General features: G+C 39.2%; 1 protein-coding gene and 1 non-coding gene across 2 annotated transcripts; one reads left to right on the forward strand and one right to left on the reverse strand.

The window, feature by feature from the left end:
* Window positions 1-5419: 5419 nt before the first annotated feature.
* Window positions 5420-102863, forward strand: LOC124167892. The gene is made up of 2 exons (XM_046545954.1): window positions 5420-7515; window positions 97802-102863. Exons 1-2 carry the CDS (start codon window positions 7437-7439, stop codon window positions 100618-100620), a joined length of 2898 nt encoding a protein of 965 aa, XP_046401910.1. The 5' UTR covers window positions 5420-7436; the 3' UTR covers window positions 100621-102863.
* Window positions 14655-14727, reverse strand: Trnar-ucu. Its single transcript has one exon. It is a non-coding gene; the product is annotated as a tRNA-Arg (tRNA).
* Window positions 102864-144179: the final 41316 nt, after the last annotated feature.

Genomic DNA, 144179 nt, shown 5'->3' on the forward strand with positions numbered 1-144179 from the left:
GAAAAGCGAGTTAAAAATGGACACCAAAAGCCTGTTTTAAGTCTGCTCATGAAACCCTCTAAGTGAACGCATCCATTGAAACATTTTCGAATAAAATTTCAGTCAGTTGTAGAGCTTTGCCATTGAAAAGAAGGGATGCCATTACTCCCTGGAGACTCCCTCATCCGCCACCTGGTGGCCATCAATCTCTTAAGAGGAAAGAATCGCCGAGAACAAAGGTTTCCCCTCCTTGTGAGTGCTTATTTGGTTTCAGATAAGCCAAGATAGATATTCACGGGATGATATGCTGCATGGAGGGTTGACCAAAAGAAAGTCAATCGTACAAAGAAGGGAATCCTTGGGAGTTCATTAATTTCATTAATAATACGCTGATTCTCAAGAATGAACTTTTTTAATTCAATGGCAGTATGCTTAAGTTTCTCATAATTTAATTACATAAAACTGTAACCTTCAGAAGTTTAGAAATGTTACTCTGTTATCTGATGGAATAATCCGTACTTATTTTATTCGTCTCCAAGGCAAAATAAGATGGTTTAAAGTTCGTAAATGAATGGAAAAGAAATAGTTTCTCGGTCTCGGGGAAAGACATGGATAAAGTCAACTAAATTTTGCGAAAATTAATGTAAAATGGTTACCATGGACATTTCTACCTGAAGATAACGCTATGATGTTGAAAATATGTTGATAAATGTTTGGAAATAACCAGCATATTATCAGCGAAAAATATATTTTTACTGCCCTTCCTTTTTATACAGCTTTTTTGCTTGCCAGGGAACATACTCAAGTTTAAAATTAACTGAAGAACATTTAAGAAACATTTCAAGATATTGGAGGTGCGTTAAATTTTATTTACTCGTCTGGTATTCTCACGCAGTCACGGATTTGGAGACACGATGCTTCGTTGAAAATAATTTACAGTAACAATTCTATGTCACTATTAAGAAGGCTATTATTTCTAACACTTCTGACACTTATGATTCATCCAGAAAGTCCTTATTTAAAATATTCTGCCAAGTTCTTAAGGAATACAGAAATAATTCTCCACTCGTTATCAATGATAGTAATTGTAAGAAATTGTTGGTTTCAGGGAAATGGTTGTTCTAAGTGATGGATTATGAATGCAAAAGCGTAGGTGGTCAACAGCCGATTTTGGACAACCAAAAAGGGGACTGGGCAGAAAATATTCATTAGGGAAAGGAAAATGAAGGAAGATATTTTAATTAACTGCCGGGCCTGTGAATTAAGGAATGGTCGCTAAAAATCTCGGAACGGCATCGCTGGAATTCTTGTCATGTTTTTAGTTGGACGGACCAGCCCGCGGAAGAATGATCTTATAGGCCCACAACAGGATGGGTATCCTTTTAATTTGATTTCATTACGATCTCAATGAATGAGATGGGACCCTCGACGTCAACGAGAACAAATTCTTTGGGGAGCATTCTTAATATGACGTCGCTGCGAGAAATTGGGTTTAATAAAGTGAGAATGGCATCTAGATAAATGAGATCCGTCATTATGAGAAAACGTCTGACCCTCTGTGGCACAGGAAAATTTTCGAATATACGCGAATAACAAAAAAGGAATTTATGCCAATTGGTCTCATATCAGCGGAGAATGCATGAAATTACTGGGGACTCCTTATTTTCTTCCCTTTTTCCACATGAGTTTGTCTTAACAGGCAAGTATTACACTACGATAGAATGGCAAGCAAAAGTAGAACTTTTCACTACTGATGTAAAGAGAGTGGTTTTCACTATATAGTGACAACTCTGTACGTGGAATTAGCCTGTTTCTACCCGCAGCCCATACGATTAAGTCAAGCGTGAGCTTCGGAATGGAAGAAAAATGCGCCGCAAAAAAGTACAGCTCTATTAATATTCAACCGTCTCAATATTGACGCCCAACAGTCGCCAAGGAATAAAAAAACCTCACCTTTCATGCTGGATATACAAATTCCTTCTAGACTTTCAAAATATCAATGTCATACAACTTAATAATCATTAGTCAGTTTTGTAGCCCTTAATTTTCAAATTTAATAATTAATATCAACTGAACCTAGGCCCGCAACATCCTTACAATTTCCTGTGAGCATAGATTTATTCGATAAGGGATTAGATTTTATCTATATATTAAGACCATTTAATCCTTGAAAATCAGTGATTTCATTAACTCTTTGGAAATATGCTCGTATGACACTTGAACGCATTCTTGACAGATGGCCAGATTTTTTAAAGCAGTAATCTCGAATAGGAGACTGCACTTAGAACATGGTTAAGACGTGGACCAAAACTTAAAAAGTTAACTAGCTACTTACCTATGCGAGCTTCGTTTACCCACGACTAGTTGGTGATTCCTCGTTCTTCTCTTTTAAGCTTGGACTGGATTTGAAAAGACCTTTCAAAAGTCTTAAATAGAACTGTTAGATCACTTATTTCCATATACAGTGCTTTGTTGCCAAATCACATTGGTTTTGACATTAAGAAAGTGGATGAGCGTGGATGTATTATATATATTTCATCAATTGCTTATAAGTATAAAAGGCTTCACAATACACTTTTCATACTAATTAAATCGCTGAGATTATCCAGAAGTTCGAATGAAAAAGTTGAAGTTGAGCCCATTACCACATCTTTCATTAGTCGGAGTTTAAATTTATTGCATTCAGGGTAAGGAGGGAATGTCTTTTCTTTGGAAACCTTACAATCCGACAATTTGAATTTAGGAGAGCTCATAAGAGACTTTCGAGGTATGGACTCGGGACTCTTAGTATATTAGCCAAATACCATGCCCTTTAAGTTACCATACTTTGATTGTTACCTAAATGATTCGTAAATTAAATAAGCAGAAAAAACTGATGTTAAGTAAAATCTTTTTAGGCCCAAGTGAATAAATATGTGCCACAAAATTAGGATGTGAGGTGTGTCTTTGAAAAGATAGCTAATACGAGTAAGTTGAAGATATATTTCCCACGTGGCACAAGAAATAAAAAAGATTAATAGCCCATGAGTGCCTCCCAGATGTATCTCAACTGTTTTCAGGACTCATACTATTAAATTCCTCTTCATCTGAGAATTATGACTAATTTTTATTAAAGAAAAAAAGTATTATTTTTACAAGTAATTTAAGTTTTATAGTTGAAATTACAAGCGTTTGGAAAATTTAACGTATTATTTTACAATTTAACTTATATTTCATCGCTCACTTGATAAACAAACACAGTTTGCTCATGTTTCTCAATGTTGGTTTAGCTCTGAAAATTTCGGTGCAATACGTTTCCGTCCATCTGGAAATACTTAAACGCAATAGTTCAGAAATTATTTTCTCTCGATATTTTATCTAATACATGGGTTCTTTCCAAAAGGCATCAAACATGTCAACGTTAATCTGGTCTCTTTCTGACGGTGTCATCGAAATTTCTAAGGGTGAAGTGTGAGGAGTGACGGTAGGAGCCGATCGAGGTAATAAATAAATGTGTCAAGAGACATCGAGGAGGAGGACCTCCGTCGAAAACCATTTTCGCAAGAACATCACGAAGGGAGAAAGGAAAACAAGGGGTAGCGGACGGGAGAGATCGCCCTGACAGGGATATATGGAAAACTCCACAGAAATCCTTTCATGCTCTCCAAACTGTCAACCCTTGCCCATCACCTCGCTTTATTCCCCTTATTCCTTGCATCCCTGAAGCATCCAATTATTTTGGCCCTCCAGAATGGGTATCTTCCTCGAAAAGTATCACCGATGCAAGTTTCAATGCTGCCCGTTTCACCAAGCCAATCTCTTTCCTACTCCTTGGGCTGAAATTTGAACATCATTCGTCGTTAACACTCGACAATGTTGTTGATACTAAGATGGTACGCAAAGACCTTGAAACTGCTTTGCATTTCGTAACACATTCATTCTTCGATTAGGGTAAATCATTTCACAAAACATGGATTTAATCCTTCAAATAACAATTCTACTATTCTTCAGCCATTCTTTGTGCTGATACAACCAACCCTTCATACCGAGCCCTTTCGGACACCTATCAATGTCCGTCCCTCAATCGGTTGACACATTGGAACGTCAGTTTGGACGGAGGGTGTAGGAGAGGCAGGGCTGGAGTTGAGTTCGCAGGTAAAGGGAGGAAGGGAAGATTTGATTTTTGCTGGGGGGATGGAAGTGGACCCATCATTCCCTCCAAGGGGTTGGAGGGAATGATGGGAAGGATGGAATGATGCTCAGGCAGTGGCGTAGCCAGGAATTTCGCTCGGGGGGGGATGCAAAACTAGGAAAGAAATTTTTTGAAAAATAAGGTATTAAGCAAGGAGTTTTAAAATAATTTAAACGCTTTTCACTTTCGAAAAAACTTCATTTGTCAAAGAAATATTTTGCAAATTCATTTTTTCAATTTTATTTCTTTTGTGAAGGAAAATAATTGTTTTTATATCTCGGGGGGTCGTCCGGACACCCCCCGGCTACGCCACTGGGCTCAGTAGAATAAAAGGAGGAGAAACGTAGAAGTTTCACTGATGGGTGATCAGCTACATGTCCGTATGTGTCGGTGGAAATGTCAGCGATTGATCTCAGCGTATACATTTGGGTAATATTTAGAGCCTGCCGCAAGAACGACAGTAAAATTTACATGAATTGCCACAAGGAAATCTCCCCTGGAGCGGGAATCGAACCACGGACCTATGGCTTATCGGGCCACTGCACAGACCACTACGTTATCCAGGCTCTTTAGATATCTGGTCCAGGGGATTTTTTTTCTCGCGGAAATTCGATTCCCGGCCCAGTGGTATTTTTCTCATTGCAATTTATCTAAAATTCAAGCCTACTTTTATTCAAGAGACAAGAATTTTTCCGGGAGGAAACACCTCTTGTTTATTCCCAAGCCCTTTGAAAAGGCACGAATCAATACGAAATAATCAATACTGTGAGCCTTTGAAAAATTTGTTGTAATAATTTCCCGGCGAGTTATTTGCGTGGCGTCTTCTCGGTATTTCCACCGATTTAATTCGTTGTAAGCCACCAAAGTTTCAACGGACGACTCATCCATCCCCATCAGGATGAATTTAATAAGTTTGACTGAACAAAAAACGTTTAAAGGTAACTATAAATAGAAAAATCAGGTTACTCCTCCTTTTTATCCAAATTACCTTGATCTTTCCGGCCGATCAGTATTTTTCAAATTCAATGTTTCATCACGCGTATTGTTGTTTCAGGGATCCTCGGCTGCCAAGGGCGTTTTTCAGATTACTTCTCCTCATACCCATTCCAAAAACTTTCCCCTCCCCGTCCCATTCCCTTTCCCACATGCTTTCGTCATCCCTTTCTTCCCCTACAACCTGAGGACCACCTCATTCTCCGCACCCAACGTTTACACTGAACTTACACATCGCCTGCCGTCTCTGTTGTGCGGATTCTGCGCGTGCGCCGGGATGAAGGGGAGGTGGGGAAGAGAGGGGCAAATGGACCCACGGATGCCTTCCTCCCTCCTTCGCTTTAGCTCTGCTCACTCGCCCAGTGTCGGCCGAGGCGTTCGCCGAAGGGAGACACCGATCGTCTTCATCAAAGTTTTTTTCCCGGCGGCGCGGTACTCACGCGAATAGCGATAGGAGGCGACGACAAAGAGTGAAACATCCTCGCAGCAGGGATAAGACTGTTCCCCGCTGGGTGACAACCGGTGCGAGCTCAAGAGATCATCCCTGCCTTGCAGTTCTGGACAGCATTCACGAGTTTATGTGTGTAAAACTGTAACCGAGGTGAAAAAAAAGTGCAAAATTTTAAGGGGCTGAGCAATCTCGCAATCTCTTTCTTCTTACCACCATCTCGCTATTGTTTGGAAGAAATTGCTTCAAAGCGTGGCAATTCCCCCTTTCGGAAATCTCTTCACGGCTTCCATTCTTCCTCCCATCCACGGATGCAACTACTTCCCCTTGAAGAAAGTGAGGAACTCGCCGTCATGTGCAGTGGTTGACAAGCGAGAAATTGGAAGCGTAAGTGAAGGTGCACCTCATTCGCACCGGGGACTCCCCATTCTGCGGACCCGAGAGAACTGGCTCTCCTTCGGCCGCGATACGCTCCGCCGAGCACCTGGCAAAGTTTCGCCGCGCCCAGCTAGAAACTGTGTGGAACCACTCGTGACGTTTAAGTTAAATGGGAGGAAGATAACGCCGGGGGACAAAAAGCCAGAGCTATTAATAAACTTCACTCATTTCGATATTCCTCGCAGACCATCCTGTGCCCTCGCAAACAATTCATTTATAGTGAGGCAAAAAGAAGATCCCCCCTCTGAAATAAACTACGTCGCCCAACAAAAAAACTCGAGCCGCATGTTCAGAGAAAGCGATATAGAGAATCGGCAAGGGTAAATACCTCTTCTGTTCCTATAATTGGTGTAGTTATTCATGACGGTATCACCACTAGTGGCTCGGCTCAGAAAATAGGCAGGGGAGTATAAGTGGAGTGTATAAAATATTCATCACGCTGAGGAGAGGGAGGTACAAACACCGCCGGGGCTCGTTCCTGGCGCCGGCGATTCCCCACGTGGCCGCCCGGCGGTGGACGCCGCAACATCCCAGCACCCCTTCATCACTTCCCCGCAATCACTCGCTGAGCACCCAGTGGTGTTAAAGAGGGGAATAGGCTTTTGTTTTGCGGCGCGCGTGGGGACCAACGCCGCGGCAGAAGGGAAGCGGAGGACTTTTTGTGTTCTGTGCAAACGGTGAAAAAATAGGAAGGGGTGTAAAAAGAAAAAAAAAGTTGTTTCGGACCACAGGAGGGACGTGCGGTCGTGAATGGACTACATGGACAGAACCACTCGATGAAACTGATCGTGGCTCTTTGTTTTAAACGACGTTTCGCAAAAACAATGGAAGGGTAAACAGGGGAATAACTGGGGAGAGGAAGGATCGGCAATTTGTATGAGGCTCTCTTTCGCCCGCAACCTGCTGTTTACCCGCCACTTCCAACTGTCGCCGGCGTGTTTGCGATCGTGTAAATAGGTTTCCTCCAGCACCGCTCGTAAAGGGAGCGGATATCTCGCCAGTTAAACGTCGTTCTACGCCACATGAGCTATAGAATTGAAAAGGAGGATGAGAAGGAGGAAGAGATGGCGGAGAATGGAGGGAACAGACTGAGACTTGGCGATCAGTTTAGAGAGGCGATGACTCTGGGACTGGTGTAGTGACAGTGATCGAAGAAGCACGCTGTGGACAGAAGACAAAGAGCCGGAAATATATACTGTGTCCTCCCGCTGTGCTGATTGCGATTGATCGGGGTCTTCTGAGCTGAAGTCTCCTCGGTCCTCGACGAGGGATATTCTGGGCGTGTGTTGGAGAGAGGCTGCCGGCCGGAGTGGGCGCCTGCCCCACAGCTCTTTCGTTGCGGCGAGGGTGAATTGTGGCCGGCTTCTGACCGTCGACCGCCGGAGCTGCAACTCGGTACCTGCTGCTATGGCTCGCCTAGACTACATGAACCTGTTGCTTCTATTGTTGCTCCTCGCCATGGCAGTGCGGCCCTCTACGGGAAGAGGTGAGTTTAGATCACGGATATCGGGTTGAGAGGAGACTGCGGTCACAGAATTCTGTTGTGCACTTACGTTACGGGCATGCATGCGAGCGAATTTCGAATCCCAGAATTTTGGAGGAAAGGTACACCAAATAAGAATAAGAATTCATAATTCACCTCGATTTCATTCAAATAAACGTTATAAACAGAATACCCACGTCTGATTACAAAAGCTAGGAAGGAAATTAATGCTGGCATTCATTGCGATTTTTAACAAATAATTCCGCCAAGCCACGCCGAAGACCGTTTCGTTTTTTAAAATAAATGTATCTAACCAATATTTTAACTCTACCTTTTTCCTCCTTTTTTAAAGACAGAAAGTCGATTATCTTACAAATCTCTTGGAAAACTTCAATGGTTCGTCGTTCCGTTTGCCCATCGTTAGCTTTTTTGTTTTTTGCTTGCTGTCATTGATATGAAAAAAAAATTGGACAGATGCATTTGATGTGAAAGAAAACTGCTACCTTTTTCGTGTCATTTAACGTTGACTTTTAAATTTGACATTTTAGTGATTAATATTAACAATTTCGTCCATGAACGATTTACATGCAATTGATGCTTAGCGGAGAAATCATTGTATCCTAATGAGACGATGGTAGAAATATTTATCAGGTGCTTTGGAAATGATGGCAGTGTCTACCAAAGCTGAGCCTGTTTTTAGGAGATTTGCTGAGATTTGGCGTTGCAAACTTAATTAAAGCAAGGATAACGTAATGTGGGGCCACATCATAATTTAGTTTGCCGTTCAAGATAATTTTCCATGAATGAACGGTTAAGTTGCTAGCGGTCGCTATCGATTGTTTTTGGTTGAAGGTAAAGTAATTCACAGAGGTATGAGACCATCTTTCTATCAATGGATTACACGAAAACTAATACCCACTGAAACCCACTGAAAATAGTAGTCGGAGTTTTCGATTGTATTTAAAGAAAGTGTATTTTTATTATAAATCGCTATACCATATGCCTCTCGTGGGACAACTGAATCACAGCACAGATTTCTTGTATCTTGCTTCTCACAATTTCATAATCATTGTGTCAGTTGAATGCTACTCAATAGCCATTAAATCGTATTACCCACTAACGTCGACCCACTCAAGCCCCAAAAATACACGATGAATACTGATTGTTCTTTGACTTATGAGTTGCAAAGAAGATATCGATGGCTAAGTTCTAACAACACGTATCTTAAAATTTGGCCGGTTTGACACAGGTATCTTAAACAAAGTGTAATAACATTAAACAATAAAACTAAAAAAAAAACAACTCATGTTGGCAAATGTATGCTTATTTTTCAGTTTTATGAATTTTCGGTTTTTAATGTTGGTGTAAAATAAGAAAAAATAAATCGTTTCTTTGCTCTCTTGAAAAGCTGCTATTTTTGAGCTACGTTTCGAGATAACGTGCTGTTAGACCTTAGCTATCGATATATAGTATGCTAAATTATACTATTTTATTAGTTATTTATAGGTGACTGGACAAAAAAATCTCTCAAATAATAATGGATATAAGTGTTGTTTGGTACATGATTGTGGATTCGCCCTCCTACACCCCACACTCATCGTCGAATGCCGTTCTTCTTTGGTGACTATCCCATCTCCTGTGTCTCCACTGATATTGGTTCCACAGGGTACATCCACAAGATCATCCATCCCTTTTTCCTTCTATCCAACTCCCTCGTACCTACCTTCAGCATCACTCATACGCTCCTCTCCCTTCTTCCCCGTCCCTCCTTTCATGCACGAACACCCAACCACCCTCCCGGCAATTTTTATTCACACGAGGTTTGTTAAATAAATAACGGGCACTAAATTTTTAAATTTCCCACGAGTTTAGAGAGACCGATTGTCATTTTTACTATTGTGCTCGTACACATGCCTTTGAAGTGGGATAAAATATTCAGCTGTATTCACTGTTTACCTTGTCTTTGGAAGCCGCTAAGGTTAGGAGTTTTTTATGAGCTCCACGATTTTCGGCTCACACTTCGTTGTTTGTTCGCGAATTTTCGCCCAAAAACAATGATCTAACGATGCCTCAGCATCCATATTTCCCAGACCTGGCCCCGTGTGACTTTGCCCTATTTTCAATAACAAAGAGAATCTTATAAAGTGTAGTCGTTTTCCAAGCATAGTTGACATTAAACGAAATCGTTGGCAGAGCTAAAAGCTATCCCAAAGATTGACTTTGAGAAGTGTTTCGAAGATTAAAAGAAGCACTGGCGCAAGTGCATATTATGGGGAGTATTTTGAAGGCGTCAACTATAATTTAGACGAATACATAATACTTTTTAGGACTTCCTCCCCTTTTCCTCAATAGAATGAATTCCCCTCCATCCCCGCAACCCCACCCCCTCTGAAACAAATGATAAATATTACAGGAGCATAAACGTTCCCGACCCCCGAAGTCATCGATGAAACTAATCCCAAATTCCTTCTCCACCCTAACGCCCCGTGGAAATCGATCGGCCCTTTGAATTTTCTCACACCCTCCACGAAAAAATTTCCCTTCTTGTCCCACAAAACGGAAACAAATCTCCCCCTCTTACGATGGACGCTCCAAACTTTTGACGGCGTGGGCGTTGGTCTCGGCCGAGATGGTAAAAATGTAAAATTCGGGACTCGCTCGAATTCCCCGCGGGTAAAAACAAAGGCGTGCTTTGATAATGAAAGATTGTGGGAGGTGCGTTGCCGGGGAGGTGGACGCGAGGGGATTGAAAAGTGATTAATGGAGGCTGGAGGTAGGACGAGTCCGAGGTTTCTTTATTTTCTATATTTTTGTGCTGGTCTGCGGACTTGTGCTCGGAGGGTGATTGTGAAAACAGTGAATGGAGCGCATAGTGGGGGGGATAGAAGACAGTTTTGTGTTGATGGGAAGCGGGAGGAGTTAGAATATGAGGGAATAATGATGATCAAATCATCAGCTGGCGGGAAGAGCAAGGGTCGAGCTTTGCCCGGCTGAAGGGAGCGGCAAAAGTCGAGACAATAGGTTAAATACACCAAAGGGTGATTGTTCACCATGAAAAAATAATTGACTTAGCCAGGATTCGAACCCGGATCTCCCGATTGCCGGTCAGGCGTGTTAACCAATTCCACCACCACCGAAGCTCCCTATGAGAAAATGCCTTGGTGGTGGAACTGGTTAGCACGCCTGACCGGCAATCGGGAGATCCGGGTTCGAATCCCGGCTAAGTCAAATATTTTTTCATGGCGAACTTCATCCTTTGGTGTATCTTAACCTATTCTATTCTATTTGGTGTAACTTTGCGCCTGTGCGCGTGACTGCGAACAAAGTCACTCGTTCCTGCAGTGCTTTGGACAATAGGTTAGCTAGGAGAGCCAACTGACCTCTTTTTGCGGCCGTAAATGTGGGAATAATGCTCAATGCGCCTGCCAACTTGTATTGGTGGTGCTCCCCCCTTCCCCCCTTATTGCATGTTTTAATACCAAAAGAGCACCTTTCGCCAATTCAAGCGATCCTCCCCCATATTTCTGTCACGGAGAAAATTTGTTTCCCGAATTATCTCTTCCGTATACACCTTGGATACAACTACTGGCTCGCCGCAGTAAATTGTAAGTTATGGCTTCGGTCTCGGAATTATGGAAGTTAATTGGTGAACAACATTGCAGTAAGGCACACATATAGTTCTGTAATTTAATCGGGCTGCAATGAGAACTACTATGCGACCTCATTTTGGGTCGAGATTCTGTGTCCAACCAAGGAAGGAAAAAGGCCTCGTTATTTACTTGTAGCATTAATTCACCCTCTCGTGTGATAATTCGTTTTTATTTCACTACAAAGATCAAATGATATAATTCGATAAAAAATAGCATGACATTACGGTGAAAAGTTGATGACAGTTATAGAAGTGAAGCACATTACTGTTTTTGTTTAAAATTTGTACTAGCAATGACATGTATTTGAAATTATTATAAATAATTGGCAGGTCGTGTTAAACTTTGCTTTTATTTCACTACTATGATCGAGTTGAATAATTCGAACTGAAATAAGAATTGAAATATGAATATGACAGCGAATAAATTAACGCGCAAAGCTTTAAATTTTTGATTAAAAACATATCAGAAAAATTAAATGATGGATGCATAACATTAACGTTTTTGGGGCATGCGTAGTTGCTTTTCATTAAAACATTTTGATTTTCCGAAGCCCTGGCTTACCCAAACAACTGCCGCATATTTTATTTTTACATTGAGTTTTACTCGCTGAATACTTAAAATAAAACTTAAAAAAAACGAAGAATGTTCATTATTTTTTCTTTAATTATAAAAAATATTTCAGCTCGTGTGATATTTATTTTTTACTTCGCTGCACGATCTAATAAATTAACTCGACGTTAAGTAAAGATGATGTAACAAGTATGACAAAGTTAATGACAGTTGAAAATTTAAGCACGTTATACGCGGTAGTGTAAGTAATTCGTTTGAAAAAGTTGCGATGAAATATATTCGGTATTTATATTTGAAATACACGAGTACATTTTTTTAACTCAAGATTATCTTTGACCAGCGGTCCTGGCTGCCTCTAAAATTGTGCTCTGTTTGCCTGTATTACTCTTAACATACAAAAGAGCTTTCAATTTGGTTTGTTTTCCGGAAAGATGCTTAACCTTACCCCATAAGCGAATTTCAAATTATAAGCTGATTTTTGAAGATTTCTGCTTGAAGATGAAGTTTTAAGATCCCTCTTTAAGGAAATAAATTAACTTCTCTAGAGAGAATTTTTAATTATATACGATGATGGAGGCAATTGCTTGTACGTCTTAGTTATCGAGGCACTTTTACATCGATCTTTACGTACTATACAATTGATATATTATTCTCCTTTCCTTATTTTATGATCCAGCATTCCAAATATTTTCTGGGAAAAACAAAGGATACTTAGCAGGAAAAATGAACCCTATTTAATGGGAATTTACGAGAGAAGGGCGTAAAATCGATTGAGATATCGTGATATTTCTTGAAAATTATCCATCTGTAAATGCGCGTGCAACTGTTGACAATAGATCTGGCTTTCCTACATCAAAATTCCAAGTTATTCAAACGAAAAGTGCGGGAATACCAGGCGCTCAAAGTTGTGCAACTTGATTTTACACGCAAAAAATGGGTACCTTATTTAGAAAAAATTAAGTACAGGAAATACTATGGAGCCGAAATTTTTTTTAAGTAAATGATCCTACGTAGAAATATAGACTCTATCGTTTGCTTTTTGTTGCCTTGACGTTGATTGCTTCGTTTACACGATAGAGCTACTCAAACTCGGGTGTCTTGCTTTTTTACAGACAGTAATGGATTTTTATTTTGTTTGACTGGGTGGCCGCGGAGGTCACCGCTGTCACAGTTGGGAGGTGGTTGCCAAGCCGGCCTGCCGGATAGATTCCCTGGTTGAGTAATGCCCCGTTTACACTACGCACGTAGCGATGAGGGTCGCAACTACACGCGCGTTTACACGTTCTTGATTACCATTTTTATTCAGAGCTGCCATCGTTGTGGAATTTCGTCAGTAAACAGCTGACGACGTGATGTGTGAAGGAATTGATATCCACGAAATGAAATGGGGAAATGATATTAAGGTTTCCATGTGGTAAGACAAGACCGAATTGATATAGATATTAAGACCTACGATGGTAACTCTGTGCGTGTACATGGCGTTTTGAGTGTACAATCATACGGACACGTCTTTGGTAGATACGTGCGGGGTAGTATAAACGGGGTTTAAGAGACGTTAGAGGTGCAGAAGCTGATGTGCCGATAGTACTCCGACGTATACTTATTAGGATATGCTCGAGTGAGATCGTTTCATAGTTTCCGTATTTTTGGGTTGTGCTTACTCAGAATTACTACTCGCTTCCCTTCCTTTACAACTTTATTATCTAAACTCTCTCCCTTATATATCACGATTTCCAATGATGAAAGGGGGGACACTTAATAACGGGTGCATTATCAGCACCAAGTATTCTGAGGGAATCACTCCTTTTTCTTCATTCCCTTTTATTGTCTTCCTCCTTCCGTGTGCGAGCGGAAGGATTCCTCCCTCTCCGTTCTCCCACTGGCGCCCAATATTCTCTTTTTCTACTTTGCTTTTGTTTTTACTTACGTTAATCCATGACCCAAGCTAGCCATCGGAGGCGATACCGTCACATAGCTGCGAAGAAAGAGGTTAATCAAAGGCTAAATTTTAAAGTACAAGAAGAAATAATGAAGCTCAAGTAACTCATAGCATTGAAGCTTTTGGAGATAAGAGAGTATATGATTGACAGTTTCAAACCGGATAAAGAACGCGAGAAAAACTAACGTATAGCCAGGAAGTCATTATTCAGAAAACAACAATTTAATACTAGTATAAGGTTTAGATACATATTTTATTTCCGAAAAAACACCATCTTTGAAAAGAGTGACGTGATTCGACATTACGTGTGATTTATTTCAACACCCACGGAGGTTCAGACAGTGATGGCGACGACGACCGGTGGAAGCCGCCCAGGGGAAAGAGAAAATGGAATTGGTATTTGTAACACAGGTTGGGGGGTAAATTAGAAAGATTCAATCGCGCGCAAAACATTCCATTTCGGTTTGCTTATCCCAAAGGAAAACACACGAACCGCATGTTTTATGATGCCCGCCCACCCTCTACTCTTTGAATGGTCGTATTTCCGATACCCCTCCTCCCCGTTATCCCCGTTCCACAACCCTTTGCGCCGCTGGTGCAAATTGCCTCCTCGCATCGACGCATCTCTCTTTATTATATCTACGGATCATTTTTTTGTCCTCGGATTCTCGATGTTATCGACGCCAAAATCCACTGCAATTTACACTTGAAATGGGAATCGTTGCGGTAACCGGAGGAAGGGAGGCCACTATTCGCCAATTGATATTGCCCCCACTTTCAAGCCCATGAGCCTGCAGAATTTTTATTCATTTATTTATATCTTATTTAAATTCTTCCCCCCCCCCCCGAAAACAGCACTTTTTGGCATTTTCAACGGAGCTACAACAAAAAATTGTCCCTTTGGACTCGAAGCCTTCTTCGAACTCGACTTCAGATTGGGAGGTGAGTCCTGTGGCCTGCTGTCACTGATAAAAAAAAACTATCATCCGTTGTGGGGATCGAACCCACGACCTTTGGATTAGAAGTCCAACGCGCTATCCTCTGCGCCAAACGGACAGGTGAAAGAGATTAGAGTCATATGCACTTACATGTAATCATTTGTGAAAAATAATCTTTTGTATCCACTAAATCCCTCACTTGGTCATGAATCAATACATTCCGATAACCGCATGGTAATATTTATTTCAATGTAAACTCAGATTTTGCCTACCAATCAATTACTAAATTCGGCACTGACAACAAGGCTTTTGATGGTAAAAAAAACAAGCAGCGATATTAACAAAGTTTGGGTGAAATTGAAGGTCAAATTTGCTTTTTAAATCGAAAAGTATACAGCGCATTTCATTCAAGTTACATGATAGAAAGCTATTTTATTGCTTTAGCCCAAATATATCTACTTATAAAAGAGGAAAAATAAAGTCAATCCGCTGCTAAGTTATACTTCATTTTAATGGAGAAAGCAGGATGAAAGATTTTATCAATATAAACTATTATTTCTATTGGCGCTGGTAAATATCTTTTTTATGGTAACTTTTAAGTCCGCTCCTTCCGGAATTCTTGGAAACGCTCTCTATCTGTTCCATTGATGTTTTCCTTCACAAATCCTGGTCCTCTCTTCAAAGTAAGGAAAGATATATTACCCGTAAAATAAAAATTGTAAACGCGATGTGACCTCGGTGGCTATCGTCCGGGCGATTTACTGTTCACGTTAGGTGGAAAGAAGAAAAGATTGGGAGAGAAGGGGGCGTGGAGTGGGGAAGGGGTTTTTCCTGTGAACTTGGTGGTATCTTTGGAGTGGGGGAGGGACCGTAAATAAAGTATTCGAGCAAGTGGAGAGAATAAAGTAGTGGCGGTCGGGCGCATTGGAGTGGAAGCGACGGAGGAGATTGGCCGGAAGACGTTTAAGGGACAATGGATAATCCCCCCGAAAGTCGCGGCGTACAAAAACCGGGCGGTTTTGAGTAAGACGGCGCAGGAGGACAACGATGCAAGCCAATGTTGTTAGGCAGGGGAGTCACTGAGCTGAAACACCGCTGGGACGTGATCCTGCTATGCCCAAAGAGCATGCATGCACTGGCGACCGGGTCAAGGTCCTTATAGCCGACTTTAACTTGGAGACAAGCTTGTGTTACGCTTCAGTGCCACTGTAACGAATTTTTACGAGTCCGACAACTCCGGATATTAGTTTCATAAATAATTTTATTTATACGCGAAAACGTTGGAAAATGGCCCAATATTTTATGTACATTAATAAGGTACATGAAATGTTGAACTTCGCCTCATGTGGAGATCGGCCACGACTTTTGATGAACCATTGAAGGACGGAGAGCCCCTCTTAGCAATTAAGAGAGAGCAAGGAAAGGTTTAGCAGTATAATTTTTGTTAATGTGGTATTTTTCCTTGTAACTGCATAATTGTACAGCTTGAAATCTTCACAAATGATTTATCGAATAGCAGTGGTACTATTATATCGCAAAATAGCAATTCAAAAACTCATGCTCTGCTTTATAATCATTTGTTCTCAAAATATGAGTGCAGTACTGGAAGATGCAAAATGTCGCTATGCATTTTCGTACGAGTTGCAATTGGTACTAACTAACCAAATTTTCTTTGATGACATTGGAATGAATGTGCATCCTAATAGGTGCACGAACTAAAGCAGATAAGCCAGCTCCATCAATGCGCATTCTAGCACCAAAATAGTATGATTGGAAGATAAACGTACAAAGCTTCGAAGGCTGAGTCAACCATTTGTGAGATCTATAAAGGAGATTCTGTAAACCTTTATTATTTTCAAGGGTTGAAAGACGATGTCAACTAAGGGAAAGAGCCACTTTTTCCGTTGAAGCTAACGGATGAAGCTGAAGGATTATCCTTATTCATCGTAGTGGAGGAAAAGTAATGCGTGGGAAGGCTGAGTCTTTTTTCTAGTCATAAAAAAACAAGGGATCGCAGGAAAGGGACAGTGATTGTACGTTAGGAGGATATGAGGGAGGGGGATTCTTGCGATGACTCGATGGGGTGAAAAGAAAAGGCAACGAAGGGTGTTTTATTTGGGTGAGTGTGTGTGGGTGTAAGGGTTGAATCAGGGCGGAGGAAAGGACTGCGAGACCGGAATCTTTGATTTAGCTCCTAATGCGACAGTGGCGACGTCCGAGGGATTCTCCCGAGTTATCCTTTGGGATTGGACGGTGAACGGAAAAGCTCGCTGAGTCACCTGATTTTCTGGCCTAAGGGATTACGAGACTGTCCACTTGAACATCGAGGTTACTTATTGTTGAGTTCGCCCAGAGAACTCAATCGTGTCCCAGGAGGTCTCTTTTGCTTCCACTTGAGAGATCTTTATATATACGAATGGTTCCCATGACAGGCCTTAATTTCCCAGTTCACTCGGAAAAAGAATGAAAGGAAACTATTGCTGAATTTAAAAAATTGGAGTCGAAAACATTAACTTTGAAGATAATAGCGGTCACAAACGAAAGTTGTACAAACAAAGAATTTGAAGAGAAATTTTTTATCAATTGGTTCAATGAAGAGAAAAATAAAAAAAATTTGGGCTGATAAAGGTCTCTATTATTACATTTACAAGTTGTTGAACGACAAAAGAAAAGAATGATAAATAATTGACGAAGGCATGGAAAAATATATTTTCAACCTGAACGCTCACCAAAGTGTTCACTTCATCATTAAATCTTCTATGCTTATTGAACTTGTCCCTTAATATTAATACTTACCACTGCAAAATATCAAACGCAATGGAAAAATCTTTTGCTATTCCACTATGAGTGAGATATCATCCAAATAGCTTTATTCTTTGGTCCGTAAGACCTTGACTTAACAGGAAATAACTCCCCATTATAAATGTCTATCTCTCCCAAATAATCATTTAAAATGTCATAGAAAATTATCCTTGGTAACTTCCTCCCATCATTAGTTACTAATGGAAAATGCATTTATTGATAACAGTATGCTTAATATTAATAGTATGCTCAGAGGCAAATATTGGCAAAAAATATATGAATTTCAAACCAAAACATGCGATTGACCTTCTGGAATGGTAGAAACACGCTTAATTGATTTTTAATTAGATTTAATGAAGGATATTTAATACCCATTGTTGGTAAAGAGCGACTAAAGTTAAAATAATGGGAAGGAACGTTTTGGTGGTAAACTGCGAAAGAGATACCTCCAATGAAAACATGGAATTAGTGAAAACCTGGAGGTCTCCGGTGGAAGAAGGAATAGAAATAAATTGAAGGAGCTTTTAGGATAGTAAGGGGGACTGAGGTGAAGGAAGGTAGAGAGGAAGGTGTGTCTGTTTCTGTGGAGCATTTGGCGAAGAGGAGAGAGAGAGAATTCTGTTGACGAACGCGAGCCAAGGATAAAGCTCAGGGTGGTGAAAAAGAGTGAAAGAGAAATGGTGGGCCTGTGATGCGTCGAGACATAGGGTGCACTCGAACACGTTTAGCTCAGTCAAGTTTATTCCTTTGAGTAGCTTTGAGGCAGAGATTTATACAAGGGAAAACGTTTCTCAACCATGTGGAAAGCTAGGGTAACGGAATTTCCTTCTACAAGAGAAACAGGACAGATATATAACAGGTATATCTCAATTTTTAGGCAATATAAAAATAACTATCTACACATTATGTGTTTTATCATCGCTGTCAACAAATGAGAAAATATTTTATGGTTTGTGTGTATATTTTTTCATTGAATAGCATTCGGTTGTCGATTTATTCCGCTTCTCAAGCGAGGTTGTCGGTCATGATAAAATAAGACAAGTAATTTTACTTCCTTACCATTTAAAATCATTGCTGGCTATTGGTTTATGATAACTACGATAATGTTGATATGTTGGATAAATGCTAAAGAAACTACTTTGGAAAATGGGAAGTAAAAAATTATAAACATTCACCCAAGATCAGCGTAACCCAAAAATATAAATCGAATATATGTAAATTAATTACAGAATAAGTTACCTCTACAATGCCAAGTTAAAATTTATATGCATGTCTAAAATTTTAAAGCTGTTACATTTTAACTATTAATTTCGGTAATATATGAAAGAGAAATTACCTACTATGTAAAAATACAAACACCTTCTAAGATTATTACAGCTGCACAGCAATTCCTTTTCCGTAAATTAGCGTAATTATTATTGAATTTTAGTGTAAAGGTAATTTAGATAATTTCATTTCAATTCTATTTGTGAATATATATGTGAATTCCACGTATTAAAAAAATAATTTAAAAAATAATTGGATTTTTAACTTGAACCACAGTTTATTTTGTTATCAACATCAATAAAATCCATATGGATGAAAATAGAAAACGGGTAAGGGCTCTAGGAATTTGCGATCCAATTTTTAAATATTCCTTCGAAACTTGAACAGCTGTCACCATCAATTTTCTCGATCGAACCTTTTTCTTTCATATATCATATATAATGGACATGGAGTTCATGAGCTCTAGGCATGCGACGATTTTGAATATTATGGATTGAATACAGGAGATTGTAATGCATTATTATTGGCTCATCATCCTTTGGGATCAGAGACTGGGAACTAAAAGAAAAAAGAGCACTTTCCCCTTTCACATTGTTCTCCTTATTTTTTTCCGATTCCCTGTCTTCGTCTTTGGTTATCTCAACGACATTGCTCTCTTCCTCTCCACGAACATTTTTATCGTTACCAATTTCTTCCGCGATGTCTGGAATTTTACATCTCCCATCATTTCTTCCGACGATCCTCAGGCCAAAACCGCATATCTGTCTCAACTCTCTTTCCTTTTCGTCGGGGGAAAATGCCCTACAGTGACGATCCTGATCTTGCCTCACCCTGTGACCCTCTGCATGCAAAATCTCGCATCCTAAATCCCGAGTGATGTTCTTATTCGATAAAATGAATTCTTTTCAAGCTATCAAGAGATATTTTAAAGTTAAATTTGTGTCAAAGTTTATATGCGATCTGCGATAGAGCATCGGGAAAATGTGCGTCAAAAAAGGAAAATTTCCCGGTGATTTTTCAATTTAAGCATGAAAGAAATAAAATGATAATACTCGGATGAGTGTCTACATTTATTGATGTAAGACTTTAACACTTTCCCGGCGAACAGAATATATATAGACTTTTCTCGAGATTCTGCGCATATAATATTCTGTAAGAGCACCTACGTTTCGGGTACTGACTCGTTACCCATTCTCACGGCTACAAGAATACGGTAGCCGTGAGAATGCGTGACGAGCCGGTACCCGAAACGTCGGCGCTCTTACAAAATCTTACCTGCGCGGAATCTCGAGGAAAGCTTATATATTTATTAATTTTTTTACCTCTACAGTCACCATAAACGCTAACAAGTGTAGACATATAAAATAAAAGGAATTATCTTAGCATTTTAATGCCTTGGAAGACATCTACCTTCTTCATGAGAGACAGAGATTGCCAAACATTCATTCGTTCGGCTTGCAGAAATACTTATGTAAATTTAAATAATTTTTCTTAACAATCCTTCTTACTTTGGAAACGTGCTGTATGGACTAACGGCACTCTTATGAGGCAATATATGTCCACATCTTTTTTGAATTGCATCTTTAGTACCGTTCATTAATCCAGCATCGGGGCTACCCTTTCTCAATAGAAATCTATCGTGGGCTCAGATGGTAATCCTTGTGTCTCAGGCAAAATTCCATCTATTCCGGATAGGGCATTGGAGTGAGGGTGTTTGGATATAGTAAGAAGGGGGTAATATTTGAATGAGGGCGAGAGAGGTGATCCGGAGGGTCCTGCCTCCTCCACAACCTTTTTACTCTTTAAAATATTTTCTTACCTAATATCTATTTACAACCGCATTGATATGCAATAGGATATAACAATAACCGGAATCATTTAAGTACTTTAAGTACATTTGAATTGGAATTCATCTATGGTGTAAGAATGAAAGACATTGGTCGTCAAATAAACATTCATTCGGCTTACAAAAATCCACAGCGGTAGGTTCATAAATTTGGCTTATTCCCTCTCTCTAATTCCCTGAAATAAGGGCGAACCTTTATATACTTCCTCCTCAGAGAAAATAATACTTCTTACTTGAATTATATATCAAATACCGTTCATTACACACGTCTCAAAAGAAGGCGACCGATTGCACTCTTGAGTGGGTCTCAGGGAAGGAGTCATGGATTGCGAACCCGTATTAGGGGTGAGGGTGTCTGGATAGGGTGAGAACAGGGTGTTGCATGGGAGAAAGGAGGAAAGGGAAATCTAGGCAGGACATGTATCCCCACGGGATGACTGATAATTCTCATCTGGGTCGAAATAGAGAGGAGAGTGGGGGAGAGTATTATATCGTAGAAGGAAGAAAGGTACACAACCGGAGACAGAGTTGCGGGAAAATACGAGGCACGGAGTTGCAGAAAGAAGGTATACTCGGTGGAAGCGTAGGCATAGGTACACGGAAGGAATTTGAAGTATGATAGTGGTGTGGGATTTCTCCTTCTGTGAAGATAGAGAGGAAATGTGTTTCCTGGAGGGAACAACGGACTGAAATGGGATCATGTCTCGTGGGAGTCATACGGAGAATATTTTTGTCATGAAATTTCGTTTTTCTTCGCATGTTTTACGAGTTTTCCCGCGTTTGCACTGGATTTAATAATTTTCCCAGAATCGTATGGGGTTTTCTTTCCTCCTCCGTCCAATGTTTCTTCCATACCCTTAAAAATTTCTTATTCCTTGGATAACGTCTTCCCACTCACCTTATTTTCATGATATTTCTTCTTCCTTACACTCTTCCTCATTTTTAAAACTCTCCTGAGAGTATTTCTGCCCCATATTTCGATCGGAGATACACATACAAAAGCAGAAAATAAGAGCGGTTTTTGGGAACTGCGCTTCCTCCCACGCTCTGTTCGTGGCTTCGCTTCCGGTTTGATGAGTGTTCACGTCGTTATAGCCCTCTAGCTTTCACCGTGTTTTATCGCTCACCCAAGTTAACATCCTTGTCGATGGATGCGCGAATAGCAGACATCTGCGATGCTCTTGTTTATTAGTTCGCTTCATTTACGACGTAGTTTCCTCCTTCAGTTTTTTTTTCGTATCCGTTGTTCCTTACAGATTTAATGTCTTCCTTCCATGACCTCATAAGAAAGGTTCTTAGAAGTGCATTTTAAATTAACTTCCTTTAACTGCCTTTTGCAATATCACCTCGTATGAATATCCTCAAATAATTCTTATCTCATGATTTAAAGATACTGATAAAAGTATTATTACGAAACGACAAAAGATGACATAACCAGATTAATGAACTTATACATTAATGCACTCCGACCATAAAGAAGAATATTTTTCCCTCAAAACTCAGTCAATTGGTGCTAGATTCAGGTTAAATAAAGTGTGATATGTTACCGAAGGGATTTCAGGAAATTCAAATGGCGCTTGTATGGAAATGTATATGTTTCAATCCGGATTACGATGACCTTAAAAAACAATGAAACTGTCCGATAGATGCATTAAAAACGATATGTCCCATGAGTTGCAATATGTTTTGGATCAGTACATTTTAATTCATCATTGAGTAATAATTCAAAAGGAAACAGGTTTAACTTTCATTTTAAATTAAATAATATTCAATTATTGCAAGTAGCAACCAAAAAATGTGATTGCTAATTTGTACGGAATTTAAGACTTAATCTAAACTATTTCCGACATAAAAACAATGAAAATAAGGAAAAATAACATGCCGAATGGTTTTATTCACACCGAAAATTTATTTTTAAAAATACTAAAAAAAGTTTTATAATAATTTTATACTAAAATATATTAAATAATATTAAAATTTAATCATGTTTTTCACGTAATTCTGCAAAAATACCGTATTACTCAAAAACACCTCGCACTTATTTCAGTACTAAATAAAATGAGCTGATAAGAGTTAATTACTTAGGCTTGGTTAAGAGGCATTGATTAAATATAAGAGTATTTGATTCTGGAAGTTATCATTAACCATCAAGTGTCTTTTGGATTAAAATAGTTAAGAATTGAATTCTTTTATGCATTCAATTTTCCTGAGCTTGAATTTTTCGCGATTTTAGTATTTCGTTCTACATCGTAATTGAAAACGATGATTCCGAATTTTGCATGCGAGATAAATTTCTTCCCTGCATTGAGTGTATGGTCTTCCCAAGTATAAGTACCCGGTATGTAGAAATTTTGAGTAAACCAAAAGGAAACAATTAAAAAGGTGTGGTACTTTGCACACAATTTATTTAAGACGACCGGTTTCGTCGCAGAAGCGATATCTTCAGGTACAGAAACCGTAATTTTTATTGTTATTTTGTTGATGATTTCTGTACCTGAAGATGTCGCCTCTGCGACGAAACCGGTCGTCTGAAATAAAATGTCTGAAAAAGTAACATACTTTTTTAGTTGTTTACAATGGATTTTCACAAAGTTAAGCCTGAAACAATCGGGTTTAAACCAATAGTGTTTTCTTTGAATACAACTAATATTGTGAGATGTATGACCCAATGGCATTGAGTAGTTGCTTATCACATATTTCCTCTTTTCTCCCATTCCTATGTGCACGTTATACCGTGTTTGCCCTAATTGCTCAATCATAAAACAAAATATAATTTTTATTCCAAAAATCACAGCCAGATAATACACCTCAATAGTTTTATTTGTGAAATCCTTAACCAACGACATTGTACCCAATTGAAAAACGAAAAAGGTACGCGCGTAACCGCGGCCAGGGACCTTGTCGATGGCGCCGAATAAAATTGAAGTCGGCACCGCCGCTCGTTCCCGCTTACAATTCCCATGTCCACGTTCCGTGTTCCTGCCTTTCCTGCCATCATCTGACGACCAGGGGACCCATCATACGCCGACATCACACGAACCTCGTTCCGATCCCACTACCGATACTTCCGCGCAGTACAACCTTGTCCCCGATATTGATCACTCGTTAATCACAGGAATCCATACACGGCTCACGCCACGACCTTCATTTATTTCCAACATCGAACTCTTTTTACCCTTTCCGTGACCCGCAATGTATCTCATACTTTCTCCTACATCCCTTTATCCCCAAACTGCGACCGCGGATTCGTCGTGTCGGCCGATGAATGAAAAGAAACTCAAATGAATTCATAAATAATTTTTGTAAACAGTTGGTTTCCGTGATAAAATTAAATCCAATAGAAGTTTTCAAATATATTTGAACAAATGAGGGAAAACTTCATCGTGCTACGAGGTCAAATAATTCATTGCTGGCACCGTAAAAATGAAATAAAATTACTTTCCTCAAATAAGAGGTATCCTGCGAAGAAAATTACCAACGCCGATGACACCAAAGGGAACTGGGTCATGAAATATATTGCAATTACACGAGATAACCAGATTCAATAGGATTTTAATACTCACTATAAAACATACGCAACACTAATTTCCCAAAAATACCATCCAAATGGCTATCAATATGCATCTGTCATAGGAAGGTGGCCACTGGAAATACCCGCTTAATATTTTGTGTACTGCAATACGCTTTACACTGTACAGTCAACGGAAAAACTGAGTAAAATAATCATGAGTATGAATAAATCATAAGCAAAAGATAGTCTTGGGAACTAGCATCGCGGCAAACACAAATATTTTTTTGTTGGTCGTTATATCATTTTCTGATCAATCTTTGCTTTGAAAACAAAAGTTTTTTTTGAGAAAAAATGTAATTAATAGAAATTTCGAGAGATTTCTACTCGCGGTGCCGAACAGTCTTTTAACAGTTTACTAATCTATTGGACTGTGCTCACTTGTCTGCACGTTAGTTTCCCGTGGACTACAGTCCATTAAGTTTTAAAGCTCTCTCCTTTCCGCCATGCTCTCCTGTCCATCTCCCTTCAACCTTTTTGTCTCTCTCGCCTCTTTGGGGGCATCTGGCTATGTAACTTCTATGAACTTAATATCTCCATCAATTATGAACCTACCAACACTCCACCATTATATTCCCGGTTACACTTTCGGCGGAAAGTATACCCTGGGTTTTCTCAACATATTTCGAGTAATAATGTGGAAGAGCTAAAGTATGTAAATGAAATTTTGTTAGAAGATTTGTATCAATCACAAAGATCTTCAAAATAAACTATGGTTTCTTTTTATTCTAACAAAAAGTTCGTCACGTAGAAAAAATTCAGCCAAAAAAGATAATTTTGCGTTGCGGAAAACTAACCCATTTGTTTACTTTCTGCATGTTGCTACATCATTTTAATTCAGTTAGGTTTTTCTTCGCACACGAGAAGTTTATTTAAGGGGGAAAATGCTAATTACCAGGCACGCAGAGAGAGTTCTATACGCGCTGACTAACAGCTCGCAAACAATTGCTAATACCCTTCGATTATGCTCACTTGTCTAAACGCTAGTCTCTCATGGACTCTTTCCCTTTAAGTTTTGAAACTCTCCTCTCCCCGTCATGCTCTCCCACCCATCCCCTCGCTACCTTTCTGTCTCTCTCGCCTCTTCGGGGGCGTCTTGCGTGAAAATATCGGGCGCGACGGACTGACGCCCCCACCCCCACTACCCATCACCCTCCCGACCCCTTCCACGCTAGCAGACTCCTCCTGCTTCCATCTACCTCGCCACGCCTCCTCAACAAATTCTCCTTTATTTTCGGCACCCTTTTCCTGTCACACCAACCGCACCTTCAAGAAATCCTTCTCCCCACGTCCTCGTCCTTTGATTTACCCCAAAATCCCTTCAGCACTCCAAGTTCCAAATGCCCTCATCTTCCTGGAGAATTGTAATAAAGTAAGTATAAATTGTGAAACAATTCTCTTTATGTGAGTTATTTTATATTTGTATTGCATTATTGTTACCAATATAATCTGCAGCAATCAATTAATTTTTTTTCGGAGAGATATCGTGGAACAACATATCGAATGATTAACTAAAATAACGTACTGACCAATAATTTTAATTTAAAAGCTAATAGCACATGTTTTGAATGCTATACAGTAATCATCAGGTACTGATTATTGGGCTGGATTTGTGGGCAGTGCGATATCTTTGTTTATCATCAACAGCAATATTTTGGGTTAGCTATAAAATATTTTTCACAGGCCGTAATTACGTCACCTCTGTTTCATAATAATGTTAATTATGAGCCCCTAAAACACTTACCTCATTCACATAAAATATACCTTATGGAATAAAGTATCTGTCTCTCTTGAGCTTTTTAGTCAACCTCCTTACGCAAAAGAACGTATGAAGTTACCAGAATCACAGCGAAGCGATATGAATATTACTTGATGTAGAAGATATAAAATAAACTGTATTACACTGGCTTTATTTTAATGGACTTTTAAATCGGAGGCTATAAATTTGCAAATTTAATCCATTACAATTTAAAATACACCTGGTATATGCTTCACAACATTTTATCGCTCTGCCCCACTGCACTCAGGTCTTTTACGTACCTACCCTTAGGTTAAACCTTTAAACACATCTGCAACAAACTTCTCCTCTTCCCTTCCTCCTGCCACCCCTCATCCAACAACCCTCAGGTCGTCCACCTTCTAAGTCCATCTCTTATCAAGCAACACCCATTAAGTCGTCCTCCTCCTAAGCCCATCCCACCTCTTCCCTCATCAAGCCTTCAATCATCAGCCATCCTCCCTCTCTGAAGCCCCTCTACACACATCTTTCCTCCTGCTCTTCAACCGTTCCAACTCAGCCTTCAACCCGGTAGAAGATCTCCTCCAACTCATCCTTTGTGCAACTTCGTCAAATACCCTACTTCCTCCCAATGGATTTCTAACCCTTCTGCTTTTAACGTGCGTCGAAGACTCTGCGATTTGCACCAATTTGTCTGTTTCCAGCTCCTGTCTTTCCCCTTTCCATTCCATTTACCTCTTCTTTGAGACGACACAAGGGTAGGTGGGATTCTGTGAGACGCAAAGAGGAGAATTTACAGGGGAGACGTTCTGAGTGAGGGTTCTGAGGGTGGAGGAAAGATAGAAGATGAGGAGACGAAATGAACCTCGAACGGCACAGGTAGATGCCGAGATTCAAGAGCTGAATTCACATCAAGTCGTAGGCTTCCTCGAAATCTCCTTGTCGGAATTTGTAACATCAAGTATTGCGTAGCAAAATTCTCTACTGATGATTCCCTAATGAGATTTGTAAAACCCTTGTAAGGCCAATGATAGACGAGCGGTTCCTGTGCATTGAATGAAGAAATTCTTCTTCCACATTCTAAAGAATAATTCATCTTGAATTTCTCAAAAGTCTCTCTATTCAGTGTATGTATTAGACTTAGATCTCCTGCCCTAAATGGTGATATGACCTCTGCTCAAATTTATACTTCAAAGAGGAAATTATGCCATTATATCTCAGCTTACGAGTTATTTCTGCATCTTAAAAATGCTTCCTGATTTTAAATTTAAGATGGTTTTATGGATCGTAAAATATGCATTTTAAATTGGAAATTTGATTTGGTTCTCAAGTAAAAGAGATGAAGCCATAACTCAACTACAGTAAATCGACTAAGAAAGCATATTTTGAGAATATCGCGGTGTAATTTATATTTAAGCCTCAGGTTTCAATAATGTATGACGTTATCTGAAAAATGAAGTAAAGCCACATTGTATACAATTTAAAAAAAATTAATGTAAACAGTTTGAATCACCTGAATCGTTTACTTTTACCACCTGCAAGATTATGTTTCTACTTTCCCTGTTACTGTGCCGTTTGTGTCATGAATTTGCTGGTATGCACCATTGATGAAAATTCCTTCAATATTTCCTGTCTAATAGATCTTATTGTTAAAATTACCCCTTTGCGTTGATATCAATATCTACTCCCTGCCCTTTCGCGCGAGTCGTGTTAAAGTTGGTAGACGTTTAATAGGTGGAGTGGCAATCGTGGTTTGCGGTGGAGAGAGGGATTTGTTGCATGATTGAATTATCGCCATCTGCCGACCAAATTGGTACACCACAATTTGTGCAGTGACCGTCAGGTGAATGCGTGCCTGTAAATTGAATGTGATGGGTTTCCTCTCCTTAATGCAAGCCACCTTTACCACCACCCTCGTACTTTCTCCCGTCACGCCATCCGATTACGTCCGCCACGTCCAAATTGTCCAAGCCCCACGCCCAGAATTCGTGATCAAATGGACTTATTCATAAGAAGTGATAACGAGGAAAGGAAATGATATCATAGAAAGGAAATGATGTCATTCAGCTTCTTCACGCAATTTTCCAATCTCTTTCCTTCTTCAACTCTCTCTTGGTTAACCTAGACAAATTGCCCTTCTCTTGTCTTTAGAATTGAAAGTAAGGTTACTACAAAAAATAGGAAATACAAATGCAGTTGACGAAATAGTACCATAGCTAAGCTTAAATACGACGTTTTATAGGTAATAAATGCCTAAAAGGTACTATATATTCAAGGGTATTATCAATCCACTCAAATTTTCAGCATACAAATTCTTACCAACCTGCATTAGCAATTAGCATATTTTGACATTACGCTCCAGCATAGTTAGATTTCTTTCATAAGCAACTATTATTTTAATGCTCACTTTTGCTGAGAAGCTACTATAAATATAATACATCTTCATCGACTCTGTAATGAAAGTAATGTATTTGCTCAAATTCATCATTGATAGAAAGTGCTGCGATATCATAAACATTTGCCAATTTTAAAAGATTATGATCACAAAAATCACTGTACAATTTAATTTCATCACCGAATGGATATGATATATTTGATGGGTAATTTTGGTTAAAATAAAGCTTATATTCGTATAAAATCGTATCCGGCTCGATTTTGTGGAAGTTCTTTATATCCATGATAAAAAGAAGAACACAATGGTAATTTCCACACTTTTAATGTCACAACTCAGCAACCGACCATGGTTTCAACACGTAAGTGTCATTTTCAAGGTGAAAAAAACCCAGTACTCTCTCGGTATATGTACCCAGGCTAATCATTTATGCCTCTGTAACCATTTTAGCAATTTTGACATACATATTTTACATTGTATTGACAAAAGGGCTTAAACTAGATTTTATGGAAAAATTCGAAATTGCCAATAGCCCGGATGGACTTTGTAATGGTGTTTTATTTTGTACTGACTCTCCTTTGTTAAAATGCATCCCCATGACGTCAAAACCCTGACCTTCATTCCGATCCACTCGATGTATGCTTTCGTCCTTCACTCACTTGTTCACCAAAACCGTTTCCCCTCCCACTCCCCCGCGGCTAATTCCATATGCCCCCACCTCCTACCTCGGCCTGGGTATATATACCTAGAGAGTACTGGGTTTTTTCACCTTGAAAACGACACTTACGTGTTGAAACCATGGTCGGTTGCTGAGTTGTGACTTTAAAAGTGTGTAAATTACCATTGTGTTCTTCTTTTTATCATGAAAGCTTATATTCTCATTAATTGAGGATTTTGGCGTCTTTTTTTTTAAGTTTTGAAGTTTTGGAGACTTTCGGGGGAGTTGAATCTTTTGTCCTGCTATCTGGATCAATTTTATTGTTTTCCCAAGGAGCCATCTATCTTAAGGAGAAATTGATAAACGGAAAAGTTTAACGACGTTTACTTTCTTTAGAGAAGACCATTTTCTTAAGCGTAAAAAAATTCTCGTCTCTCCATGAAATGAAAAGTTTGATCGCATAATTTTATTCTTGAATCAAATGAAAATATTAATCGGGGAATGATATCCACGTTAATGAACTAGAAAAGTTCCTGTTGGCAATGATTGTTGAAAACTTCTTTGAGGCAAAACATTCACAAAATAAACATAATTTAGCCTTAGTAAGCACAAATGGCATAGAGAAGATCCACATTAAGTAATATAAAAGTGATATAAAGAGTCGCTGGTTTAGTTAGACTGCATTTAATCGTGACATGATAAAATGTGTGGAGGCGTTTTCATAAATGATTAATATATCACCGTTGTAATAAGTGATGTCTGTATTTCAGGTAATTATAATTTGCTACTACTCTCCGAAAAAATTAGTCTTCCTCATATTTCTTACATTCCTCACCTTGGATGGTAATGGAAGTCCAAAATATTTATGGATAAAACAATTTCAAACTGAATTTTCGGAGACAATAGAGCTATAGCCTAAGAAGTTAAAAAATATACCTTTGAATAATAATATTGTAGATTTTTGTCAGAAAGTAATATCATCACTTTTTTCGCCTTATAAATGATAAACTTATATTTTTTTTGGTATTTAAGTAATTGTAACGCCTTAATTCTGACAATATCATTTATATGTTTCCATTTGATTCATATAAGGAAATAATTCATCAACATTTGTATAAAAAATAACGAAGAGAATTTTTGTTTCTCATCAATAATCAGTTTGGTAGGCTTAAAGGGATTGATTTTTCCATGAGCCAATTAAAAAACTTTGCTAGAAGTTCATATCGCTATTGCTTACACTCCATTATACTATCCAAGAAATTTGCTAATAACTGGCGGTACGTAGTTACTCTCCTTTTAAAAATGCTCAAGCCCACGCTTTTTGGCAGAATTTGACGTCAACAGTGAGTAAAAGAGAAAGTGAATGGCGTAATTATGAATGGAAGTGAATGGCACGAGATATTAATGTGGAGAATAAAAGGCGATTATGGAGCGCTCCGATGTTCCGTAAGATAGACAAAGGATCTCCAACTTTAGCCGAGATAACAGAAAAGACAATAGCCCCCTTTTTCGCATACTGCTTGGAGTCGTAGAAGTGGTCAAACAAAACGTGTGGGTAACAATTAGTAGGAGAAGGTGAGGTAAGATGACGAACTTAAGCTTCAGATTTTTTCCCTTGGAATTAAAATACTTGAAATTTGAAAGAAGAGTTCTTTCACCCTTGATTCCCAAAAAATGATTCCACGCTATCTCGCTACAGCTTGCAAAACAATCTGGCCCGTCTTTCCTTCGAGGTGAACTTTGTTTCTACTCATCTGAGTCCCAGGAAGATCTAGGAATTGTGTTACTATACATGAAATTGTAAGAGGAAAACTTAGTTCGTCATCGTACCCGACTTTCCCATACACTATCTCAAATGCTCAGCTAGGAGGAGCCTCTCAAACTTCCGCGAATAATTCATACGGATGGGAATGACCAAAATGATTAAGAAAAAAGGGATAATGATAAGAGAGAATGCATAAAAAGAGAAAAGTAAACACAGGGAACTCAAGAATACTTGCAGGTGCGTGAGCAGGAAAAAAAGGCATTGAATAGTTGAGTGCGTGCGATGAAAGAAACTTTATGGGTATCCTCTCTTCATTTCCAGTATCGGATTTAATTTCATTTCGATGTTTTCGCAGCTTCCTCAGCGTTCTTGCCGATAAATTGTGAGAGTAAAGTGTTCACACAATATTATTTCTTCCTCCAGAAAACCGATCGAAATATCGTTTCTTTTTCCGACGTGGAGAGATGGAGGAGTCGTATCTCCTCCATTGTTCCCGCTGCTTGCATCTCGCTCTTCGTTTCGCTATTTTTCCGTCCCTCCTCTTTCTCATCCGTCACTTTGATACGACGAAGAGGAAGGTAAGGAGAAGAAAACGCCGTCAGAAGATTGCAGGACTATAAAGATTATGGTTGCTTCCCCTCCGTTCCACAATAAACTCCACTCTTCCAGCAGATAAGTTCCGAGGGCCTCCGGGCTGACCCTTCCGGCGCCACCCTCGCCCCCTTTCGTCCAAATTCCCCACTTGGATGGGTTATGGCGAAAGGACGACAGCGCTGACCATTCCACTTGATCATCATCATCAAGAGGGATTTTCGCTAAAGGCCCATCCACTCATGGTTTCTCAAGAATATTTTCTACACCTAGCATTTCTGTTAAATTAAGTTATAAATGCATTCTTTATGCTGCTTATGTTATGCAATGCCTCTGATGTATCTTTCGTTAAAACAATTGAAGCGTTGACATTGCGAAGGTAGGTCAGGATATAAGAATGTTGCGGGAGAAAAAAAACAGGTTCGCCAACATTGTGAAGTTTATGTTAGTGTACAAACTTCGCCCATCGTAGCAACTGATATATTGTGCCAATTGACTTTCCACCTTATCCATGCCATTGACATTTGCATGTACTACCTTCTCCATGAAAAAAATGAAATTTCGATTTTTTTCTAACTTACTACCATATCAACGCTTTTATACTTTTTTAAATAAAAAAGAACACGATAGCATGTCTTTAATTAAAGTTGTTGCAAATACACTTTTGCATTTTTTTACAATCTGCATACTTAAGCTAAAGCTAATATTTTCCAACAAAAAGACACTACGAATAATATGACTATTATCGAATATTAAGGCTACTATCCAATTAATATGACTGTCTCATGGCAAAAAAGTTAAAAACTCTGTGTTAGCATATGCTTCTGTTATAGCTTTTATCGCACTGTAGGTGAGGTCGGTTTGCTGGAATATCTTACAAAGAAAACTCATCTTCGATAATAATATCAATTATAAAATCGAACTGTTCAACAGAGAGAAATATTAATTATTTTCTGCGTAGTAAGGTAGGCAATTAAAGCTTTGCTCCGTCGAATTATTCAACAGGAAATTGCGATTTATTTAAATTGCCATCGTTCCATTCTTCATTATTTAAGAATATCTTTGTTTTCACAATTTATCGGCTGTGTATCATTCCATTTTATCTATTGCTTTGCAGAAGGAAACATGATTTACTGATGAATCATTGATTTATTACCTATTTCCCCAGTCACATTTATCATCACCCTTGTTAAATGAATTCAGACTTTTTGATTTTTAAGTTATTAAATTATACCCGACAATATTATTATTGTAAAATGCTCAATATAACCATTCCATTCGAGGAGCTTATAAAGTTCCCAAATTAACTGACCGTAATTTGTGACGTAAGTTATAATATTGATACTAGTAGAATATATACTTCACTAATTGTTTTTATCGGAAATTTCTTGCAAAACTATTTCTACAAGAAGGAAGATAAATAACCACAACTCAATATTTATTTAATCTTAAATTGATGGAGAGTAGGTTAGTGAATTTTATTGCAGGATAATGCTCGGAGCGTCAGAATATAACAGAGTATTAAATCCATGTTTCTCTAAAATTTACCATTTCCTAAGCATTCGTCAACAGAAAATGTATAAAAACATAAAAGATACTCCATCCTAAAAAAAGTAGCCCTGTAAAGAAGCTAGCAATTTAATCTAAACAAGAATTTTATTTAAACAAAATAGTGATTTCAATATAAGTTTTTATTTGGTTGTCATTGAGCAAAATATTATGCCTATATGAGCTAACTCTTTGTAAAAGTAAATAGAGTTTGAATGCAATGCATCCTGGCGAACGGTACGACTAAGGTTTTCTTGGGCGGACAGCCGAGCGATCAATTATTTGTATGTCCCAACGGCTGAACACCCCTCATTATCAAGAAATCGATATCAAATTTCAATTTATTCCCATTTTATTTATGTAATGTAAGTATACAATTTTCAACGAGCCTAGAAATACTTGCTTACGAAAACGATATTACATTAAAAATATTTGCTTAATATATTACTTTTACGCCTTGAATATTTTTTTTTCATGCATGTTATTCCTATTTAAGGTCACTTTCTGGAAAAATAAAGAGTATATTAGAATCTAATACCCCCAGATGAACGGTGGAGCTGAAGCTTACTTCGGTAGACAGTCGAGAAATCAATCAAGATGCTTCCGATCCAAAGGCCACTTAACCACTCATTACCAAGAAATTGAAATGTTATGTCAAATTATGCCCATTTCATGAAAAAATGGATATATACAATCTGCAGCGATCTTATAAATACACTGTAGTGTGGCATGAGATTGGAAAAATGAATAACTAGGCATAATTACCATGGTATTTAGCAGGAGAGTAAGTCATCAAAACAGTTGCTTTTATGATCAACTTATGATTATAATCAACGCCATAAAACTTCATTGGCTTTAAAAAAATTACCCTAACTGCATCTAAGAGCTTCATGTAATAAATAAGCCGAATAGTTAATAGTAATATAGTCTCGAAAACAATAGCTTGTTTAGGTCTAGTGGGATTTCAAAGATGACGCTTCAGAGAGCATAAAACGCGCCGTTACGAGAGTGCCGAATAGGGAGAGTAGCCGGCGTTTACAACCTCCCGCAGCAGTTACTTCTGGAAGTCAAGGCGAGCGCGGCGGAGGCGGCGTCTGGACCCTTTATTTCCCCAGGGTCACTCCTCGCCAAACCCCTTCTACGCTCCCCAATGGATCCCTCCACATAGAAGGAAAGAAAGAGGAGGGCCACTCCTATCCTCGTCTTCCCTTCTCCAAATCCTAAGCCTCGGTGAAAAATACCGACTCGGGGATCAAGATTTAAGTGACGATGCGGTGGAGACGTGCGGCTGTGGCGACCTCATCCACGGACGGCGAAGGGGTAAGTCTCGCGGGGAAAGAGGGATGCGCCCATGCATCATATTTTACCTTTGGCTAACTCCCTGCTCAGAGGGGTTTTGCCTCTCGGCTTTCGCAGGGTGTGTTACGTGGGAAGCGGTGTGGGGCGGGCGATTTAAGATGATTTACGCGGATTAGAGAGGGTGCATTGGGAGTCTCACTGTGCAACTCTCCCCAGCACTCACTCCTGGGAAGATGCATCATCTCCAGAGTTTTTTTAGGCCCAGTCACCTCCGATTCATACCTACATATACATGGTTTGAAGGGAATCGTTGTGGATTCAACAAAATGTGATTTTTAGTGAAATTCTCATCCATGGAGGGTGAAAAGACTTTTAAGGTCTCTTATATGTAAAAATCGTTCATCTAAATCCATTGTTGTGGTTACTTGAGGGTGAATTATAAAGCAGTAATAAATATTGATGGCACAGATCAGCTTAAATTTGCAATAAATAATATAAAATATTGCAAAATAAGAGTTCAATGACCCTGGATTCCGCCAAGGGTTTACTTTTGATTTTATGTTTACACGAATTTTAGTGGTGGGTGAGGAACTAAAGTTATTAGGTTATTTGGTTCAAGACAAGGCCAAAGCCACAAATACTTGTCTTACAATGGGAGAGTTGAGAAGGGAGGGAAGTTGATACCGTAGAGGAGGGGTCCTCGAGGGGGTTTTTGGAGGGGTCCTTTTGGAGTCGGTGCACATTTTTCTCCTCCCACAGAACACAAGGGGGTGTGCACTCCAAAACGTCGCCCCTCACTACTATATTCATTCAGGAGGTACCCATGTGTACCATTTCATTTTCTAAGAAAAGATATGAAAAAATTTGATTATAATGAAGCCTTCGAGAGGAATAAAATTAAAATAACTCATGACCTACTTTGACCATTTAAGCAATCGTTCTGTTGTAGAAAATATCAAATTATTTATTTAACATTAAAAAATATGATATTATTAAATTTTATGGAATTTTAACGGGACTGGCTATATTTTAAGGCATTTTTGTTCTCATGCAGTCAAATCCATTGTTATAATGACTCATTTCGATTCAAGTACTTATACGATAACCTAAAGAAAACTTATCGCATGCATAGTTCAAAATTTATTTAATTTCCTTGTGGCAGTATTAATTGTGTAGAAATAATGCATTTAGATCGGGAAATGTTAACTTTTATCGGGACCATAAACTAGAAGAGGTACTTCTATTTCTTGCGGATAGGAAAGTGCACACTAATGATGAGCACGTAAGTTCAACCGAGATCAAACAAATACTCTTTCCGGTATCCATCAACTTTATGGGTCGTAGGAATAGCGTGTTATGTGTACAAAACTGCTTCAGTCTGGCATAGTAAATTTGGGAGAGCAAAAGGGAATTTTTTTTATACAGGAACGTTGGCTAACGTTTCCCATTGGAAAGAACACAGAGAAAGCGACCATTCATAAAAACAACCCGTGGAAGTACCCTATACTCCAGCTCCAGGCGCCATCGGCGTGATTACGGCTCCAAACAGGCCAAATGTGGATTGCACGCGATATCCTCCTGAAAACACGCGTTTCCTTCTCCGGAGAGCGAGCGTTGAACGATCACGATTAGACCCCATTCGAGGGAAAAGTGAGGAAAAAAACGGAGGAATGGGAAGATGTGCGGTGGCAAGTAAGAGATGTGTAAAGTGTGCCCATGTATTTTTGGAAAAAGAGATTTGATGGCTGGGGGCTGGAAAAAATGGGTGTTAAAGGGGAAAGAGACGATGACGGAGAAAGAGAGAAGAGACGTATATAAGAGGAGAGGCGAAGAACGAGAGTGGAATGAAGGAAAAGGAGAAGGATGGGGTGAAGAGGAGCGTTCCCTTGAAAGAGGTTGGCCCTTCTTTGCGTGACTGGAGATGGGGACGGATAAGGCGAAGTGGAGGAGGGTGAAATGGGAGGGATGGATAAAAATAAGACAGCGTGGGAATAGGTTGCGGTTGTATGAAGAAGGGGTGGGGCAGTGCGCGAGGGCGAGAGGAGAGGGTTGGAGGGGAGAGTTCAAGGGTCAAGGGGAGGTGGAGGGCAGTGGAGGGGGGTGCTCTCTTCACCGCGGACGGCAGAAGTGTCCCCTCGACCACCGTCCAGCTTCACCGATGGAAAAATGGAAACGGAGCGTTCTCTTTTGCAAAGAATGAGGACCTTTCTTGCGTGAATGGAGATGGGGTTGGATAGGGCAAGGGAGGAAGAGTCAGACGGTAAAGATGCATGAATATAAGACGTTGGGAGGAATAGTTTGCGGTTGCTGTGAGATGAGGTGAGTGTAAAGGGGTGGGGAAGTGCAAAATACAATAGATATCCTCCTATAGTTATAAATTTGTTTCAAAATTTTAACTCAAATTAAGCATTTGCAGTGAATTGCTATTTTGGTCACATGCTGGCGACATCTTAGTCAATAAGTCTTAGTTTTGAAATAGTGTGTTGTATTTTCATGTCATAGGGTTTTATTTTGAAATATATTTCGATTTAGCCATCTTAATTTAGTGTACATTACACGCTCTCACAGCCTTCGTTTCAATTTCTCCCTCTCTCACACTGGAAAGGTTCAACAGATCCATATACGCATTTGAAGTACTTATTATCCCTTATTCGTGATTGTACGCACAATAAAGAACGCTGAAGAGGTGAATTTCATCGCACCGAAGCAGCGGAAGCAATTATTCGCACCGCGAGGTCCTGCCGAAGAAATCGTGTCGTGTCGAGGAGGCGAGAGGAGGAGGGTGGGAGGGGGAGTTGAGGGGTTAAGGGGGGTGGGGAAGAAGTGGAGGGTGCTCTCTTCACCGATTCTCTCGGTACAGAAGAGTCCCCTCGACCGCATTAGCGGTGGAAAACAAGGGAATGCGGACAATTTTCAAAAGACTGAGGGGTGAGGAGAATGACAACTGACGTAACTTGTTCCACTGTGGGATTTGGGTGCGGCGAGATAAATATTTAATTTAGAAATTCAGAGGGCCACAGTCTCAGGATTGACTATTTCTATATTTGCTTACAATTATACGGAAAAAACTAAAATTCAGCAATTCTGATGCTCTTCTTTGTTGTTTCGTAATTATTTTTCTTCATGTTTTAAAGTTAAGTGAAGAAGACACAGTTTCGGCGTCAACGCACAGATATAGGTACTTATGGTACTTAAATTTTAGATTTTTGTTCGATTGATGAGTGAATGGGAGAATAGGGAGTACAACCTCATCCGGGTCCACCGCGTCATAAAAACAGCGGGTTAAAACGTCTCCCCTCTAGTGATTCTAAACTCTTTTTTTACCGGTATGACCGAAGGTCTTAGCTCGTACCTAGGAATATTTGTAATCCTTTGCAGCGGTACGTTGTTCATTGGTATTACTAATTCGGCGTCAATTCGGGACTTTTCGGCTTCTGGATGGTAAGATTTTTCTGTCCTGTACTGTGCATATGGATGGAGTATATACGATTCCGCTAATTTATAAAAGATATAATTTCTGGAAATTACCTGTACAAAACATAATAAAAACTGGGAAAAAGGAAGGCAGTTGGATGTAATCGGAGTTGAGATTTGGACTGCATTCGGAAATGGCATGCGGCGTGTAAGGGTCCGGGAAGCGGGAATATGGAGAGAGAGATAAAAATTGATGTATAAAACATATCAAAATAAATACACGAAAGGATGAAGTTCGCCATGAAAAATATTTGACTTAGCCGGGATTCGAACCCGGATCTCCCGATTTGCAGCCGTGCGCGTGACTGCGTACAAAGTCGCTTGTTCCTGCAGGGCGTAAAAGATATCGTTCACAACTACCTATATACAGAGTATATACTGCATTTTAATTTCTACAGTCATACTACTAATAGTATTTCCTCCACGCAATGGATTCTAATATTGAAGCTAATATTTATGGTTTTATGATTCAAGTATCAAAAAAAAGGAAAAAACGTCAACGTTTGTTTCATCTCCCCATTCATATCGTATTAATCGTTTCATCAGTTATGTAAAACAATAAATGCCAATCTTGAAACTTACAATATTTTATTTTTCCATTGTTCTCCTAAAACCGAAGCCCTGTTCAAAACCCATCAATGTCACCTCTCATTCAGCGTCTCTTCATCCTGCCGAATTCCAAAGCTGTTCCGCCGTCGCTAAGAACTCCATTGTGCGACGCAGGGCGATGGAAAGCATTGTATTTGTTCCATGCGTAGCAGCACCGCTATGCGTTCGGAGGGTAGAGAGGGAGGGTTCACATTTGTCATTTAGATCAGGTGCATTCCAGAGGATAAGACGGTTTTCGGAGTCGCCTTAAATAAAGACCTCCTGTTTAAAGGCATCCTGTTTCGCACTCTCACATACCAATTTAAATAACTTGTGACGCTTTTTGAAAATTGCGTTGGCTGACTAATATGAATTTTGAAACTTGAAGCTGATCTCATATTCCATGAGGAAGTATAGAGGAATTATAGAGGATGATACCATGCTAATCCTTTACAGCATAAATTATTTGTGCCATAATGGGCGGAAATGAAATGAACCAAACTGCAATATAAATATTTTCTAACCGTTATCAAACAAGAGAAAGGCCATTTAGAAGTTTTAATTAAAAAATGAATATCATGAATCTACCGAAAATCTAGATGAAGCATTTTCATTCTCTGGCAAAAATAACTTGAAAGTAAGATAGCAAAAATTTCTATGTTTGTTGATGTATTACGATTATGATGGTATTTTATGTGACTGGATGAAGATATATAAATCATTGGTGAACGACTATTGATTGGCCGAGGCTATGGCCTTCTATTTACTTTTTTGGAGTGGCAGGGGATGTTAAATGGGCTATAGGAACTTTCTCAATACTTTGTGCAGGTAATGATTAGAATGCAATTGGAAGAGCCTTATTTAATTTACTATTCATGCTATGGAAAATTCAATGTTGACTGCGGCGCCGAGGAAAGTGGAAATTAAATCATTCAAACGAACTGAAGAAATTTACCAAAGACTGATTCCTACCACTATCTACTCACTCTAGTCCAACTCTTTCCCTCCTCTGCAATCCAACCCAAACTCATTCGCAATGCTCCATAATACTTTCCGCGCACACTATTACGTTCGCTCGCCCTCTTCCCCCGCTTGGCTCCCGGCCAAAGCTCTTTTATCGCGCACTGCTTGGCGTCCCACGGCGCAGACGGCGCCACTATCCTCCACTCCCCCTCCCTCCCCCATAACCACCCCCACCCACACACTCTAAGCTACTTCATGCTCTTACAACCCCTTCCCTTCCCCTGCCAACAACTACCTTCTACCATCTCTCTACCCTATCTATGTTTCATTTCTTTGAATCGGATCCTTTCATTCCGTTTGCTTTCCCACCTTATCCACCTGCTTCCCATGCCTACAATTCAATACTCCTACCTTTCCGCTACTATGGAATCGATTAAAACCGAATGGAGAGAGGATTTCTTGGCTTGAATGAAACTGACTTCTAATGGAATCCTTGCGAACTATCTTTCATTAATCATAAGACTTCACTAAAAATTTATTTTTACGTAGGAATCGGAGAATCCAAGCGCCCATTAAGCACATTCTGCGAGTTCTAAAAACGACTAGAATGAAGCTGCCGAAATCATGAAATACTGCCAACTGTAGGCTTGATTTTATGACGATTTTTCAAATCCCGCATCAAAATAAAAATATGTATAACGTAAGGAAGCCAAGAAGAAGACATTTTCGAGAAGTAATTTCTTTTTAAACTATGAATCTACTATACCAAGCGTGCATAATTCATTATTTAGTCTGATTTTTCAATGATTTCCAATTTCCAATTTCGTTATGCTTGACTTCTGCGGAGTCTTATAAAAGAATCTTATTAGTAACTATTTACATGCAATTCCTTAAGAGGTGTGTCGGTATATTGAGTAGGGCTTATTTAAAGCTTGAGGTACTGCTTGGAACAACTTATTTCTGCGAAGAAAGAAATAACTCCAACGTAATTCATCGTAAGACACGGCATCCTATGCGATCCCGGCGCAGTGGCATCGATATTTGTCCCAAGGCTACCCTGGGGAGTCTGAAGTATGTCGCAGTTCTGGATACCGCGACCTAGCGACGTCTTCGTAAAGTTTCTGCGTATAGGAACGGAGAAGTTCTTTAAGGGGTTACCACCTTAAAATGTAAAGATTTCAAGAATGATCATATATTACATGACACTATTGGGCATGGTAATGTTTTAGGCGGAGAATGACGCAATGAACAGCAAAACATTTCGGTGGCGACGAACTCTCCCTTGTCCACAAAGTCGTCCCATTCCCTTGAAAGTGCGTAAACATAATCAAATGGCTCCTTGTAAGCGGCTCTCCTATTATTCTTCCACGCCTTTCCTTCAAACTCTCCTAGCGCCATCCACGAGGGTGGATCGATAAGTAACGCACAATTTTTTTTTTAACAGAAAGTTTAATCAGTAAAGCAATATAATGAGATTAATGAGAGATGAGAAATAATAATGAGGGATAAATTTTATGGCATTGAAGATACATATTTTACCTATTTTTCAACATAAGATCCAAGTCCCTCGACAAATTTCTCCCATCGTGACACTAGTTTGGAAATATCCTGTTCGTGGAAGTCCGTTTTTTTAGAATACAACCATCTCCGCACAGTCGATTTGACTGCTTCATCAGCGTCGAAACGTTGCCCCCCCAGGAATTTCTTCAAATGACCAAACAAATGAAAGTCCGAAGGTGCAAGGTGTGGACTGTAGGGTGGGTGTTGGAGTACCTCCCAGCCAAAGTTATCAATTTTTTCACGAACAGAGCAGCAATATGGGGACGAGCATTGTCGTGGAGCAGTATCACATTTGTCCTGTAGCGTTTTTCGCATATGACACGATGCAACTTTGACAATGTCTTTCCACATTTTTTAACACCGTATGTCACTCGCGTTTAGTCCTTTAGCCCACAAAAAAACGAACTACATTTCGTTGCTCTTCGCGGGTGGACGATGCTAACACGCGCGCCACCTTAGCTCAGTAGTTCACGCTCCTGCCGCAAGATTATTAGAAGACCTTATTGGGTGCTTTCCATTCATCGACACACGTCAACACAAGTCGACTTGCGTTGTGGTTTTCGTGTTCCATTCCATGTGTGTCGCCGACTGCTGTGACACAAGTCAACAAACGATAACGCGCAGGAATTGGAGAGTTATAAACAGTTACCGCGAGTCGACACTAGTCGATTTCAACTCCCCAGTCATAATAACATGGCATAATATATATGTTGTCCGTTACTTATCGAGTCATCCTCGTACTTTTGCACATCTCGAACCTTCACCTCCCTCGCGTCGCTACATCTCTCGCAATTCTTTCACTCATCGGTGCGACTGACCATGAAAGAGTCATGATATCCGGAATAAAAATAGATGCGTGTGAATAAGAAATTCTTGATTGGTGCCTACTCCGAAGGTTATGGAGAAAACGCCAACCTTGAAGAAGAAAATGTTTATCCTTATGAATTTATGCCATTTCTTTTCGTGTTTTCAAGGCTCAGAGGACAGAATAATATTCACACAAGGAAGCAAAATAGATTCAACAGATTCAGGCTTCAATTGGTGGAAGTTAGACATATTCAAATAAATAAAAAATTGAAAGATACCTACGTGGTACGCAATGAAAATTTTGTGGAAAAGTGCTATATCTTTTATTTAGTTAAATAAGCACAATAGATATAATGGCGAATATAATTATGATGAATGCGGTAAACTTTTCGCATACTGACAGGTTTAAAGTATTTCCGGTCATTTATAACGTCATATTTCTTCTTACTAAACTAAAAATTTGTAACTTACAATTCGCTATTCCGATAAATTCTACCATTAAATCCCGGTGATATGGTGAAATTATCAATCAAATTATAATTACAAAATCCTGGTCATCAGGCAAACCTATCTTGTTGATTTTTTTCTTTCTATATCGTGTTCATAAACTTAGAAAAACCCTTGGAAAATTTATGTATTTCGGGTGAAACCGGGTTGGTCCGTTATTTCATTTTCTATATAATAGGTATTGTTATAATTAATTTACCTGTCTCTTCTTCTTTTTTCTTCCCGCTGCGCTCATCTGTCCCATCCTCTCCATCTTCTCGGTGTTCTTCTCTTCTTCTTGTCACCTCCACTCCCATTAGTATTCCTCAAGCACACCAACATCCATCCGATATCCGTCCTCTTTCTCCTACCCCGCATTCACTCGCCTTATCCAAACTCCTCCTCTCCCAGTACTGTGCCATCTAATCCCATACTAGCCGTCTTCATTGCACTTCCACCTCCACTCCCCTCTTCCACAATTCTCGAACGTGTTCTACTCTTCCCTGTACCCTTCCTAGAAGCTTCGTCAATGCAACTTCTCTCCTCCCCTTCTGTTCCCCCTACTCCCTCTCTCCATTTGGACCGATAGGCATATAATCCTTTGATCTATAATCATAGTAAATACCTTCATAAATACCGGTACGATAAGACACCATTTTATTTTAACAGATATTGAATAAATTAAGAGATAAGATTTAATAAATTAAAATTAAAATATAAGATTTAATAAATAAAAATCGCAGTCATCTGTCATACATATAGTGATGAAGTCTCATTTTAATTTTTTGTTAAAAAAATTGTCGCATTCCAAAGAAATATCAACGACACCGGTTTATGAACGTATAAAATCGTTTCAGGCTTGAATAATGGAAGTTCGTTACATCCAAGATGAAATAATACAAATGGTGGTTTCCACCATTTTTAATTCCAAAACTCAACAACCGACCCAGGTTTCATCAAACTGTTTAATTTTCAAGGACGACATTCCCTGAAAATGGCACAATTTGTTGTAACCTGGGTCGGTTGTCGAGTTTTGGAATTAAAAAGTGTGGAAATCACCATCCGTGTTCTTTCATCATGGAAATACCGGTTTAATTCGCTTTTCTATTCGTACGACATTCATATTCTCCTCTCTACTCTTTTCGTCTATCCCATCCATTCTATCTTCGTAGTGTTTCCCTTTCCGTATGCCCTCCTTTCGCATTGCTATTCCGCAAACACACCCAACATCCATCCGATCTTCCCCTCTCCGCCACACGCCATATCAAAACTCCCCTCCGTCATCCCACCCCTCCCCTTCCCTCTTCCTTATCCCCACCCCTCCTTCACCAAATCCCATTATAGCCATCTTCATGGTTAGACCTGTGGACGTAGGAGTGGACACAAAGAAGGTGTCGCTTACGGTCACACTTTTCTCATCCAACGGTATGTCCGAAGACCTCCACACTCAGCTTTCGCTCTCTCTTCTCTTGTTTCGTCTTCTGGCCATTCTCCCTCGAATTCAACTTCACCCCTATAGTATACTGGAGACTTGTGCATTCTTCTCTCTATATTCCCATATGTTCCCTCCTCAGTTCGTAATACGCCTCCTCTCCTTTCCGAATGCAGCTCGAGTCTCCACTCTTACTTAACTGCCAACTTCAATATTCCCCTTGCACACGCACATGTCCTTGCCCTTCTGAGCAGATCCTTCTCGCAAGATACGCAGCGGGAGGAGGAGAGAGTGGTGGAAGGGAATAGTCATTCCAGGTTGGCCCCCAAGTAAGGACGCAATTTTGCGTCCCATCGCACATTCGAGTGAGTCTTTACACTTCCCCACGATAATGGGGAAATATAGTGGTGAAACCACCCGAACTCACGACAAGAGAAACTGATAACCTTGAGCAAGAGCCTAAAGAAAACTCCAGAAACATATCAGAATAGTTTAACTCGCTAGAAAGACGCATGGCTACAAGCACTCGTCTTGGAATGAAAAAGGACGTGGAAGGACGTGACGGACTTATTCTTATTCCGGAGTTTTGATAGGATGGTTTTGTGAGTCGGAAACGGTTTTTGAATATGGAGGGAAAGATAAGTCAAAGTCATCCAAAAAAAGTACACAATATTGTATTGCGATTTTCTCTTGAAATAAAAATATAGGGCTAGAAATTGGTAGCAGACTCAGAGGAGAGATTTTTTTATACCCTTGTTAGCTGGTAAAAGTTGAGACTCCCAAAAATGTATATTGGAAAAAATGAGAAAGATATGAATCTCATTGATTTGAACTATATTAATATTTAGTAAGAAAACGTTGAGGACAATATTGGAGAGAAGGTTGCATTGCAATTAATCCAGTTTTTGCGTTAAGAACCAGGCACCAAGAAACTGCCATGGCAACTCAGATTCTATATCGAATAGCATTCGCTTGGAAATTGGGTGTACCATAACTGATGCATCTCTTTCGCGTCCACAATTCCTCGGCCTTACACGAGCTTCTCTCCCCCCCTCTGACCTGCTTGGGGATCCGCTCACATTCCCCCTTCCATCGTCCACACTTCTTGCGCCTCGCGATGCTCCTTTCTTTGCCGCAATTCCTGCCTGAAATCTCCCCATGTGGTCACACACAGAAGGCATTACGCCTTCTCCCCAACTGCGCTCTGTCTCCCTGCCTTCCTGAGCATTCGCCCTTGCACATTCGTACGTGCGTCACTCAGGTCGCTCCACGAGAAAATCTATGCCTATCCGTCAATGCCAAATCCAGTACTGAATAATTCAGAAGCATTCCTTTACTGCTGATAGATAACCTCCTGAGTTTACTGAATCAATAATCTAGGTGAATATTCTCTACGATTATGCGCCAGTTTCTGGTACTTCTACGCTGACATACGCGATACGATATATCATAAAATTTCAGGCCATCGTTAGCTACTTTTCGTAAATAATGGAAAGCTTCCTTTGCCCGCCGCAAGAGTACACGATATTTTCACGAAAAAACGTAAGTTTTGTTGTCCTGGGCTCCGAAAGGAGCAGAGAATAATCTACTTTAAACATCATTTGATTTTATTGAAATATATTTATCAAGTTTCAACTGCCAATGTACTCACTTCTGATGTATTAATGTATGTAGCGCATTTAAAATTGTGCTGGACAATAAACAGTAGTAAATTATTATGTACGTATTACTTTAACGTAAGATTTCGGTGCCGGTAGAAAACTTTTTTTCTATAAAAAACTCCATATGAAGGGACACCGAATTTAACTGACTCCATTAGTTCCAATGAAAATTGAATGATTTGAAAGTTGTAATTTTTACTGATTAGGATTTATCCCCAAACATTTTCTTGGTTTTAGTTTTTTTACCGAATGCAAACTTCCAGCCTTTGTACGCGCTTAGAATAGTTTTAGAATCCTGATGATTACAATATGGGTGATCCTTAGGAAACAGCGCATGTCTCGAATTTACATTATCGCATTCTAGTGGATGCTTCACAAGACTCTTTCTGCCGAAATAGCATTTCTTCATATCATTCTGCCTAAGCCCTCTCTGTCCCTCTTTACCGCACCTTTGCCTCACAGCCCTCCCCCTGGCGTCCGCACACCCCTTATTTCCTCTAAGTCCCCCGCGTAACCAAACTTCCTCCCCCTCCACGCGGCACAGAGCAACAACCCTGTTTCCTCCGACCCATCAACCCTCACTCACTTCAACTTTGACCCCTTCCCGTACCTTTCCCTTCCATGCGTCTCATTCCACATCTCTCATCGTATCACTCAATATTCTCTTCCTCTCTCTCAAGGGCATAACCAGGATCATAACTAGGGGGCGGCAAGCCATTGTCTAGGGGGCGGGGGGCAAGCCAAGTTGTGACATTTGAAAAAATAGTTTTATTTTAGTTACATATCTTACACTAATACATATCATTTTTCGTGGGTTTAAAGAACATTTGTTGAATACTTTCATTTCGATTCAGTACTGATTTTGCTTAAAGACTTTTGCGATTTTTGCTTTAAGGGGGTGGGGGGGGGGTGGGCAGCTGCCCCCCTGACCCTCGCTGGATACGCCCATGCTCTCTCTCCCGCTAGCTCATTTTCTAATGTCCATTTCTTATCCTTTTGCGATCTTATCCGTCTTTGTGCTGAATTGAAACCTAAGGTTATCCTCAGGTGAGAGTAAAATCTCTTAAAAAACAACGCCAAGTTCTACTCACAAGTCCGTTGAATATTTAAATATGAAAAATAATTTACATGATTTGATAAAACTTGAGGAATTAATAATTTTTTGTTGAGTTTCTAGTTGCCAATCTTGGGAATTTTTCGATGTTTTCACTCCTACACTCTCCTATCGTGTATTGAGTTTATGATTTCGAGTACAAAATATGTATGTCCAGAAAGAAAGCTCGTTTTTTATGTCCTTCACCATGATATATCCTCCACATATTTTCAGTTGCTTAGTACTGGTGCAAGTTCACCGTCCGTCTTGCATAGGTCTGACTAATTGCTGCATGTGTCTCATTCGGTGCCTTTTTCAGTCCTTTCAAGATGTTTGAGAGAATGCACAGTCACTTTGTCCCAAGCATTTGCTAATGACTCATACAAAAATACCAATAAATACTAAAAATATTAATAAAGTCAAGTCCTATGTTATATGCACGAAAACTGTACTTTAGCACTTAGCGCCTGAAAAATAGAAGCGCTCATGTGACTGATTTTTCTATGAAATCCCGAAAAACCAGCCAACTGTCTGGCACACCACTGAGGAGGGTTTTTCCCGTTTTGAGAGAAGGTCAAAATGATGCGTTTATTTTCATACCGTATCGGGACTGGCCACCAAGGAATCAGCAGTGCAAACAGATACTTACTACTGATTTAGGACTAATGTTTTGCATTACGTCTTAACAATGCTTAACGCTTGACGCTCATTTATCGTTGTAATCTTCCATTGTGAAATTAATTTATGAAAATGAGTAAATAGAAGATATTTATTGAATATGTATATGTGATTATATATTTATGAATAAACGGAAAATGTCGACTGTGCCGTGCCGTCGCCCCTTACGGGGGCTCTGAGTCCATCAACCAATATTGTCCCCCTCCGTTCCTAACTTTCGTTCCTATATCCTCTGTGCCGTCTCCTCCTCTGGTGTCCTCTTCACACTCCGCCCACTCATTTACGACGTCTCGCCCGCTTCCTCCGAATACCCTCGAGGAATCATCCGAAAGGGATAGGGTAGTTAAGTTGGAGACGGCCTACCGCAATTCGGGCCCGCTCCATGGTTCTGCGCTTCCTCGTGGCCGTGAAATTATCCTGTTTCCCCTTTCCTCCCTACTAAACCAAGCGAGGCAGCCAATCACCAAGGAGATAGAGAGGAGCCAGCAATCTCTACACGGAGTGAAACAACAGTAGCGGTAGACATGGGCGTTGAATAACGAGGGAGAGACGGAGTCTGAGGAGGGATGGAATTTGAGTATTTGTGTCAGTTAATTCCTGGGCTCTGTTTGTTTCTCTTCCGTTCCAGTCCGGTCGAAGACCCGTCGAGAGGAGGAAGCAAGAGTTGTCGCGCAGTTCCCACGATATTTGCGGTCGAAAGGGATACAATTGATTGAGAAATGGACAATTACGCAGGTGGCCCCTTCACCACTTGTGGTTACGCACAAGTCCTGCCTGGCTTTTACCGCTCGTGCTCGAATGGAAAGAAAACAAGGAATCTGGCAATTAAATTCTCTCAAACGGATACAAAGCTTCTCATATATAAGGGGAACGTTTCAAAATATTAAGTTATGTTGAACCACACATCCTTATTAATGTTTTTTCGGAATAATATTTATAAATATTAGGTTATATTTTTCCCACCCGCGTATTTTATCATCGGAGGTTAATCTTCAAGGGGTATTACATCCAAAAAACACTAAAATTTAGATGAGCTCCATGGAAATTGTTCCATTTTAATTTAGGTTGTTACCGTAGGTGCCAGTATAAATTGGCAATTATGGACATGAAAAAGACTACTGTTCTTCAGAGTTATACGACATCTCTCCCTTGGATTGTTTTTCCATCTAAACGTGTAAAAGCTATTTTAAAGAATTTTATAAATAAAAATATAAATGCAATGTTACCGGCACTCCAGGATAAGGATAGGACAAAGATCGGATAGGATACAGTACGGGATAAAATTAAAAATGAAGCAGTGAATGAAAAAATAAACCCATTCATTTGAAGAAATTCAGTATTTTAAAGGAAAAATGCAACTTTAACTTCAAAAAATTATGATTATAGAAATCGAAAGTCTTTAGCAAAAGCGTCAAACATTTATTATAAAATTTTCGATGGATTATTATACAGGGTATTGCATTAGGGAATCCCTAGGAATCCGCGGTAACGGTACTGGAACACATTTCGGTACGAATATCGAGGACTTATAGATTATTTTTTCAGCAATACCCATTAAAAGGGTTAAGTTATGCATATCGTCCGATTAATCGCGCTAAGCTCACTCTCCGCAGTGCACATTGGAGCGCAGCGCCGATTCAATCTAGTCGCTAAAACGTATTCATTGGAAAATTAGCAGAACATATAGGTTTTCCTCGAAATCCATGGTAGACGTCGATATCTTCCCGTAAGACATTGTTACCTCTTTCATGGAGGCGTCAAAACACTCTTGCATCCGTCCATTCTACCTCTGCGACAGCAAGAGATTACTTTGCCGCCAGGTATAGTCCGGATTCAAAACTCCAAACCATTCGGAAAAGATACGAGGGATATTATTTCTCGCTCCCAGGGTTCGTAATCGTGTGTAACAGAATGGAGTAGATGGAGGGGGAGGAGGGGAGCAGAGCCTTTAAAATACATCAATCTTCGGCGGGCGGCGAATCGTCCCGGATATTCAACAATACCGACCCTCCGCGCACATCCACCAACGCCATCGGAACCCCCTCGCTTGCGAAGTGATGGAAAAGTCGTCTCCTTCCCCGTTCCCACATCGACCTCCCTCAAACCCCCATCTCCGAACTCTTAATGCATCTAGCCTTCTGCCTTTGTCCCTCCACACCCTCTCCGGTTTCCTCTTCAACCCATCCGCTCTTCCATCGCAATTCACCCTCTGCCCATTCTCCCCAACACTTCTTGCATTGTCCTCTCTTTCGCTCGCTACACTCCTTCTTCTGTGTATGTCCTTTTAACCCCCTGCCACCCCGATATCTGCCCCTACTTCACACACGTACGCATGGTATCCCGTCCGCCCCGAAATCCCTGATTGTTCCGTTGCATTACTTTGGCATGCCACCAACAGAGTGTCTGTTTCAAATCCTCGAGCGGGAGGGGGAGACGAACCCCCGAAGGGATGACTTGCCTCGTGTGTGGCCGTAAAAGTAGTATTGGTGTATGCAAGAGAGAGAGAGGGAGAGAGAGAGAGAGAGGGAAAGAGAGAGAGAGAGAGAGAGAGAGAGAGGAAGTCGGATTGATGTGTTGGGGATTGTGGAAGTGTTCGTTTGTGTTTTTTTTTTAATTGTCCAAGTTGAGCCTCACCATCTCTTGTCGGTCTCATAAAACTTTCAGATTTAGTCTTCCGTTTATTTTTATTCCGTGGACAGGTGTGAATTTGTGTCTTCCTGACTCTTCCTATGACGTTGTCCAGAATATATGAAACGCCAGAGTTAAAATGGAGTTAACGAAGGCTGCCTGCGGCATAGGCCCTCTACGTTTTGAGTGTGACATACGCCCTCCAGACTCAACTTTGTGTTGTGGCTCATTCCATTTTTGGCAATAGTTCATTTCATAGTTCGAAATTATTAGACCTCCTACACAGACTTGTCGCAAATTGAAACTAAGGATAGCCTTTCGCTACAGTGATTGACGTCTTTTGTTGTGAGACTACGGTTTTTCTTTTAAAGTTCTATATTGATTTTCTACTTTTTGGGATTTGTGCTTCTCGCTGGCTTTTTTTACATTGTTTCATTTTGTTTGACAGGTAATGTAATAGTAGAACAGACTTTACATTATAGCTGCCCATTAATTGCCACCTGGCCATTGGCCTATTTGCAATTAATAATTGAAAATTAATAAGTAATACAACATTTGCGCTTAGAAGTGATATGAATGGTTGGAAGTGAGTCATGGAAATGATTGCGGGAAGGGACTTATCTGGAGGTTGATTGCTGGCGGCGGGGCTCTGAGTGAATAAATCTCCTTTCAGCGCGGAGGTTGTTTCCAAATCGGAATCACGAGTGAATGTCACATTTCCTAATCGAGCTTCATCGACTTCCCCGCCCGATTGTCATCCTTCCCCCCTCAATCCTACGAGAGCATTTAAATCTTCAATTGCGTTCACATGTAGAGCGAAAGGAGCGGACTGAACACTTAAGTAAAGAGATATACCGATTTATCATACGGTAGGGAATTTGTATGAATCGCATTAATTTCCGCATCGGATCCCTCGCAGGTGGAGCCAACGAATTCTTTTAATCGAAAATGAAAAGGAGACTTGGTTGATTTCCACTGATTTATTTCGTCCGTACGACATGTTTCGAGCCATAGAGGTCATTTTCAAGTACTAGTAGGGTACTTGATAATGACCTCTATGGCTCGAAACATGTCGTCCGGACGAAATAAATCAGTGGAAATCAACCAAGTCTCCTTTTCACTTTGGAGTGTTAACTTCCACGTAGTTCAGCCTAATACAATTGAAGGAATACTTTTCATGCTTTCATTTGGTGGGACGTTGATGCTGGTTTTTATTCTGGAACGATACACTATATAACATGTTCGTGGTAAATGGAAAGGAAACCACCATACTCTCGCTATTTCTTTATTCAAAGTTATTTAAGCGTTTTTCTGTCCCCTTTTTATCGCAAAGAAACTGGTTTCAATAATTCATGTTCATTGTGAAATTAATTTTTTTCATTGCCTTTGAGGTTTCTAGCCAATATGTTTTCTCTTGGTTAGGTAATGAATGTATTTTTATTGACGTCTGATATAACCATGCATCCAGAGTAACTACACCAAGTGAGATCTTTTCAGACACTTAAGTTAGTTATCATACGTATTGATGGCTTTCAATTTACTCGAAAATATTTTTATTTTATTCGCAGTTTCAGGAATGTAGCTATTGAAGTTCTAAGCAATCCAATAAGCTGAGAATTATAAGTTATTTCTATTAATTCAATTTTTCTGCAAGTTACTTTAAATCATGGAAAATGTATAGTTAAATATGCTGAGTTTCTTAGATGGAAGACGCTTCGCTAATTCTGCTTTGAAAATATGGTGCCCTAAAATTCTTTTCCACGTCATTAAATCATTTCAAGAGCTTTAAGGAAATCTGTTTGCAAATTTGGAAAGTTACACAATGTACCGATATTTAAAAGACAGCGTACTTCATCGTACCACGATTTGAATTTGAATCACACCATTGATTTAAATCAATGTCAATACGTCAAAGGAAATGGGAGGTGAAATGAAGCTTTGTAAGCATAATTTTCACGAAGAAATTTTAGATTTCATTTGCGATAGAACAGTTGAAGTTTCATATTAAAAAAACTGAATGCATTAAATTTGATACTAATAGCTTTTAAAAGGGGTTTATACTACAAAAAAGCATCATCACCTTAACTAAAACATATGGTGGAAACGAAGTCGTCGGGTAAGAAATATCTGAAAAATTGTGTCCACATTCGTAAGCATCATTGTCATACACCCATCCCACAACCATCTCCATTTGGGGAAATCATAGAGATGAGGGGAATGAATAGAGTGTGGACGCGGAGGTTGCATTCCCGAGGGAAGCCTCGTCTCGGTAGGTATTCGATGATGGCCAATAGAAGCGGTGAAACATTTGGGTGGCCCCGAGGTATTGGCTTAGAATGACGACGCATTGACATTATATTTGACTCAAGCCTCAGAGAGACTGACGTCTCGCGGGTGCTTTGACTGTTCATCATTCCTCAAATATTTACATTGCCTCCCTCGCAATTTGATGCTCGTCGAGATCCCGTTTACATTACCTAATATCGCTATTTTTGTAAGATAAATATTCACCATCGTGTTATTTCTCTACCAAGAAACTTAATTTGATCCGATCAACTACTTTATAATCATTGATTGTTTGAAACTGAATGGATAATGTATGAGTGCGCTTCGGACCTCAATAACGTCCAGTGATTTATTTTGAAGGCTGCTTAATTTAAAAAAATGCTGATTTTATTTGATCTATACTGGTGTTAAAATGACACAATATAGGCTTTTAAATATTTCACTCACTGAAACTTTTCAAAACCGGCGTCGTGGAAAGTTCGTCATTTTCTCATCACCAAAATGTAAAATAAAATCAGCAAATCTGCTATCAACTTAATTTCTCCTCTACGAGGGTTATTTTGTCTGCATGAGACCACTTCACTCATTGCATTAACTCATTAAAATGCTTATTTTCTGTGATAATATGAATCTTCCCAACATGAAGAGAAATTGAATTCATTATAACTAGCAATTGCCTTATAATTAGCTCATTCCTCGTTATAGTGGAATCGACCTCAAGACTATGTCAATTAAGACGAATCTCAGTCTTGGTTCCAGCTCTCTCTTGGAAAGGGACGTAAACCAGTGATTTTGCCGTGGGCATTAAACAAGTTTCAAAAAGAGCTGTCGTTTCATGCTTGCCTTGGCGTCTTGGCTCTAGATTTCCCCTTTTTAAGATGCCTTTAAAAAACGTAATTTTTTTACCCTCGTACGGGTTAAGCGAGGAAGATGGGAGGAGACTGGATTCTTCCCTTTAGATTTCTTGGGAGATAAAGGAAAGAATAATACGCAAGTAACATCTTCCTCCTTCTTTTTCTCTCTCTCTTCTCACATTTTCTTTATCCACCCTCCTTAAATTGCGTTAAGTGACCGTGAAAAATCTGTTCCTTAATCTAAAAGAGCGGAATTGGATAAGAAAATAAGAAGCTGGGGTGGTGCAATAAGGTGGAATTGAGACGGTATGAAGAGAAGAACAAGGAAGGAAGTTGAAGAGAATGCGGAGCTTTAGAAAATGGACTGGAGAGAGCGGAAGGATAAATAATGAAAAGATCCGAAACAGCAAAGTGTTTCGCAAATGTCCAATATAGAATCGGTTTTTACGTTCCAATCACTTTGATATCGTATATTACCTAAAGATTGGAAAAATTTGACCCTCTTCCACTGTTAGGATTATACGAAATTACCTGTTACTGTTGTAATGCTCTGTATGTGGGGTAGACGGGAAGTGACTTCAGGACACGAGTGGAGGATCATGAGAGGTGTTACTTAAAAAATGACACTGTATCACTAATTGCCAAGCACCTCATAAGAAGAAAACGTAGAGTTAAAATAGCAAACGTCATTGAATATTTCAGTCACTCCCCCGTTCTCTCCTTCCCGCTCTTAAAACTCTGGACAATACAACCCCTCACCCCCGCCATTCCCCACAACCCTTCTTTTCTTCTCTTCCACTTCCTCCACCTCGCCTCACACCCAAATTTGCAAACTATATAAAGAAAAAATCTATATTTTAAAAACCAGTATACAATTTGATGCCGCAGTAGCGTTGAAATGCGTTATACTCAATAAAAAGTCTAATTGGACATTGAGAAATACTTTATTCATCTATCCTCGTTACATGTGCCACGATCTCTCGTCTGACGCCGTTGAATCTGTTAGAAAAGGGGTTTATGGGACCAAGTACGACGACGTAAAAGGATAAGACAAGCCAGAAGATGTACTCGGGATGGATTTGACGAGGAGGAACCGATAAAGGGGCTGGCTGGTGGTCTTTGGGGAAGGGTGTCGTTTACAGTTTCATTCTGATACACTAGAGAGGCTGTTTTTAGCTAAAATTAACTCAAGTGGTTGAAAACCCCGCGTATATACCGTTTTTCTTAATTAAATTTCCCTATTATATCAAAATTAACGATCTGATCTCTTATCTTGGTTCTTAGACAAGAATTTTTAACCGGTTTTAAATCAGCAAGTTTTTTTATCGCTTCTTTCCTAAAGGTTTCTGATAATTTTTTCCCTCTGAAAAAAGCGCTTATTTTCCCCAGTCCTATTTCTACAGGCCTTCGTAATACTCTTATATCATTCTTTCTAATTTTATATTCAGTTATCACAAGCTGCCAGACACAACACATCGTTTTTCGCTTGCAGTAAATAAGCCAATCTCCTAGTGCTAAATAATAAAAAGTACTAATTGTGCTTGTTCGAAAATTTCCAATTCCTTTCCTTCTTCTTTTCTTTGAGCAATAGAATGAAATATATATCCAAATTCTCCAGCAAAACACTAATATATGCGAATATTTAAAAATGTTTTTATACGAAATTTTTTATATCAATTAAAAATGAACTCACAAAAACAAGTCCTGAATTATGTTCAAAATAGAACAAAAGTGAAAAAAAAAACGCTCAACATTTCTGGAGCAGGGTTTAACAAGGAAAAACGAGATTTTGAGGAAATTCATCTCGAAGTCGGCCTTGACTGAAAGGAGAGGATGACGCGGCAGCCGTCAGAGATATGACGGGAGAGCGCTTTCATCTCTTCAGGATCGCCGAGGGCTGGATGCCTTCCACGGTGTGACAGGGAATCGTGTGGACAGAAGGAAAGAAATAGAGGAAGCCAACGGGAGAAGGAGAGGAAGCGAATGTGCCAAGGATGGATTTCACCAAGAAAAAATAATTTGGCTGTTATTTAAATGATTTTTTTAAATGGTGAATTTCATCCCTGTTGTATATACTTTTCACCCGAACTTAACGAGTGAAATGCGTAACGTTTATTAAGTTATTTTGTTTCATGCAATACTTTGGAAAGGAAGTAAAGACTCAGCGATCCAAATTATTGTGATTGAAAATCGTCCTTCGCTTAACTCACATGACTTCGAGCATCCGTCGTCGTAAGAACTGGAAATTGTAATATAAAGTATAAGAATGCAATATTTAATAACATATTCGTAGCAATGAAGCAAGTAATAAACTTTTAGTTCATACTGCGCGAGTGGAAACCTAGGCTACTTTACAAAGATAATATTTTAAAATAAAAACTAGGTACGCAACGCATTTTTCAGCTTACTAAACCTTCTTTAAGTGTAGATTAATTCAATCGATACTGGCCATGTTCGTCTGTGTGGGCGAGGTTTGACTGAAGAATTAGTAAGGTAAAATACGCGTAAAATATTTTTTTAGTTTTTAATACGATTCATGGGATATTGCGTGCACTGCAGATTTTACCGGTTCTGCTGACTCACTTCCATCATTCGATAATTGAATAACATAAATAAGAGTTTAAGTTCAACAGAACTAGCCACGGTGATAACTTTACGGTAACGATAACATTGGACATTTGCAATATTTGTGCCTTGCCAGTTACTCCGGAAAATTATCACCGTGGACAGTCCCGGTATACTTAAATTAGCCAAGAGCGACCGCCTCTATGCGGTCGAAGTTCAGACTTCGCTCTCTGGCTGTGGCGCTGTGCGCACGATTTGGACTGCTTGTGGCATCATTTGCTCATTGTCAGCAGTCCATACCACATTGTCCGGTGTAGTTCTCAAATTTCCAAAAGGGTTAGTGATGCCTTGGTAGCTTAACTGGCTAAAGTACTCGAAATTGTGGGATCCGGTTCCGAATCCCGGTCAAGGCGAATGATATTTTCTCTGTGAATTTTTCTCACAATATACTAGAATAAAAATTATCGAAATAGTGAATTACTTGCGATTATTTTTTATAATGCCGCTAATGATACAGTATTCGGTTTATCATGCGATGAAGTCAAACGAATATTCTTTTTAGCTATTCTCTTCTTTTGGTGCTTATATCTTTGCCCTTGTGCGCGTGGCTCCGCAAAATGCCACTTGTATTTTACAATAATTATAGTATTCGTTTTATAAATGTTATATATTATATGTTATTCGTTGTACAGTTATGTTATATCTACATATTGACAAGAAAGAATAAAAGTTTCGCGTCCCATTAGTGCAACAGCATCTTTGACATGAGCAGGGGTTTTCCTTATCAAGGAGAGCTTGTTACTAGAAAGAGCTACACATATGAAAAAATAAAAAGCAACAAAATTCCGTTACATTTCTTCAGAATAAATATCCTGCTCATCAAAATCTAGGTACATTCACATACTTTCTGAATGCTTCACTAATATATTCAGCCGAATCTCAAGTCTGCATGTAAACATTGAAGGCTTGAAAAATATTTTGAAATCATAAGTTCAGATTTTGAGTATTTAGCTACCATTCCCCATTATGTAGGAACACCACAAGTCACAGCTAATGCTTGTTTAAGGGTTATTTCAATATTTTTCATTTCATTCTGATCTATTTTCTTGACCTGTGTGAATTCGCACCTAATTCAAAACTGGCAAATTTTCATGTAAGTAGGTCCACGACGGGTTAGTGAGAGAAGATTGTATTGTAAATAAAGCTTCGAAAGAGGGAATAGCAATGGAGATGAGATGTGGTGGTCGTGAAATCCAGGGGCACCGTTGGAGCCCAAACGTTGGTTTCTTTCACTACTAAATACCAAGCCTACTCTCTCTGGTGAAATTTTCAAACGTAATTAGCCATCAACCCTCTCTCGCGTCGTCCTATGCACACAGCGGGAATGTTGACTCGGTACACTTGAATATTTACATTGTGTGTGTAACCGAATTCGCTTCATGCATATTCAATATCTAAAATTAGCATTCCTTAAGAATGAAACATTTTTTCATAAATATCTAAGCTCTATTTTTTTCCAGTTTCCTCGGCTGTGGGTGTCACATCCATGGGGTTAGATTTCGTTGAGTAATTAGGCTGGCTGCGCAACAGAGGGAAATCTCAGACAACGTTAGTTTATGCACTTCGGAATTATTATTATTATTGGAAGTTGTTTAAATTTAAAAGATGTTCTTATAAATTTTCAAGAAATGTTTCACTCTTTAATGAGAGATGAAAATTTTTATTCAACCAACCTTTCGAAATACATTTCCAAATTTTAAAAACAGCGGTCAAAATCAACTCCACATGATAATTACCTTATGAAACACCTCCAGGAAAAGCTACTAAAAAAACTTAATCGTTTCAATGAAAATAGTCCTCTTTGTAATACAGACCGAATGTATTGCGATTGAGTAAATAAGAATAAATTTCAGCGGGAAAAATTATTATACGCTATTTTTACCTCTCAGAAATATGCAAGATAGTTTAATAGAAATCTTTTGGGTTTGAAAAAGGCGGTTAATTCACTTAAAAACCCCGATAGTTGTTGCATTGCAGAAAATATCAGCACATCTTTCCGTGCGTCGCAAGTTTTTTTTTCTTAAAATTAAAGTACATAATCTCGAAATACCTGGAAAAGTTGTCAATCCAGTGCAAAAAGTAAAGTAATAATTTTAGCTTCATTTTTATTAGCATACAAAGGTAATTTGTAATTTTATACGGGTGATAATAATTTGGTTTTTTCCTAAGACATTTCAGGGTAGTGAATCATCTGTACATCAATGTATTTACAATGTAAAAATACTGCTCTGCGTTTTAAACACTTAAATAAAAGGCGATAAAAATTCGACTGAACGTTTATTGACATGTCAAGTTATACAAGAGGATATATTTTTTCTTGTACTTATAAAGGTACCTACGGTGTTAGAGTTATCTGCGAAACGAGCTCATCTTGGAACTCACGTATTTTACCTGATCCATTATCCCACCTCAATAAATAAATACAATGAAAATTTCGACTCGCTTCATCGGGATTTTTTTACTACGTATTTGCAACAAGTAACTTTGTGCTCAGTCACACGCAGGAGTGCAATGCTACATACGCGAAGAATGAAACATCCATGAAACAATCGTTTTGCTTAGCTAGGATTTGAACCCGGATCTCTTGATTGCCGGTCAAGTATGCTACTAGTTATACCACAAAGCAATATCCTACCAAGTGTAATCAATATACTCTGTCCAAACTCGTCATCTGTGCGAAAGTGTGGTCTTGTGATGTCAACATCTTGATCGGTAAATCGTACCTGACCGACTATCGAAGGACCCGGGATCGCATCATGAGGCTCAGTCAAATGATATTTTCAATCACATCTTTTGCGTGTCTAATTTGTAGTGCATACTTGAACGATATCATTTTATATGGAAACTAACTTTTGCCTTTGATCACGGATGTTACAGCTGACTTGTGTTTACATTACCCGATCCTCAATTACATGACCTCATCTCACCACCACGTGCTCCGCATGTCTTTTCGGAAATCCGCGAAATGGATGGGAGCATCTGCGAGGGACGAGAAGAAACACCACGCTCTCCCCTTTCCCTTGGGATCTACGACTGCGGCTCCTTTGCTCCGTTACAGCGGACAAAAATAGGCGCCAGAGATTGAGGCTAACATGTGAGGTTGGTACTCTTAAACAAAATGCGGAGGCAACTGTAAGCCACCCTTCAAGTCTTAAGAATCAATTGCAGGGCGAATGTCAAGATGAGTAGCGCAGAGTGTAGTTACGGGCACGCGCGAGTGGTGAAATACGAGGTCTGAGTCACGCCCGTCACCTTTCGAAACGACCTTTTAGCGGCTTGGATTAGAACTTAAAATACTAAAATGTAAACTTCATTTAAGTTTTGGTTTTATATATTTTATTATCAGTAACTCGCTCTCATGGCCTAGTTCTGCTTTAATATGACCATTATGTTACCAGTTATTATTATTAATACTTTACCATTAATAAAGATATGTAGTATTGTGTTAAGCTTTTTCAGCCAACTAAGTGGGTTGATTTACTTATGAATAGTCAATGCAATCAATTTATTTATCCTATAATCACAAAAATATATGAACTTTTTGTGTCGTTAAATTTATTGTAATTATATCATATATAAATTGATTGCATTGACTAGTCATTAGTACATAAATCTATGGGTAGTTGAAAATAGAACTACCCGCGGTATATGTCAGTGAATTCTTCTGTTATCAAAATACGCAGACAACTTTGATCAGATCGAAGAAATTTTTTAGAAAGTGTACACAAAAATCAGAAGATTTAGCTAACTTATCCTACATAGGAAAGACTGGATTTTCACGCTTGGAGGCAGGTAGGTTCACCAAAAGTTCAACATTATGTGTCTTTAAGTAATTTGTAGAATGAAATTTTCCAGTAATCCTTAAATAAGAGCTGCTGAAACAGAAAAAATAAGGAAATAAGAGCATCTATGCAAATCAGGCGGATTGATAATGGAATTTGAAAAATCCATTACTTAATTTAAGGCAAGATTTATTGCTCCTCTGAATAATGGGTATTATTTTTCCCAATCAAAAGATTTGTCCAGTATTCTTTTGATGAACTTTTTATTTTAATCTAGAGATGATTTCATGTAACTACCCATTTCTAATGGTAGCCATGGAGTGAATGGAATTGCGTTAAATATTTCAGGTTATCTATACTGCTTAAATGTTAAATCTTGTCGAATATCAGATAGATAAAATCCTAAGTAATCTGCCATGGAATTATTAATTGTTAAAAAAGAGCGGAAGCATATTCTGATATTTTGATGGGACTTAATGGGAGCTGCGTTGACATGCCGTGCTGTGTAATCAATGTTTCATCTAATTCCTAGATAAAATTCAAATCAATTTAGAATAGACATTGGAGCCGTGCTCTTGCATAAGGAAAGGATTGGTGAGGAACTTTTCTCGTTATATTCTCACGCGCGACCATCCTGACTGATCCCCAGGATCCTTGATGCCATTAGCTTATACGAGGAGTAAGAAGGCAGGAAGGGAGCAATTAATCCGTCTCACGGAGGAGACCGATAGACCTGCTTCCCGCTTCCCATGGACGACGTGAATCCTTGATCACTTAAGCTCTCGCCCGCTTCAAAAGGACGAAGCCGTGAGGACTCGAATTAACTGCTCTTTCGCGGCGATCCTCATGCTGTCTCATAGCTATTCATAGCACCAGAAATCTCTTTAATTCCGTATCGTCCTTCAGAAGCGCCGCGCGTACTCGATAGAATAGAGAGATGAGGATTTGCACCAGTCTCCGGCTGTGTCAATGCGTACTTAACGAGACACCCTAATAGAAAGGCAACAGTCATGTAGCAAGATAGAGCATCTGCTCATCGTGAGAACGAAACAGCCATACCACAGAGATAAATGAATCAGTGTGTATTATTTAGATTTTTTTGATAAGTTGGACCCATATTTTTATCTGCAAAATATTACCCCGAAAAAGATTCTTTAAGTGAGGCCCTAAATTTTATTGGTTTAAATTGAAATAATTTTTAACTATATGAAAACTGTGGATTCTGAGAAAGTAACATTTATCCTTATGGTTACTATAAAAAATTTATAATCGCATATTTACCAGGATAAACGGACTAAAAAATCTGTTATACCCAGGGATTCCTTTTTTTATGCAGGTTTTTTTCATTACTTTTTCAACTACTGATCAGTAGGTATATCACGCTCGACTCAAAACAATTTGGCGTCTCTGAAATTGATGTTTTTCCTTATGCATGCTAAATCTACATGCCATTAATCTACGTAAAAGAAATTTAAAGTAGATGTTAATTTAAATTAATCTTAGTATTAAACATATCGTTGTTTTGAGTGAATTTCTTGTAACCACTTTAGATTTAGTACAATTTTATTAAAGGCAGCCACGAAACCATAGTTACGTTAAACACTCAAGCTAAATATTACTATACACAGTACACACCCCCAATATTAACCACACAGTCAAAGCTAATCGAAAAAAGCGTTTAAAAATAATGATTATTTCCTTTACCAGGATATCAATCATCAGAATAGTACTTTAAGTATTATAATGAACTAATTATGTCATAAATGTATGAAAAATTTCAAAAAACTATGATAACTTTATTATTGTAACATAGCTATCATATATGCTCCATTATCCTCCGGTGGAAAACGTTAAATCACTCAGCTCTATAATTGTTACGATGAGGATGGAAAATAAGTACTTCTTATGCATTTTATCATTAATTCAATATCTCAACTTCGACATCCCAGTGGATTCTTCCGCCACGAAAACGTATTACCATCACACAGATGAGAGATAGATTCAGCAAGAGCCACTGCTTCCACAAATACGTATTCCCAGTTGCTACACGAATTAGTAGTCTCTGTGGTCCTCAAGAATCATGCGAACGCCATTCATCGGCTTTTCTCATTACTCTCCTTGCTTTTATTATCCTCCAGCCCCATTTTACTCCCCCGTCGGACTCCCATCATGCTTTTCTGTTAATAATGCCGTTCAACAGACTCGCCAAACAATCGCATCTCCTTCACGACCATTATCTCTCTCTCTCTCACTACAAACCGATGCTAAATCCTCCCATCCACTGAATTCCTACTTTTTCTCCAATGGGCTACATTCTCCTTACACCCCCTCTCCCATATCTCATCCGTTTATTCCCCCACCCTTCCCAATATCCCATTCCTGACCGAGTCCTATTGTTGTCTACCCATCTCCTCAACTCTTTCTTCCATCTTATCTTCCAGAAACTTGAAACAATGCCTTATTCTTTTATTCACTGAGACTGAATTGAAGTAAAATCTAACAATCTGCAAGGGTTTTCCACGTGGTCTCCGCCAATTTATACTCTTTTCTACTTAATTTATCGATGCCCAGAACAAAGTAATTACCCGTTTCCATCCAAGAGAAAAAATATTTCCATTGGTGGGGTTTATCGAGATCGTAAGTGGCCAAATGGCTGACTATTTCCATAGCTGAGAGATAATGACTCCGTTCCCGGGCGGATTTTTAAAAGCTCAATTTTTTGCTCCCGAAGAAAACCAAGTTCATTGCTAACCGTATCGTTTTTCGATGTAATAATCCCATGGATTCTGTCGTTATTTTGGCCGGGGGATATTGCCGTCTGCAACGTTGGCAACTTACAAAGTAGCCATCGATGAGTACCTACAGCGGTCTCCCTACTTTCCTTTTTTTGCATTTATTTGAAGATAGAAACTACAAGTGACAGTGGAATAATATCACTTTGCAAGGAATTAAATGCAATGGGATTTAAGGAGAAAACAATTTTATATAAGATGACTATTGCCATTGCACAGTGGGTTTATCAAAGACCTCATCCGAGCCTTACGAATATCATAGGGTATTTTACAAACACCCACTATACTCTTAATTTTTTTAAATTGAGAGTTTAATTGATTTGAATTGGTTGACATAAAAAATCAATGCATTGAGATTAATTTCCAAACCTAAGGATAATAAATGTATGAAATACTTCGCACACAATGATAATAATTTTAATATTATTGATGAAATTTTATCATACTAGTTTTAGTATTATGAAATCATACCTATGATGGGTGTTAAAAATTTTTAACCAGTTAATTTTTTAATGTTTACAAATCCAAATTATAAAATTAATTACGGAAAATATGTCGTCGTTTACCACTAGAGGAACATGCACAAAAATACGTCAATGCAAATTAGCTTTACTGGAGCGGAAATTCATTAATGAAAAAGCAAATTATTATATCGTTTATCAAACACGTAACCCAGGAATAGTTTTTCGAAAAAAGTTTCATTAAATTAGAATTATGGTAACGACATGCGAAATGAATTTTATTTATAAAAAATAGGACCTTTTATTAAAGAATCGACTAAAACTCTTTCGAAGTGTAATATGAAAAAGTCAAATTGAAAGTTTAGGATTGTAAAAAATATTATAAAGCTGTAACTACTTACATCCTTCAGGGGAATGTTGGCATCTATTCAGCTGACTGAGAATCAAATTGTAGGAATAATTATAAGGAGGTTTGCGCAAAAATATTCACCATTCACCATAAGCGCATGAATGTGATGGAGGGCATTTTTGAGTTGAATTGGACAGCGGCTGCTATTCAGGAATCTCTTAGTATGCCACGCATAGTATGCCGGCTACCGAGAGCCAAAAACGATTCATTTGGATGAAATATTGGCGTAATTGAATTGTCTGTCCCCATTTCGTTTTCCAATTAGTCATTCTACGCCGGAGAAATGAGCGCTGGACATATAAATTGTTGAATACCCCCGAGATTAATATATGAAGGTGGAGCAGTCTTGTTTCTGCCCACTTCCCATTCTCCTCCTTTGATACATTCTTTCATTCACCATATTTATAAAAACGCCAAATTATAGGGTATAATAAAGTCAATTTATTTTAATCCCGCTAGTATGAGCAATTATATTTTGACGGTGCTAATTGTAAGTAAATTTATTCACATAATGGACGGATTTGCCCTTATAGTAGGCACTTTTGAAAAAAAAGCATTCTAAATCAAGATAATATTGTTAAAATATCTGCCTTCATCAATCTAAAGACTACCGCTGTCATTAAAACAAGCCAAATTTTTGATAAAGCAAATTAATAGGTGATTAGAATCTTGGGATTGAAAGCTTTATGTTTTTAAATACTTCATTACTTTGTCAATAAAAAGCGTACCGACACATGCTCAAAGCATACTTGATGATACATTCAATTCACTTATATATAAAATAAAATATAATAACTTAAGACGTTTGAATGGATCTTTATAGTTTCAGGGGCCCTCATACCTTGCATCGGAGTAAGTGAAGGAGATTTTGGTCGTCAAAAGGTTAAGAGATGTTGAAAGTGGCAAAGTATAGAAAATGTACACATCTATATATCAATATATACTGCACCTAGCTATGTATCAGAGCTATATCGTTACGAATTGGTAGCCATAATTACACATCATGAAATGTAGATTCTCAGAGCTGTGTGACGTTTCATTCTCAAAATGTCTGTCGACCTGGGACTGTTGCCGACGGGCTTAAGGTGAGGTGGAGTGAATTTGTTTTGGGTTATTACCAGTGGTAAACATAAAAAAAGTTATTAGAGTTTTTGGAGCATGGGTATGGAGAGTGTTTGCCTATGTTGTTCCGAGAGCACTCCATTTTCACCGGTACAGCAAAGGAGAATGAAAGCCTTCGTCCAAATGTCGAAATGACGCAGAAGCCTTACATTACCCTCCATAAAATGCTGTGCTATTGAAGATATTCACTGCAATAGCAAAGGTCTAGATCAAGCATGTTGCAATTAAACACGGTCATTCTGTACCCTTCTGTGTCGAAGGAATCACTTGCAAGAATAATAAGTCGAGTATAAGCAGAGAAACATCTCGCGCGCTCTCTGGACAAATCTTTCCGCTTCTATAACCGGAAGTTTAAGGAGCGAGGTAGCGCATAAATGATCCCAAAATTTTTTGGTGAATTTCTACGATAGGAGCGTTTTTAAATGTTCCCATTTTACTTTGTAATTTTTCCTCTGAGTTGCATGCAATTTCTATGGTAATTAAAATAGAAGGGTGCGCGAATTTAAAACGTAAGCATAATTGATGTAAGTGCCCACTTCATCGATCATGTTAACTAATATATTTGCTACTTATCACCTCAATCCTCAATTAGACATTGGACTTTTGTGATTCAGTGCACCATTTTTTAGCGATACCAATTCCATGAGGTGAGATTACAGACATGCACTTTTCGTTAAAAAAAACAATGGCAATATATTTTTATAATAGACTTAGAGCCCACTTGATATTGTCATAGCCTCAAAAGAAATGTATTTTTCTACTTATACATTTACTCAAACATGCTGGCGTCGACGAATCGATGGAAAGTTTCCTTAATAATTATTCACGTTTCAATTTCTCCTTTCACTGTAAAGTTGTTCTGCCAATGTTTCACATTTAAGAGTATGACTCGTGGGAGCCACTTGATGGCTATCATGTTGCCTCGATACGGCCGCTCTAGTCGTCGGAGTGCCTCATCCAGTTGCTGCTCCTCCGCAGCGAATTCTTAGCTATCGTCCTCCTCGAAAGTTCTCGAAACGCACGCTACCATCTTTCCCCTTAATAACACTTGGCATGAGGGAGAGAGAGAACAACCACCCCACAAAGTGGTTCCTCTTTTGTTCCCTCCGACCGGAGGGCCTTTATCTCTCGCAATGAACGACTGCGATTACTTTTGTGAATGATGCGGGACAAATACTTTTGATGACCGCGCTAATTTCGGTGCTCGAAAATAGATTGATGCCTAGTAAAAAAGGCTTCAAATTGCTATCTGAATAGAATATCATATATAGCTGACCTCTGCCATAGATGCCTTAACGTGTAATTTTTTAAAAACTAATATTCGCATTGTATGCTCCAAAGGTAATTAATTTTTGCATTTTCGAAAACAACTGAATAATTAATTTATCTTTACATAGATATTTTTGTGAAGTCTAATGATTCACGTCTCATTTGGTCCTTTCACCCTCAAGATGCTCTGCCAATGATTCACATTAAAGAGTGCGCATCATGGGAGCCACTTAAGAGGACAATTACCTTGGGCCCATCACGGCCGCTCTGTTCACAAGAGTGCCTCCTCTGCAGCGAGCCCTCAGCACTCGTTCTCCTTGAAGGCTCTCCTCCCTTTTTGCACTGCGCGCAACAAACTTCCAGCCAATCCTTGACAGCACTTGGCATGAAGGAGAGAGAGAGGATTATGATCACCATAAAGTGGTTCCTCTTCTGTTTGCTTCGGCCGACAAGCTTTTACTGCACGTATCTCCCGCAATGAAGGACTGCGATCACTTTACCGAATGACTCCAAAAAAAACCTGTTAAGTATCGTCACGATAATTTTGGTGACTGAGAGCCAAGTTATGACTCTTGGTAAAGCCTAAATAGTGGAGATAATATCAAAGGATGATATTTAATTCACATTTGTCGCAAATGCCTATATATGCATTTATTAAAACTATCATTTCTAGATTTTATTCGTTATCTTCACTGATTTATAGGAGGAAATTATTTCCGTAGCTCCTACGTGACTATTTGTTCAGGCTTCGTAAATTCTGCCACTCAAAAAGAAGATTTCGCTGGGATTCCATTTCCATTATCATATTTTTCTTGACAACCTAAATTTATCCTTTTAAAATTTGAGTAATACAGGTAGAATTAATACAAACAACGGAAATATGCTTGCTTTCATCTCAATGTATTTATATGGCTCCAATTTCGTCGAGAAAAACATTTTATTTTTTGTGATCCGTGTAATGAATTTTCTTGTGAAAATATTGGCATCTAGTGCCTTAGTGGTGAAATTCCTCCGAAACATTAGTAATGAATCCATTGAATTGTGCCCTGTGGTTTCGCTGCTGGCAAGTATCCAAAAGAAAAAAATTCTTGCCATGCTGAACTTCTTCTTGTGCCAAACGCGGTTGGTGGGCGTTACGGGTGATCTGAGATGAGATTTATTTCTCGGGGGATTATATATTTCTTACGGCGTTATACCGGTGTTTGGATGCCAGAGAACGGTGTTAGCCCCAGACAAAGCATAAGTTCCTTGGTGATTTGAATTATATCCTCGACATCGAAGGCCATATACCGTAGGTGTTTGGGCACAAGTCGTGTCTTACAAGTTAATCTAGTAGTTTTAAATTAACATATCTTTTCCAGGATAATAATTAAAGAAAAGCATCACTTCTTGTTAGCTCTACTGGAATCCTGAGAGGTCCTCTATTCATAGGTTCGGGAGAAGGGAGAGATTCCAAGCCCCCTCTAAGGGTCGCAAATGTGGTCGTAAAAGATGAGAGATTGGTTGGAAGGCGTTACTGAAAATAAATTAAATTCCGAAAATAAAATTGTGATCCGCGGCTATAAATTAACCGACTTCCTTGGAAATGTCTCTTAATCGTCATTCGTCCTCATAAATGTAAAATTCCACTCCCCACGTACTTCTGCCTTCTGAAGGACTATTTGAGATTCAACCCCTTCACTTGAGCCAATTACGCTTAAAATTAGCGGAGATAAATTGCTCGGCATTTTGGTATTCACGACAGAAACGGAGATCAAATTAATTCCTATTCTTCACTACCCGCAACGATGTTTCTATCTTCAAGTCAGCCTCAGCATAAAACTATACGTCGATTTTTCAAGATCCGTTAAACTGTGATCGTCTCTATATCTCATATTTCGTGGAGTAAGAGATACTTAAAGAACGCCGACAGTATTACGATATAAACGGTTAAATAGTGTGCGGAAATGAATGCGTTTAATGTAGTCATGAATATGCTTAATTATTTATTAGCGAGATACCCAGATTAAGGATAAGTTAAATAAGGACGAAAAGTTATAATATTTACTAATTTAAAGGACGCATGTAATATTATATAGGTTGAAGATTTTAGCGTTTCTCTCACACATTAATCACGGCTGGTCTGATATTATTATTACCAATTGATTCACATGCCCTTGAGAAAGCAATTAGTTGAATCCAAAATAAAATAAAGCAAGCGGCTGATACAAAGCCTCTAACAGATTTTATTCGTCAGAAATGAAAATTTTTGCCATAATAAAAATGAAATAACCTAATCGCTGTTCCTTATAATATTTTGTCAGCGAATCACAGTCATTATTAATAGTGAAAGGTTGGCTTCACAATGATATTTACTGAACTGCCTGAAAAAGATTAGAAAATTATTTGATACAGAAAGCATACTCGACCGCAGTTCCATTGTTAAAGACAAATAAAAGTTCTTTAGAATTATAGTATACATTGAAAACAGTTATTTTAATCTTAAATGAGGTAGTTAGGTAAACCACACAAAATACAACATTTACCACGAAAGAAGAATTTAATTTCCAACTCTCTCCACTCTCTTAATTTAATTTAATCATTCTTGGCTCTCTCTCCGTGAATTTATCAGCCTAAAGTTAACTAAAAACGAAGGAACACCTAGGAACGTAGGAGCTTTAATATTTAAGGACCACCTAACGCATCTTGAGGCATGAAAAGCAGGAGAGAAGTGCATTGAAGGAGTGGTGCAAGTTCAAATGAGCGTGTCCCGTCTCGACTCAATTGTCACCGCCGTGTTTTCCCCATCACGCCTCGCCCTCCCCTGGGACCTCCCCGAACTATTTCCGACCCTCTTCGCCTTTACACTCGCTGCCGCCCTAAGAAGCCCATCCAATCACTCATGGCACTCTCCTCGACGCTCAGCTTGATACCCGACCTCTTACTCACCCTGCCCGCTCTGTTCTCGAGGCTCGTCGGTTCCGCGTTAAAGCGCGACACTGACTCACTGCCAGCGGCCGGAGCGGCGCAAATGTGCTCGAGGCATGCTCTAAAGGTCTATCCCCCCTTTCCTCCGTCTAGCTCACCACCGCTCCACTTATGCTCATTCCTAGAACCCATACGCAATTGCTCAAACTCTTCGCTCGCCCCAAAGGAACTTTTTAAGAACCGCGTTGTGCCCTGCGGAAAATAAGTAAATGGAAATAAAAGTCTGTTGATAAGAAAGGAATTCAGCTCTACAGCCTAAAGCATGCAATATGAAATTGAAAAACTCTAATGGCCGCATAATATCCACCAACTCTCGTCCACCTTGCAAAATTGAATCTTTCTGTTGGTGTGAGGGAAGGGGAGAGATTCACCGCAGGGACCAAACCCCAGCCTCTTAGCTGGAATAGCCAAACTCTAATACAAAAAGGCACACTCAAGGATAAAAATAAAGCAAGATCCTTTTTGAGGGCTGAAGGGATCCAAACTAAGGCTTCCTGGTCCACAGCCGGGGGTTATTCACAGGGCTAGAGAGACCCTGCGACGAATACTTAGCCGATGGTAGATGTACACTCACAAGCCCTCGGAAAGCTGTCACACACAGGTTAATGAACAAAGATGTATTAAAATTAACTGTAAGAAGAGAGCAGTCAATTGTGTGCCTTTCGGTTTGTACTATCAAGAAGTCTACCCTCCATTGTGCTCTTAATGAATTACCATAAGGAGCGTTTGGGGATATTATGCTGCCATTCGAGTTTTTTCATTCCATATTTCATACACTTATGTACTATTGATGAATTCTTCTCGGGTTCTCAGCTAGGCTAATTCTGTCCTGTAAGCCGACGTTTCGAGAGACGACTTATATCCCATCTTCAAGGCCGTGTTACTCTTTGAAAAGTCTAATTTCACACGGCCTTTAATTCTGTTAATTTTAATGCGTAAAAAGTCTAATTTCACACGGCCTTTAATTCTGTTAATTTTAATACGTAAAATTAGACTTTCAAAGAGTAATACGGCCTTGAAGATGGGATATAAGTCGTCTCTCGAAGCGTCGGCTTATAGGACAGAATTAACCTGGCTGAGAACCCAAGTAGAATTCATCATTAGTATTCACCAAGAGAAATTAAAATCGTTTACTTATGTACTATGTTTGCAACTATATCATCTCAAATAATTTCTATTAGTTTAATTTCTTCATTCAATATATAAGTTTTTAATTAATTTATTTGATTCCCTTTGCTAATTCATTGAGTGGACAATGGTGACCCAGAGGGCACACTTCTAGGTAGCAAAAATCGTAGGGCACAGCATTATAATCCCAGATAAAGCCGAACACAAGCGAGCGAAAATTATGGAAGTACGAGGTGGTCCGGGGAATAAGACTGCCCCCCTATTCTGAATTTGCAAAATTCACACTCACCTGTATTTTAAGTCTGTCGTACGATTTTATATCTGTACTCATTCATGCAAGCCGAGCGATCTATGAGTAGAAGAAGGTATTGAGTGTGAGTGATTTCATTGATTTCAATTGTATATTACTCCCAATATTCTTCTGCATTGTCACAAAGTGGTGGTTTCCATTTCATCAATGGGGAGTTTTCCTTTCAGTCTATACATAATGCATGCTATGCTTCCAACTTTATTTCTGTCTCTTCTTGTGTGAACGTGTAGTAATCATAAATAACGCAGCTTAGGCATTAGTGAATGCATTAATACTCGCAAACTGCCATCATCATCATGATTTTCCGCAAGAAGAACCATATACACAGAGGCTTAAATGGAACGGAAGCATAGATCATTTATTAACCGGCCCATTTATCTCTTTCTTGATATTTTTTATGCTCCAATCCCTATAAATTGCAAACGTTTAGCCATTACGGTGAATGTATGTTTTCTTTTCATACTATAATATTATAGCTAATAAAAACCCGATTCGTTCGAATAATTAAGTTTAAATTCTCACATTCCTTTGCATTTTTTCACTACGTTTTTATTATGAAATCTCAGGAGAGTATTCCAAAATCAGTAACTTCCAACCTTCCTTTCTATTTCTGTAAGAAATTATCAATACATCCTCATGCTACAGATGCAAACTATACGATAGATTTATCACTAATATTTTACGTTTAAAATCCTAGGAACATGAGGATTGCACTATTGCACAAGAGTTGAACGCCCTAGCGTATTTACTCACTGCTTCTTTTTCTTCTTCAGCCTTCTTCGAATCTTGTGGCAACCAAGTAAAGAAAGCCTAGTGTTCTCATTTTCATTGAGATAGCATGAGGCCTTCAGAGGAAATGAGTGAAAATAGAAAAAACATGTCTATTTTATATTCAAGTTATATTATTGAATTTATTCTGTAATAAAATTAGCCTGTTTATTTTACACATTATCATGCGAAAGTTAATTTATTCACGAAGTAAATATTTTGGCGTACTCTTCCAACGGAATATTTAACTTCAGTTTGCTCTCAAGCAGGAATTGTCTGTTTACATATGTGATTCCGTTTCAGACAAGTTTAATCTCCAGAGCTCAGGGAAATTGTTTATTTTGTCCCTCCGATCCAATACTTGTCTCGTCTGCCTGGCTTTAAATATTTGCTTTCTTTCCCTGTCTCCCGCGTCGGATGCGTTCCCACTGATCCGCAAAAAAAGTGTGTCATCAGAGACCACGTTGAATAAGTCATCCCTGCTGTGTTTATAAGGGGTTTAGAGACTGTTTCACGTTGAAATTGAGAGCACAGTAATTTTACCGCAGTTTGCATCAAAGGATAGCTTATCTTAGCCACAGAACGGAGTCGTGTTGATTTAAATACGGTATAAAACTAATTTCAACACATCACACCGAACTTGCACTCATTCTTTTGAACAACCATTCTTATTGATAGTTTTAAAACCTTTACTGAAAAACCAAAGCATTTAGATTTAAAACTTCCCATTTATTATTTCATTATCACTAATGAATAACATCCTGCTTTTTGGTCATCCTTATCATCACTGATGCTGGTCCATTCAACAATCCTAAGAATGAAATAACCAGTTCGTCTCTCATTTCTTCCCTTTCTGCTTCTTTTCTTCCTTTTCCGTTATTGCCATCTAACTGTCCCTTGTTGATTGTATTTGTGAGACTATATGATATGGAGATAGATTTTCCGTCTTCTTAATAAGGTTTTCATAAGGCATCTCATCTCCCCTACGTTTCTCAGGACTTTCTCATTGTTCATTCGCTAGATCCATTTGATCCTCATCATTATTCTGTAGCACTACATTACAAAATCCTCTGCCCTTTTTTTCCGCTGCTGTCATTGTCCGTGCCTCTCTTCCTAAGACAATCATATTCCTCATGTAATTTTATTATCACCGCTTAATCACTATATTATAAACTGCGGTATGTTCTCCTGTCGTTGTGAAGAACTCCCATTTCTTTCATATAATGCTATTAGCAATGATATTTTTCAAACTGGTGATTTGGAAACAAAATACAAGATTTGTTATTACTTACTGCAATTCCACTGAAGAAATCAAAGGTGAAGTGCTAATTTCTTTTGTTTTCCCCTTGCAGAAATTAAATATTACCTAAAACAGGAGAAGAGTGAGGTACCGGAATAGGTTTTATGTTCTTTTATTGCCAAAAAGATGTGTCATGAAAGACGGAAGAAGGCAGGGTCCATAATATATATATACTTAGAAATAAAGGTTAGAAAGTAAAAATATTCGTGTGATAATGGCACAAATATGAGAAATTTTTATGGAAAATTACATTTTATATTTTCTTTTTATTCATATTATGGTTTACATTTTATATGCATCCTTATTTACCCCGGTGTAACCAGCTTAAAGTAAAAGGACTTATTATACTGCGGTGCGAATGTTAACTTACGGTAACCCTCACGTCTACTTAGCACCCAAATCAGAGGCAATGACTTCATCGATAGCCGTGCGATGAATTTCTTAGTGTATTTGACCGATACATAGCTCGTCGAGATACGTACAATCGGCACAATCGCTTACAATACCCCCTTCCCTTCTGTACTCTGCCAATCCCTCCCCCTCCTTCTGGAACACACAATTCCACGCATGCACCGAGCCCTTCCTGTGCTGCACGGAAGTCGAGTACACTCTCCCCACACATTAACCCTTTGTCTCTCGGCTACACGCGCCCCGCCCAAACCTCACTGTTTGTTTGGTTTGGTCCCCACTGAAGCGGAGGCCTTGTCATGCTCCCGCTGATGAATAAATGCGACCTTCCTGCTGCTCATTCGAGGGTATGAGGGGGCTTACTTTGACAGAGGGTGAGCCCAATTAAAGGAGCGCTGAGTGGCAATCGACTCTGGAATGCTTTTCGCGTGATTTTAAAGGGTGGGCGTCTCCTCTCCACTAAAATGCCTACCTCTCTGTCTCACAACTCGTATCTTTTTTTCCTTCTACTCTCTTTCTCTCTTCCCCCTGACTTGAGACAGAGAGTGAGAGAGAGAGAGAGAGAGAGAGAGAGAGTCTTTGATGCGAAAGCAGCAGAAAAGTTTTACCGGGTGTTGTGTGGATTACGTCTGTCCCTTTTTTCCCCTCGCTTGCTCATTCCGCTGCTTCCTTTGAGGAAAAGGCTCGAGGGAGGCGGGCTATTCCCAACGGAGGATATGTTAACATTGAGCCGAGAGGGCGCTGCTTGTGTTGGCGAACTCCAAAACAGACGCATCTGCTATTTGCGCGCTTCGAGTCGATCTCTTCCGCCTCACCTGCCTAAGGACTCCACATTTCGAGGGAATTTACCACTTGGACAACCTTAAAGTAAATGGATAAATACCTAAATGGATCACACCCTTGTTCTTTCATTATCTAGATTTTCTTAGCATTCGGCTGAAGCAAACATTCTGGAGAGAAATTGTGAGACGAACATACTTGCAGTGCAGGCGAGAATTTCGTATGGGATTTTTGGGAATTGGACGAGATTTCTAGTCATTAGACTGCAAATCAGTAGCAAAGTAGGCATAAGCATTGTGAGAAAAAGTAAGAAATTTTGAATGCATTAGGTCCATGAGGTGTTTATTGGTGTCCTTTTATATTAAAATGGAAACTCTTAACGAATAACTGCCAAAAAACTGCCTGATTGGAATTAATTGGGTTTGTAAATTTTTTGCTATCAAGGCATGCGTGTTCCTTTCGAGAAATACTGCCTCCGAGTCATTACCACTTGAAAACCAATTAATCAACATTTGATAAAAGACGCTAGTAATAACTTATCGAAAAATTTTTATATTCAAGTTGACTCAAATACTTGTCTCCTTACACAGTTTCGTTGCTCTCCTCCCACTTTCTGTGTCCACCACCGCCGCATATAGCGGATATCTCGGTTCCTCTCAAGTCTGGAAGTAGAGACAGGAAGGAGTCAAAATGCTTGGTGGATATGGTATCAAGAAAATCATAAAAAAGTGGGGTTGATTATAAAAAAATATCGGAAATCATATTGAAACTAATATGACTAAGCATGTCAGAAAAATGAAAGAAAATGATGCAACGCGTGGGATGAAAGGAGTTTGAATGATGGTGGAAAAACAAACAATGTGATTTGGTGGCAGACAGGAGGAGAGTAAAAACAAATACAAACCCTTTGCTTTGGGATTTCAAAAATATATTGAATATAAGATTCATCAACATTGAAAAGAAAAAATAATACTGTGTGAATTATTCTCACACATCACACCCCAATTTTTTTCTATCGACATCCGATGCCTGAATTCATGAAAGTAAATGGTAGAAAATGAGCGTCATTGAAACGTGACGGCTCTAACCCGTCCGCCGAAAAAATGAACAAAAACGTTTAATATGGAGAAGAAGAAAGAGAATTAGCTTATAAATTGATTGATTATTTGGTGAAAAGATAGGCTTAACTCGTTTAGCTACACTAAAAAAGATTTATAAAAGGAGAACAACTCTGTTCCTAAAAATAATGCCATCCTTTATTCCCTTTCTCACATACACATCCCCGTGTGTCCACTCAGATTCCTCTTCTTCCACTTTTTCCCTCCCTTTCCTTTGTGTCTTTGTCTTCCCTCGCCGTGACTCTATTTGATCTTCTCCTTTAAGCCAGCATCAGACGGTTTTTCACGCGAGTGTCTGTAAATTAATCAGCAGCTCTCTCCTTCCATTTTTCCCTCTCACTATTCTCATTCGATTTTTCCTTTATCCATTTTTCCGAGAATACCTCCATTAATTTTTTCTTCGAACAAAAAATATGTCTAATATTTACGCTTTTTACCAAAAAACTTCATCACTCTAATTTGAAACATTATATCCCTCACATGAAATTTGAAAAATACATTTACTGCTCTCTTTCATCTGGTGCTCTCACTTTCTCTTTTTTGCACTTAGACAGAAGTTAGGAGAACGGATATATACTTTGATTTCTCAACACGATGACCTCGAAATGGTCATTGATCTCGAAAACTCATTTAAATGATCTTCATATCTGGTGAAATGATAATTTGCCGTTGTAAAATAAATATTCCTCGATGGTGAGTTCTTTTATGCTTAACTGAAACATGCCAATCATTTCCGTAACTACAAATTTAAATTAATTTTCTCATATGGGATTTTTATTGTGTACCGAATACAAGCTGCTTGTTTTAAGATTTGCGTGAAGTACGTGGAAGTTAACTTAACGTAATGGGCACGTGAAAGTGATGGAATGCTAAATAATGATGACAGGCACACTTCAAATATCGTTTGCATTATCGCCAAAGGTTCTCAATTGTCTTTCATCCACTGCTAGAACTTCCATTGTTTTAATGCTTGCTTCAGTAGGAAGCGATCATACTCGGGGGAGGGGGGGTTAGAGAACGCCTTGCGCTTCGTATTTTTCTCCCCATCACCCCCTTCCTCCGCCTCCTCCACTTCCGCTGTTCGGCGATTGATGGCGACGACGGAGTGATCGCCAATTTGTGTTTCAGTCACGTCGCACGGACACATCGGGTCGCCAAAACAGCGGATAGGAGCCTCCACTCAGGCGGGTGGTATTCTTCCAAGAGTCTTCCTCCCCTCCCGACCTCGCGATATTATTAGAGCTAATAACCGTCGGAAAGCCTTCGTTACATTCTCGCACCACTTCATCGCCGTTGACGGCGGGAAAAGGATTTGTTTCTACGATTGTTTCCGGCGTAATGCGTGCGACGACTTGAGTGCCGATTAATGATGGCTCTTTTCTCTCCCGAAGAGTTGTTTTCCGTGGTGACGGCGATTTCTATAATAACTTCACATTGCTGGTGTCATCGCGAAGAATGCTGACTTGAAGAAGTTGTCATCTGCAAAGAATAGTGTGCTGGTGTGTGTTTGGAGAAACGGAGGTCGCAAACCTTATTGGGGAAATTTTTACACCGATTACTTCATAATTTCATAAGGAATTAAAGCTGCTAATCAGAAAGCTCAGACAACTACAGGATATCGTTGAAATCAAAATATATAACTCCTTTCCTGCCTGACACGTATTTTAGGGTAAGAGGATAGGATTTAATTAGCATGTAGCAAGATGATTACCACTCAACGCCATGCATAAATATAATGTCTCAATATCACTGCGTTAAAAATTATTAATCCTTTTGCTGGTCGCCTCTGCGGATGAAACATGATTATGTTCTTTACATGGCACAGTCGAGAAATATCATTGCCATTTGTTCCCCTTTTTATTCATATCCCTGAGACGAGATCGTCCGTTTGTTTGCGTTTGTAGGGTTACTGGGGAGTGTGCAAAATTGCTCGTGCCTCCGCTCTCGCATGGGTTATGCAGCGACGAAATATGGACTCGACGGACAATTTTCCAAGAAAAATTCCAAACTCTCTCCACTGGCGTTGAAAATGGATGGGGGTGGTGTGCGCGCGGGGAACTTAATCCTTGCTCATTGTTCTTGCGTTTCCCTCATTTATTTTGCTCCCCCAACCCATTAATGTTTTAATTAATGAGGCATTAAATCACACCCTGCAAATTCACTTTCAAACGTAGTTCTGCTGTAAATTACCATATTGTATTCGCACTATTTTCTCACTCATGTAGGTTTATTTGCGAAATGAATTCCCAGTTTGGGACCCAGCTATCACTTCATAATTCAAAGGCCTAGCGTTACCCGTGTTGTGGATAACTGTGATATTCGGGTATCAATTGAAATTTGGCTTTTTGGAAGGCCATATAATCATTAAACTTACGAAAACAGAAGAAAACAATCATAGTGCACACATCGTGATTCCCTCCATGATTACCAAGCGACTATCAAACACAGCCTCTCATTAGCCGCTCTATAAGATAATGCACTGGATCAGTTACCTTATAAGTCGATTTCTACAGACTACAATGTTGAACCAATACGAAACGATTAAAGTAATTCCCAAGAATTATTTCTTCACTACGACATCTCTGAAGATGAGTCCTGTACCACACCGTCTTCTGCCAATGCCTCGCTAATAGTTCGTCGCATAATCTCATGTCTCCCCCACAGCCACTGCCCACAATCTAAACTCTTCTCCTTGCCTCGAGTTGCATGTCAATAACTTCCCATCTGCACTCCATTTACTCCTTCCAATTTGCCTCAACAGAACCTAATTAGCCGTGTAATCAGTAGCGCGATAAGCGATAGCCTATGCAACCATTTCCTTGCGACGCCATCCCTGGCAACGCAATCTTTCCCGTCAATTCCTTCCCTACCTGCCCTAAGGCGAGACACACATTGCGGGGAGAAAGTGAACAAGAGTAGCGATGGACCGAAAGCGTGAGTTTATTATGTCGTACGACCTTCTTGTTGCTTGTTTTATAGTTCTTCTCATAATCACTTCCTTTATTTAGGGAATGAAAGAGTCCATTACTTTGACGATTGAAGTTCAGGATTTTGGCGCGGAATCGCTGAGTATCTCCAATTCGCAGGGGCCAAGAGATTGATCAACGTGAGAAATACGCTCTTAGGAAGCCACTGTGTAAAAACTGTAACAAAATAGTGCTAAAATTTGAAAATTAAAGTGAAAAAGTTTAATTCGTGATTTTTAATGAAAATTGTAAAATGATTTATATAAAACTAATTAAATACAATCTTAATGATTAGGAGAAGGAGCAGAGGTACTCAGTGAAGTAAATATTTATTTTACTTATTTCATCCCGTATGCTTTTTTACGCAGTTCTCCAAAAGATCATATTCAATCTAGGACAAGCTATTCAAATCAAGTCAAATATTACGTTTTCATATTCATTTCTTGACTAAATTGTAAGAAAAAGATAATTACTCTCCATCCCTAAAGGCTTCATTCGTCCGCAGCTTCTGATCGAACTACTTTTTCATATCCTTCCATAGTCCATTTTGGCATCATTTGGCGAGGCCTGGAGAGGCAACTTGGGGGCGGACCTATTCTCACTCATCCCTCCACCCCAAACCCCTCCAGACGATTTCCGTTCCAGTCTTCGCCACGGACCTACGACACTCCCATCAGCTTCTTCATCCCAATGGAGGTGATCCCCCCCACGCCACTCAACCATTTTCTCTATTCTAAAATGACAGACACCACTCCACAACATTTTATAATGTCTTATACTTCTTATCTTGACCTCATTTAATTAATGATTAAATAATTCCTGGAGCTGATTTGTGAATGAAAAACTTTGCTGTTTCTACAATTTGGAACTTCATTTTCCTGACTAGTTTCGATACACTGTAGATATCATATTTATAATCCTATGAATATGATACAGTGTATACATACATCGAAACTAGTCAGGAAAATAAAGTTCCAAACTGTAGAAACAGCAAAGTTTTTCATTCACAAATCAGTAAGATGGATTTCTACAACGAGAAGGCCTCTACTATTCAGTGCATTAATTCCTGAAGTATTGGTCATATATTGTACAAAAGAGTTGTTAGTCAACGTTTCGGTTTATTTTAAAACCTGCATCGGGGCTATGAATGAAAAAATGAGAGTACAATATAATACAACAATGTACAACATTGTTACATAAATAAAGGTTACAAAGGAGTTTTGTTACAGTAATACAATTTTTGAAATGAGAAGTTACTGCACAAAAAATTTTGACATACCTTAGTTTTGCACATTTTTGTTTATTGATGGTAGGTAACTAAGCTATTACCAAACCTAGTTACCATTAATTTCGATTAATTAAATAAAACTAAATTTTGCTAAGGTTTTCAATGCCTGTTTTTTTTATTACAGCTATTAATTGATTTCGACATGTGAACCATTTCTTTGAATAGTCTTTTTTCTCAAATTAAGCTCATGATTTAAAATTACGGCGTTGTCAAAATCAAAAACATGGCCATTGTATTTGCTATGGCTAGCAAGAGCACACAGTTTAATTATTAAAAGTTTTTATAATGCCTCCACGGCTTCTCGTCGCCGTAATACCGGCCGTTAAATAACTTCCAACCCCCTGCCTCCTCCTCCTCCTTCTCCACTGCCTCCCCACCCCCTTGCGCTAATACCCAGCACTTCGAAGCAGCCAGTCACTTGGCCCTTGAGTCGATCCTTCAAAAGAGGAGAGCCACCTTCTCCCAGCCGCATAGACTTCATCTCCCTGCCTCGCGAGCACACAACTTTCCCAGACGATCATCCTCGAAAGGATACTCTCTCTCTGTCTATGCGTTTCCCTCGCTGCCCATCGTCATTTCCACACGGTCAGCCACTTCAGCTTCTCTTTTTCATATCCCAAAGGGGTGTGGACCCAAACTTTCTTCCCCCGTTTCATAGTACTCTGCAAACCTCTCTCACACTCTCAGTGACGTGGTCAACTTTTCCTTTTAGCCCACCGGCAGCCCGAGAGCCGAATGTTGGAGTGGGAAAAGGGAGATCGAAAAGCCGAATCATTTAACCACCGGAGGCGATATAGGTACTTGTTGCAAAATTCTGAGGTACCGCACATAGTTTTTAAGTTATAAGTCCCTTCCAATCTAAATAGTAAGCAAAAGCTGTGAAATTCTTTAATAGGGAAGGAGAATGCATTCACGAATTAACACGCATTGCACTTTCCATGTATAACTACCACTTTATCAAAGTTTCGTGAGAATATTAAGTTCAACTGTATTTTATTTTCTCTTTCTCTTAAATTTCTCTTTCTCTTAAAATAAAGAAAACGTAAAATTATTTAAAAAAATTAGAATTAAGAACTTGGCCAATTAATACCTTGTGCGTTTGTAAATATGTGAAGTTACAAACCAAAACTCTGGTAAAATAATTATGATTTAAAAATTACATGTGGGTAACTCATTGAATACGAAATACTAATAAACGAAATTTATTTATTTTTATTTTAATAAAGTTGTACACATACAGCAAGACCGCCAATTTATAATGCACTTATAACAGCTAATATGAAATAATTAAATAAATTAGTTATTTATTACAATTTAAATGAAACAAAAACGAAAGCAACCAACATTTATCCAGCTGTGTAGTCAATAGAAGTACCAATTAATGAATACGAAGTATGGATGCTCTGCCTCCCTCTATATCTCTCAATGTCTGTTCCTCACAGTCAGAAACTCCACTCTCTCCCTCACTCATATACCATCATCCCCAAGTGATGTGGACCCTATCTCTTTTTTCTCCTCACAGTACTCGGCAAATATCTTTCGCAATGGAGTGGTCAACTTTTACTTTTTGCTCACCATCAGCCCGGGGGCCGCGCTGTGGGGAAGGTGGGAGAGAAAGAGGGAACATGTGAAATAGAATAATTTATTCTTCCAGAGCGAAGTGGAATCTTATTTCGGATATATCTAAATAGCAGGCAATAGATGGCGAACTCCTGTGCAGGGAAATTCGATTCAAATGTGCACCATTACGATTATTGCAATGGCATCTTTCCACGATCATTCATACATTTTGTAAATCGAATTTAATTCTTATAAAATGGCAATTTGAGATATAAGTTTGGTGAAGTCAGTGAAATTTTTATCTCTCAGCCAATCCAAATTTTAAATTTGGAAAAATATAATTTTTCGTCCGAGAAAAATAAAAATGTCGCGCCAATAAATTATTCAATTTATTTCTTGTACTGCATTTGTGCTGATTTCATTGTGCCTTTTTGCCTGACTCTACATGGAATAGGGAATAGAATATATGAGAACCCCCATTTTGGGGAATTATTTGAAATCATTCCACTTTCGTGATAAACCCACACAGGGGCGCCGACTTATAAAAAATATTGGGGGGCCCATATTGGGGGTCTTGCCCCGGGAAGAGATTAAATTCAAAGTGTGTCGAAGCACCGTAACTCTATCACTATTCACACCACTTGTTTTCAGCTAAACTGCTTACTACCTTATAATTATTTGTTTTAACACATTGTTGAATGTATTTTAAAAGGTACCTATCGTCAAACATGGGAAATAAAAAATACCAACATATTTTTGTGATTTCACAAAGCATAATATAACTTAATTATTATCTGGAATTATTGAGGGGGCTCCGCCCCCCCCCCTTACGAAACATTGAGGGGGCTCGGGCACCCCCAGGACCCATGGAGTCGGCGCCACTGAACACACATTTCGTAATTATGAGAGAGTGCTGATCAGTCACAGTCGTAGATGTAAATCTTCTATATCCAGCCTGGGATTCCCTTTAGTTCCGAGGGCAGGGTAAATAGCATTTTATTCCATAACCTAATCACGCTTTAAGAAATACCTGATGGGTGGATTTGGTTAAAGTTTTATCCTTAAGATAGTCACCAGTTTAAAATTCTGAAAATATATGTAACTCCAGCGACGGCGATCAACGGATTCGGCCAAAGGGAGGGTATGGGTACTGACAGACAGATAAACGGTGGACAGCGTTTATTATCTTTACTCGATTACACCCTGTGCTCTACTTCTGCGCAACATCTCGGCGTACCCCTCGTGACATTCTGCGAGGCCCTCATTGGCTCCCGGTGTCGTCAGTGCATCGCGCGTCTAAATACAAAGTACGCTGCTGACTCTGTAGGCGAGAAGGAGGTACAGAAATGAAAGTGGAAAGGGGGAAAGTGGGTGGAAGAAGGAAGCCTACGCCTAGACGGAGGCACGTCTCGGGGACAGGAAGGGAAAAGCACAGGCGAAAAGAGATGAACAGGAAGTGATAGGCTGGTCAGCAATATTACATGCATAATTTTTCATCCGGAAATGTCGCCTAAATATATAGATATATTTTATTTCTTGAATTAATGTACATTATTTGTTTAAATTACTCCGAAGGCAAGGCGTTAATATAGTGCGTACGTATAGATGTTATTCTTGTTTTACTTTAATTATTTTTTAAATATTATAGTAATAATAATAATTATAAAAGTCTTTATTGGGACTAGAAAGTCCCATCTTCCATCTAACCCCTCGTCAAACATGAAATATATGCAGTTAAATACATTGTGAAGTTGCTCATGAAATTACATGCAGAGAAATTACATAAAAAGAAATAGAAGTTCCTTTTTCAATCAACAAATAAAATTATTAGTTAACAAAGTTACCATTGACAAAGTGTAAAAAAGATGTTAGTGAATGTGGAAAAAACCTAAGGATATTGACTGTCGTCCTTATTGGATAAAACCCACTGCAGGAAAACGCCCACACAGGAAGGGGGGCGTGAAAAACCTGCGAAAACCTACTACTTTTAGTATAGTAGAACCGATAAAAACAGATTTTACGGTAAAATCTTATTATATGCTCACTGCTCAGGTGCTAATTTGGCACTGATAATACACTTTACATAATTTTAATGGCTATAAACATTATTGTTTCGTTATTTTTTACCGTAAAATTTTATTTCTTTATACACTACTGCACTCTACCCATCCGGAGAATCCTGTAAATTTATGTGACTGGAACTCCAAGTTACCAATTATCAAAGTCTCTTTGATTTGAATTGTATTGTATTAGATTACTAAGGTGAAATAATAATTTGAAGTTGAAGTGAGCAGAATCTGAAGTCAATGGAGTTTTCATGAATGATCTCATTTTCATTCACCAAGTACTAAAATTATTTCAATTAATATTTTTGCAAACCCCTCAATAATGAGAGATATTTTTACCAACCTCCGATTAGGCCGTTAACCGGCTTGCAGAGTGGTAAAATAAATAGCAATTAACTATACGCGACACTACTCCTACTACGAGCTAATGAGGCAATAGCGAAGCTGGGAGAACAATATTTTCACACAAGTGAACAGGTTATAAGCTTCATGAATATCCATTTTAATAAAGCCGTCATTGATGATTGCAGTGGGAAATTGTAATGCTACCGTAGCAAATGTAGGTAACTGTATTCCCTCTGGTATTGGTATTTTGAAGGAGGCGACCGTCAGGTTAGGTCATTTGCGCCATGAGAAAGGGGTAGGTAAGGAAGGGTGGAGAGAAACCCGGCGTCGGCATTAGCCTGCTCTTAACGAAAGGCGCCAAGGGGACCACGGCTTAACGTCCCATCCGACGGACGGAATGTTGTCCTTGAAACGCCCTCCACACAACATTCAAGCAGATTTCTGAAAATTTTCTGCCACCGCCGGGATTTGAATCCGAGCCCATGGGGTTGGGAAGCCAACACTCTAGCCACCACACCAACCCGATCCCCCTGTATTCCCTCTGATCATGGAGAAAATCAACATGTATGATACGGTAAATAAACGTTGTTCTTTATTTCATTCTCCATTTCGGTCCTTAAATGTTGAAGAATGACTTTCATGTCTATATGAACGAAGGAACTTGCCCCGTTATTCCACAAGAAGCACAGACAGCGATTCCTGGAATGGAAGGCCGTTGAATCGGATGACCTCAGTAGTGGGCAGGTCATTTCGGAGGCACTCCTTTAATCGCCCATTTAATCTCACTCATTCTGGAATGGGCGTTCCCCGACCTGAAAAGAGGCGAACAACGCGAGCGTTGTGAGCGAATAGCCCGTCCTAAAATGCGCCGAGAACATGGCAACAGCAGTAAATTGGGACCGTGGTTACATCAGTAAACTCCCTCCCTGTCCGGGAAATCTCGCAAAAATTCCACCAGCAGACACTCCCACACACCGCGCCGAAAAAAAACTCCTTGTTCCTTGTTCGTTTCCTCCATCCACAAGGAAACATCTCCTTAAAACGCTCGACTCGAAGCAACCGTACAGAGACAGGAGTGAGGGAGAGGGGTTATCCCGTATGAAATATTTAAGGGTACTTTTGTGCAAATAAGAGGAAAAGAGGATGTTGATGAGGAGCGTTATGAGGAGGGAGTGTGCGGAAGTCCGGATTGAGTCTCGGATGCTGCAGAGGAAGGGAGGACAAAGTGGAGATAATGGAGGATGCGGAGCATATACGTGGAGAATCCGGAAGAGATAAGGGAAGGATAAAAAGATGAGTGGAGGATACGGAGGAGATATCTGGAGGATACTGAGGAGATAAGGGAAGGATAAAGAGGAGAGAAGTGGAGGAATTGGAGCAGATATTTGGAGGATGGAAGAGCTGGACGATGCCGCTCTCCCTTGTGAGTGAGGCCGCAGACGTGTCAAGCACCCACAAGGCTCATTCACCACACCATTACCATTCCAGTCTCTACCCCTCCACATCCCCACGCCTCCCCTCGGAATTCAGGCGAGTTGAGCGAGGATTGACTTCTTTCTTATTTTTTTTATTTTCCTCCGCAAGCTACTTTCATGCTTGAAGTTTTTCTTGTTTTTCACGGCTGTTATAAACTCTCCTAAATCAGCCTCTCAGTATCTAACGCCGCACTGTTTTCCCAACCGCTATTCTCGAGGAGGATTGAGGTCAAACTAGAGTATTACAGGGACGATAATTAAGCCTCCTCCATCTCGCAAATCCATGAGTCATGAAGTACAAAGGCTTCCCTTGTTGGTGTAAGTGTGATGATACATTTTTGCTTTATCATAATATTCTCGCAAACCTTCCAAATATTTCTGCAACGATGAGAAGATATCTGAAGAATTTTAGATAGATCTCACGATTATGGTTCGTAGTTCTTTTTCTCGGCCCAGAGGATTTTTCTTATATGCCAACATTCATTAACTTAGGTATCATCACCTTTCATCTTAATGGTAATATTTAAATATGAGAATGTGCATGTAAACTGTACATAAGTGATTTAAGTCAGTTTATTTCTATCTATTTTGATCTATGTTCTTGGTGAAATTTAAAATTTGCTGGATTGATTTTTTACATAGAACAATTAACGCTAAAGCGATATTCCATTTGATTACTTACGTGAAAAATACAGGTGCTTGGTTAAACAAGTTCCACCCAAAATAATGTAAGAGTATACTTGTATTAAAATTTTCCTTAAAAAAAACTTAATGATAAACATTAAGACCCACCTTGGTAGCAAAGTTTAAATTTAGGAACTCAAAGAGCCTCGTGGTTATCCTACATTCGTGGTATGACGAGGAGCAGTTTCGCGTGTTAGCGGTGCTGTGAACTTCTCCCTCAAACCCTCCATTCATAATAAACTCCTCATCCTTCTCTACCACCCCAGTCAGTAGAGGTATTGGCCCTTTAGCGGGCTGGCGATGGCCGGGGGAGGGAGGAAACAAGGAAAATCGAACTAATGCCCCAAATAAATCGACCGAGATTGGTAGTGGACAGCGAGAAAAGTATTTATGCGATGATTTTAAAGGTCTCATCGTCGTCCCTCCGTCTTTCCCTTAAAGTTCGCCTTGATTGTCTATTCCCTTTAAAATACCTCCCGCCCAGCAGTTTCCTCACATTTTTCGCTTAGATCTCCCTCACTCTCTCTTCAAACGAGGCGTTAATAAAAGTGCTATAGGTAGACTCAAGAGGAAAGTAAGGGGCGATGACCAAGGTTTATTCAGCCCTTGTCTGGGAGATGCAAGTTAAGCCCCAAGCCGGTGCAAAGAGGCTGTGGAAAAGGGTCGTCCATTAGACAGGTCGCGGTGGTAAAAGGATTCCGGGGAAGGCATTTTCTCCTCACTCTCACGAATTGTTTAGTCTGCCTTCTCCCAACACACAAACGATGTCTAACTCCTTCCCAACAGCCAACACCCCCGCCGTCTACCTCCCTCCCCGAACTACCCCGCATCATCTACGTATCTCGTCCACTTTCCGAAAAAGCCTGGTCGTTACAATATTACGGTCGCAGCCCTCCGCCAAAGCCGACGCCGTTTCCCCTCTCACGTCTTACGGTCTTACGAAACAATCGACCTTGCAATAGCATTGCAGCCCACCTCCACCAGTCCAAGTTTCCATTCCTACCGTACCTATCATCTCAAATCCTTCCCTTTAATAACCGCTTGCCCGCTACACTCAGGGGATATACGGAGTCAACAGACATTTTTTCCCGTCGTGTCGCTTTAACGCCCTCTCCCCAAGCTTAAGTCTCCTCCCAATTCTCCCTCGTCCCAGCCGACCTCTCATAAAACTTGAGACCGGCCATTCTGCTTCCGTCTCAGCTGCCACGAAGGATTTCCCCGCATTTACTTTAAACCTTAACCGCCACGATAAGAGAGAACAATTGCCAACACAATTATAATTGCGAGTTTACAGAAAAATCTTAGCGTCGCGTCGGATGAATGAGGAAATATGTTCATTATTTGCAACACAGACACACAAACGATGGTTTGAAAAACTATGAATAAGTGGTTGTGCAGAAAAAAGGATTCTCAACTCCTAATTAATCAACGATCGCACTGTTCGAATGATTAACTATTTTCCTCGTACCGCAGAGTTCAATCTCGAACTGTAGAAATGCATGTTAGAATATTATAGAAATGAGGGAGTTTTGATTTATTGAAAGCCATTTGATATTAACTTGGCGTGGAGAATTAGCACTTCACAACGTTTTACATTCATATCAAAGTTTCATAATTAATAAAAATATATATACTATAAACTCAATTACGGGAAAAAAGTCTTCCACGTCTCTAAGTTATTTAAGGGAAAGGACCTCTGCGGCTTAAAAAAGTAAATTGTATTCATTTTTGAACTCATACTTAAAGCACAAAAAATGCAATTAATTATTCATAGGGCTTTATGATGTGTAAAGATAACAGACTTCCTGAGATGTCTGTGTGCTGATGGCACGACCAGAATAATTGAATGTAGCATTGTATCGAAAAAAGTTCATTTCATATCGCGTTTACGAGAAAATTTGCCAATAATGTGATTTGCTTGATATTTTGCATGGAATACGTCAAGCCTGAGTTTTAGCCATGCAGTTAGTTGCATTCCACCTGTGAATAAAATTTATAAAGAAATTACTTCTCATCATCTACCACGGTAACTCGTCCTTCTTAGCGAAATCTCCTCTCATCGATTTCGTCTTCATCCATTGTTTTCCACCAGATTCAAATTCCCTTCAGCCATGTTTCTTTACGAAGACTCTCCGTTTTCTCATTCCTACCTCTCCCGTGTTGACTCCATAAATAGGCTCTCTTGTCTTCTTCCTCTTTATTCATTATTCATCTCCTTTCTTCGTCCAGGAAAATCCCTATCCCACCGTCTTTCTCCATCCGTCCGCAAATTCCCTTTTTCTCCGCTTTTATCCACCCTCTTTTTTACATCCAAACCGAAGGCTTCAACAAGGCAACAGCGAACCATTATTTACTTTGCCTTAGCTATTCTTATTTTCTGTCCGTTTTTCGCTTGGCGGGTCATTAAATTGGCTCCCTAGTGCTCCTCGTGACTTGTATAAATATTCTCCTAATATTCATTGCTCCATTCTTCCCCTTCTGCGTGAGAGTTCACGTATTTATTTTTACTTTCCCTTCATCGTCTCCAATTCTGCGAGACAGCTTCTTCGGTTTGCACCTAAAGGCAATTCGAAAAAAGGGAGGGATCGCAAATATCGGGAAACCGTTCGAACGGCGATGAAATATTAACAGGTCCAATCTCCACGTTGCGTCGATATTCCACTTCACAGACCGAATGAGAAGATGTTTTCCGAAGCGACACGATCCCAATTTCATCCGATTTCAATGCTGACTGGATTGCTTCATCCAACGAAACAATAGCGTTAAAAAAACAAATATTCCCTCTTGCTTGCGCTCTAAATTTTCTGTAAATTATAGATTATTTTATTTTTCTATTTGATTTTTTTTAAATTTTGTGATTCTATTTGATTCTTCATTTAAATCACGTCTCTGTAGGAAATTTGAAGAAATATATAGAAAGAGGTGTAAATATTTTATGCAAATAAAAGTTTCTTTCCCTTCGCTTCGTGTGTAGCTCGAAGGGCCTGTGAGTAGACCAAGAAATATTGGAGTTGCTCGGTTTATGTGACTTCCTTTATTGCTCAACACAAGGAGATGTACGGGAACAGATGGAGAATTTCAGGTAATAGGCGTAAAAGTGGATCGCGTCTCGTTACGGCTTTAACACGGGGGTGGCATATAAACTTCCCATCCCCTCCGCAAAGAGGGTGACTGGCGACCAATTTCTCCTTGCGCCACCCCCATCATGGCCGGATTGAGACTCTCCGCACGTCCGCTTGTTCTGCAGCTTGCCAGCATGAGTTCGAGATTTCTTTCCTGCCGAAGGGGCAAAACGATCGCTTTTGCCGACGAAACAAGGGGCGCCGTATACGAGCACGACGATGCGATGGATGGAGAGGGGAGGGGAAGAGGTGACTGGAGTGGGGACGGAAATGAGGGGTCGTTATGGAGAGGGGGTTTTGGAGGAGGCAGAAGAACTATTGCGATACTCCGGCGATGCACCATCGATACATAGATTGGCATATTTTATGGATAAGTCGAAAAAATCGTCTTATAATACATTTATCTGTTTTATTTTTTGAAAAACTTTTGCTGACCATACACTACTTCATTCGCACTAGTCCACAGCGAGACCTTTAGAATGTGTTACTTTTGACGTAAGAGCAAATTACTAAGAATGTATGACTGAGGAATCAAATAGTTTCTCATAAAAATGACTTTAAGTGCTAAATCTTCATCGCGGACGAAATACACCGTTAAAATCCTCAGCAACATGAGTGATACCTACACTTTCATCATTATTATTATCAATTCTACCGCAATTTCATGGTTTGATTAAACTACATCTGACGCCATCAACAAATACACGTACTTGCCAGAGTAGAAATGAATAGTGTGAGCCTCAAAAGTTGTTTTATATTTTTTTCCTCTTTACTTGTACCAGAAAAGTCTGAAAAAAATTAAATAATGGCATCAACCGCAAAAAATATTTCATTAAATTATTTACAGGTAACATTACTATATACCTGCATTCTACAGCGTTAGATCAGGGCTCAAAAGCTGAGGTTTCATCCAGCCTAAGATGACGTAACGGGAAAACACTAAGAACGATGTAATAATAATATTCCATTGCAGTCTCATAACTTAAATAGTGGCTTTTTTTGCGTGTGACACCACAAGCCTGATATACTTTCAACAAAACTACTATTTAATTAAATTAGTGGTTATATTCATAGGGTTTCTTATACATTTCAGTCCAAAGAATATACTAATTAGACATAATTACTGTCCTAATTAATCTGGATAAAATTAATTCACCATAGAAGAGGATTATTTTTTGGAGTACTCCTCCATGAATAAATGGAAACGAAACCAAAATGTACTCGAGGGTCTAGTCTGAATAAAAGAATTGGATATTAAATTCAGCCTATAAAATCACAAGCAAAAGTACCATGAAAAAAACAAGAGTTGGAAATCATGTAAGCCCTTAAAAGTTATTGCCTGTTCAAGTATAGTCGTCAGTGACTTGTTAGCCTATGTGGCCTTTTGGATTAAAAGAAAACTTTAAATTATATACTAACCCAAGTTTTCATATAACATCAATTATTCCGAAAGGCAAACTAAACATTATATGAAAGCACCGTCGCAGAACATGTATGGATACGAGATGCCTCTCTATAGGAATGAATCAATTCTAAAACTCAAAAACGCAAGTACAAATGTTGGAAAAGATAAAGTAGAGACAAATAATTTGGAGCTTTCTAATTGTTTATTGGGTGAAAATTCAACACAACGTATTTCCTTTTCTCTAAAACGGTCCCTTTTATCGGTCCTTCATCATTTATATTATTTGTACCTTTAGAATGCGAGATCTATAGTTGAAACAGTTGAACCATGAGAGCCGTATCTTACACTAAGGCTATTTCTCCCCGCACATTCGCCTGGCGCTACCTTCCTCACACACCCGCCGAGCAGTAAATGAGACACATCATTCTTCGAAGGGACCCAAACTGCATCACAGCCCTGGGGGCTCTTTTCTTTTGCAACAACTGCCCCTCCTCTTCTCTCTTACCTCCTCCTATACCCCCTGCCATGCACCTCCCACGTAATACCTCCCCATTCTTCAATCTCTGCACACCCTCGAGCGGTTTCGCGACACAGGAGTGGTCTGGGGGGAGGGAGTTGGGGGGTCAGCATATCTCGTCCACCCCCAGCAGGCTCTTCTCTCCCATCACCCACCCCCGAGAAACAATGAGTGAAAAAGCATGGCCGCCCGACCCTTGAGGAGGTATCATGTTTCACCCTCGGCGACTTGTGAGTGAAACACGGATCGCCATTCCGATGCCGATTGGAAGTTTTGAGAAGGCTGGGTTGAAAGGGAAAGGAAATCCCATGGAGGGGAAGGAGAGAGTGAGCATGTTGGAGAAGAGAAGGTGTAAAGGTTTCGTGTGGAGCGGGTATTTTGTAGGTGGATCGAGTGATGAGTGTTGGGGGATTTGAAAACCTCATATCTTTCGAGGGGATCCACAATCTAAAAAAAACGAATTTCTATAGATTGCTCCCATACAAATAACCTGTGAATCAAATTGTCTCCTAAAAAGCTGTGACAATGATATGCAATATACCCCTTCCGCTCTTTGTTCTTATTTATTTTACACAAAAAACTTTACCTATTCAGAAATCTACCAAAATAAAATTGAAGGTATCATTTGCTAAACATATATTCATTCAATTTTTGAGATGAATAAGGATTCCCATGATCACCTAATAACTTAAAGCAAATATAAAAATGATGGAATAGATTATACCATTACGTCTATAGTATTCTATGGTCTTGATTGCATTCAAGTGGGGTAGGATGATCAAAGATAATATGTAAAATCTCGCGAAGGCATCGTGGAATCAAAGCAATTCAGCTTTCAACGCAACCTCTGTAAGTGTTGAAAGCCACTGCTGGGCTGGCACAGATATTCTTACGTGTGACTGCTTTAAGTCGTTTCATCGATCTCCCGTGTATATTTCTATCCCATTGCTCAAACTCACCGGTTTTCATTCAAATGAAAATTTAGGCTGCGGATATGTCGGTATCAGCGCCGCAAAAACTCTTCTGGTAATAGCGTTTTAAATTTTCCCCTTGATTACATTCTCCGTTCTACTCCTCTGCATCTGTACGAATGATTGAGGCTGAGACTGTTTTTTTTTAAATTTTTCATTATCCTTGGCGATAGTTGTAATCTTCCATCGAGATTGAAAAATACCAAGTGGACCATTTCTTGATTTCATGACACATTTTTCCTCCTTCAACTTTCCCCTCTTTCCTCGGCCCCCCACTTTTGTATGCAACCCTTGTTTTGAGCCGAAAACATCACAAAAATCAAGTGGGTTCACTCGCGTATGGCAATACCAAAGCACTCTCAAAGGACGCTTAGTTCCTTTTAAATAGCTCCTTAATTTCGCGAGTGCTTGCGGGTATTTCGAGGGAGAAAAATTATGTTAAACCTCTATCAAACCTTATAGCTCTTGAAAAAGACGATTAACGCAAAGGAAATGGTAAGACGGAATCCAGGACGACAATTATTATCGCGAATCTGTGAGGAGAGAGTCGCATCGGAGAGCTGAAATCGAGATAAAGAACGGAGATGGATGTGCGAGGAAGCGGTTCTCCTTTTCTGCCGGCCACTTTGAACACTCTCCTCTTTCCTCTGTCTCAACCTTCAACTCCCCACTTCTCATCCATCCTCATCCCCTCCCTCCGTTCCTGACGCGTAAGCCTTTCCGAATGAGGGAATCCAAGGGTATTTCTCCTTCGTGTTTATTCCCGTCGCTCCCGAGGACGGCCTCATGCCTCGTTCACATTACGATTGTCCGAGCGATCGTCCTGACGACAGTTGGCCAAACTAGCCGTGTGAATGCATGTCCTGACACTAGATAACACAGTTCCGAACGTTGCCACTTTACGATGGTTAGGCGCTGGTAAACCGAAAAAGGAAGCGACAAGAGAAAGACGAAAAGCTCGTGAAGCTCTTTTTTTCTTAGATTTGTCCTAGGAAGGAAGAATATGGGCGGAAGAAAAATTATTCGGTAAATAAACGTTGAACACAGTGATATCACACGTGATATCTTGTCCCTACATACCTCAACAGCTTTGCTAACCGTCAATTTCCCGTTCACTTTAGATGTCAGCACTAGAGGGCAGAACAGGTTATAACCATCGTTGTGTGAATGCACGATAGTTCCGGCAATCGCTGGAAAAATCTTAATGTGACTGTGGCATCAGCTTTACCTGTCTCCTCATCTTCATCGCTTTCTGTCCTTAACTCTCCCTCTTGCACCCTATGCTCTATCTCACTTCCTCATCCTCCGCCATTTTCTATTTATCCTTCCCATCTATATTCCTATCTCTCCCTTCTTGCCTTGCAGCGGTATCTTTCGCAGTTAGGAAGCAATGGGGTAGCTCCCAATGCTTCATTTTGCTCAAGAGAAGAGAGTAGTGTTAGAGGAAGTTACCCCTTCCGGGTGGTGTTTCTTCGTCTAGGATATTTCCGAGACATAATAGTGTGCGCGCCGAGACATTTGAATCCGACCAAAACGGATTAATGGGATAAGAGTGATATCGTGGAATTTTTTACTTCATTCGTCAACAATAGAGTTGTAAGAGATGCCTATTGGACGCTATCAAAATAGTATCACCGCTAATGCTGGCGCATTTCATGGCGAGCAAGCATGTATCAATAATTTTGGATTCAGTTTGGCTTGAAGTCGGTCCCTGCATTAAAAAAATTCAAACTAAATATTTGTTAAAAGTCTTTGGAACAACTAAGTCTTGTCCGGCTAAGGAAGAAAATCGCAGTATAAACAATCATTTGACTTGAGTAAAATTCAAACTTAGGTTTGCCATTTACTGGTCGGGAACTATTTAAAATTTTAAAGCGTAGTTTTTCAATCATAGATTAATTTACTTTAGTCATTTAACTCACCAACTATGAAATCCAGAACTATTTATTAAAATTGCTAATAATAGGATATGATATTGTTGTAAAATGTAAATATCACATACTTTTTCATTGCTCGGACTCACTTACCATTTTTCCTTCTAATAACGACGACTATATACTAAAACCCCTGATTCGAAACGCCACTTTGACTCTTGTGGTAATTTGTTGTTTGCTTATGACATTTTCTGTATTTTTTACCCCGGTGTAGTTTTCCAAGCAGGTTAATATATAGGGTATGAGAGAACTATTTTCTGATAATAATTATACAATTTTATTTAAAAGCACAACTATTAAAGCGTCTGTCTCATCTAATTAAGCATGCGTTTTCAATAAGTATTTGTAACACTCGGACATTGAAAACCCTTGCAGTTGAATTGAAATGTAAAAAAACTTACATTTTTCTCCACATAAATTGTAATAGTCTGCTCTTTCGTTGAGAGAGTACAGAAACGATGATTAACTATGGATATTATTCAAAGCAGAGCCATGAAATGGAACCTCCTTGAACCCCCTCTTTTTCCCCACCCGTGCACTTGCCTTCTCAATGCCACACCATTTCTTTTCTGCCCCTATCCTCTCCACCCACCCAACCTAAGAAATATCCTGTATCTTCTATTTATCCTTTTAGTTTAACTAACTCTCAACCCTGAAACCCTACCGACCTACCGCAAAAAAAGTCTGCTTAAACCTAACGCGATCGATCCTACTTCTCGACGGAAACATAATGAAATACACTTTTGTATGTTCCAAAAGAGTTTTTAATCCCGACCTAGGTTTCGGCAGTACACACTGTCATTATCAAGGTGAATATACAAACATTTTGCGAGCTTATATAGCTTAGGGAGAGGGGGGTTAAGGCAGGGAGGAGGTGGTGATGGTGGGAGGGGAAAGCTAACGAGGAATAGTTTCCTCAAGGTCAGTGGGTTTACTTGCCGAGTCCAGCAGAACTGATAATAAAGGGGAGGAGTTGGAGGGGTACAAAAGGTCGTTAACCACCCTTACATTTTTGTTTCGACATGCTCTTAAAATTTCCAACTGCTCAAGAAAATCCATCTTTTTACCTTTACACACATTGTGGAGAACCTTGACATTGAAATCACTGCTATGGTTGCAGTCTAACAGATGTTTGGCAAAATTAGAGGTTGAATCGCCTCTTACCCAACACTTCATATGTTCATTTGTTCTAGTTTTTATGGCACGTCCGGTCTGACCAATATACACAGAATTACAATTAGGCTTATTGCAATACAATTTATACACACCGCTTTGGTCCTTGTCAATAAATTTTGGTTTTGAGTTAAATAAAAAATTGCCAACAGTTGTCATATTATAAAATGTTAATCTTAATTTATCTTTCGGGAACATACTAGTCACTCGATAAGATAGGGGGCCAAGGAATGGTATTTTCCCCCAAGATGTTTCAGGTCTATCACTGTTATGAGATGTTGAGGGTAACGTTGTGACGGTTTTCATTGCGTGCTTTTTAAGTTTCTTATTAAGGATTTTGTCAATGGTAACAGATTTATACCCGTTTTGAACAGCAATTAACTTAATAGTGGATAGTTCTTTTTTAAAATTTTCATTTGACATGGGAATAGCGACCAAGCGGTGTATTAAGGAGTGAAATGCCGACATTTTTTGCGTGTGATGATGGCACGAATCGTTGGGTATGACAACATCACTGTAAGTAGGCTTCCTAAAAATTGAAAAATCATGTGTACCGGAGTTAATATCTATGGTCAAGTCTAAAAAATCCCCCTATCTTATCGAGTGACTAGTATGTTCCCGAAAGATAAATTAAGATTAACATTTTATAATATGACAACTGTTGGCAATTTTTTATTTAACTCAAAACCAAAATTTATTGACAAGGACCAAAGCGGTGTGTATAAATTGTATTGCAATAAGCCTAATTGTAATTCTGTGTATATTGGTCAGACCGGACGTGCCATAAAAACTAGAACAAATGAACATATGAAGTGTTGGGTAAGAGGCGATTCAACCTCTAATTTTGCCAAACATCTGTTAGACTGCAACCATAGCAGTGATTTCAATGTCAAGGTTCTCCACAATGTGTGTAAAGGTAAAAAGATGGATTTTCTTGAGCAGTTGGAAATTTTAAGAGCATGTCGAAACAAAAATGTAAGGGTGGTTAACGACCTTTTGTACCCCTCCAACTCCTCCCCTTTATTATCAGTTCTGCTGGACTCGGCAAGTAAACCCACTGACCTTGAGGAAACTATTCCTCGTTAGCTTTCCCCTCCCACCATCACCACCTCCTCCCTGCCTTAACCCCCCTCTCCCTAAGCTATATAAGCTCGCAAAATGTTTGTATATTCACCTTGATAATGACAGTGTGTACTGCCGAAACCTAGGTCGGGATTAAAAACTCTTGTGGAACATACAAAAGTGTATTTCATTATGTTTCCTGCGAACAAGTTCCACCAAATATCGCCATCCAACCTTAAGCTACTTCTCGACCACATCTTTCCCTCTTCTATCCCATTTTCTTTCCCTTTCCCCTCAAAGTATCCTCTATTTTCTTTTTTTTTCAATTTCACCCATCCGTCCTGACCCGAGTGAGCATTTATTTTGGAAAAAGGCACAAAAGTTGACTTTCAAAGAGAAATTTCAGACCGCCAGCGTTGGGAGCATATCTCTCAAAGAGTTCAGCCCCATTCGGCCCTCACCGCCACTGTGGTTCAAAATCCCCTTGGCTCCCGCTTTTATCTCTCACACACGAAATAAAATCGGAGTATGGGCTCCGGGTATTGAATCGGTGACAAAAGTGGGCACTTCTAGCGATGCAGAGAGAAATCCTCTCCAGACTATTTTTTTTGTTTTTCGCCTTTTGCCTTCACTCTCTATAACCATCGATACATTCGAATGCGCAAGCACTTTTACTAAAATAAGCCAATTATTCTATCTATCAGCATTATTTAGATTCTGAAGCAGTGCATGCCCTTTTATCTCGAATAAAAATGAGCCCTCGAGGCGTCGACTAGCTTGAATGGAAAGAGAAGCGTGGCTGTTCATTCCGCACGTGACTCGGAGGCACGTGTTCCTCACTCGCACTCCCAAAATAAAAGCGCCCTCTTCTATTTTTTCCTTACCGCAAAAAGACTGACATTTCACTCTCGCTGGCCGTGGGGTGAGCGCCATACGCTGTCTTCCCCACGATATTACTGAGATCATGGAATTCACCCACGTGTTTTTTTTATCTCCCTTAGAGTAGCAATGAACTCCTGTGACACTGTGATAATGATGACATTGCCTGTGCAAAAAATAAGTTGGCGAATTAAAAAATTAAAATTAAATTATGCCTAACCCAGGCCTCATTATATTAAGAATTGAAATGAGATATTTCTTCTAAACTGGTCATCCGCTAGAAATTGAGTGATATTATTCTTGGAGTGAATTGCCGATTTTCCTTACCGCGTGGATTTCGGGGATAGAAATAGAAAAAATGGCTTCAGGTTATTAATTTCAACTGTATAAGCAAATATATAATGCACAGCTTTTTCCAGTTCATAACATAAGCCACCTTGAATTCTTCGACGATTTGGTATAGTAAATACCGTCAAGATAATTTTTATGAATTTGTAGGTATTCATTTTGCCTGTGGTAATGTGAAGTGGTAAATCAGGGAAGAAAAAAATTGAAATTTGTTCTAATTTAACTCGAGTTATTTGTTCCATATTTTTTGTTTGTCCTCGAAAACTCTGGAAAGAGCGGAAACGCATTTTATTTGATATGGTTGCCCTAGGAATCCCAAGTTATCAGAAATTCAGCATGTTAACCAACTATAGAGGTATTTAAAACGGACGAATCATTAATCATGCCTAGAAATGAATTACTTAAAATAATCACGGCTTCCAAAGATTCCACAATTTCGCAATTCACAAAATCTTTGCATATTTTTCCACCGAATTTAGTCACGAATGCACGAATGGTATGCCATGCTAGAATAACCTATGTATAAAATCCAGAAACGATGACGTATTTCATTCACATAAAGTCAGCTTTCTTACGTGAGATGTCGTGGAAAATAACTGATGATAGTGATAGACGGAGATATCGTAACTCACGTGTTTCCATTGCTTTGCAATCATCCTCGGGTAAGAAACTGGCAAAAAATTCAAATACCAACAGATTTTGAATGAAAAGATTGAATTTCTTGTCAGTTTCTTTAGTACCTGAGTATGATAGAATGCGATATCTCCGTCTATCATTACAATTTTCATTCACATTACTGAAATTCTAAAATTAGCTATTAGCTTCATGCAGTCCATCTTTTCGCCGTTTCCCAAGGTTATTGTCTAAGTTCCCTTTAGGTCTCATTCGCTTCTTGCAATATCATCAACGGGTTGAACTCATCTCAGCTGATCTTCATTCCTATCTATACTTGTACTTCTATTGTCTTCTATTGAAGAAGAAGTCTGTACCTGACGAGCCACGTCAAAACCAAGGTCGTATTTAAAATATTCACGTGGAACTTCAAAGTTTCCTTTTCATTATGTCAAGTAGATTCCATAAAGTCATGCCCGAAACAACTAATTTACAACAGAGCCTTGATAAGGTAAAATTAAACTAGGTGTGTTGGATTATTCTGCATTATGGTACGCATTTTTTATAATGAAATTTTAACCAAAATTTCTATTTTTTAGACATTTAATTGGATTTTATCTCAGAAAATCTCGCTCAAACTGTACTAGTAGTTACGTTTGTTAGGTATAATAATCAGGATAGCGGGGCCATGGCCAAAACTCTTCCTGAGCCTTCGTCACGAAAAGACGAAGAATGGGGTAAGAGACGCCAAGGGGAAGGGAGCGGAGGGGTGGAGTAACCTTGGGGTGAGAGCGATAGGGGAAAGTGCGAAAGTGTTTTTTTTGTCCTCTCCACTCAATTTGACTCACATGGAGTGTTTTTAACTCTCCCACAGTTGCCAGATACAACAAACTGTCCACTCTATTTCACTGTCCCTACTCCCTCAATTTTAACCCTTGCATTACGGGAGACCCTTTCGGTGAGAATACCGCATCTTACAAGTTTTCGACCCTTTGATAGCAATGGGCAACGAATTAGAATAAAATAATAACTAACCAGGTAAATGAGTTTCAAGTCAAAAGATGCGAGGGTTTATTTCCTAATTCAATTGATCTGTTTACAGCTCCAAAATCACATCAATGATTAAATAATGGCCGCCATTTTTATGAGAAATGTCCGCTTTGTTTCATTAATTCCCTGACGGTATTCCCGCTGGCACGTCGCGACTCCTAAATGATATATTTCAGGAAATGTTAACCTTAATTTAAAAATATAACATAAATGCTAATATTTATAATATTTACATGTAATTGGGATAGGAATTGATAGGCCATCATCAATTTTGAGAAACATTATTATCGAACTTATTTAAAAATTAAAATCAAAATATTGATCGAAAATGAGTGGAGCAGCATAGCAAGGACAATCGATAATTGGTATCTGTAAATATATATAAAATCAATAATGCCATCAATGGTTATATGCATAATCCAGAGGATAAAAACGTTGTAACGTGCTCTAAAATTCAATGGATCACTTCTCGACTTCTTTAATTAATTGGATGCATTTTCTTTCCTTCCGCAGGCTGCAACAAGACCATACGCACCTCCAAGATCATCGGAAGCCCTCGCCTCACGATAAGCAACAAAGGAAAGCCGATCCACTGCGTTTACCGCCTCGCGCCTCCCACGGTAGACCCGCGGGACGTGTTCGAGATCGCCTTCCGCCACTTCAACATTCCCACCGTCTCGTCCGAGTCCCCAGTTGACCCCTGCTCACCCGCGGCATATCTGCGCATCGCCGACGCCGGACGACCACCCGGCCAAGCGGGATCCTACTGCGGTAACTTGCTCTCTTCATACACCTCCCACGCATCGCACCACCCGGGCCGAAGGCGCTTCTTCCTCTCGCCAGCGAGGTTCGACCCCCTCGTCATCGAGTTCCACGCAGATGAGTTCGGCACGGAGACCCGCTTTGAAGCTGCCATATCGGTCTTACCCCGAAGTCTTGCCATCGAACGGCACAAAGAACTTGCCCTCCCACAACCTGGAGCCATGGTGTCCACCGACAGTGGAAACTGCGATCGGATTTTCCTCAACTGCCGCGGACCCTGTGACATAACATCTCCGGGGTACCCAGGGTTCTACCCGAGGAACATGACCTGTCGCCACAAGGTCATTTACAACGATACATCCGAGATGGGAGGGAGGGTAGCGGTGGGTGGGCAGTATTTCGACGTGTTCGACGTCGGGACTCCCGAAGTCCGTCATTTACAGAGGCCCAGGGGATGGCGGCGAAGGTTAAGTGGGGAACACACCGAAGAAGTCACGGTGGACGCGTGCCCTGGTGATTACGTGGCGGTCAGAGATTGGCTGGAGGGCACTTCCTCCTCGGATGAGATCGCTAGGTTCTGTGGGAAGGGCCTCTTCCCGTCTGTGGTCGCTAGGGGCCGATCCGTCATTGTCGAGTTCCACTCATCGCCGCATGGATCGATGGACCATGACGGCTTTTATTTAACTGTGGGTATCGTCAGGTTCGGTCCTCGCCCGCGGGTAGGCGAGGTCATGCCGCAATCCGGATGTTTCTGGAAATTTACGGCGGTGAAGGAAGGTTTCCAGGGTGAATTTCACTCTCCCGGCCACTGGTATCCTCCGGGTACTGAGTGCACTTATCTCATTGAGGGAAAGGTGGGCCAGAAAGTGCGCATATACTTGTCTACCTTCCAAGCGAAAGGAAACAGTTGTGATATGGATCGCCTAACGCTTTATGACGGCGGCGATCTCGTGGGTTCGTACTGCACAGGTGAACGGACATCTAAGAAGAGACAAAAAGGGATAGTGAGGGATTCTTCGCACAAGTCCAAGGGAAAGAAAGCGAAATCAATTCCCTCGTACGGAAATTCCCTCTCGCCGGCAGAACCATACGTATCTCATGGTGATGTAGTGAGATTAGTGTTCCACAGTGAAGGTGGGTCCTTTGACGGGCGCCAGTTTGTTTTTACCGTCTCTTATGCGTTCTTGGAGGAGAAGAGCATAGGAAACCAAATGCTAGTGGGTTCCAGTGGTTGCCAAATGTTGGTGCGAAGCGAGGACGCTATTTCGGGTCCTTTCTCACTGTTGGCAGATAGGCTTCCGCTGCTCCTAGCGACCACGACTACCTCTTCCAACTTCGATAGTAGCTCAAATGAGAGCGACGGAGATGAAAACGATTCTATGATGGCCGATTCAGGCGGTTCTGTCGACTGCTTCGCCCGTTTTGTCGGTAGAACGGGCGAAAGGGTTAAGCTCGAGTTTCACAAAGTGACATTTGGCAACAATAGGTCCGCCACCATAACGTCTTGCGATAGCGAAGACTTTCCTATCACGGACGACGTAATATATGTTATGGACGGTGGTCGGAACCACCCGTCGAGACCACTTGGTTGCATTAGAGGATCCAATTTCTTCAACACGCACGACGCTCCGTTCGTGTTCTACTCCAGTGTGAACGAGATGCGGCTCCGTCTGCAGCTTCATCGGATCTCGTCTTCGGCCCACGCGGATCTTTCCACCTACAGATTCGAGGGTCTCTATCACTTCCAGAGGGCCGATTCCGGCTGCGGAGACTCCTCCGAGGTGTCTCAATCTGGGCATCACGGAGTCATCAGATATCCGCCGTTTCTAGAGTCCGCCGATGCCGACGACGCCGAAGCAGACGGACCCTTGCACTGTTCCTGGTCGGTGCAGGTCACTCCGGGAAGGCAAGCGATACTGAAGCTCCAGTACTTGTTCCTCCCATCGGACTGTCACCTTAACAGGGTAACGATCAGGTTCTTCGGTGAAAACTCCTTAGCCGAGGCCGAAGTCGTTCTATGCCGAGAGAACGCCACATCCCTGATTGAGATATTGCCGCCAGACTGGGGTCGACCCTGGCCAGCGGGCGTGGAAAGGCGCGGTGCCTCAGTGGAACTCTGGACGCAGTCTTCGAGGTCGAGTTTCCGTTTCGCTTTGAGGTGGAGCGAGATCTCCCCGAAAAAGCAGATCGTGGTGAGGCGGCTGAAGAAAGGGAGTGTGGTCCGGAAAGTAGAGGAGTTGCGTGACAACCCAGACTGTGATTTCGAGTGCCCAGACGGCATCTCCTGCCTGTCTTCGAGGGCGATATGTGATGGGTCCATTGACTGCCCCCAGACGAACTTCACCGGACTCCCGCTGGACGAGCGTTGCGACGGGGGCTCGAACCCAACGAACGGAGAGGTGGATATCGGAGCCGCCTTCGCCGCCCAGTGGGTTCTCTTCGTCGCCGCTTCGGTCGGAGTGGCGTGCGTGGTCCTCTTACTCGCGCTCTCTGTTGTAATGCTGATGCCAAAAAAACAAGGGTCCGAAAATTGTCTCCTGAGGTCCTCGCTGAAGGGTCCTGTGAAGTGACGAAGACTAATTTCGTTTGACCGGCTCATTTTGGTCGAAGTGATATTTATGTAAAATGTTAAATGGGATGTTCTTTCTCACTCTGGTATCAAGTGCAGCAGAGAACTGGCTTGTTGATAAATACGGGTGGAGATGGAATTCTGGGCAGATACAAAAAGGGAGTTATTTAAAATATCACTTCTTGTTTTAGCTCTGCAATTTTTCTCGCCCAAGAATTCTGTGAATGCGAATGGTATTGTTTGAGAGGGACTTCAGTGTATCATAAGTTCAGTGAAGTAGTCAATTTCTTGAAATGGTGTCCAATCAGAATGTCCAAAGTTAAAATTCTTGGAATATCAATAGCCATTGTCATTGTAAATGACGTTCCATGATGCATAGGATAATATTGGCGCGAGTTGAATGTAGTGTCTTACAGCTGGAAATAGCAGAAAAATTAGATCAGCATTCATCAAGTCCCCTCAAAATTTGTTTGTTACCGTTATTTTAGTGCCGGCATATTCAAAATAATCCCATGATACCCGTAAAACATCGTCATACTCCCTCGCTTTTGTTTGAAAATAGCAAAAGAGCGTTTCGTGAAGAAAGTGTAATTTACCACTCCATGACTGCTGCGGAGATCGGTAATGTATGATGGAATTATAATCCAGTTGAACAGTCAATAATATTGCATCAGGTACCTTAGGTTTACTAATGCCTTCCTTCTTGCAAAAAAATTTACGTGGATGCTATTGGTAATGCGAAGATATAACTATTATAAAAAGTTAAAATCAAAGTAATTCTACCTTCACTGTAGTTACTGAGAAAATCTGGAAAGACTTCTTTCGTAAGTTTTATTTTTTGAAGGTTGAATTTTGGGGATAGCTTCACAAAATTCTGTATTTATTGAACGAATAACAGCACCAGGTGGTCATTTATTTCACAGGGAATTTTAAATGGCGTACCATACCAAAACAACTTTCCTAATACCATTGCCAATAAACTTCTTTTCACCCCAATTAGTTTCCTTCTGCCAAGCCTTAAATAATTTGAACAGTCTTGATACATGTGGGACACTCCTCAGTGAAAGTTTTTGGGAGTAGTTCTCAGTCAACTGCTGTAAGTTTTCATGAGACACCTGCGCCTTTAGCATTGTACCAAAACACCTCTCTCCTCATTGTTATTTCGTTTCAACATATTATAAGGCCATGAGTGATGCAAAATCGCAGCTGATGTGATAAGAACGTTTTAAATGTTACACCACGCTTTTACGACGAATTCCTTGATCAGATTGTGCATTGGTAGCAAAATGCACAAATTTTGGAGTTTGCGTAAGAAAATCTACTTTCATTTCATGCTTTGTAAAATTAATGTTCACGATTTATTCCTGAATTAATTTTTTCTCTTCATTCGAACTACAAAGAGCGGTGACTCAAATGGTATTAAAAATTGCTAGGAGAAAATTATGAATAGCACAGGCCATTAATGACGATATCAGTCAATCGTATTTTTTCTCATTACCTCAATAAATGATACTCATTGCTACAGGCATTAAATAAACCCCATTTTAATGCTCAATGGAACACGCACATAGTGGATTATGGTGCTTATGCGCGATAAGATATTTTGCAGGGTACATAAGGAGAATAAAAGCAATAAATTATTAAAGCAGTCTTTAAACGCAAATGGAAAAAAGTTTTCTATCAATATCGAAAAGGATTCAACAAGCGTCCAGAAACCATAATTTTGAGGGGCGGAAATTTTTTAAAGAGATCTGGGCTACACAATCGTTCTTTTGCAACAAGTTCTACTTTTTATGTATCGCATTGGATTATAACTGCATGTTGTGAAAATGATTTGAATATGAAATGAATAAGAAGACAAGACGAGGTAAAAACTCGTCATCGATCACATCGCTCATTTTGATTTTCTGCTGTTTGAAAATCGTGGGTTGAATTCACCAATGCCTAAGTGTGAAAACGGCGATAAGAATTCAAAATGAATAAATTTCAAAGTGCCAAATGAATTAAATATCCCTAAAAATATTTAAAGAAACAAACTTTTTGCACTGAAAACATGTGGGGACTTGTTATTGGGCCTGTGAATAACATATATAAAAATCACTCACCCACACGAATGATATGAAAAATATGTTATGTGTTTCGATGTGATGAAAGCTATTGTTCTATGTGAGATCTGCTCTCTATTTGTACAGGAAAAGGTTTTTGCCACATTTGTGATAAAAATAAATATAATTTATGACATTATGTGTGATTTTATTTTGACAGGAGAAATTTTATTGTCATGTATGTTGGAGTGCAATAGAAATACCTCTATTTCCGCAAACATTTTGTTTAAATATATAAAAATTCCTTACAGTGACAATAATTTATATAGATTCATCACTTTGGTTGTACAAATAACAAGGGAAGTCTTACTTACATTTTGTTTGCGTCGAAAAAACGTCAATGTATTCCATGAAGCCCGAAAGTGAGAAATTCTTCCAAAATTGACCATTGAAGTTGATGCCTACGCATTATTTTGTGGTTTAAAGTACAATGACGAAATATTTAGCTTCCACGATATTCAATTTCAAAAACATTCAAAATGAACAATATTGAAATTTGATTTCTCCCAGAAGCAGCTCTGGGTACGAAAGGGTTAAATCAGTTCGGAGTTTCTTGATGGAGAGCCTGCAATGGCATTTTGGGCCGCTGAGGCAATCAGAATTGGTCGGCTCAAAAATTCTCTTTGCTATAATGAAAAGCAAAGATTTTTCTATGCCATTGATATTTTAGATTTTTGAAAATTATAAGTTATCGTGAGCAAATTATTATAATTTTGTGCATTCATAATATCAGTCGGCAATATCTCAGTCAATGGTGCTGTGTTTTGATAAAATTCAAAATATTTGTGGGCAATGTTACAAAATTCCCTACTCAAATAATATTTTTTAGTATAATTTTTGAAGAAATATTATTAATTGTTTATATTTCTCTTTCCTTCCACGATATTGATACCAAAAATAATTTAAACGTAAATGATAATCCTTGTCAACATATAGGGTGGCCTTAGTCATTCATGAAGGAGTTGCATCGATTCGAGTGAAAACGGCCACCTATGTAACTCTGCCCATACAAGGAGAATGCATTAAAATTTCAGTATTGTAGCCGAAACATATGAAACACAAACAGTCGATACCACTAGGCTGCCTCTCTGTAGCCATGCCTAACCATACCATGGAGGAGATAAATTTATCGATTCTTAGCGCTGGCAAAGATATTCTTTTTCAGGGTAAGAGAATTCCAGAGTGACGGCATGGCTGATCAAGTCGCTGCTCTCTTCAGCAAATCACCGATATTTTCTCTCAATATTCTTCGAAGGGTATCCCTTGGATACGGCCTGCATCAGGGGCACAGCTAGGAATTAATGCTAGGAGAGGTTTTAGGCGCATTAATACTGGGGTGTCTGGGGGTATGGCATACCCGCCAGGGTAATCAGGAGGTGCGTGGGGCCCTCCCCAAAAAAATGTTAGGATAAATAGTAAGTTTTACCGCTTTATGAGGGATATTTTATATATCCTGAAACTCTTCTATAAGTAATATTTATGAAATTAGGTTAAATGGATTTAAGTTAAAAATTTCTCTGAGCTCTGGGGTGGTTTTATCCCCCAAAACCCCCCTCTCGCTGCGCCACTGGCGTGCGCGACCCGGGGAAATAGTAGGAATTAAAAACTCCACCTCGAGTCGAAGACCTTAGAAAATGTCCAGGAATGCCGATAGAGCTTCTCCCTCGTAGATATTGCATAACATGAATGAGGTTACCTACTAGGGTCGGGGTAATGGAAAAAGTTAGCATGGTGTATCGGGAGGATGAACCAACGTGACACCTCATGAATAAGATATCAATCGGGTAGTGAGTCTGGTGCGAGAGATGACGCCACGGATGGGTTTGAGTGGAAGGGCGGTGGACCGATCCGAGGAAGTTGTGGGATGGAGGAAGGGGGATGTAGAGCCATAGATATAAGTATAGATGGAGTGAGTGAGAGCTCTGGGTTTTGAGAAGCGAGGAGTCTCGAAAAACATAATTTTCTGGAATTAGGATGAGGATTTAATCAGATCAAAACATTTATTTTACTTACGATTGCTAGAAACTTCTCATTCCGTCACTCCTCTCTCTCTCTCTTCACTTTTACATTCAAATTACCAGTTCTAAGCGGAGTGATTTCAAAGTCTCATGGATTCAATTTCAAATCTGCTCCAAGCTTCCTCTTCTCCATTTGATTCGGAGTGTGTAACGATATGGCATTTTTCTGGAATCATCCCGTCATTGTATCAATCAGAATTTTTCTTTTTTAGATTTCAGTAACCTAGTGAGTTCAAAACTAAAATGAGCTCATGATAAAATACAACACGAGATTAGAGGAAGGGTTTACGGCTCAAAATCTTTCCGCAGAAAGGTAAAATTGGATCGCCTAAGAGTTTCTCCGGTAAATTGGGATTCTATGGAAAGTACTTTTAAGTAGTAATCTTTAAGGTTGGTCTAAAATTTCAAATACGCGTCAAATTAGAAGAACCGCATGATAAAATGAGCAGAATGTGCTTACAATAGTGATAAGAGAGAGAAATTACTACACAGTGTTTTTAAATCTGGTCAAGTGCTATTTTTATATCAGTCTTAATGGAACGAAAAGAAATTTTTTTATTCTCTTCTCACAATTTTAATTAGACCTGTTGACTGAAAAAAATAATTTTAGAGAATTAGTAGCCTGGAGCAAAACATTTTATTAGTGAGATAGAGAAAAGTAAGATCAACAGCCATTAATTGCTTTTAATACAGATTTAATAATTGTTATGACATCCAGCTAGAAAAATACATAATTAGAACCGTGGACATGGCTATTGCTATCCGTAATATCGCAAAAAAATACATAATACGGATCCAATAATACTTTTTCACTATTTTTTTAATTTTTTTTACTGTTAGAGTATTATATGAACTTTTTTGTGCTATATATTATTTAATATTATAAAAATGGCCCTAAAAGCTGTTTTTAAGGCAAGCTATAACTTTATTTATTTTAACACTAACCAGCATATTAGCTTAAGTGCAATAGTAATATCTAAGAATGATGGGTGTTTGTAAGATGAGCTGAGGTGATTTCACAACTCCTCATTCCGATTAATTGTCCTGAGGGGTGATTCATATAATTATTGTTTGGAAAATGCGGAAAATATTACATTTAGTATTTGGATGAATCCTACAATATCAGGAAATAAGGCTTCCGCAGAGTGGTGTCGATGGCGTCTGTTGATCTCATCTCCGCCTGAGATGAACAGACGCGGGAGAGATCCTGAGAGCAGCCAATCATCTACAATAGCAGATTCACTGGTAAGAATTTTGACCAGGTATTATTTCAGAATGTAGGCGGAAATGGTCGGAGTAAAAAAATGTACGCAAAGTGACTCCACTAACTTTTATTCAAGGATTAGTAAAAATTCAATATTTTAAAGGGACTAATGTCAGTTAGAATCTTATAATAACTGTAACTAGCAATATTCTTGTAATAGTTCCAAGAGGCTATATAAAAGTTCAACGAGGATATATTTCAACACGTTCTTCATGTGTAATAATGTCAAAGTCTTTATTAAGTGCTAGGAAGTAAATAAATTCATTTAACGTGCAATGAGATACTCGGCTTCTTCAGTTAATTAACATGCCTTGGCCATAGATCTTTAGGCTCGAGCATTGCTACGTGCAAAAATTTATTGCCAATTTAGAGTTCGACATGAAGATCGATAAACCAAAACACCACGGTATGCTAGAGTTAAGGGTTTTATGGATTATCTATGGTATCTATGGATTAAAGAAAAATATCCTAAAAATAAAATAACGGTTCCTAGTCTCTCAGTTAATTCTGCTCAGTACCTCCCGACGCATGCTTCTCTCACTCATGGGGTATTGCGGGTAGAGATAAACCTCCCTGATGGTCTTACGTAAGGGATTCCCATCCTTCCTAAACCAATCGATCAGCAGAAGATGTTGCGACCGTCCACCTTGCCGCCGTCCAATGTGGGTATACGTTTACTCTGAGTGGTCGCCGTGTAGAGACGATAATCTACGCGGGCTTAAAACCGGCTTTGTCGTGCACCAAGCGATATCAAGGCTTGGAGGATTGTAGCTATCCTCCAGAGGACGTAAGTCGTATCATTCCCCTCCCGATAAGGAAATGTGGGTGAGATAGGAGTGAATTGGATGCTGTGAGGTGCGAGCCAAATCCCGCATCAACAATGCGGGCTCTGAGCCCTAGGTACAAGTCGCGATTATAGCCATGGCCTGCAGCTGTCGAATACGAAGCGATATGTCGTCGTCTAGGAATTGATAGGTTGCAAGTGGACCCGAGAGGGAAAGGAAATGTGTTTGGATTACAAGGCTGTGATCGACTGACCCGAAAATATTGTTTGCAAAAAATAATAAAGCCATATTGTCCTATACCCCGTGAATTGAAACTTGCAGGAGTCAACTATGAAGAAATTAGCCCACAATATAAGAAAGAATAATTTAAAATACTCTTTGAGAGGATGTTAGTTTTAGAGATCAATGGACATAGAGAATTACGCGACCCATTTGGCCGACATAATTTAATATTTTTCTGGATATGACTTTCTGATTGAAGCAATGATATCATGAATAAAATATTCACAAGTCATAATTAATATTCATACTATTAAATATTCGTATTTTGCAGTATTAATCGGTATCATTGTGCTATGATCCATTATTTGAAATTAGCAAAATAAAATTTTCCATTGAACTTATTTCTAATAGCCCGTTAAAATTCACTGTCAAATGCTATCGTACCAATAGAAATTAAATTAAGAAAATATCTTCTTGCTAATATTTATCTGAAAAAAATTACGAACAATGATAATTGAAAAAAGCAATTAAAATAGTGTATGCGCAGCAAATGAAATTTTATTATTTCCAATGCTAATTTAACAACAATGAAAAAATTGCAAATACTATTGATGGATTTTTAAAAATTAATCTCATGGAGAAAAAGACATCAATAAAATAATAACTCAGTATGGAGCCTAAAGCAGCTGCCTAGCTTCATAGTACGTCGGAAAAATAAATAGCATCTGGTGGAGGTATTACGTTTATTTGTGGTAGATTCCAAGGTATCGGTTCAGTAGCCGCAAATTTATTTGAAGGGGAATAAAAACGCAGCATGTATTTTTCATAAGAAACTTTATCCATGGAGCAGATTCGTCCGTAAAAGCAATGACAAAAAAGGCCGAAGACCACGGGATTTGAAGCAGGAATCACTTGTTCAGGGGAGTTAGCTTTTGAGACCCACAGCAGTATCGAACGAAGATAATATGTCAAAGCAATGAAGTTCCATGCATCTCTCTGAAAGGAAATAAACTAGATCGCGCATGAAATCGCAAGAGAAGATGGGATTCTAAAACTGAAGTAAGAAACAAAAGGAATGAAAAGAGCAAGCGGCGATGCCATAGCACTCAAATCCGAAGTAGTGTGAGCAAAAGAAATACTGCATTATGCTAGTAAATCGCACCAAAATATTACTCACAAAAATACGTTTTATTTGGATTATTTCTTATAAAATCCTAATAGTAGCGGTCCTAGGGCTGATTGTAGCGGGCCTATGGCTGATTGTAGCTAATTGTAGCGGTTCTAGGTTTGATTTTTTCAGTTATGGGGCTGATTGAAGCGGGCCTCAGACTGTTTGTAGCGGGCCTTGGTCTGATTGTAGCCGGCCTAGGACTGATTTTAGCGGGTCTAAAGCTGATTGTAGCGGACCTAAGGCAGATTGTAATGGGACAAAGGCTGATTGTAGGGGGCCTAACGCTTATTTTAACCGGACTGAGACTGATTGTAGCGGGCCAGAGTATAACCAGCCCATAGAATAGCCATTACGTTGACATGGTATCTTTTCCATACTCCTATATACTGTATGTGACTTAAATCGCCTTTCATGAGGTGGTAAGGACTGTTTACCCTCGGTTCTTATTGTATTTCACTTTCAGAAGATTGAATACGATAATATTGGTCATATATCATGGACATCAATTGACTTAGTGAGCAGTGAATATATCTCCGTAAGCAGCTTTTGATTCATGGTATCGCCACACAGGACAGGAGCTTTCTGCGACCCGCCATCATTGATGAAATTTCCCTTATCTCTCGTTAAAAAGGGTTGCCGGCTTTATTTTGCGCGCCCAATAACACGCATATCACTGAGATCAGCATTTCTCCGCGTAAGTCATGGCTAGTAGAGGAAGGATCGAGGTAATTTAACCCGCAGGCCTGTGAAGAAGGAAGGCCCACAAAGAAGGTTATATTTGCACCAAGGACACTATTGATTAATGGAAACAAGTGAAGCCAACATTCTCCATGGAACCATAAATTAGGGTGTCAAAATTTTCTCACAGCTTTCACTAAGATTTTCAGCATATTCAAGATGACATTTATGTGAGCATAGCCGTATTTTAAACGCAGCAGATCGCTTCAAAATTTTCCATCTTGCAAATGGTAGGCATAAATCTTCAAAAGCACACTTTTAATCATCCTGAAAACAAGGTGCATGCATTGCATCAAGGAAATCAAAGCTCGAGAATGCAAATGAAAGATAAAAAACTTTCGTTGTCTTTTCCTTCATCTCAGCATCGAATTCCTTGAGCATTTACATTTAAAATCGGGGCTTCCGGCCTTTTCAAAACGCAACGTTGCGTGGAGACAGTCATTGATGTAAAGAAACTCGGATGATGTCGAGATGTGTACCCTCGTGTTGAGACGGTGAACGGGGAAAGAGTGTGAGAGAATGAGATGGGGGAAGTGAAGGGGTTACTGAGGGGAGAAAAAGGGGTGTAAGAAGAACAAATCAACCTTCGGTAACCAGAATCCCTTCCGAACCGAACGGCATCGATTAAAAACAATGGAGACGAGGGTCTTCCTCGTGAGGAGGACGGACAACGAGCGCCATCCGATATTGGTGTTGCCAGAGAGGGGGTGGATCTGACATGTGGGTGGATGCTGAGTCAAAGATAGGGGAAAGAGGGAGTTTAATCCGAGATGAGATTTGTACTGACTGTGAGACAAAGAATCAGGAAGTTGGGACTGAGGAGGGTGATATGGATAAGATGCTAGATGGGCCACCGGTATGCACACGAAATCGATATTCAATATAAAAAATTATTGAATTTGAATATAATTATCGGTTATTATTATCAACACCTCGTAGACTCCAAAATATTTACTGTAATTAATCCAACCATACTCTTATAATGTAAACAAATATCAAGGTTTTGTAATTGTATTGATGATGTATTACAGAATTGGTAATATCTATTGAAGAATTGCATAAGGCATATCAAATTATTCCCATTTAATTTAGCAGCATTTATATACACATTCCTTTCTAACATTAATAAAACGGATAAGGTATTTTATTTGAAGCAATTTATTATTTCAACAATTAAAAATTTTACAAGTGCCAAAAATTTGAAATGCCAAATGTGAGAATGTTGAAAGAAATTTTCATATAAGATAATGAATATAATTTGAAAACAAGTGAAAAAAGAGTCTAACCTCACGTCTCCCCATATTCCTCAGTATGGAGGACCATAATTTTAAAGTTTATGTAAATTTCAGTAAGATAAATTAAATCCCATTATGAAAACAATATCTCGCTACATATAATTTAATTCTACACCAGAAAAACGACCTTCACAACTTTTAAATTAAAAAATATTAAATCGGAGTAGTCAAGTGACTTTTTTACTTCTCTGCAACGCTCAAAAAGTACCGTTGAGCATATTATTCATGTAGAATCTCATTTATCAAGTGAAATAAGTTTCATTATTTCGCTATTATCCAATAATGTCTCTAATCACTGAGTTGCTGGAGATGATGGGAGATGACTAGGGGAGGGGAAGCTGCACAGAAAGCGTTGCCGTGGCCACACGAGAGGGATATCGGCAGCAGTCAATAGATCCAGAGTCTAATTGGGAATCTGAAAGGGTTGAGACTGGAAAAGCAGGAAAGGAGAGGAGGCAAGAGTTGGTGTTATTAATATCGGCGATAAGTTGGGCGTTAGGGTAGGGGAGTAAGAGGCCGGAGCACGTAGAAGAGTGTGCGGGGCCAGGAGTAGAAGCTCCCTTTCCGCGATTTATCTTCGTGTGCATAACTTTTCCAACCCTCTCTTTTGCTTCGTGAGGGATTTTTGCTTATTTTGATGATAAGAAAACATAAGAAAAGGTAGAGGTATGGGGTTAGAAACATATTGGTGGGGAAAACATAAAACATGTACCGGATCTAATTCTTCGGGAGCTGAGCAGGTATTTTCGCCATCATCCTTTCTTATAAGCCATAAACATTTTATTATAATTTGAAGCTATTTTACAATAATTGAATTACATTATTGCAAAAGCGTTCCGAGGATGTAGATCGTATACAGCTTAAATCATTAAAAAGGTTAATTACTAAATTTTGGCCGCTAAATATATGTTATGCTAAACTTTTAATTCACGAATCGAACAAACACCTTAAAGTAAAAATTTTTCGTACTGTAAGTTCCCCTATCATGTGTTTCATTCACTTATGAAATAGAATTGAAGGCATTCTAGTAGCACATATGAAGACGCTAAATCGCAAAAATCGTTTTAAATTCCGTCTGAATGACGGCGGAGGAATTTAACGGAAGTAAAAAAATATATCGTACCTAATAACTTTCCAAATTACGAGTTTACGAATTATTGTGATAAGGTAATGGTTTTTTACCCTGGCTGATTTACCGTGGCAAGGGTAAAACAGCAATACGAAAATGCTACATAGAAAGAAAAGTCAGTGAATATCTGATAATATTTTATAAAAGATATCCTTTCCAATATAATTTCTAATTAGTGCATTCGTGACCATTCTGCCAATATGAAACTATTGGGAATCTGGCACAGGAAAACGACGATGAGATGAGTGGGGACTAAGAGAAAACGGTACGTCATCATATCTGAGTCATTTATTATGCTTCAAGTAGGACTTCTGATTCGGAAAACTGAGAATATCGATAATTGCTTCTATTCAACTGCAATGTCTGGAGACCTTGGAGATCGGTCATGGCATTTTGATGGGTAACTATTGCAAGCGTGTAACATACGCCTTGTAGAAATCTTTGGGAATAATTCTGATCCATCCTGATCACCTGGAGTGTCTACTAAAGTGCCGCGCGGCAGATGTTTCCAACGATGCTGACCGTTTCAAGAGTGTCTCAAGCGGCGATTACATCTCAGGGATACGAGTTTGGAATTGAGATCTAGAAGGGAACGTTCCTTGTTGGATCTGAATGTCCACCCTCTAACCATATAGTCGTCTGACCCCGCGGGAAATTGCACCGCCTCGCTGACATAATCCTCTTGTTCATGGCATCCCTTGCACGATCCACCAATTCACTCACACATACACGCACACTCAGCCCCACCGAAACGTTTACGTCTCCGTCTCACAGACGCCGTTTATTTTACCATACGCCTGAGACGTAAATAAAACGTTTCTCCTGGAGAAGCGATTTTCCACAGTTTTAAGGCTTAGAGCGGCTATCAGATATAAAGAGCATAATTTTTCCTTGTGTATTATATTGGGAACGTGGCCTTGGGAAATCAGAAGCTATGTTACGGTGAGCATTTGAACAGTGAAACGTGCCATGAAATATGAAAACATCGAAAAATCGTAAAAAATACTTATTTTTAGATAATTCTAAACGCTATTTGTAGTTTATTTAGGCATTTATTTACCATTTCATAGCTATGAAATAATTTTTCCACTCATATTTCTATATCTCATTTGCTGATGAAATTCCGTGAGATAAATAAGTAAAATTATTGTTTTTTACTTCAAATACCAATTAATTTACAATTTTATGTAAAATAATATTTTTGCACATATTACTTTTCTTCATTTCTGTCTGCATCAAATGTGATGATAAACATACAATTAAATCAGTTCTTTGGAGCTATAACACTGTAAGTCAATTCTAAATGAAAATGTATGTTTAGTCGAAACATATAATTGTAATTAATTTATTGTAATACCATGTATTAATAATTTTGTAAAATTGTATTATCACTTTTTCTTTTGTTTTCCACTGCCGAGACTTATTGTGTATAATGCATTGTGTTCCATAGGACAAGGTCCCAGGACAATAACATTTATTATAATTATTATTTTTATAGTAAGGAAAACAAGATATATTATGTGAATATTGTCTGTATTTATAAACCCGCAGCACCTAGAATACTCCAAGATAAAATAGGTGTTACACATGCAATTGCTTTCGATTGGCATCGAAAGATACTTTAAAATTTGATTTTCAATAAGAAAGAGCATTGAATCCCCTTTTGTTGAATGATAATAGCAGTTTCATTAAAAAAAATGCTCTCAGGTATTACAGTAAATCCCGTTTCCTTTACTTATAATGGTAATCAACGGTTTGTTTACTCTATTTAGTCAACAAAACACATGTTGATTCAAAATTATCATTCGCGGATACCTGAAGATGACGAGCCTCTAAATACGGATAAATCTCCAATTGGGAATTTTAGAGTTATTCGTTTATTCTTATTATCACCATTTGAGCAAACGGAGAATGTCATGCTCAGTGCCAGCATTCCTTAATATTGTTTGATAAAAATACAACGAGTGAATTAATGTGTTAATATGAATTACATTCAATGTCTTAATGCATCAATGTCGCATCATCAGGCGATGCGTTTCATCATTCATCGCCTGATGATGCGACCTGCAATGAACGAGAAAGCTCGCGTGACAAAGCGCAATACACAGCTGCTCCCGAAAGCCTTTGATACAAAATGAATCTCGCAGCGAAAGCCTACGATTAAAAGCTTTATTATTGGTTAGCACCACGGATTTATGACGCTTGCTACAAAGCTTTACACACCTGTAAAATACTGAGATTAAATGCTTAGGCTTATGTTTCATGAGAGTAATTACGGGGAGGGGCAAAGGTTATGTTTTCTCAGGATTCATTCACGCGTTAAGAATCTGCCATTAAGGTCGCACTTCGCAACTCCCACTTTTTCTCCACAATGAAACGCGTCCTCAGGCACTACGCATGGTTTCACTTTTCACCGACAATTTCTCCGTTTCCCATTCTGGAGGATCACAATTCAGTAAAATGTCTTCGAGCAATCAACTCACTTCCACCCACATTATTAATGAAAATTCCTGCTGCTCGCACTTATGAGAATTATAAAAAAAAGATTGTAAGAGATCCACTCGGGTGAGACGGAAATTCATGGAACACCGAAAAGTGAAACTATTCGTAAGAGTTAAAAATGAAGATATTCTGTCGGAAATAATTTTGATCCGAGGATGATACAATTTCAGATGCTAAAAGCTTCCCGGATTATGACGAATTGGAAAAAAGAATGGAGTACTGGTGAGTTTTGGAACCCGAGTCTCAAAGACGAAACCAGCATTATGTGTATTAATAATATAATCAAAATTAATACGTATGATGAATTTGTTTTCTTGAGTTAATGCATAATCAAAATGCAGCATAGGCTAATGAAACAATCCTAAATAATATAATACAAAATACAATTGTGTAATACTCTGTTTTCATGAATTAAAAAGCTATAACATAAATGTAAATTCGGTAAAATCAGTTAAATTTGGTTGGTATGCGCTAGCTTTTGCACAGCAATCCCTCTGCGTATGCAACTGTGAAACTACTCCGTGTATAGTTGCGGTAAATCTGAGCATAACTTATCAAGTTTATTTCATGTTATCAAACTGTAAAGAATAAAAAATTAATGGGTAGATATACAGAATGAAGGTATCCTTCAGTTTCATTCTGAGTATTCTGTAAATAAAACTCCTCATCACACTCATAAATAAATTTTGAGATAAGTCCTGTAAAAATAAAGTACACACCCAAAGGAAAAGTTTTTATTTGACATTGTGATTCTCGATTGCATTTTGAAAACTTTATTTGGAAAATAAAATGGAAAGTTTATGAAAAATACACGAAAATGATAGTAATAATCCACGCAATGTTTAATGCCTTAACAGGTCAGGCAATACTACTGACCTACTATTACTTTCAACACAATTATGTTTCGTTTTATAAGGTTCAGTAGCTATTGGCGATATTACCTAAGTTTTTATGCTAATGATTATGTATGCAATTTGTCAGCCAAATCCAGCATCACTTGCTTCAATTTATATTTGGAATGCATAAAATAACGATGAAGAGCAATGAATTTTCTATATGAGTTATTTTTTTCAAGGAAATTTACAAAATTTAAAATCTTTCGATATTTGTACAATTCTAGGATGTCTAATTAAAACAAGTCACTCAAACTTTGCATAGTTGTTCTAGACGTGTCTTTCATTTGCCTTAGTCCCCAAAGGCAGAGCGAGAACGTGAACTGAAGAAGTGAAGGACAGATTGAGGTGGACGGAGCTCGCAACTCCCAAATCCCCACTAATCCCTCGGAAGACTCGCACGCCACGCGATCGGCCGCAGGCGAACGGAATGTGATTGCTGGGCAAGGAAGGCAAGTACGGAATTGCGCGTGAGCCAAGAAAAGAAAAAGGATGAAAAAAAAGGCCGTCGGAAACGAGGAGGGAAGAAGGGGAATGACGGATGAAGCGTGCCTCGAGGAAGAGAGTGTCAGGGGGTGAGAACGAGGGAGGTTGCGGGGGAGGATGGGGTCTGGAAGGAGGAGGAATGAGGGGAGGGCGAGAGGAGGTGGGGAAGGAGGCATTGTCGCTGGGGGTGATGGGGGTGGAGGGAGAAGGCTTTAGTTTTGGTTCCATGGGGACAGTTGAGATGGATTAGTCCGGGACGGATTCGGGCGGCAGCCAAAGCACTGAGAGCGAGGGGATATTTTTTGTTAGAGAGGGTGGGAATGGGGAAATGGTCCATGGCCGAGGGTGGGCGGATCCGGTGTGGTGACGAGGGAAAACCCTGGGAGAGAGGGATGTGAAGATGCTAAGGCGAGAGAAGCTCAGAGTAGATGACTCCCTTCGAGAAACCAACTTTTGCTAATAGACAGTGAACATAGGATTTAATTAGATTGGTGTTTATTACCAAGTGAAATGAATGTCATTGACTTGTAATTCAAGGGAATAATATTAACCTAATACTTCCGTGGTTTAAGTATTCGCCAAATATATTTCGTACCGATCGATAAAATTGAGTCCATAGCAGATCCGAATAGCCTCTTCTACGCACAATATTATAGCTCTCTTATTTTCTACCCTAACATATTTGTCAAGTGTTAGGTGCATAAAAGCGTATGGGATCCGGCGAAGAAAAAATTAATCCGTGAACTGAATAAAATACAAAGGAAGGCTGCGTGTTTCGTCAAAAACTGATACGGGCGTACAGACAGCGTTACCCAGATGTTAAGCGAATTAGGCTGGGAGCCGCTGGTGACTCGGAGGCTGCGCGGTAGGCTTAGATTGCTTGAACAATTGAGAATAGATTCTTTAAGAACGACACAGAGAACATAATATTAGAGCCACACTATATTTCCAGGTCCGATAGAAGCGATAAATAAAGAGAGATGTTTTGCCGAACGGATAGATATGGCAATTCGTTTTCCCCCGAACCATAAAGGACTTTAATAAACGCTAGTCCCAACTTCGTTAGAGCACTTCATTTTTTTTAGCTGTAAACGGCTGGTGTCCTAACACCCCCTGCCACATGCCTTTTAGGCGGCTTGCGGGGTATTATGTAGATATAGATGAAGTTTGTTGGCTTAAACCTTCTACATATATTACCTAATTATATTTGACGCGTAAAAATAATCTTGATACTAAGTAAACTCATTCGTTAAGATATACCCATTGCATCATAAACATGCTTCACAAATAAATTATTTTGTTTGCAAATATGGCGAAATCTTAGGATTGCAGCCACCAAAGGATATACTCACTTGGGCACTTAACAAGGAAGACTGCGTTGATGTCACTTAAGTGTTATTGTTGGCACCCACTAACTGAGTTATACTTTCTGGCCACATGTCCGTCGTAATGAACTTTGAAAAAATATCTAAAAAATAAATTAATGTCGAAACATATTAAATGTATGATAAGAAAACATGAGAGGGATTTCAAATGCTTTAAGCTTTGTAAACTTTCGTCCTTTTCCTCATGTGCCTGATTTCAGGCCGTAGTTTCCAGTTTACGCAATAATTGAAGAAGAATACAGGAAAAATGTCGGAAAAATAGAGAGATCCGCAATCTGTGACGTTTGCCATTACGTAACTTGTCATTATCAAGCGGTTGCGATTACTATTGTATTTCTTGTTGTGTTATCTACTATTGTTATTTTCGTTCATATCTTTTTCCCTCTCTGACCGTAGAGGGCAGGACCGCCGCGGGATTGGGAGGGGGTGGGTGACGCGCAGTAGAAGGCGAAGAGCAGTCATTCGTCGCGAGGCAATGGGAGCGCCTCCTGGCCAGCACATTCTTCGGTTACGTGGAAAGTATCCGATTTTGGGTTTTTGGGTTATTTTTTTGTATTTCCCAACCTGTTCCTTCCTCCTTATCCTTCCCGATGATGATGATAGCCGTCGGGAGATCATGGGTTCCCCGGCCATCCTGAGGGATTTCCTAGTTCCGTAAAGGATTGATTACCAAAAAAGAAACCACATTCCCTCCTTTCCGAGTTCGGGCGGAAACTTGTCCCTTTAACCTGTAGGCTCTGGCGCCCAACCAATTCTCATCGTCGTTTGACCCCGACCCCACTCCGTTAAGCGTATATCGTTAGAAATCCAGGGAATGCTATGGGGATCAAACTTTTAATTAGATAAACGTAGGTGATGCCACAAAACGACAATTTTCATCGGAGCCTGGTGATTAAAAAAAAATATTCCTCAATGCCTTTGGACATATATTTTACCCTTCAGTTTGATTCAAAGCTAAATTTCGATGATTCAAGCTCTTGCATGCGTATTATGAGCACTTACGTCAGATAATACTATAAATAATAATATCAAATAATAAATCTAAACTAAATCAATTTCAATGCTTGGTATTCAATCTTTTTTTAGTTGCTATCATATATACGTCACCTAAGTATTTTGTTAAATCCATAATCAAAGTAAGAAATTAATTTTATCTAATGTAAGCACAAAATTTTGAATTTTCCTTAATGCAGGGTAAGTAAGCCAACCTTACTACTACAAGTATGTCCTTGTAATTTCAGACTAATTTTATTTTTGTTGTAAGATGAAATGTAATAATACTTTTCTTTCAAGCTTAAAAAGAACTTGTTAAAATTTTATATCAGGTGTAGGAAAAAATGTGTTTACAAATTCATACTTTTTATCGGTACCTTGTTATCTTCGATGATAAATGCATTGATCAAGTTTATTGAATAAAACATTAACTATTTCATGTATCACAATTTGAATAACAAAAAGAGAATAAAAGTTGAGTGAAAGACGAGGGTTGCTGGAAAAAGACCGTCTCGCTCGAAGTAAACGATGACGCTCCGTTGGGCCCAAGGCACGCACGATATAGCGGCCCACGCTTATTAATTTTATGAAAGGTTTGCCCAAACTGCGTCAAGAGCTGCGGTCTTGGGATGACGGTGAACATATACGACCTAGGCAATGAGCTTGTGTTATCAGGGTGGGTGTAATGTGATTAAATCTCTGAAAAAATAAAATGGATACCCTCTTTGTTTAGCATTCAGCAATTTAAGATTCCTGTTGATAATATTGCCTCGCTAAATTGCACCGTTGAAGATCAAAATGATCCCTATAAATTTATGAATCTGCGATTCACTTCATCATTACTATCGCTAAAAAAATAGGTAAATAACTTATAATTCGATATTTTGGCAATGGTGTTCATCATCCCTTCATCTTTTTTCTATTTTTCAAAACAATTCGCTCCGTTTTACAATCGTAGAATAATTAAAATGATATATAAGGTGTATAGAAACAATTATCCGCGTACAATTCGCAGTGAAAACTACCGTCGGCAAATGTTTCTTTTCAATCGATTCCATTAGCGCGTGGCTTAATTACATTCATGCAACGTGCAGCCATTCGAATATAGATATTTTAATCAGATGAAATATCAGATAATGAGGTTGTGGCCCTTTATGCGACATTAATGTAATTTGATCTGGGGCATTATCCAATTTCATGGTATTGTATAATACACAAAATAAACTAAAATGTTCAAAAATATTCAAGCAATATATACTGATTACTAACTCATCTAGAATTTTAAACTGTTGTTGTGGAAATTCACTACGTCCCATTAGAGATAGATATGACGACTTGATGACATTATTCTGCAATTTGAAATACTTCTTTTTATCTTTTACACTTTATTTTCACGTTCTACATGTACAGCATACCTGGTTAAATCAATGTTGAAACTTCAGTTATAAAACCTCTTCACTCATCTCATCACCATCAGCATAAGATTAACTTTAATTTTGAACATGTTACCGGATTTCAACGCAGTGTCATTTTCTCCTCACTTGTTACTCAATACATACGAGCACTTCAAATCTGAAGGAGCTTTTAAAATTGTTTGCCAACAATGGTATTATTTTTTATTTACATGGCTTGAGGTTGAAAATAAGATATACCTATTTTTAGGGGCTTGATGTAGCCTATACAATGTATCTACCGGCAATCAATCCTCTGAATTTGTGAATTTCAACCAAATGATATTATATAAATTACCTCTTTGCCTGATTAAACTAATTTGGAATATTTTATAAGGATAAGTTTAGTTTATTGGCGAGATAAGATTCCACCCTTACGTCAATGGTGGGTGAAATACACCCTAAATTTCACTAATTCCTTTCTCAGATTCACGGGAGATAGGGTGCCCAAGGGCTACAATAAAAACTTTTAAGTATGGATAATTATGATCAAATTTGATTTATTTTAGACGATTTAATCGTAAAAGGTAAGATTAATCAATGAAAGCACACAGATTTGGGGTACGTTCGGATTCATAAAGCTGAAGTACCAGTTTTACTACCATTTATCGCTGAAATGGTTGAAATTTGGCAGGACACGCTATTCTGATGTTCTTGAAGAAGTTCTGAGTTGATGACTTGCTAATCCGTCATCGCTTGCCTATGTTAGTGAATATACTCTGGCATTAAGTCACCCAGTGGCGTAGCGAGAGGGGTGTTCGTGGGGGGGGGGGGGTGTGCGGACCCCCCGAAATATGTTAACGCAATTACTTTGATTCGTAAAAGAAAGCAAAATATTGAAATGTGATGAACTAAAAGATTTCTTTGTAAAATGAAGTTTTTTCGATAGTGAAAAGTGTTAAAATTAGTTTAAAACCTAGTACCCTAAGGCCACAAACTTACAAGCATACATACAACTATGAGTGAGACCACTGGATCATAAGCCCTGCTTTTAGCGACCATACCTCCCTTAAAATCAACCTACGGAATGACAAATGTGGCCGATTCCGATTCTATATTTAACCCACCCCATCTCTACATCATACTCTCCTATATACACACTCTTTCTCTTACGCCCGTAACACCTCATCCACTCAACGTATATTCTCTCCCATTCGTATCCTCCTTACCTTTCGCCACTATGATCCTTTTCAATTATCTTTGCAACTGGCCCAGTCGTGCAAGCTCGGAATGTTTCGGGAGACGTCGCGGCAGGAAGTGGGACCTGTCTCAAAAACCTTCACACATGGCAACACAACTTACTTACGAAGCTTACACCACGCAGTTCCGAAAGCGACAGAATTACCCGGAGGCTAGGCTCCGTCTATCTCATTTCGGTTGGTTTTCATGATGTCGCTTTCCTTCCCCCCCTCAATCTCCAAAAAATTTGCCAGCCTCACAGTCGCAATGATATTTGAAATGAACTCTAGTCGCGATGGAGACACTAATTTCCTGAGAGCATGTCCTCCATGGAATCTCTCTTCCGGCTGTTCATCTCTCCGTGAACTGTGTACGTCTTCTCAATTCCTCCCTCGGTGCCACACCCCTCTCCATTCTGTCCCTTTACACGGGGATGACCTCCTCGTGGTCCAGCAGAGCGTGAATAACCCGAAGGAAGGTGCAATACGGGTGCGTGATCCGTGAGTTCCTACGGACCCATAGGAGTGTCCCCCGCCCCGTGCGAGTATCTTTTTTCTCCTTTCTCCCCCACCCTTTTCTTTTATTCTCCATTTAATTCATCCATCATGAAATACGAGACTCAGACTTGGATTCTGTCATTCTCAGTCAAACAAGGTATCTTTTCAAAATCTTCCAAAAGGGGCTCTCTCATGGAAAGCCCTTTTTGAGACACTGAAGGATGAAAACATGGCAAATGAAAGCTTCCTTCCGAAAATCCAAGGATGCGTGAGTCTTCTCAAGGTGCCGTTCAAGATTTCCAAAGGAGCCAAAATCGAGTTCAGCCCCAGTTAAGTGCTATTGCTTCATTCATCAAAAGTTCTTCCATATTTTCGAGAAAATTATGCTAGAGAAAAAAAGTTATGCTAAATGGCATTCTATCATTTGAGGTAGATTTAAACAGATAAGTTTGGGAACCACTAAACCTGTCCACCCTATACAAATGGAACTTGTCTCCTCGGTTCCAAGAATGTACTTCTTACCTCTCAATTGCAAGATTATTTCGGCAAGAAACTACTGCGATAGTACCATTACCAATTAGATATATTTAGAACTACCGCTAAAAATGAATGTATAAATTGTTTCTCAGTGTTTAAGATTATTGTCCATTCATCCTAATCAAACAGAATATTTGGAGTTAATCTACTAGTTTGTACTAGAATACGGGAATAGTACAAAATTATTTCAGCGAAGATCTGAAGCGCTAACCTTTGCCGAATTCTTTCTTCTCGTCATAAAAACATGCTTATGGCCAATAGAATGTGAAATATCGATTGACATGCTGAGGAAAATAAAAAAAATTAAGCGATCTACAACGCCAACTATTTAAATATTTGTTAATTAATTTTATGATGTTGACCCGTAGATGCTGAAGCAGTGAACAAAACCGAAAATATGAAACTTGCGACCGTCAGTAAATGAACCATTAATTACGGGAAAAAACTAATCATGGAATTGAAATATTGAACTTTTTTTCTCCATCAGATAACGGATTTTCAAAACCGAGGTTGAAATATTTTTGAAGGGATTACCTTTCACAGTAAGTTTTGAAATTATATAATTTTATCCATTCGAGTGAAACTCTAAATCCTTGAATAAAATCGTTCACAAATGAAAAAATTCATGAAGATATAAACTTGTTTTAATAATAAATATTTAATGCATGAAAAATGTGATAAATAATAGAAATAATATTTTCTTACTACTCTCCACTTCACTTAGCCTGGATGTGCTGATGCTCTTCAACATGCTAAACTAATCATTTTCATTTGTAAATGCTCACCTGAGAAAATCGTAAGTACTACAGAAGTGCAGGCGACACTTATCTGATTGACTTGCGTCACATCTTTCATCGGCAGCAAGAAAAATAAGGATTCATAGCCTACTTTAGCATGGGAGAAAAACATGTGAGACGGTAGCAGTAATTTATCTTTTTCCTTTTTTATTAATCCTGACAAACCGACCCTTACCTCTTCCATGTCTTTATTTTTTGCACAAATTGCTGGAATCCACGCTGCGCCAAACCTCCGCCCATTAGTTTCTTCTCTTCCTCCGCCGTGCTGTCCTTTGTCTCGTGAGCCTACTCTTCCTCAAAAACCACCCTCACTCATCTTTATCATCTCTCTTCCCTCTACAAATTAATAACACTTTTTAATATTTGGCAACACTCTTTAGGTTCCACTGTTCACCAGGCACGGTATGCTGAGCAGCTGCGCTTAATAACTTCGTGGAAAAGGATATACACCCAAGTCTCTCTTTTCTCCCTCCAATCCTCCACCCACGTGTCCACCACCCCTCCTGGGGGACGTTGAAGCAGAGGAAAGAAGGGGATAGGAAAAGAGAGAGAGTAGGAAATAAAGAGAGAGAGAAGGTTGGGTGTGGACAAGAGATTATATTCCTTGATGATAAATAGAGGTGCTTGTGGAAACGCGCCAATTCTTCCCAGCTACGTCCCCCTCACTTTCGCCTTCAGATTACACCTACTTTCACTTCCCCTCTTTCAACTTATCTCGACTAGTTGAAACCATTGGAGCTATTTCGTCGAATGGTAGTCATAGATGGTCTCACCTTAGACATATGATGTGTTATAATATATGTCGAAATGAATAAATCGGAGGTCGCGAGGGATCGCGGAGGGTGATTTTTAAAACAAGTTTTGGCGCTTTCCCGGGGAATAACGGGAAATCAAACGGGTTATAAATTCCATTTTCCCTTACCCTTCGTCAGTTTAGCCATTCTCTGGGCTACTGAATGCCGTTATACTCGCTATTTTGACAAATAGAACGACAGCTAAAACTCAAAAGTTTCACATTCTTCTGTTCAACATCATAAAATAAATTTACAAATGAAAAAAATAAAATCAAACAAACAAATAAATGATGGATAAAATAAGAAATTAAACGGCATACCAAAAACCATGAGGGTGAGACCCAGGTCGGAGCTCTAAACGAAGGCAAAAATAGTTTTTTCTTTAACCCAGTGCGAATCCCGAGAAAAGTTTACATTTTTGAAGGATAGTTATTTAATTTTTGGCGATAGAAATTGGATGAAAATTACCACGGTGGTTTTCTTTTCAACTAATATAATTCCATGATTTTTATCCACTATCAGTACCACGGAAATCCCCTTCCCACTTAGAGTCTGTCATTATTGCCGCACACGCAGTACAAGGGGCATTAAGTGGTGTGCAAGAATGTCCCCGGACGTCGCAAAGGGCGGACGCGGAACTTCGATCCAAGTGACGGGCTATTCGTGGAGAGTGTGGCTCTATTATTAGCCCGATGCTACATATGCCTCTGCTGCGATTTAATGACGCCAAAATCACTCCACCGGGGCAAGACTCGCACGAGTCCTCTTCAGCCCCGTTTTACTGTAATTACGGACAGAGTCTCACTCCGCCTCATCCGAATTCCAACCCCTGAAATGAATCACTACAGAAAAGGATATAGATCTAACTAGATATTATTTTTTCTCTCTAACTCTATCTGGACCAAATCTTCTAAACTAATATTTGATTAGAATCGTCGAACGTACTGGAGCTGAAAGGATTTCACGGATCGGTAGTAGAGACGGGGATAACTTGGTTTAGCGTTTTGTCACTGATATTTTTCTTTCCTCCATGACAGCTATCACTAGGGTTACTGATGCTGCAAGTAGTGGTAGGGATTTCCTCTCAAAAATGCGAATAATTCTGTTTTATTGAAAACTAAACGTAATAAAGGCACATCACAAGTAGGCACGCTAATTTACTCCAGCTATCTGGGCTCAGCTGGAACATTCCCTTCACAAACCATATTCCCTTCCCATCGAGATGAGTGGAAATAGCATGAATGCTTAATTGGATGAGGACAGATGTATTCCATAGTTCTTAAAATAATGTTAAATAAAAGCTAAAAAGAGGTAAAATAATTTAAATGCAAAATGAATAAAACACTACCTATTTCATAAGGAAGATAATGGCGATGATTTCATGCCAATATTACGCGTCATCCTAGATGTGTAATTAACGTATTTAGGGAGTTGCGGGTTATATATGCCATAGAAGAAAGAAGCGAAGCCGTTGGATAATTGCTTGTAAACCTACTTTATTTGGGTACGTGTAAATTAACCAGATCGTTACTTTTCATAAATTCGGCGTGTAATGTTTTTCTAGGAGCAAAATGGCAAAGATGCGTTACTTTGGTATAGGGCATCCGCAGCGCTTATCACCAATCAATTCAAAGGGATGGATGAGACACAGTCATAAGAGCATGTAGAGTGGTGTCACTTCACCATCACGCGAAGAAATTGAGGCATATGAAATTCAGTCGTCTCATAATCCAAATACCATACATTAAAGATATCACTATCATTAAAAGTACTCAAGTTGTAGTTGTAATGCACACGTTTGAGATCCACCTTCTTTATTATCCACTCCACCAAAAGGTTGAAATATATCAGCATTCAGTTTCGCAGTACCCGTTGCTGATGGTAATGATCAGAATATAATTTCGGTGTAATGTCAGAAAATGTTATTTAGAAATGACCATTGCGCTTCCAAAAAAAATGAGACCTGCAAATTACACCAGCAATCACTCAAAGGATTTCAGCTAATTTTTTCTACCATGCTCACCGTCCCACGGAAACATCTTTGGCCAGCATTTTTTGCAGTTTATAGTTTGTAACTCGTTCAATTTTACTGAAGACCTCCATTTGCCGGTTTTTCTCATTAAGGGTCGTTTTCCACCGCGATGGAAACGAAGAAGACTGTGGGAGCGCTGCGCTGTGGCCAATTCACCCTTAACGAGGGAGTGATACGAATTTCTTGTTTCATCCAGCAGTCGGCATCGTTACCGGGGTGATTGATGAGTGGCAAGTCCGAACGCATGCTACAACCATCCCTGGAGAGGCCGAAGCCACAGCGTGGACCTACAATTGAAAAAAATATTATGAGAAAGCAGTTGAAAACCAGCAGTCGCAACAATAAAAAAATACCCACTTAATTAGGAAGAAAAGAGCTAAGCCATGTCTCTAATGTATGAATATTTTCCTCCATATTGTAGAGGCCCCATATATTTTTTAGAACGTTAGTCAATTAGTGTTACTAATCCCTAAAAGAATTCCAGATGATGAAATAGTTATTCATCACCGGTTCACTCAGTTCCAGCAGGGAATGCCCCACATATTAATATTTTCGAAACCTTTAACTTGGCATCCAACCGAAACTTCATTCCAAGGTGTAATTAACTGAAAAGGTAATTTTCGTTTTTATTTCATCTCCATGAGGTATAAAAAGAGTTCATAGATTTGGGCCCTTAAACTGATTTAATCTGGATTTATTTAAGATTGGTTGAATCAATGCTAATTTACTTTTAAATATTTTCAAAGATACCATATTATATTGCTGGCGCTTCAATCACTATATAGACAGTATATCATAGGCTAATTCAAGTTACGCAAATAACCATATTGTTCCCTATTGTATGCAAATTCATGTAAAGCATGAGATGCAAATTGAATGGACTCCGACCGAAAAACACAAGTTAAAGGTGCAAATGCATTCTCTGAAGCTTTTATATGCTTCCCTCAAAGCACTAGCAAAAATAATATTTGCCTATATCTGTGTATTGGAAAAACAACTGGTTCCTTACGCACTAACGCAAAGAGTAGCTACCTTACAACCTAGCCTTCTTTGGGTTCCCTCAACGCCAAATTTAGTGTGTGAAGTGCTGAATGAGCACCATGTTTTTTTATGTTTAATGAAGAGACCGATTTGGATAATTGTGAGCTTGTTCATGGATTTTTTTCGTGTGGATTGACTCACATTTTTTTATGTAATATAAGAAAAAATATTTCCCTTTCTATCTGTATTTGAAAGCGGGGTGCACATGAACAGCCATTAGAGCACAAGGGCCTCCCGTTGGTTCTCGTTCAGATGAATTGGTTTTGAGGGAGAGAGGGATAAACTCATGAAATATCGACCCCCGGCCGCGACCCTAAATTACGAGCGAGAGCGGGAGAGAGTCTGTGTGGACCGTGTCGGACAGTCAGGAAAACAGTGAAGCAGATTATATGGGGTAGGGTCAGCCATTACATACATATTGAGGTACAAATATTGCAACTTTCACAGGATTGAAATAACCAGGGAACATAATCAATACAGCAGCTCGAAAAAAGAAAACCATTTCGCATCTTTTTGCCGCTAAAATATAACTTAAAACTGAGTACTCGTTAAATAACACATGAAAATAATGTTTCATGTATGGCAGTGAGGCTGAGCACATAAAAAGGAGAATGTAAGAAGTCGTGCACGGAAAATATGGAAAAAGGGACCCATGGAAGACTATATAAAATCCATAAATGTTCACGATGAGTTTCCCACATTAACAGACAAAATTGATTTATTTATGTAACGCAAATTTCAAGGAAAAACACCTGAAGAGTCCTGTGGGGAGCCGAAAGTAGTCTTCGGGGACTGAGTCATGTGGAATTCGGAAAGAATCACCCATGGGGGAACTAGTACTGAATCATCTTGGAATGGAGGAAACGGAAAGCAATTTGGAGGTTGCAGCTGTTGGAATGATGAAAGTAATTTAAAAATGATGCAGCTGCTTCATTTAATTTAATGTTACTTTAGATCCAATTTAGTTCTCACAGATTTTTAAAATGAATTGGATGGATGAGGCAGATACTTTGTGGAGATCCATAATGAGATATGAAGTGGAATACTTTGCACTTTCCACATAAAAATTTATTTAACTACAGTCGACATGTTTCGCTGCACTGCAGCATTATCAAGGCTATAACAAGAAATTAACCTTACCAATAAAGTACGAAATTACTCGATCGCAAACATTTGAGAAGATGGGGGTGAAAGGTGGAAAAAACGTTCCGTTTTCTCCCTACTTCCATCCCACTTTAAATTGTTAAACTCAAGCAACATTTTAGTATGAAAAGGCTTGAGAAGAAAATTGAGAGAAGACCTTGTTGTACTCTTTTTTTTAAATTCGTCTTGCCGTATTAAAATGTATGTTACCGAATCATTTTCTACCTGCCATTACCATGTCACAAAATATAACATATTCTTCAATTGCATATCCTATAAAAAGCAATAAGAATGGATTTATTGCAATTTAAAATACCTCAAAAAGGTCAAAAGTGGATATAGTAGTATATATTACGAATGTATTTCATGAAATGCAAGAAAAATGTAATTTGACGCCGTGTGGATAAGGCAAGGCGATGACTCGCTATCACCACGTTTCGCAGTCGATTTATTGAGACCTACTGGCGGTGGCAATTCTAGGAGCTTATCAAAGGGGGTTGAGGGAGTCGATATGAGTTATACTCTCCAAGGAAACGGAGAAAACAGAAAAATATGGAAAATTCTATTTTCCATTGCTTCTATAAAGATTTTCGAGCTCAAAGAAATTAAAAATCACGACTAAACCATCGCCCGGTTGGGACTGTGGCCGGTTCTCGCTGCTAGCGGCGACCAATAGCCGCGAACTTAAAGCAAGCAACACTTTGCAACTGTTGCTTCCATCCATGGTTCTCACCCAGTGCCACTGCTCTGAACTGAATTTACCGGCATGGAGAACTTCAATGTGGAGATATTAATTTACGAAATTTTAGCTAAGAGCCCCACCCGTGAACGGAAATGACCTTGTCGTATTCTTCTCTTTTGACTTCGCCTCGGCGTATCAAAATGATGATAATACATTAACCGAATCGTCTAACCTTCAAAAATTCACAACTATCGGAAGCCAATTCACCTAATGTAAATTTCAGCAATTGCACGTGACCCACCGCCACTGGGCGGGGGAAATAGAATCGTGGAGGATGAGAGGAAACATTGTGGAAGGGTGGAAAAGGAATATCGGTGAAAAAAACACGCGAGGGATGGAAACAAAGCAGTCGACGCAAGAGGTGGCTGCGGGATGGGGTAGTGGATGGAGGTCGGGGAAGGGCGAGGGAAGGCGTGTGTTATGCGGATTGTGAGCGTGGGAGGTGCGAGACGGGGGATGAGGAATCAAAGGAGAAGAACAAAACACGCGCCCCTTTGCTCCGAGTCCAACTCTTTCCCAATTTGCACCGCGGAAAAATACAGCCTTAATTTTTTCACAAAGGGAACAGTGGTTTAGTTGGGGACCAGCTGCGGTGGTTAGGAAAGGGTGAGAGATAGATGCAAACATGGGGGGGATTGAACGAAATATATGTACATTTACAAGTCAAAGCACTTCATGAAACATGTAAATTTGTACGCAGTCACGCGAAGAAAGGTTTTATGCATCAAGGATGAAATCACCTTGAAGAAACATTTAGCGTAGTCAGGATTCGAAATCCAGATCTTCCAATACCAGTCAGTAAACCCACCAATTACATCACCTTTGTGGTACACTTAATCACTTATGACTTGGTTTGCATTGAATGGCTTGGCTTATAATGGCTTGTTTGTGCAACTGATAGCATACATGACTGGCAATAGGAAGATCCGGATTCGAATCCCGACTTATCCAAATGTTTTTTCTTAGCAAATTTCATCCTTGGTGTAATTTACATTTATAATTGTAGGTCTGGAAGATGGAGAGACAGTGAATGCTTGACTGGATAGTAAAACTAAAGAAAGTATTAGGCAAACCCTATCTTCACCTGTTGGGCAAAGAAAGGTTTATTTAGGTCCTTTATTTACGCTTGTGGTCAATGCGCCAGGTTTTGAAGTGATCAAGTTACTACGGCAGTTTTACTCAATGGTTCAGAAATTGAACTATTTAGATCAAATTCTGTATCCAATTCTACCGACGACTTTGCCGAATAACTAAATATAAAAAATAAAAACTCGCCAAGCGGTCGTTTGCTGATGGATAAAACTCAATACGAAGAATGATTGCAACAAAAGGATTAAAAGTCTGTATTTTAATAAAAAATTACCTTGCTTATAATAAATACCAAACCAAAGCTCAAAGCCAAAGAAAAAAGTCAAAGCCCGATCGAATAGCCATAGGGATTCGATTTCCTCCATTAATGGGGTCAATAAAATGTATGGCGCATTCAAATCAAAATTACGTCGTAACTTTCAGTCCATTTGGATTAATAGGGTCGTGCCCTTACATTACCCATTAAACAAATATTATGGAAGCTTGAAGATTAGTATAAAAAGCAGATTAATATTGATAATAAAGTAAAATTGGCCAAGGAAAATCATACAAAAAGCGCGGAAAAGAAGAAGGATTTAGGTGATGTGAATAAGTAAACGGTGGTTTCTTATCCAAAAATGCTTCTCTCAAACTCCATTAATTCAGGATTTACAGCTTGAAATAAATGTATAACCATAAAAGAGAGAGAAAAGAAAATTAGAGGAATCAATATCGACTTATGTGTTTGGATGCATTTGTATGATAAGTCGGGCAGTACTGGGTTACACGCTCTGCTTAGAAGTTCAGCGAGTACGCTATGGGAGCATGGTATGATGTTGGAACAAATGCAGACATGCTATCTACCACCCAGGGGAAGGCTTGAGAAAACTCCGTCCAGGCAGTCGTCGATCCTGCTTCATTAGCAAAATAAAAAAATCGAAATTTGCTTCCTTTGGGATGCTGCCACTCAACACGCCTCTATCTAGAAATGTCGCCGAGTAGATAGGGCTGCGTTTACATCCAATGCATCGCATCAGAGATTGCGGATACTTGTGACGCGGAAACACACATAGTCACTTTCCGTGAAAGCATTAACAGCGGTGATGTGCAGCAGTCTGTGAATTGGAAGCCGTCTACGTCAGTCACTGATAATTAGGGATGTGCGAGTACTCGAAATAATGGTGCAAATGCTTATACTCAGGGCTGTTTCTGGCAGTTTGGATACGTATATATTATTTAAATTGACCACATATTACTTGAGATTAATTAATTTCAATAGTGCTTTTGGAGATTTTCAAGACTCGTTAATTTTCATTCATCTCCTAATACCGACACAATTACCATCACCATTCCCCATTACCTTTTCCTTTTTACGTCAATGTAAGCATCCAGAAAAGAAAATTCAAAAAGGGACTTGAAAATGAGAATAAGTTGATGTATTATCATATTTCCAGAGGGGGTAATTTTTATTCAGAATATGAAATGCATCTTAAGTGGGAAACTTAGGAACAACTTATGAAAAAATATTTGCCATTAATGAATATAAAAAATAATAGTCTAAGTTAAAATAAGGTACATGAAGTTGTAAAAATAAGGATGTTTCTAGTCTTTCCATTGCCAACTAAAACTTCCAATTTTTTTTAAAAACCTAGTAACAGGAACATCGTATGGATTTTAATAAGAGGAACGCCTGTGTTAGGCACAGATGCAATCCTATTAAGCATCGAATTTAAGAAATATTTTTGCTTAAATGTGAAGCGAGCTTCCCATAGTATATAGCCATGTAGGTAATTTTGGTTAATATCTAGCCTTAAGATTGGGTTACAGTGTACGCGGGCTTGCACATTAGGCACAGATTGTAGACTTAATTCAAATAACAGAAACTTTCGCGGTTCACGTTTGTCATTATTAATAGCTTTTAGGGGTAATCCGCGTCAAGACTTCAGAATGGCCAACGTTTCCTCTCTCATGCCGGATGACTAATTAGGATGACATTGTCGCCTTTGTTGTGCATCAATTTATAGGTGGTGGGTGCTGGCAGAGAGTTTACTGGACGTCTTTCTTTTTAGAAATAATTGAAAGCCATGTTTCACTGGTGTTCTGCTCGTTTTCACTGTTGAAGTTGTCCATATGCTTTTCAATTTCCAAGGACTCTTCGAAAGAGTCTCGCTTTGAAAAGTTTTTCTCCGGAGGGAATTTTCGGGTTGTTTACATCATTGGTATGGCCTAGTGTGGAATCATCGGCGACTACTGACTTATCGGGGTGGCCCAATAGAATCGCCGCGCTCTGCTCCTTGACTATAGTCATTATTGTTCGTCCAGTTTCATCCACTTGGTCTCATGTGCCGCATTTTAATTGGTATGCTCCCTCCGTTTCCATTTTTTCTCTTCCCTTGAAGTTCCGGATAATGTCTCTCATTATCGTAAGTGTTAGTAGACATCATTATTTTGCAACGACAAAGGCTCAACATCATTTCCGGCTACAATTGAAAAACAAAGTACGCCACTAACATGAGTTTTGGTGTTAAGTTCTTCCCGTATACCATTTATGAAGCTTATGATCTCAAACTCTTAACATAGTACAAATACAATAAATCAAGTAGAAATTGCAATAATACTTCATAATTTCCTTTCAGCATCAAGATCTACCGATATTGTGCAAGGATGACAATAAAAATTAGGGCATGCTAATTGCTTAATAGTGCAACAGCTATATACTCTGACTGACTGTAAACCCTGCATTTTTCTTACATATCTCTTCCGACACTGAGCACACACATCAGGCAAAAGTGAGGCTCAGAAAAATTTTCATCAAAGAATCAAATTGAAAGCGTTTAAATGAAGGCCCATTCGATTATATCGTAGATGTTTATTTTTCTCCTCATTTCCGCGTAGGAAGGATAATTCAGATTCCAATGGGTGTTAATATGCCCTCAATGAGTATAGAGGGAGAGGCAGAGAAACAGAAATATTGGGGAAAGAGATGGAGGCACACGCAGAAAAAAAGACTTGGGAAGGAGGGAAGTCGGTAAAATTACATGCCAGCGATAGGGGGTGCGAAAAGAAGTATGGCAGGAAAAGGGATAAAAGATTCAAAGGGTTGAAAATGAAAGGGAATGAGAATGAAGACAGAGAAGTGAAATGAGGAGAGGATGCTGATGGCAAAGAAGTAGCAGTCGGAGAGTCTCTTTCTGGATGACGTGAGCCTCGGCAGTTGTGCAAAAAAATTCTCACGAAATTGGGATGTTTTTCTAAAGAGGGAACTTGGCCGGTAGGGACGGAGGGAAACTATTGGAGGAGAGAGGAAACAAGGGGAAATCCGGCGTTGGCAGTCGGTTCAGAAGTGGAATCTAAGTTCCATATTACAGCACCTCGCTCTCTGACACTAATGTTATTAGAATGCTATCGAAAAGGGAGTCGCATTATCAATGCTCGTCAATGGCAGCCCTTATTGCCTGGAACACTTGTATTTCAAGTTAAACCATTGATGAAATTAAATAGAAAAATAATTTTACACTCATAATTTTTTGGTTATTCCCATATTTAACGACTGAACAACGAAGATTAAATTTTGTAGAAATTTTTACATTTTTTTCAAAAATAATTACCACAATGGAAGTAAGTTTTCCAATAAATCGATGACACATTTGCGCGTAGATTCTCGTTTGAAAGCAAAATAGTAAATAAACATCGTGGAGTTTCTGATGGTTACGTAGAAGATAAGGAAAAAGTCTACTTCTATGCAATTTACGTTTGCCCAAATATTCGAGAATGCTTCACTTATTTTCTCTCTGCCACGACAAAAGAAAGTCAAACCAAACTTGACGTGTTCGGGTTTTTTATGTGTTATTTTTTTCTTGCAATCAAAACAATTTTAAAGTTTCTAAACTAAAAAAATATTTAAAATGAATTGTAATCATAAGGATATAGTACATCAATAACAGCATAACGTTTTATGGGCTGGTATATTAAGCCGCACCTAAACTTCTGTATGGTACATATCTTGCCTAAAATAATTTGAGGTAATTACTACCGTCTAAGAATTTATGATTCAGTAAGTGAAAGAATTTTTTCCAAAACCTGGAAAATGTGCACCTCATTGGTTCACAACCATTGTTCCTACGACCTTGAAAGTTACTCCTCGTCCATCGCAAAAGTATAATATAGTAATATTTTTGGCAAGCAGTGGTCAACTATAAACGTCTTTCTTACAGGAGGTATGCCAATAACGAGAGAGAAAAACTGTAATCGCAATTGAGGACCTCCCACTAATTGCGTTCAACAATGCCAATTAATCACAGCATGATAATTAATTTAAGGTTCAGTCTATTGTTAGCAGATATTGACGAGTAAGGAATACAGCAAACAAAGGCAATAAGTGCGCTGTAACCGCAAAAGCCGGAAAATTTTGCCTGTCCCTCGTAATAAAAAAGGTATCCAATAAAAAATACGGTAGGAATTAGAAAAAGTAAATAAAAATATTGACTGAGAAAAAGGTGAGTGAAAAAGAATAATTGGGTGAGGAATGGTGAAATCAGCACATTGCCACTGGGATGAGGCAAGGGGGATGTGTGAGGAAATGAGGAAGAAATATCGAACAGTAAACAAGAGAAAGAAGCCCTCGGCTCCTTTCAGATGAAAAGGCATGGCAAATGAGCGTGGGCGAGAAAATTGGTGAATTAGAGTCACAACCTGGATTGTGGAAAGTGAAGAAGAGGAAGATAGAGAGGCAACATTAGGTAGAGAACAAAGGGAATAGCGGATTGACGTCTAGAAAGATTAATGAAGCAAGGAACGATGAAATTAGGCTTCTAATATATCCAAGTGGACATTACGAGTCAGGACGGCAAATTTTGTAGTTCCTTAGCTTTCAAATGAAGTAAATGCCGTTCGCGGTGCAAGAGAGAATGCTGCTAAAAGGGATAGCAGTAGTCTTTAAATGATAAAAAAGGTTCGAAAAAATGCTGAGGAGATCAGTAAATTTCTCGAGATTTTAGTGGGAAGAGAAAAGTAGTTTATAAAACGGGGCCCGCGGGGGAATTGTACTCACTCAAAAACATGGCCATGCATTGGATTTTTTCATTGAAAGTTTTATGGTTTGATCTCGACTATTCCATAAAAATAATTTTGCGCACGTTTCTGGTTTCCATGCCAGCTACTATCACTAGAAATGACTTCACTAATATCTGAAATCTAATATGCCAGAAACAGCTAAAGCAAGAATAAATTTTCGCTACTCATTGTCGCCGTTAAAATACGCTAATAGTTATCACTCATTGTAATACCACGTACTTACAGCACTACATATATTCTTATCATATATGCGCTCTATGCCTTTCTATTTGCAATCGCTATACCTGTCAATAATCCCATTAATTATCCCCTTTCATACATTTCCTTCGGCACCCGATGCATCTGACTTTTCCTTGGCCTATATTTTTGTCTTCCCTCTGGTATCCACTGCAATATCCTGACGCACTTGAGGTAATAAATATGATACAATTTCATCATCATCACTGGTCAACAATCCTAGGATTGGTTTGACGCAGCTCTCCACTCAGTTCTCCTATCAGCTAATCTTTTCACTCCTACGTATTTCTTCTCTTTCACATCTCTCTTTACTTGTTCCATATATTTTGCTCGAGGTCTTCCTTTTCCATTCTTGGCTTCCACCTGTCCTTCGACGATTGTCTTCATCAGGCCATCATGTCTCAAGATGTGGCCTATAAGGTTGTTCCGTCTTCTTATTAAGGTTTTCATGAGGCTTCTCTTCTCTCCTACTCTTCTTAGGACTTCCTCGTTACTAACTCGGTCGATCCATTTGATTTTCATCATTCTTCTGTAGCTCCACATTTCAAAGGCCTCTATCCTTGCTTTCTCCGCTGCGGTCATTGTCAATGCCTCACTTCCGTATAGCAGCATACTCCAGATGTAGGTTCTTATAAATTGTTTCTTTACTTCTATATTTAAGTTTCCCGCTGTAAGCAGGTCTCTCTTTTGGTGGAATGCTCTCTTCGCCTGGGCTATTCTGCTGATAATTTCTTTCTTGCTTCTCCCGTCACTAGTTATCTTGCTTCCCAAATAACAGAATTCATCCACCTCTATCACTTTTTGCCTCCCTATTTTAATGTTGGTCTTGACTTCTTCTCTTCTGCTGCATACTAAGAATGATACAATTTACGTAATATAATACGGTGAAATAATATTAAAATCATCAAACAATATTTGAGCCCGAACTGCTAAACATTTGTTAATAAATGCTTTATTAATAATATAATAATAATTAACTCATTTATTGCTCTAGGAGTGAACTCCTTTGGAGCATAGAAATTATATACGGTGGTGCGCAAGGCAATTAATATGGTAGTAAACCAATCAGAAAACAAATAAGGGAAGTGGTCATATGCATTGCTAACAATGGACATGTACAATGTTATCATTTAACAGTGAACTGGAAATGAATTTCTTTTTCTAACAGAAAAACGAACATTAAACATACCAATAAAAAAAAAGTGGTTGGCGCACGATAAAATTAGAACGTCACTCAAATGACGATTAAAGATAATTGTAAGAATTGGAGGCTGAAAAGTACTCCATGTCATCGATTGATTTCGTTTTTTGATATGACCTCACCAAATACCATTTAGCCAAAATGGTTAACTAAAAACACAAACTGACACTGATATTATGGTATTGGGGGTGAAGAGGAATAACATATTACCTGTAGTGCCACTCAGTCATGTTAATCACCGTTGAAATGGCTTGAAGGTAAGTAATTTAGCCTCTTTAAGCTGTCTTTTTTATATGTAAGAGCATTTAGAAAGCTGAAAAGAATCGATCAAAAGAAACATGATTGAAAATATAATATGGACGGATCCTAACTTAGCTACATTGCTATGTGCTGATATGCTATGCTGTTTGATAAGAGTCCTCATATTTTCGATTTGTAATACTAGATTTCTTTTTTAAAAAAACCATTACGTAAATTAGGAAAATAAAAGAAATTAAAAAAATAAAACGAGAAAAATTACTCGAATTGCGAATACTTATATAACTTCAATAAATAACATATTTGTAACCATCTGCCATATTACGCAAAAGAATCAATTGAGGATTTAGGAGTGAAATTCTCTGCCGTCGAAGAGATATTTCAAAAGTTACGAGTACAGCTACCTTCTGAACGCCATCCTCCCTTTTTGAGAGTAATGTCGAATTCCTTTCACATAGTAACTCCTGGCCACAAAAAGCGCATTTCCAGAGAAATCCTTGGTCATAAACAACTGATAAAACATCAAAATACGAAATCATGGAAAAATTTGCAAGAAATTATTTAAAGGCTTCAATTTCTAACGATGTGCAATACCGTCCTAGTCATAGTTTACATTTTTTATACCTGAGCCATTATGTTCCATTTCAGAGATTTATGGATTTTCAAATGACACATTGTCATATTTTCTGAATTGGGAAACCATTTCCTCATCACTATTTCTTTCGCTGCCAATTAATGGAACAGCTTTATTGATGACAGAAAAATAAAATTTCTCTCACTGAAATTTTTTCCAAGCCATTAGGGTGTGACTTAATTACATTTGCTGCTCTAGTATTTGTAGCTGAATATTTTATTATTTTGAACTCACTGAAGATGTAAATCATAAACATGTTCGGCTCGAATTTCCACATGATGCAACACACAAAATTTGCTCAACCTTGAAAGAGTTATATTTTTCTATGTTATCCTCATTGATGAGGGCTTGATTTCGATTAAAATATCAAAATTATTTTGACGTTGTATTCATTTCGTGTTTTAAGAAGCAATTTTTAAAAATGTCAGAATCTAGGTGGTAAAATTTTCAAAAGAAATCAAGTAAAAAACAATCACGCTTGAATATATCAAATTAGCAATCAGCAAGTCTTTGAGTGAGTTTATAAATGCATTCAGAAAATTGTGGATTCTAAGAGATTTGCATTTTGATGATGATCATCTTCCTTTGGAGGGAGAAATACTTTACTGGTTCATGTAACGTTTATAGTAGAGAAAATTTGACCATTGAAAAATAAACCGAAAAAATAGAAAAAAGTATTTCGCGTAGCACGGAGAACCGAAAATAGTATTTTAAAAGTGTAATCATAAATTACCAGGAGTAAAATTTTTCACATTTTAAGGAAATTAAATTTGGATAAAATCACGGACACGTATGCTTACTTCTCAATCTTGAAAAAAATTCATTTTTTATTTTACTGCATGCAGTCATTGCAATCGCAGATATCTCTCTCAGCAAAAGTACCTACTTCGATCATTTTCGATCGTAATTTGTGCCAATAAAGGAAATTTTAGGATTATTTTACTTTCTTTTTAATTTCACTAGAAATATTCTTGAGTCTACATTGATGCAACTATAAAATACCGAATGATTCAAGTTCCTTAAAAAAATAAATTCTTAGTTGTCCTTAATTAGAGCCCTTGCCTGATGGAATGAAATGAAAACACCAAGTAATCAGTGTAAACCTGGACATTAGATCGAAATAAGTTGAAAGTACTCGAGGGGAAAGAGGGAGCTACTTAATTGAGGTGGAACGGAGGGTCTTCTTTGAAGGACTCAACACCCGGTACACGCTCGCGAAATGTGCCGTTTTATTTTTACTCTCTTTTGCCCCTTGGTCAACATCTCTCTTTGTGAAGGAGACTTAGGAGCATGTGGAAGGCCGAATCCTTCTTATTTCCCATCACTCATCCCCCACTCACTATTTGGCCGATACCTTTTCCTTAGCCGTGCGCAACCGGATAGGGGAATACTCGTTTTACCTCTGTAAGAGGATTAATAGCCCCTTGGGGGATGAGGCAGGTCTCGAAAGTAGATCAGGCCGATGGTATTTTTATCAGGAACACCACCAGGGGTCATCTAGGTGCACCATCTACCCTCCATCACCAAAGGAATCCATCATCTTTTCCTTTCCCGACTACCACCATCCGCGATCCCCTTTTTTTCCTTCCCCTGAGACACCGACCCTCCCGACCAATAAAATCCCGACTTTTTCTTTTTCACCTCTCATAAGTCTTCCGGCCACCACTTTAACTCTTTTCTCTTTTGTCTGCCGTGCCGCTAGACGTGGTCCAAGCAGACTATCAACCCCTTTCCTGCCACCCCTTCTGCTCCCAAGTCTCCCCCACCCGCCCCTTTTCTACCCTCGGCCCACAATTTCTCCACTCTCGGTCGCTCCGATGATATTACTTTCACTTTTTGCCGTCCCACCCCAAAGGAATGGGCTATATGTTTCGCCATCTCTCGTCCTGTTGCTCCCGGCAAGCAAAACGGAGCGAGAATGACAATCAGTTCGAAATTTATGATCTGTCGTGGTTTTAAAGTCATGTAATTAAAAAATGTATATCTACTCTCCACGAGGGAATAAAAAAATAGGGACGGTGAAATTAGTACCATGCATCCATTAATGTTAGTAAATTAAAATTAAAATTCGTAAAACTATATTTTGGCATGAATTTGTTTCAAAATACCAAAAAAACCACAATCTTATCCACGAAAAAATTTACACAAAATCCTCTCTAATTTAAATAGTGAGTAAATTCCACAAAGTGACGCCTCAAACTCTAAATTAAATGTCATGCACTAAATCAGCCCGTTAAAATACTACGCCAGGTATAAAAATAATTTTTAAATTAGAATTTGAAGTATGTTTTAAGTTTATTACCAATTTTTGGTTGCGGCCAAATAGCGTGTTACAGGTGATACAGTGTATTCGTCCGTTCGACACAGGACGGCAGTGAAGCCGACGCTGAAACCGACTACATTAAGGCTAGGAAACACGAGGCAAGATTTTATCGGGAGATTATCTCAAAGATGCCTATGTTTGTCTCTTGAGTGCCCACGGAACACATTGAAGCCCTCGCGGATCGGAGTGATACCGCGCAAAAATATGAGAAGAGTGGGTCGAAGGAAAGTTTTGAGGCCACTTTACATGAAGCAGATCACAGGGTGTTGGACGTATTTCTAAACGAATTCACCGCAGAGGCAGACCGAAGATGCCGTTATGATGCGCTTATAATCCATGACGAAACTGTGAAAATTGTCCTGCGGGTTGATGCAAAAAGCACAAGTAACGACACACACGACACATACAACATTTTCCGTAAGCCTAACGGGAAAAGCTTTCTCAACTGTAATCAAACTGGACATTTCGTACGAGAATATAATTTGCCACCGAAGGGCAAATTTGAACAGCTGAGGCATTTCTCTCGTCACGAAGGACCTGACCTGATTTAAATTCTCTGAAAAGCCAGCCAAACATGTAATCTTTCGCATCTCTTTCAGAAATTAAAAGTAATCGACACAATTAGCTTCAAAAATTAATTTAAGAATCACAGTTATATTGGTCTAGATTTTTAAAAGATTTTAATTTTCCAAGTATAACCGTCAATTTACAAACCGGTCGGTGATTCACCTCATTATCATTACGTTAAAAAAAACAGAGCATTATTTATGATGAACATGATAGGTTTGCCATACTTATGGAGAAAGGAAAAAGATTGATTTACGGATGCATTGCATTTACGAGGGATTCGTCTGATACTCATATTTGAGTTGAGGATGGGTGGTACAGAAGTACTTCGACAAAATGAAATAAAGCACTCCAAGGTTGGAGAAGCAGACGCTGGCAATCATCTGTCCGGAGCTCCGGAGATAGGTTCTTAAATATTTACAGCCAGGGCATCGTCACATTATGAGATTCCATCGTGGCCACAACTCCGATCAATCTGCTCAGAAGTCGTCCTCCCATCGAAATGAATCAACCAATGCTCTTTGTGGGCATCGAAGATGGTATTCAATAATTTATATAGCCTTGTCACAAAATCGTTTCTTAGTAATGCTGAATAGAGTAAAATATTTACAAGGATTATCAATACATTTATCGTCTGCTGTCTTAAACCCCTACCTTCAAGGGTCAGGAAGGTGGACATTTATGGCAAATAAGATGCTTAAGGGCTTTTTATAGTAAGGGAGAAGAACTGAGAGAGCGATTTATGATAGGAATTTGTTTGGGTCTACTGGGGCTGAGAATTGAAGATGATCCGGATTAACTCGATGACCGGGGCACAGGCTAAAAGGTCCACTCGGTGGGCTCTCGACCGTGAGACCAGGATCAAGAGCCGTCAGTGTGCATAGGAGGCGGGAGGGTGAATGGATCATGGGTCTTCAGGGAACTGGTAGTGCCACCTTTGAGGGAAGGGACAAATGGAGGAGTCACGTTTTCCGCTTGGGAGAGCCAACGGTGGAATATTTTGGCGCTCTATCTATTCATTTGACATCGCACTACTCCGCGTCTCATTGTATGTACTCTTTAATTTGCAGGGGAATAAATATTTTTTCTTTTCAATTCATGGCCTGCTATGGTCTAAATGGTCTCTATTCTTCTCTATTTTCAATTTTTTTTATTCTTCTTTATTTTATTCTTCTCTCTTTACACTTCTCTATTGTCTAACCTTTTCTTTACTAATAATTTATTCCCATGATAGATTCCAACTAGTGCCGTAATCTTTATGTAAAAATGAAATATATGACATTAAAATAAAAAAAAACGAGAGAAATTCAAGGATCCTATCGAATCTTGGCGATCCAATCTTTGCTTGCTCCTGGCGCATGCACCCTGATTGGGAAGAAATGTTTTGTTTTTACTTGAAACATTTCATGAACGAATAATATTTACTGCCTAGATTTTTCGTCTAAATGCACAATCATGATCGAAAAAATTTTATAACCGTGAATGTATTAAAAAATATACCTGTGAATGAGTTGACGCTGGTCCTTGGGTTTTCTCGGAGAAAGGCGGAAGTACCGAAGCTAGCTGTACTTCTCTTGCTAGCTGGTCCAGTAAACTTGGCACTGCGAGTTTTGTTTTTGTCTCGATGATTATTAAGATTTTTTTGTATCAATATTGCACCCTTCACTGCACCTTTTCTCGGACTTAGGTTTTAATCTAATAGTTATTGTGTTGAATTTAATATCGTAATTCAAGAATTTATCATTACTTGGTTATGGATGTATTGGAAAGCGTAAGTCATCTTATTCTTAGGACCAAGTGTGCTTCCTCAGCGTTGCCTATGGAGAGATAGAGTTTAGGAGGCAGTTGAGGTGGGCGGGAGGGGAAGGACAGGGGATTGCGGCGGATGTGTTCATCGGTCCGTACGACTCTGATGAACTACAAGTCGTTCGAAGAGAGACAAGAACTCCGTACCTCTAGGCGTCCGTTTCGGGCCCTCGTGGTGGAACAAGGGCCGCGCGTTTAGTTACCACACGCGGAAGTTAGGCGCAAGTAAGGCGGTCGGAGGATTGGAGGGCGAGGAAGGAGGCGGAGAGACCGGGAAGGCAGTGATGCATGCAGGAAAGGCAACGGGGAATATTCCGCGCATGATAGATAATGCTCATCCTCACCGTGGCTTCAATGATGCATGTCCATCGCACGTAGTGAATTAATCAAGCACCGTGATACTTACATCAGAGCAGTTCTTGTATTTGTTCTCTATAGTGCCGCCTGTAGTACACAAATTTGTTTTTTACGTAGCAACGAAATTACTTGCATATTTCTGTTATAATACACCTAATCTCGTATCCGAGTTCTAATGAATGAATACACGGATAATGTTTATTAATGATCTGGGTTTCCGCATGAGAGCACATACAAAAACTTAAAACAATTTCTTCTCAAATTACTAAAATATACGTGACACAGTTCTCTTGACCACAAGAAGCAAAACATATTACACCGAAGCAAAATTAAGCTAAGTGTGTAATGAGAAGGTACAGTAATAATTAGGAGGAAGATACAAATCATAAAAAAAACTACCCAAATAATATGTATTCTCTAGCCATAAAAATAAATGTTTATTTGTCTCCGTAAACACGGTCTTCTAATTCGTGCTGCAAGATCCGTGATTCCGAAATAAATCAGACTCCCCCTGACCCAAATCTGCCTGGCATACCAACTCGTTGCCTTCTAATCTCCCAGCAAATGCCAGGGCAGAAGTCCTCAGGAGAGGGAAAAAATAGGTTAATGTGGTACAGTATGCAGGAATAGGAGGAGAGGTAATGCAAGAAGCAGAAAGACGTAGTCGGACGACCAATTGTACACGGTTGTATGGGGTTGCCTTCGAGGTGGAGTTGGCCAGGGGGAGTGAGTGTGTCATTGGGGAGTCGTTTGGGAAGCGCATTGATGGTAGGAGTGGAATAGACAGGAATGAAGATTGCTGTGTGTGTGTGGAAAGAGGGAAGGGAGAGGGAGTGTTGGGCGATGCACGTCGAGACAGAGCGCCAGAGAGAATAAAATAGAGAGATCAACGACTGAGAGAAAGAGAGTGAGTGGCATTGGATGCAGATGTCTATTTCGGGCGCAGCGCAGGGACGGAATTACAAAGGAGGGAATGTCGCCCTAATCCTCTGCCGCTGCATTCGCCAGTTAAACGCTTGAAGAGTAACACTGTCGAGTAGATCTTCAGAGAAGGACAAGTCACATTCACAGTTATAGCTCCAAAATTTTTTTCCTCCTATAAATGTCACCTTTCATGCTAGATCGAAGCATCCAGGTTATTTTTATCTCAGTTTTTTTCCATGAGTTTTATTGATTGTAGTATATTATTTAATTTCGCCTTTTCTAAATGATCACATGATGCTATTAAAACTGTATGTAAGAGTATTAATTATGCGCAACATTTTGAATTTCGGTAAATTATGGCGTGAAGAATATGTTAGAGAGTAGGAGAAAGAAGGAGGAAGAGCATTGTTTTTAAACTGTTTCGTACTATTGTTGAACTAGAAATTAGCGCATTTGCTCTATACGAAGTTTTTGAATAATCCTGGTACATTTTCCGCACATCTTCCTGTTTTTATTCACCGCTTTCTTTATATATAATTTTATTGATTGCCACTAGTGGGAAATAAAGTATTTCTCTTCATCTTAGGTGAAATTTAAATATCTCCTTGCCTCATTTTCAACAGTCGATTGGATTTCTATTCCGTACTACAAGTAGGTGGTGGCAAGACAAAAGCCCTCAGTTCTTTCTCATTAACTAAACTAACGGCAGCGAATGAAAATTATAAAATGATGTAAAATTTCTTTCGAAAATGAAAAAAATAATTGGTGCTCTCTACTTTAGGTCGTGTTTCTCTGAAGGGTTTGATTAAAATGACATATTATGACATTAGATACACGTCACCAGTTTACTCGTATTTTTATGTCTATTGTCATATACATACTTTTTCCGATATATTAACTGCCATGTTGGCTACCAAATTATCCAAACTTCTCCCAATGGGTGAACAAGGTTGCCTAAAAGTAATTTTCTGTTTATTATTAATAAGCAATATGAGATGTAAGTTAATTGTTATTAATCATTTGGCATATATAAACAAGATAATAAATAGGTAAATGGAACTATGGCTCTCGTATGCGGGATCGTAAAACTTTAATTTCACAACATGAGTTATTTAATTTATGCACTTTGGCTGCAGTCAAGTTTGTTTCTGTTATTCATTGCAATTTTTTAAAAGTTATTAGTAAAGCATTACGGGAAAATATAGCGGTAACGGTAAGAAATACGGTCATCATTCAAAAATACACCAATCTTGAGCTGCATAAGACTTAAAATTTTTTTGACAAAATTCCAACCTCAGAAATGTCCGAGAGATGTACCTAATAAGCCGAATGATATCGTACCTTGCGGACGAAGATACGATTTTAGCCAAAATCCCATAATATGAAGCCTCCCAAACAGCAATATTTTTTCTGCCTAGGGCCTTGTTCTCTGAATGAGCTAATTAAAATGGAGCAGAACACGACGGAGCTTAAGATATTTTTTCGCACACGCCTTGTTTCTCAGGCCTCTCTCCCTTGGCCGAACGTGGAGGCGAGGGAACTACACCGAGAGGAAGTAATCCGTGTTCTGCCGGGCACCGTCATCGGATGAGTTGTCGGAAAGGAGAGCGCTGCCTGCTCACCGTGTAGCGGCGGATCCCTTCCTAAACACAAAATAGCCCAGACGGGGTCAGTGAGGGACGAAGGGCCGGAACGAAGGCCTCGAACACCATCTTGACTGGCGCTAACCCCGACAGCGACTGCTTGGCGTTTTTTTGTGTTATACCGCACGAAGCGGATTTGTTCTCTTCCCGAGTTCACGTTTTAGTACATAGTAAATACGTATCTACCTTCGTATATACGTAGTCTTTGATAGTGTACACATACACGCATAATAAAAAATGGGCATAATAAAAAGGCTGAATTGTGAGGAG

This window comes from Ischnura elegans, chromosome 1 (assembly GCF_921293095.1).
Source record: "Ischnura elegans chromosome 1, ioIscEleg1.1, whole genome shotgun sequence".
Taxonomy (NCBI): domain Eukaryota; kingdom Metazoa; phylum Arthropoda; class Insecta; order Odonata; family Coenagrionidae; genus Ischnura; species Ischnura elegans.

Coding starts and splice junctions, on each gene's coding strand:
- LOC124167892 (XM_046545954.1), top strand. CDS start 7,437: ATGGCTCGCCTAGACTACATGAACCTGTTGCTTCTATTGTTGCTCCTC. Junction 7,516..97,801: donor GCGGCCCTCTACGGGAAGAG/GTGAGTTTAGAT, acceptor TTCCTTCCGCAG/GCTGCAACAAGACCATACGC.